We start from the raw sequence: 141,941 nt of genomic DNA, 5'->3' as shown, positions 1-141,941 counted from the left end.
CCATTATACGCTAATGTTCGAATCCAAAACTTGAAATTCATCTTATTTTATCCGTTTGGGTACAAATTGGTTTAGAAATTGGGAGTTACAAACTTCGAATATGAAATCTGCGTTTTATTGTGACGAACTAATTTCTCATATTAGACTTCGTTCGGATATTAGAATCTGAAATTTCACAAAATGGTGTTTAGGTTAAGCAATTAGTATTATATTTGGATTCCTTCAGATTTTTGAATTTGATTCGGCTTGTAATTTTTGAACTTATGAACTAAAAAATATTGAAATTTTTTGAACTTATGAACTCGAAAGTCTTGACCATTTTCGAACCTATGAACTCAAAAGTTGCCTAATAGATTAAAGACGCATCCCTTATATAAGGGATTCTAACTTGTAATGAAATACAAATTCCACTTAAATTCAGACAAAATGAAAGATAAAAGCTACCGGATTCTCTTCATGGTACCCATCGTCACATGCGTTTGTCTTCACCTCTGAGCTTTAGTGGTTGATACTGGCCACGAAAAGTTGATTGGGATTGGCCATCGAAAGTGAATTTGGCTTTATTAGAGTATTATTACTTCACTAATTCTTTTCCCTTCTTGGCAGACAGTTGTCCAGCAATAATTTCTGGTTTCGATTGAGAGAAAGTTAGTTGTGTTGTTTAGTCAAGCCTGATATAGAAGATTATAGTTTGAAGTTCAATGGCCTGAGTTCCAAACAGATGAGACATCAACCCATTTGTCTTCTGCTCACAAATCTTCCACTACAGTTAACAAAACTACCTTTGTTTGGCTTACTTCTGTTCATCTGGTAATGGTGTAAAAACACTCCAGATTCCAGAACAATAGAAGTCCTCTTATCAATGTTTTAGTAGCTCTTGGCCAAGCAAAATAGCATTCAAATATGTAAATCTTGATATCTTGTTATCTTGTGCAGGTTTAAGGATGCGCCCGGGCGCAATAAAGCTACAAAAGAGGTCAAACTTTGCGGATTTGTCCCGGACACTCCAGAACTCCGATTTGCGAGTAGTTTGAACCGTTAGAAAACTTTTTCAATTTACTTTATAACCCAAGTATTTTGAATCCAAATTTTTTTGTACAATAAAAGACTTGAATATTTTATCGTAAGTGGTTCAAAAAAATAATTCATTTCGATAAAATGTTCACATGTCACTCATTTTAAATCTTATCGAGACCCATTATATATCAGTAAATAGAGTTTTTAAGGTACTAAAAGATGGTGATATCCAACCACAAAAAAATTTAAGTTTCGTTTATGAAAGAGGGGTAGAAAGAAGGCTAGCACAAAAATCGTTGGAGCCATTAGGCTAAAACACATATTTGAGAGGTTGCTGTGGTGATAGTGTCTCAATTGATTGGGTGGAGATGAAGTAAAAATACAGTGATGAACTTATATCGATTGAGGTGCTTGCGACTGTACTGAAGGGATGAAAGGGCGGTTGTCAAATTCCGATCGCGGTGGTAGCGTTGCACTCAAAATGGTCAAGTGACAGTGTTGATGGCATAGACGATCAAATTTTGCTTCGTAAATGTACAAGTCTCGCCTTGGGCAAATCCTTATGATGAAACGGTTTCTGACAATTTGATGATGTGTGGAAAGCCCTATGAACTTCGTGAAACTCTTACGGAATTGACGAATACCTTATAATTAGGGATGTGCGTGTTGAATGGAACTTAGAATGTGTAGATGGGCGCGGAAGCGTATTTTAGCCTTTTTGACTCCGATGATCTTTGAATCGTCCTCCTTTTGACCAACTTTTTGAAAACTAAAATTATCATTTTCATTGTTTGTTTTAGTTACCTTTTAATACTTTGACAACCTTATTAATCGTAGTATAATTGGTCATGATCAATGAAAAATAGGAAAGATGCGAGCGTTTTACAAAAATGAATAGTTTTTTTAACCCATTGGGAGTAAAATGGTGAAGTCTTTAGATGTATAAATATTTTTTGATCCAAACTACTTGGGTTGGAAAGTGCATTGAACAAGCTTTCTAACGGTTCAAACCACGTGCAAAATGGAGTTCGGGAGCGTCCGGAGCAAGCCCGCAAAGTTTGACTTGTTGTGCAGCTTTGAGGATGCGCCCGGGCGCATTGAAGTGCGCCTGGGGCGCATAAGCTTGCGCCTGAGGCGCAATGAAGTTGCAAAATAGGTCAAACTTTGCGGACTTGCCCCGAACACTCCCGAACTCCGATTTCCGCGTGATTTGAACCGTTAGAAAGCTTGTTCAATTTGCTTTTTAACCCAAGTATTTTTGATGCAAAAAAATTTGGGCATTAAAAGACGTGATTATTTTATTATAAGTGGTTCAAAAATAAATCATTTCGGTAAAATGCTCGCACGTCACTCATTTTAAATCGTTACGAGACCCATTATATATCAAAAAATAGAGTTATTATGGTACTAAAAGTTGGTGAAATCCAACTACAAAGACATTAAAGTTTTATATATAATAAAGGGGTAGAAAAAAGGCTACCAAAAAAATCGTTGGAGCCACTAGGCTAAAACATGTTCTAAATTTCATTAAGTACTCAAATACTAAGTTCTTTTGTATTTCTTCATTACGTACTCAAGTGTTCTAGAGAGTACATAGTGCATCTACACACCACCAAAGTGTAGGTGAAACTGAGAACACAACAAAACTTGAGAATGTTTCTAAAACGAGAACACCGAACATGATTTGAGGATATTCTATATATTTTAATCTAACTTAACCACATTACAACGCATTGAGAATATTCTCTGCTCATGAATATAAAAAAAATATATTCACAAGGTTAAGATTCATCACTACATCAAAACCACCACATCTATCAAAAAGAATAATCAATCATTCAGAGATTGTGGTGCGAAAAGTTTTAGAATTCAGAAAATTCTCAGTGACTTTTGGGCCTGGCTTTCTTTTTTAGATGGAGAAAATTTTCGTGCATTTTTTTTGGAGCTTCGGTGGGGGCCATCACGGTTAATGTGGTTGTGAGGTGATTTGAATAAATCTTAAAAATACAAAACTTCATATTTCTCGAACTTCGTTAAAGTAAGAATTTCTCAATGATTTTTATGTTGGTGGTGGTCGTATGAATCGTGATATGGTGAAGCGAAAAAACTTGAATTGAATACTTTCAGTCTTTTTGAATTGAGTATATTGTGAATGTTGTTTTGGGGTGGTGGTAGTTTTGAAGTGTTGATGATGAGCTTTAAGACTGAAAATACTCCAAATCCAAACAAATTAGGAATAGTTCTAAAATTTTTTAAATTGTCAAACAGTTTACATGTGTTCTTTGCTAGTGGTTATTATATCCTCGTAGTGAAGGCGGTAGATTTTAATATTGCAATCATTTTAAAACTTATTTAGTGTGTTGGGTGATGGTGAAATAAGGGTGGAAGTGGCGATGAAGTGACGGTGGTGTAGTACTTGATAGGTTGCTGTGGTGATAGTGTCTCAATTGATTGGGTGGAGATGAAGTAAAAATAGAGTGATGTACTTATATCGTTCAAGGTGCTTGCGACGTTACCAAAGGGATGAAAGGGTAGTTGTCAAATTCTGATAGTGGTGGTAGCGTTGTACTCGAAATGGTCAAGTGACAATGTTGGTGGCCTAGACGATCAAATTTCGCTTCGTAAATGTACAAGTCACGCCTTGGGCAAATACTTATGATGAACCGGTTTCTGACAATATGATGCTGTGTGGAAATCCCTATGAACTTTGTGAAACTCTTACGGAATTGACGAATACTGTATAATTAGGGATGTGCGAGTTGAATGGAAGTTAGAATGTGTAGATGGGCGCGGAAATGCATTTTAAGTTTTTTGATTCCGATGATCTTTGAATCAACCTCCTTTTGACCAACTTTTTGTAAAATAAACTTATCATTTTCATTGTTTGTTTTAGTTACTTTTAAATACTTTGAGAGTACTTTCTAACCCAAGTAGTTTGGATTTAAAACATTCGTACATAAAATTTTATGACAAATTTATTTTCAGTGAGTTTGAAATATAAATCAATTCGATAAAACGCTCGCATCTCCTTCATTTTAGATCGGATAGACCTATAACATATCGATAAAGAGGATTTTTAAAGTTCTAAAGATGGTGGTTTAGTAGTCATTGTGGTCAAGTGACGTTTTCGGTGGTGTAGACATTGAAATTTGGCTTCGTAAGCGTACAAGGCTTGTTTTGGACGTATGTCTTACGGAAATTTCGATGATTATGCTGATTTTCTTCGTTTTGATGAAGTTTGGAATGCCTTATGAACTCTTTGAAACTCCTTAAGAAATGAAAAAATACCTTAGAACGGAGAATGCGTGTACTGAATGGGATTTAGAATGAGTGGTAGGGTGTGAAAACGTGTTTTAGCCTTAGTGGCTCCGACAATCTTAGAATTGGTTTACTTTCGAATAACTTTTGGCAAAATAAGAATCTATTATTTTTGTGGTTCAATCCCACCATCTATTAGTAATTTGAATACCCTATTTATCGATATAAAATAGGTTTTGATCTGGTTTTACCATAGTTTGATTCAAGGATTTTTCCGAAACAATTTGTTGTTCAATCCGTTGAGGACAAAGTTGCCTATATTTTGATGTATAAATAATTTTGGAGCCCAAACTAAATTGGTTAGAAAGTAGGCAAGACAAGCTTTTCAACTGTTCAAACCGTATGCGAATCGGAGTACGGGAGTGTCGGTGGTAGGACCGCAAAGTTCGGTCGGTTTTAAAGTTTCAATAATGCGCCTAGGGAGCGATGAAATGCGCCTGGGGCGCAAGTTTATATACTCAGCAATTGGTCAAAGTTTGCAGGTTCATCCCGGACACTCCCGAGCTCCGATTTTTGCAAGGTTTGAACCATTAAAAAACTTGTTAAGTGTACTTTCTAACACAAGTAGTTTGGATTTAAAAATATTTGTGCAGAAAATTTTATGACAAATTTATTTTTCTGTGAGTCTGAAATATAAATCATTTCGATAAAATGCTCGCATCTCCTTCATTTTAGATCGGATAGACCTATAACATATCGATAAAGAGGATTTTTAAAGTTCTAAAAGATGGTGGTTTAGTAGTCATTGTGGTCAAGTGACGTTTTGGGTGGTGTAGACATTGAACTTTGGCTTCCTAAGCGTTCAAGGCTTGTTTTGGGCATATGTCTTATGAAAATTTCGATGATTATGTAGATTTTCTTCGTTTTGATGAAGTCTGGAATGCCTTATGAACTCTCTGAAACTCCTTAAGAAATGAACAAATACCTTAGAACGAGGAATGCATGTACTGAATGGGATTTAGAATGAGTGGTGGGGGTGTGAAAACGTGTTTTAGCCTTAGTGGCTCCGACAATCTTAGAATTGGTTTACTTTCGAATAACTTTTTGCAAATCAGAATCTTTTATTTTTGTTGTTCAATCGCACCATCTATTAGTACTTTGAATACCCTATTTATCGATATAAAATAGGTTTCGATCCGTTTTAACGATAGTTTGATTCAAGGATTTTTCCGAAACAATTTGTTGTTCAATCTGTTGAGGACAAAGTTGCCTATATTTTGATGTATAAATAATTTTGGAGCCCAAATTAAATTGGTTAGAAAATAGGCAAGACAAGCTTTTTAATGGTTCAAACCGCATGCGAATCAGAGTACGGGAGTGTCGTTGGTAAGAGCGCAGTTTCAATAATGCACCTAGGGCGCGATGAAATGCGCCTGGAGCGCAAGTTTATGCGCCTGAGGCGCATTAGCACTTAGTAATTGGTCAAAGTTTGCGGGTTCGGCCCGGACACTCCCGAGCTCCGATTTTTGCAAGGTTTGAACCGTTAAAAAGTTTGTTGAGTGTACTTTCTAACCCAAGTAGTTTGGATATAAAAATATTTGTGCATAAAATTTTATGACAAATTTATTTTTCAGTGAGTTTGATATATAAACCATTTCAATAAAACGTTTGCATCTCCATCATTTTAGATCGGATAGACCTATAACTATCGATAAAGAGGATTTTAAAGTTCTAAAAGATGGTGGTTTAGTAGTCATTGTGGTCAAGTGACGTTTTCGGTGGTGTAGACATTGAAATTTGGCTTCCTAAGCGTTCAAGGCTTGTTTTGGGCGTATGTCTTACGAAAATTTCGATGATTATGTAGATTTTCTTCGCTTTGATGAAGTCTAGAATGCATTATGAACTCTCTGAAACTCCTTAAGAAATGAACAAATACCTTGGAACGGGGAATGTGTGTACTTAATGGGATTTAGAATGAGTGGTGGGGTGTGAAAACGTGTTTTAGCCTTTGTGGCTCCGACAATCTTAGAATTGGTTTACTTTCGAATAACTTTTTGCAAATCAGAATCTTTTATTTTTGTGGTTGAATCCCACCATCTATTAGTACTTTGTATACCCTATTTATCGATATAAAATAGGTTTTGATCCGGTTTAACGATTGCTTGATTCAAGGATTTTTCCGAAACAAAATTTTTGTTCAATCCGTTGAGGACAAAGTTGCCTATATTTTGATGTATAAATAATTTTGGAGCCCAAACTAAATTGGTTAGAAATTAGGCAAGACAAGGTTTTCAATGGATCAAACTGCATGCGAATCGGAGTACGGGAGTGTCGGTGGTAAGACCGCAAAGTTTGGTCGGTTTTAGAGTTTCAATAATGCGCCTAGGGCGCGATGAAATGCGCCTGGGGCACAAGTTTATGTGCCTGAGGCGCATTAACACTCAGCAATTGGTCAAAGTTTGCGGGTTTGCCCCGGACACCCCCGAGCTCCGATTTTTGCAAGGTTTGAATCTTTAAAAAGCTTGTTGAGTGTACTTTCTAACCCAAGTAGTTTGGATTTAAAAATATTTGTGCATAAAATTTTATGGAAAATTTATTTTTCAGTGAGTTTGATATATAAATCATTTCGATAAAACGTTCGCATCTCCATCATTTTAGATCGGATAGACCTATAACTATCGATAAAGAGGATTTTTAAAGTTCTAAAAGATGGTGGTTTAGTTGTCATTGTGGTCAGGTGATATTTTCGGTGATATAGACATTGAAATTTGGCTTCCTAAGCGTTGAAGGCTTGTTTTGGGTGTATGCCTTAGGAAAATTTCGATGATTTTGCAGATTTTGTGCGCTTTGATGAAGTCTAGAATGCATTATGAACTCTCTGAAACTCCTTAAGAAATGAACAAATACCTTAGAACGAGGAATGCTTGTACTGAATGGGATTTAGAATGAGTGGTGGATGCAAAAATGTGTTTTAGCCTTAGTGGCTCCGACAATCTTAGAATTGGTCTACTTTTGAATAACTGTTCGTAAATCAAAATCTATTATTTTTGTGGTTCAATCCCACCAACTATTAGTACTTTGAATACCCTATTTATCGATATAAAATAGGTTTTGATCCGGTTTAATGTTAGTTTGACTCAAGAATTTTTCCGAAATAATTTGTTGTTCAACCCGTTGAGGAGAAAGTTGTCTATATTTTGATGTATAAATAATTCTGGAGCCCAAACTAAATTGATTTGAAAGTAGGCAAGGCAAGCTTTTCAACGGTTCAAATCGCATGCGAATCGGAGTTCTGGAGTTTCGGTGGCAAGACAACAAAGTTTGGTCGGTTTTAAAGATTTTACAATGCGCCCATGTCGCGAATTCGCTTCCTCGATCTTCTTTAGTTTTTGTTGAAAGAATCAGTGACTACCAATGTGTTCCTTGTACAGATGTGGCTCTTAGCCCATCTGGTTGAAATCCTTTGGTTCTATGGAGGAGGTCCGGGCCGGGTTCAAGTCTCGATTGAAAGACATCGAACCCCCTTTGGTTGGTTACCCACTAATTGTCGAGCTTCTGAGAATTCGTTGCATGGTATTATCTCTACTAGAGAATGAAATACTAGGAAGCACGCTTTCAAGCTAAATGGAAAGCAGAAAAAGGATCCCATACTACTGTTTTAGAGTGCTTCAAACAAAACAATCGACTACAAGAATATTAAATGCTAAAGCATCTAACTCAAAACTAATTGAGCCGAGAGAGCTTATTTACTAAGTTTGGAGTAACCAATGTGACAGAAGCTCTAACATTAAAAAACGAAAAACTTCGAGTAATGGAAGAACTATAAGGTCATAACTGCAATAAACAAAAGTTTTTTCGTGATCCCAAGCATATGAATTCGAAGTACGCAGAGTCATAAAAGTATGCCAAGCCGGCATTCGAAGGACAAGACTGAATTTATCATCTGTTCACTGAGATCACCGAAACATGGTGATAATAAATCTTCCTAAGGGAGGGCCTTGACGACACCATTTGAGGTAAAATATCTCTGCTCACTTTTTCACACCCAAATAAAATTATTTCCCGCAGTCTTTCACAATTCCTCACCACCTCCATTACCCCTTTCTCTGTCACTTCTTTGCAGTATCTCCAATGTGCAAATATTGGAGATTTCGACACCTATTTCCAATCATTGTCATTCCTTCGTCATTAATTTGGGTTCCACGAGCTTTCAAATTCTTCAAATTTTACTACAGAATGGTCAGAACAACATCCAAAAATATCTGAAACCTCATGACCATTGATATGCAGTTGTGTTGTGGCGGGGGCATCTCCTCAAAACTTCTCCAATGCCAAAATTGGTGAGGTGCAGACAACGACTTACACTGAGGAACTGAAGATTTGGGCAAACTTGCCCAAAGTTCTTGAGCGTCATATCAGTCAACCAACTATTGTCCCAAATATCAAGGAGTCGGATGCGATAGTTTTCTTGTAAATAATCTGGAGAAAATTTATCCATCTCTTTTCCTTTTGAGTATGCCATCTTAAGTGTTTTAAGTAAAGGGCAACTTTTTGTGAGGGTGCAAAAGGTGATACTAGTCAACCCAACAGATATAGTCAGATCTACATAAGTTAGACTAGAGAGATACTTAGCAGGCATCGCCCATACCTGTGTCTGTGAGTGGCAACATTCTTAAGGTTAGCTCTTCCAGTGTCAACTGACATGCTTGCAAAAGCATATTTAATGCACCATGGATTTCAGAATATTGGCCCTTGTTGCCAATGAGCTTCAGCTTCTTTAATGGAGGACGGGCTTTTGCGAGTAAATAAATATGCTTGTCCGAAATGAGATCTCGACCCATGGTGAGAGAATACAGATTTTTGGCATTGGTGAATGTGTTTTCCATTGAAAAAGAGAAAGCAGAATGTTGTGATGACCCCAATACTAGCATGAGAGAGAGAGCGAGAGAGAGGTCAAATTGGCACTATGCCGCATCACAAAACCAATTCCATCTCCAGTCACACGATGTTGACTGATGCTGCTCATGCAACAACTGATTTCCCTCTGTTTTATACATTTTGTGGAAAGAGAAATAAGTGATTTATCAGTAATGGAACGAGTATCACCAGTAAACGCAATCTGCTTCAACTACTTAAGCTTTGATGCCAATGCATCAACACCATCATCTGTTATCTTTTTACCCGCACTAATGAGAAGATTGCCATAGCCTTGCTTACAAATGTCCTAAAGCTTAGTGATCTTTTGTTCATGTAAACTCATTGGTGAGGATTATTTTCATATGTTTATCTTTTTGGGTTGGTATCTTGCCAACTATGTTTAGCTTTGGGTCCGGGGTGGCATATGATTGCCGATTGGTGAGGTGGCAACATTGTTGGGATGCTTCTTTCTTGTTGTGATGCCGTCATGCTTGCAATCCGTTTGATCTTTGTACTATTTCAAAGGTTAATAAAATCCTCTTCTTGCTGTTCAAAACAAAAACCTATCTTTGATACTATGTTAAATCATCCAACTCAAAATCAATTGGCAAAGAGTGACGATGCCGCCCAAGCTAATATTTCAGTTTTAGAGGTTGTAATATTCAACCACTGTTGACAACATTACAAGAAAAACTGGAAATAGTGGAAGAACTATAAGTTCATGACTGTAATCAAACAATGTTTTATTTTCTGTGATCACAAGCAAATGAATTCAAAGCAGTAAAATAGGAGGACAAGACAACTACACAGAGTCACGTAAATCCTTCAATCCGGCAGCCAAAGGACAAGTCTTTGTTTATGATCTTTTCACTGAGGCCGTCGTGACTTAGTGGATCAATGTTCCTAAGGGAGGGCCTTGAAAACGCCATCTGAGGTAAAATATCGCTGCTCACTTTTTCACACCCACCTAGAAGGATATCCCTCAGTCTTGCGCAGTTCCTAACCACCTCCATTCCACCTTTATCCGTCACTTTTTTACAGCATCCAATGTCCAAATATATATTGGAGATTTCGACACCTTTTTCCAATCATTGCCATTACTTTGCAATCCATCTCTCCCTCTCTAGCACATTAGATTTGCTATTATCATGAGGTGGATGGGGTTTGTCTGGTGTCGGGTGTGGATGGGGTTTGTCTGGTGTCTATGTTAGTGTCTTTAGTGTCTGTGATCATTAGATTTGCTATTATCATGAGGTGGTTTGGTGAGTCTTTTTGGGGGTAGTGAGAAGATTGTCATAGCCTTGCTTACAAATGTACTAAGCTTAGTCTTTTGTTCATGTAAACTCATTGAGGCCAGTCCTGATGAGGATTATTTTCATATATTTTTCTTTTTGGGTTGGTATCTTGCCTTGTTTAGCTTTGGGTTCGGAGTGGCACATGATTGTCGAGTGGTTAGGTGTCAACGTTGTTGGGATGCTTCTTTCTCATTTGTGATGCCGTCATGCTTGCAATCCGTTTAATCCTCATACTATTTCAAAGGTTCATAAAATCCTCTTCTTGCTGTTCAAAAAAAAAAAAAAAAAAAAGGCCTACCTCTAATACCATGTCAAATCATCCAACTCAAAATCAATTGGCAATTAGTGAAGATGCCGCCAAAACTCATATTCCAGTTTCAAAAGTTATATTTAAGCATTGTTGACAAGCGATAACATTAAAAGAAAAACTTGAAATGTAAACTTATACAAGTAATGTACACTTATATATCTAATTTTTTTTATTTATAATTTTGACTATGAAAGAACTTATTTAGTACGAAACAAATTTTTTGTATGTAGCTCTAAACTCGTAATTCGTAGCGGCCAAGAGAAATTTGAAGCGGCCAAGTGCAATTTGTTGCAGCCAAGAGTAATTCAATGTGGTCAAGTGCAATTAGAAGCGGCCAAGAGCAATTAGAAGCGGGAAAGAGCAATTAGACCAAGAGCAATTAGAAGTGGCCAAGGGCAGTTCGATGCGGCCAAAAGTAATTTGATGTGGCCAAGTGTAATTCAAAGCGACCAAGTGCAATTCGATGCGGCCAAGAGCAGTTCGATGCGGCCAAGTGCAATTCGAAGTGACCAAGTCCAATTCGATTTGGCCAAGTGCAATTCATAGCGGTCAAGTGCGATTCGAAACGGGCAAGAGTAATTCATAGCGGCCAAGTGCAACTCGATGCGGCCAGGAGTAATTCATTGCAGCCAAGTACAACTCGATACGGCCAAAAGTAATTCGATGCGGCCAAGAGTAATTCGTAGTGGCCAAGTGCAATTTGATGCATCTTTAAGGCTCGTAAACAGGTTCAATCTCAACTCAAACCTAGACAACCTTAGCTCAATCGAGAAAGCAAGTCCAAACTGGGTGGGCAGCTTTCTGGGTTGGTACAAAAAAATGGTTGCCATCTTTACTCTACGGATGATTTTATTTTTGGACTTAAGAAGTATTGTGGAGTCTTTATAAGTCATGTGGGGTGTGTTTGCTGTGGGTGGGGTCTGGCGTGGGCTAGTGAGTAAGTCTGGGTTGAGTGAAGCACCACATCTATCTAAAAGAATCATCAATCATTTAGAGATTGTGGTGTGGAAAATTTTACACTTGAGTAAATTCTTAGTGACTTTAGGGCTTGGCTTTGTTTTTTAGAAGGAGAAAATTCTCGTTCATTTTTTTGGGAGCTTCGGTGGTGGCCATCTGGTTAAGGCAGTTGTGAGTTGATTTGAAAAAATCTTAAAAAGACAAAACTTCATATTTCTCGATTTCTTTAAAGCAAGAATTTCTCGATGATTTTTATGTTAGTGGAGGTCATACGAATCGTGATATGGTGAAATGAAAAAACTTGAATTGAATACTCTCAGTCTTTTTGAATTGAATATATTGTGAATGTTGTTTTGGAGTGGTGATAGTTTTGAAGTGTTGACGACGAGCTTTAAGACTGAAAATACTCTAAATCCAAACAAATTAGGAGCAATTATGAACTTTTTAAAATTGTCAAATAGTCAACTTGTGTTCTTTGCTAGTGGTTATTTTGTCCCCGAAGTGAAGGCGGAAGATTTTAATATTGCAATCATTTTATAACTTATTTAGTGTGTTGAGTGATGGTGAAATAAGGGTGGAAGTGGCGGTGAAGTGACGGTGGTGTAGTACCTGAGAGCTTGCTGTGGTGATAGTGTCTCAATTGATTGGGTGGAGATGAAGTAAAAACACAATGATGAACTTATATCGGTCAAGGTGCTTGCGACTGTACTGAAGGGATGAAAGGGCGGTTGTCAAATTCCGATAGTGCTGGTAGCATTGTACTCGAAATGGTCAAGTGAGTGTTTGTGGCGTAGACGATCAAATTTCGCTTCGTAAACGTACAAGTCTCGCCTTTGGCAAATCCTTATGATGAAACGGTTTCTGACAATTTGATGAAGTGTGGAAATCCCTATGAACTTTGTGAAACTCTTACGGAATTGACAAATACCTTATAATTAGGGATGTCCGAGTTGAATGGATCTAAGAATGTGTAGATGGGCGCGGAAACGTATTTGAGCCTTTTTGACTACGATGATCTATGAATCGACCTCCTTTTGACCAACTTATTTTAAACTAAACTTACCATTTTCAATGTTTGTTTTAGTTACCTTTAAATAGTTTGAAAACCTTATTAATTGTTGAATAATTGGCCATGATCGATTAAAAATGGGAGAGATGCGATCCTTTTACAACAATGAATAGTTTTTTTTAACCCACTGAGAGTAAAATGGTGACGTCTTTTGATGTATAAATATTTTCTGATCCAAACCACTTGGGTTGGAAAGTGCATTGAACAAGCTTTCTAACGGTTTAAACCACGTGCAAAACGGAGTTCGGGAGTGTCCGGAGTGAGCGCGTAAATTTTGACTTGTTGTGCAGCTTCGAGGATGCGCCCGGGCGCATTGAAGTGCTCCTGGGCCGCATAAGCTTGCGCCTGAGGCGGAATGAAGCTAAAAAACAGGTCAAACTTTGCGAACTTGCCCCGAACACTTCCAAAATCCGATTTTCGCGTGATTTGAACTGTTAGAAAGCTTGTTAAATTTAATTTTTAACCCAAGTATTTTGGATGCAAAAAAATTTGCACATTAAAAACGTGATTATTTTATTGTAAGGGGTTTAGAAAAAAATCATTTCGGCAAAATGCTTGCATGTCACTCATTCTATATCGTATCGAGACCCATTATATATCAATAAATAGAGTTTTTAAGGTACTAAAATATGGTGAAATCCAACTGCAAAGACATTAATGTTTTGTATATAACAAAGGGGTAGAAAGAAGGCTACCAAAAAAATCGTTGCGGCCACTGGGCTAAAACACGTTCTAAGTTTCATTAGGTACTAAAATACCAAGTTCTTATGTATTTCTTCATTACTCAAATGTTCTAGAGAGTGCATTGTGCATCTACACTCCACCGAAGTGTAGGTGAAGCCGAGAACACAACAAAACTTGAGAATGTTTCTAAAACGAGAACACCGAACATGATTTGAGGATATTCTATATATTTTAATCTAACTCAACCACATTACAACGAATCGAGAATGTTTTCTGCTCAAGAATATAAAAAAATTATATTCACAAGGTTAAGATTCATCAATACTTCGAAAGCACCACATCTCTCTAAAAGAATCATCAATCATTTAGAGATTGTGGTGCGGAAAATTTTAGAATTGAGAAAATTCTCAGTGACTTTCGGGCTTGGCTTTCTTTTTTAGTTGGAGAAAATTCTCGTTCATTTTTTTGGGAGCTTCGGTGGTGGCCATCATGGTTAAGGCAGTTGTGAGGCGATTTGAAAAAATCTTAAAAAGACAAAACTTCATATTTCTCGAACTTTGTTAAAGCAAGAATTTCTCGATGATTTTTATGTTGGAGGTGGTCCTACGAATCGTGATATGGTGAAGCGAAAAAACTTGAATTGAATACTCTCAGTCTTTTTGAATTGAGCATATTGTGAATGTTGTTTTGGGGTGGTGATAGTTTTGAAGTGTTGACAATGAGCTTTAAGACTGAAAATACTCTAAATCCAAACAAATTAGGAGCAATTATGAACTTTTTAAAATTTCAAATAGTCTACTTGTGTTCTTTGCCAGTGGTTATTATGTCCCCGTAGTGAAGGCGGTAGATTTTAATATTGCAATTATTTTATAACTTATTTAGTGTGTTAAGGGATGGTGAAATAAGGGTGGAAGTGGCGGTGGTGTAGTACGTACCTGAGAGGTTGCTGTGGTGATAGTGTCTCAATTGATTGGGTGGAGATGAAGTAAAAATACAATGATGAACTTATATAGGTCGAGGTGCTTGCGACTGTACTTAAGAAATGAAAGGGCGGGTTTCAAATTCCGATAGTGGTGGTAGCGTTGTACTCAAAATGGTCAAGTGATTGTTTATGGCGTAGACGATCCAATTTCGCTTCGTGAATGTACAAGTCTCGCCTTTGGCAAATCCTTATGATGAAACGGTTTCTGACAATTTGATTGATGTGTGGAAATCCCTATGATCTTTGTGAAACTCTTAGGGAATTGACAAATACCTTTGAATTAGGGATGTGCAAGTTGAATGGATCTTAGAATGTGTAGATGGGCGCGTAAACGTATTTGAGCCTTTTTGACTACGATGATCTATGAATCGACCTCCTTTTGACCAACTTTTTGTAAACTAAACTTACCTATTTCAATGTTTGTTTTAGTTACCTTTAAATAGTTTGAAAACCCTATTAATTGTTGTATAATTGGTCATGATGGATTAAAAATGGGAGACATGCGATCGTCTTACAAAAATGAATAGTTTTTTAAACCCACTGAGAGTAAAATGGTGACATCTTTTGATGTATAAATATTTCTGATCCAAACCACATGGGTAGGAAAGTGCATTGAACAAGCTTTCTAACGGTTCAAACCACGTGCAAAATGGAGTTCGGGAGTGTCCGGGGCGAGCCCGCAAATTTTGGCTTGTTTGCAGCTTCGGGGATGCGCCCAGGCGCATTGAAGTGCCCCCTGGGGCGCATAAGCTTGCGCTTGAGGCGGAATGAAGCTGAAAAAAAGGTCAAACTTTGCGGACTTGCCCGGAACACTCCCAAACTCTTATTTCCGCGTGATTTGAACCGTTAGAAAGCTTGTTAAATTTAATTTTTAACCCAAGTATTTATGATGCAAAATAATTTGCACATTAAAAACGTGATTATTTTATTGTAAGGTGTTTAGAAAAAAATCATTTCGGCAAAATGCTCGCATGTCACTCATTTTATATCGTATCGAGACCCATTATATATCAATAAATAGAGTTTTTAAGGTACTAAAAGATGGTAAAATCCAACTGCAAAGACATTAATGTTTTGTATATAACAAAGGGGTAGAAAGAAGGCTACCAAAAAAATCGTTGCAGCCATTGGGCTAAAACACGTTCAAAGTTTCATTAGGTACTAAAATACCAAGTTCTTATGTATTTCTTCGTTACTCAAATGTTCTAGAGAGTGCATTGTGCATCTACACTCCACCGAAGTGTAGGTGAAGCCGAGAACACAACAAAACTTGAGAATGTTTCTAAAACGAGAACACCGAACATGATTTGAGGATATTCTATATATTTTAATCTAACTCAACCACATTACAACGAATCGAGAATGTTTTCTGCTCATGAATATAAAAAAATTATATTCACAATGTCAGGATTCATCAATACTTCGAAAGCACCACATCTCTCTAAAAGAATCTTCAATCATTTAGAGATTGTGCTCCGGAAAATTTTAGAATTGAGAAAATTCTCAGTGACTTTCGGGCTTGGCTTTCTTTTTTAGTTGGAGTAAATTCTCGTTCATTTTTTCGGGAGCTTCGGTGGTGGCCATCATGGTTAAGGCAGTTGTGAGGCGATTTTAAAAAATCTTAAAAAGACAAAACTTCATATTTCTCGGACTTTGTTAAAGCAAGAATTTCTCGATGATTTTTATGTTGGAGGTGGTCCTACGAATCGTGATATGGTGAAGCGAAAAAACTTGAATTGAATACTCTCAGTCTTTTTGAATTGAGTATATTGTGAATGTTGTTTTGGGGTGGTGATAGTTTTGAAGTGTTGACGATGAGCTTTAAGACTGAAAATACTCTAAATCCAAACAAATTAGGAGCAATTATGAACTTTTTAAAATTTCAAATAGTCTACTTGTGTTATTTGCTAGTGGTTATTATGTCCCCGTAGTGAAGGCGGTAGATTTCAATATTGCAATCATTTTATAACTTATTTAGTGTGTTGAGTGATGGTGAAATAAGGGTGGAAGTGGCGGTGAAGTGACGGTGGTGTAGTACCTGAGAGCTTGCTGTGGTGATAGTGTCTCAATTGATTGGGTGGAGATGAAATAAAAATACAATGATGAACTTATATCGGTCGAGGTGCTTGCGACTGTACTGAAGGAATGAAAGGGCAGTTGTCAAATTCCGATAGTGGTTGTAGCGTTGTACTCAAAATGGTCAAGTGATTGGTTGTGGCGTAGACGATCAAATTTCGCTTCGTAAATGTACAAGTCTCGCCTTTGGCAAATCCTTATGATGAAACGGTTTCTGACAATTTGATTGATGTGTGGAAATCCCTATGATCTTTGTGAAACTCTTAGGGAATTGACAAATACCTTTTAATTAGGGATGTGCGAGTTGAATGGATCTTAGAATGTGTAGATGGGCGCGGAAACGTATTTGAGCCTTTTTGACTACGATGATCTATGAATCGACCTCCTTTTGACCAACTTTTTGTAAACTAAACTTACCATTTTCAATGTTTGTTTTAGTTACCTTTAAATAGTTTTAAAAACCTATTAATTGTTGTATAATTGGTCATGATGTATTAAAAATGGGAGACATGCGATCGTCTTACAAAAATGAATAGTTTTTTAAACCCACTGAGAGTAAAATGGTGACTTCTTTTGATGTATAAATATTTTCTGATCCAAACCACTTGGGTTGGAAAGTGCATTGAACAAGCTTTCTAACGGTTCAAACCACGTGCAAAATGGAGTTCAGGAGTGTCCGGGGTGAGCCCGTAAATTTTGGCTTGTTGTGCAGCTTCGAGGATGCGCCCGGGCGCATTGAAGTGCCCCTTGGGGCGCATAAGCTTTCGCCTGAGGCGGAATGAAGCTGAAAAACAGGTCAAACTTTGCGGACTTGCCCCGAACACTCCCAAACTCCGATTTCCGCGTGATTTGAACCGTTAGAAAGCTTGTTAAATTTAATTTTTAACCCAAGAAATTTGGATGCAAAAAAATTTGCACATTAAAAACGTGATTATTTTATTGTAAGGGGTTTAGAAAAAAATTATTTCGGCAAAATGCTCGCATGTCACTCATTTTATATCGTATCGAGACCCATTATATATTAATAAATACAGTTTTTAAGGTACTAAAAGATGGTGAAATCCAACTGCAAAGACATTAATGTTTTGTATATAACGAAGGGGTAGAAAGAAGGCTACCAAAAAAATCGTTGCGGCCACAGGGCTAAAACACGTTCTAAGTTTCATTAGGTACTAAAATACCAAGTTCTTATGTATTTCTTTGTTACTCAAATGTTCTAGAGAGTGCATTGTGCATCTACACTCCGCCGAAGTTTAGGTGAAGCCGAGAACACAACAAAACTTGAGAATGTTTCTAAAACGAGAACACCGAACATGATTTGAGGATATTCTATATATTTTAATCTAACTCGACCACATTACAACGAATCGAGAATGTTTTCTGCTCATGAATATAAAAAAATTATATTCACAAGGTTAAGATTCATCAATACTTCGAAAGCACCACATCTCTCTAAAAGAATCATCAATCATTTAGAGATTGTGGTCTGGAAAATTTTAGAATTGAGAAAATTCTCTGTGACTTTCGGGCTTGGCTTTCTTTTTTAGTTGGAGAAAATTCTCGTTCATTTTTTTGGGAGCTTCGGTGGTGGCCATCATGGTTAAGGCAGCTGTGAGGCGATTTTAAAAAATCTTAAAAAGACAAAACTTCATATTTCTCGGACTTTGTTAAAGCAAGAATTTCTCGATGATTTTTATGTTGGAGGTGGTCCTACGAATCGTGATATGGTGAAGCGAAAAAACTTGAATTGAATACTCTCAGTCTTTTTGAATTGAGCATATTGTGAATGTTGTTTTGGGGTGGTGATAGTTTTGAAGTGTTCACGATGAGCTTTAAGACTGAAAATATTCTAAATCCAAACAAATTAGGAGCAATTATAAACTTTTTAAAATTTCAAAGAGTCTACTTGTGTTCTTTGCTAGTGGTTATTATGTCCCCGTAGTGAAGGCGGTAGATTTAGATATTGCAATCATTTTATAACTTATTTAGTGTGTTGAGTGATGGTGAAATAAGGGTGGAAGTGGCGGTGGTGAAGTACCTGAGAGGTTGCTGTGGTGATAGTGTCTCAATTGATTGGGTGGAGATGAAGTAAAAATACAATGATGAACTTATATAGGTCGAGGTGCTTGCGATTGTACTGAAGAAATGAAAGGGCGGTTGTCAAATTCCGATAGTGGTGGTAGCGTTTTACTCAAAATGGTCAAGTGATTGTTTGTGGCGTAGACGATCAAATTTCGCTTCGTGAATGTACAAGTCTCGCCTTTGGCAAATCCTTATGATGAAACGGTTTCTGACAATTTGATTGATGTGTGGAAATCCCTATGATCTTTGTGAAACTCTTAGGCAATTGAAAAATACCTTTTAATTAGGGATGTGCGAGTTGAATGGATCTTAGAATGTGTAGATTGGCGCGGAAACGTATTTGAGCCTTTTTGACTACGATGATCTATGAATCGACCTCCTTTTGACCAACTTTTTGTAAACTAAACTTACCTATTTCAATGTTTGTTTTAGTTACCTTTAAATAGTTTGAAAACCCTATTAATTGTTGTATAATTGGTCATGATGGATTAAAAATGAGAGACATGCGATCGTCTTACAAAAATGAATAGTTTTTTAAACCCACTGAGAGTAAAATGGTGACATCTTTTGATGTATAAATATTTTCTGATCCAAACCACTTGGGTTGGAAAGTGCATTGAACAAGCTTTCTAACGGTTCAAACCACGTGCAAAATGGAGTTCGAGAGAGTCCGGGGTGAGCCCGCAAATTTTTGGCTTGTTGTGCAGCTTCGGGGATGCGCCCGGGCGCATTGAAGTGCCCCCTGGGGCGCATAAGCTTGCGCCTGAGGCGGAATGAAGCTGAAAAAAATGTCAAACTTTGCGGACTTGCGCCGAACACTCCCAAACTCTTATTTCCGCGTGATTTGAACCGTTAGAAAGCTTGTTAAATTTAATTTTTAACCCAAGTATTTTGGATGCAAAAAAATTTGCACATTAAAAACGTGATTATTTTATTGTAAGGGGTTTAGAAAAAAATCATTTCGGCAAAATGCTCGCATGTCACTCATTTTATATCGTATCGAGACCCATTAAATATTAATAAATAGAGTTTTTTAAGGTACTAAAAGATGGTGAAATCCAACTGCAAAGACATTAATGTTTTGTATATAACAAAGGGGTAGAAAGAAGGCTACCAAAAAAATCGTTGCAGCCAGTGGGCTAAAACACGTTCTAAGTTTCATTAGGTACTAAAATACCAAGTTCTTATGTATCTCTTCGTTACTCAAATGTTCTAGAGAGTGCATTGTGCATCTACACTCCACCGAAGTGTAGGTGAAGCCGAGAACACAACAAAACTTGAGAATGTTTCTAAAACGAGAACACCGAACATGATTTGAGGATATTCTATATATTTTAAACTAACTCAACCACATTACAACGAATCGAGAATGTTTTCTGCTCAAGAATATAAAAAAATTATATTCACAAGGTTAAGATTCATCAATACTTCGAAAGCACCACATCTCTCTAAAAGAATCTTCAATCATTTAGAGATTGTGCTCCGGAAAATTTTAGAATTGAGAAAATTCTCAGTGACTTTCGGGCTTGGCTTTCTTTTTTAGTTGGAGAAAATTCTCGTTCATTTTTTTGGGAGCTTCGGTGGTGGCCATCATGGTTAAGGCAGTTGTGAGGCGATTTTAAAAAATCTTAAAAAGACAAAACTTCATATTTCTCGGACTTTGTTAAAGCAAGAATTTCTCGATGATTTTTATGTTGGAGGTGGTCCTACGAATCGTGATATGGTGAAGCGAAAAAACTTGAATTGAATACTCTCAGTCTTTTTGAATTGAGTATATTGTGAATGTTGTTTTGGGGTGGTGATAGTTTTGAAGTGTTGACGATGAGCTTTAAGACTGAAAATACTCTAAATCCAAACAAATTAGGAGCAATTATGAACTTTTTAAAATTTCAAATAGTCTACTTGTGTTCTTTGCTAGTGGTTATTATGTCCCCATAGTGAAGGCGGTAGATTTAAATATTGCAATCATTTTATAACTTATTTAGTGTGTTGAGTGATGGTGAAATAAGGGTGGAAGTGGCGGTGGTGTAGTACCTGAGAGGTTGCTGTGGTGATAGTGTCTCAATTGATTTGGTGGAGATGAAGTAAAAATACAATGACGAACTTATATCGGTCGAGGTGCTTGCGACTGTACTGAAGGAATGAAAGGGCAGTTGTCAAATTCCGATAGTGGTTGTAGCGTTGTACTCAAAATGGTCAAGTGATTGTTTGTGGCGTAGACGATCAAATTTCGCTTCGTAAATGTACAAGTCTCACCTTTGGCAAATTCTTATGATGAAACGGTTTCTGACAATTTGATTTATGTGTGGAAATCCCTATGATCTTTGTGAAACTCTTAGGGAATTGACAAATACCTTTTAATTAGGGATGTGCGAGTTGAATGGATCTTAGAATGTGTAGATGGGCGCGGAAACGTATTTGAGCCTTTTTGACTACGATGATCTATGAATCGACCACCTTTGTACCAACTTTTTGTAAACTAAACGTACCATTTTCAATGTTTGTTTTAGTTACCTTTAAATAGTTTGAAAACCCTATTAATCGTTGTATAATTGGTCATGATCGATTAAAATAGGGAGACATGCGATGGTCTTACAAAAATGAATAGTTTTTTTACCCCACTGAGAGTAAAATGGTGACATCTTTTGATGTATAAATATTTTCTGATCCAAACCACTTGGGTTGGAAAGTGCATTGAACAAGCTTTCTAACGGTTCAAACCACGAGCAAAATAGAGTTCAGGAGTGTCCGGGGCGAGCCCGCAAATTTTAACTTGTTGTGCAGCTTCGAGGATCCGCCAAGGCGCATTGAAGTGCCCCCTGGGGCGCATAAGCTTGCGCCTGAGGCGGAATGAAGCTGAAAAACAGGTCAACCTTTGCGGACCTGCCCCGAACACTTCCAAACTCCGATTTCCGCATGATTTGAACCGTTAGAAAGCTTGTTAAATTTAATTTTTAACCCAAGTATTTTGGATGCAAAAAAATTTGCACATTAAAAACGTGATTATTTTATTGTAAGGGGTTTAGAAAAAAATCATTTCGGCAAAATGCTCGCATGTCACTCATTTTATATTGTATCGAGACCCATTATATATCAATAAATAGAGTTTTTAAGGTACTAAAAGATGGTGAAATCCAGCTGCAAAGACATTAATGTTTTGTATATAACGAAGGGGTAGAAAGAAGGCTACCAAAAAAATCGTTGCGGCCACTGGGCTAAAACACGTTCTAAGTTTCATTAGGTACTAAAATACCAAGTTCTTATGTATTTCTTCGTTACTCAAATGGTCTAGAGAGTGCATTGTGCATCTACACTCCACCGAAGTGTAGGTGAAGCCGAGAACACAACAAAACTTGAGAATGTTTTTAAAACGAGAACACCGAACATGATTTGAGGATATTCTATATATTTTAATCTAACTCAACCACATTACAACGAATCGAGAATGTTTTCTGCTCATGAATAGAAAAAAATTATATTCACAAGGTTAAGATTCATCAATACTTCGAAAGCACCACATCTCTCTAAAAGAATCATCAATCATTTAGAGATTGTGGTGCGGAAAATTTTAGAATTGAGAAAATTCTCAGTGACTTTCGGGCTTGGCTTTCTTTTTTAGTTGGAGAAAATTCTCGTTCATTTTTTTGGGAGCTTCGGTGGTGGCCATCATGGTTAAGGCAGTTGTGAGGTGATTTTAAAAAATCTTAAAAAGACAAAACTTCATATTTCTCGAACTTTGTTAAAGCAAGAATTTCTCGATGATTTTTATGTTGGAGGTGGTCCTACGAATCGTGATATGGTGAAGCGAAAAAACTTGAATTGAATACTCTCAGTCTTTTTGAATTGAGCATATTGTGAATGTTGTTTTGGGGTGGTGATAGTTTTGAAGTGTTGACGATGAGCTTTAAGACTGAAAATACTCTAAATCCAAACAAATTAGGAGCAATTATGAACTTTTTAAAATTTCAAATAGTCTACTTGTGTTCTTTGCTAGTGGTAATTATGTCCCCGTAGTGAAGGCGGTAGATTTTAATATTGAAATCATTTTATAACTTATTTAGTGTGTTGAGTGATGGTGAAATAAGGGTGGAAGTGGCGGTGGTGTAGTACCTAAGAGGTTGCTGTGGTGATAGTGTCTCAATTGATTGGGTGGAGATGAAGTAAAAATACAATGATGAACTTATATCGGTTGAGGTGCTTGCGACTGTACTGAAGGTTCGAAAGAGCGGTTGTCAAATTCCGATAGTGGTGGTAGCATTGTACTCGAAATGGTCAAGTGATTGTTTGTGGCGTAGACGATCAAATTTCGCTTTGTAAATGTACAAATCTCGCCTTTGGCAAATCCTTATGATGAAATAGTTTCTGACAATTTGATGATGTGTGGAAATCCCTATGAACTTTGTGAAACTCTTACGGAATTGACAAATACCTTATAATTAGGGATGTGCGAGTTGAATGGATCTTAGAATGTGTAGATGGGCGCGGAAACGTATTTGAGCCTTTTTGACTACGATGATCTATGGATCGACCTCCTTTTGACCAACTTTTTGTAAACTAAACTTACCTATTTCAATGTTTGATTTAGTTACCTTTAAATAGTTTGAAAACCTTATTAATCGTTGTATAATTGGTCATGATCGATTAAAAATGGGAGAGATGCGATCGTTTTACAAAAATGAATAGTTTTTTTAACCCACTGATAGTAAAATGGTGACGTCTTTTGATGTATAAATGTTTTCTGATCCAAACCACTTGGGTTTGAAAGTGCATTCAACAAGCTTTCTAACGATTTAAACCACGTGCAAAACGGAGTTCGGGAGTGTCCAGAGCGATCCCGCAAATTTTGACTTGTTGTGCATAAGCTTGCGCCTGAGTTGGAATGAAGCTGAAAAATAGGTCAAACTTTGCGGACTTGCCCCAAACGCTCCCAAGCTCCGATTTTCGCTTGATTTGAACCGTTAGAAAGCTTGTTGAATTTACTTTTCAACGCTAGTATTTTGGAAGCAAAAACATTTGTACATTAAAAAACGTGATTATTTTATTGTAAGGGGTTTAGAAAAAAATCATTTCGGTTAAATGCTCGCATGTCACTCATTTTATATCGTATCGAGACCCATTATATAACAATAAATAGAGTTTTTAAGGTACTAAAAGATGGTGAAATCCAACTACAAAGACATTAATGTTTTGTATATAATAAAAGGGTAGAAAGAAGGCTACCAAAAAAATCGTTGGCGCCACTGGGCTAAAACACGTTCTAAGTTTCATTGAGTACTCAAATACCAAGTTCTTATGTATTTCTTCGATACTCAAGGAGAGTGCATTGTGCATCTACACTCCACCGGAGTGTAGGTGAAGCCGAGTACACAGCAAAACTTGAGAATGTTTTTAAAATGAGAACACTGAACATGATTCGAGGATGTTCTATATATTTTAATCTAACTCAACCACATTACAAAGCTTCGAGAATATTCACTGCTCTTGAATAAAAAAAAATTATATTCACAAGGACAAGATTTCATCAATACATCGAAAGCACCACATCAATCTAAAAGAATCATCAATCATTTAGAGATTGTGGTGTGAAAAATTTTAGAATTGAGAAAATTCTCAGTTACTTTCAGGCCTGGCTTTCTTTTTTCGATGGAGAAAATTCTCGTTCATTTTTTTGGGAGCTTCGGTGGTGGCCATCATGCTTAAGGTAGTTGTGACGTAATTTGAAAAAATCTTAAAACTACAAAACTTCATATTTCTCGAACTTCGTTATAGCAAAAATTTCTCGATGATTTTTATGTTGGTGGTGGTCCTACGAATCGTGATATGGTGAAGCGAAAAAACTTGAATTCAATATATTGTGAATGTTGTTTTGGGGTGGTGGTTGTTTTGAAGTGTTGACGATGAGCTTTAAGACTGAAAATACTCTAAATCCAAACGAATTAGGAGCAATTCTGAACTTTTTAAAATTGTAAAATAGTCTACTTGTGTTCTTTGCTACTAGTTATTATGTCCCTGTAGTGAAGGCAGTAGGTTTTAATATAGCAATCATTTTATAACTTATTTAGTGTGTTGAGAGATGGTTAAAATAAGGGTGGAAGTGGCGGTGAAGTGATGGTGGTGTAGTACCTGATAGGTTGCTGTGGTGATAGTGTCTCAATTGAATGGGTGGAGATGAAGTAAAAATACAATGATGAACTTATATCGGTCGAGGTGCTTGCGACTGTACTGAAGGGATAAAAGGGCGGTTGTCAAATTCCGATAGTGGTGGTAGCGTTGTACTCGAAATGGTCAAGTGACAGTGTTTGTGGCGTAGACGATCAAATTTCGCTTCGTAAATGTACAAGTCTCGCCTTAGGCAGATCCTTATGATGAAAAGGTTTCATACAATTTGATGATATGTGGAAATCCCTATGAACTTTGTGAAATTCTTACGGAATTGACAAATACCTTATACTTAGGGATGTGCGAGTAGAATGGAACTTAGAATGTGCAGATGGGCGTGAAAATGTATTTGAGCCTTTTTGACTACGATGATCTATGAATCGACCTCCTTTTGACCAACTTTTTGTACGCTAAACTTACCATTTTCAATGTTTTTTTTAGTTACCTTTAAATACTTTGAAAACTTTATTAATCGCTGTATAATTGGTCACGTTCGATTAAAAATGGGAGAGATGCGATCGTTTTACAAAAATGAATAATTTTTTTAACCCACTGAGAGTAAAATGGTGACGTCTTTTGATGTATAAATATTTTCTGATCCAAACCACTTGGGTTGGAAAGTGCATTGAACAAGCTTTCTAACGGTTCAAACCACGTGCAAAACGGAGTTCGGGATTGTCCGGAGCGAGCGCGCAAATTTTAACTTGTTGTGCAGCTTCAAGGATGCGCCCGGGCGCTTTCTACTGCCCCTGGGGCGCATAAGCTTGCGGCTGAGGCGGAATGAAGCTGAAAAACAGGTCAAACTTTGCGGACTTGCCCCGAACACTCTCAAACTCCGATTTCCGCGTGATTTGAACCGTTAGAAAGCTTATTCAACTTACTTTTAACCCAAGTATTTTGGATGCAAAAAAATTTGTACATTAAAAGATGTGATTATTTTATTGTAAGGAGTTCAGAAAAAAATCATTTCGGTAAAATGCTCGCATGTCACTCATTTTATATCGTATCGAGACCCATTATATATCAAGAAATAGAGTTTTTAAGGTTCTAAAAGATGGTGAAATCCAACAACAAAGACATTAATGTTTTGTATTTAATAAAGGGGTAGAAAGAAGGCTACCAAAACAATCGTTGGCGCCACTGGGCTAAAACACGTTCTAAGTTTCATTAGGTACTCAAATACCAAGTTCTTATGTATTTCTTCGTTACTCAAGTGTTTTGGAGAGTGCATTGTGCATCTACACTCCACCAAAGTGTAGGTGAAACCGAGAGCACAGCAAAACTTTAGAATGTTTCTAAATAGAGAACACCGAACATGATTTGAGGATATTCTATATATTTTAATCTAACTCAACCACATTAAAACGCATCGAAAATATTCTCTGCTCATGAATATAAAAAAATTATATTCACAAGGTTAAGATTCATCAATACATCGAAAGCACCACATCTATCCAAAAGAATCATCAATCATTTAGAGATTGTGGTGTTGAAAATTTTAGAATTGAGAAAATTCTCAGTGACTTTCGGGCTTGGCTTTCTTTTTTATATGCAGAATATTCCCGTTCATTTTTTTGGGAGGTTCAGTGGTAGCCATCGTGGTTAAGGCTGTTGTGAGGTGATTTGAAAAAATCTTTAAAATACAAAACTGCATATTTCTCGAACTTCGTTAAACCAAAAATTTCTTGATGATTTTTATGTCGCTGGTGATCCTACGAATCGTGATATGGTGAAGCGAAAAAACTTGAATTGAATACTCTCAGTCTTTTTGAATTGAGTATATTGTGAATGTTTTTTTGGGGTGGTGGTAGTTTTGAAGTGTTTACGATGAGCTTTAAGACTGAAAATACTCTAAATCCAAACGAATTAGGAGCAATTCTGAACTTTTTAAAATTGTCAAATAGTCTACTTGTGTTCTTTGCTAGTGGTTATTATGTCCCCGTAGTGAAGGCGGTAGATTTTAATATTGCAATCATTTTATAACTTATTTAGTGTGTTGAGTGATGGTGAAATAAGGGTTGAAGTGGTGGTGAAGTGACGGTGGTGTAGTACTTGAGAGGTTACTGTTGTGATAGTGTCTCAATTGATTGGGTGGAGATGAAGTAAAAAGACAATGATGAACTTATATCGGTCGAGGTGCTTGCGTCTGTACTGAAGGGATGAAAGGGCGGCTGTCAAATTCCGATAGTGGTGGTAGCGTTTTACTCGAAATGGTCAAGTGACAGTGTTTGTGGCGTAGACGATCAAATTTTGCTTCGTAAATGTACAAGTCTCGCCTTGGGCAAATCCTTATGATGAAATGGTTTCTGACAATTTGATGACGTGTGGAAATCCCTATGAACTTTGTGAAACTCTTACGGAATTGACAAATACCTTATAATTAGGGATGTGCGAGTTGAATGGAACCTAAAATGTGCAGATGGGCGCGGAAACGTATTTGAGCATTTTTGGCTACGATGATCTATGAATTGACCTCCTTTTGACCAACTTTTTGTAAACTAATCTTACCATTTTCAATCTTTTTTTTAGTTACCTTTAAATACTTGGAAAACCTTATTAATCATTGTATAATTGGTCATGATTGATTAAAAATGGGAGAGATGCGATCGTTTTACAAAAATAAATAGTTTTTCTAACCCACTGAAAGTAAAATGGTGACGTTATTTGGTGTCTAAATATTTTTTTATCCAAACCACTTGGGTTGGAAAGTGCATTGAAGAACCTTTCTAACGGTTCAAACCACGTGCAAAACGGAGTTCGGGATTGTCCGGAGCGAGCCTGCAAAGTTTGACTTGTTCTGCAACTTCGAGGATGCGCCTGGGCGCATTGAAGTTCACCTGGGGCGCATAAGCTTGCGCCTAAGGGGGAATGAAGCTGCAAAAGAGGTCAAAATTTGCTGACTTGCCCCGAACACTCCCAAAATCCGATTTCCTCGTGATGTCAACCGTTAGAAAGCTTGTTCAATTTACTATTTAACCCAAGTATTTTGGAATAAAAAAAGTTTGTTCATTAAAAGACATGATTATTTTATTGTAAGGGGTTCAGAAAAAAATCATTTCGGTAAAATGCTCGCATGTCACTCATTTTATATCGTATCGAGACCCATTACATATCAGTAAATAGAGTTTTTAAGGTACTAAAAGATTATGAAATCCAACTACAAAGACATTAAAGTTTTGTATATAATAAAGGGGTAAAAAGAAGGCTACCAAAAAAATCATTGGCGCCACTGGGCTAAAACACGTTCTAAGTTTCATTAGGTACTCAAATACCAAGTTCTTATGTATTTCTTCGTTACTCAAGGAGAGTGCATTGTGCATCTACAGTTCAGCGTAGTGTAGGTGAAATCGAGAACAAAACAAAACTTGAGAATGTTTCTAAAACGAGAACACTGAACATGATTTGAGTATATTCTATATATTTTAATCTAACTCAACCACATTACAACGCATCGAGAATATTCTCTGCTCATGAATATAAAAAATTATATTCACAAGGTTAAGATTCATCAATACATCGAAAGCACCACATCTATCTAAAAGAATCATCAATCATTTAGAGATTGTGGTGTGGAAAATTTTAGAATTGAGAAAGTTCTCAGTGACTTTCGGACTTGGCTTTCTTTTTTAATTTAGATGGAGAAAATTCTCGTTCATTTTTTTGGGAGCTTCGGTGGTGGCCATCATGGTTAAGGCAGTTGTGAGGTGATTTGAAAAAATCTTAAAAAAACAAAACTTCATATTTCTCGAACTTCGTTAAAGCAAGAATTTATCAATGATTTTTATGTTGGTAGTGGTCCTACGAATCGTGATATGGTGAAGCGAAAAAACTTGAATTGAATACTCTCAGTGTTTTTGAATTGAGTATATTGTGAATGTTGTTTTGGGGTGGTGGTAGTTTTGAAGTGTTGACGATGAGCTTTAGAACTGAAAATACTCTAAATCCAAATAAATTAGGAGCAATTCTGAAGTTTTTAAAATTGTCAAAGAGTCTACTTGTGTTATTTGCTAGTGGTTATAATGTCCCCGTAGTGAAGACGGTAGATTTTAATATTGCAATCATTTTATAACTTATTTAGTGTGTTGAGTGATGGTGAAATAAGGGTGGAAGTGGCGGTGAAGTGACGGCGGTGTAGTACCTGAGAGGTTGCTGTGGTGATAGTGTCTCAATTGATTGGGTGGAGATGAAGTAAAAATACAATGATGAACATATATCGGGTGAGGTGCTTGCGACTGTACTGAAGGGATGAAAGGGCGGTTGTCAAATTCCGATAGTGGTGGTAGCGTTGTACCCGAAATGGTCAAGTGACAGTGTTTGTGGTGTAGACGATCAAATTTCGCTTCGTAAATGTACAAGTCTCGCCTTGGGCAAATCCTTATGATGAAACGGTTTTTGACAATTTGATGATCTATGGAAATCCCTATGAACTTTGTGAAACTCTTACGGAATTGAAAAATACCTTATAATTAGGGATGCGCGAGTTGAATGAAACCTAGAATGTGCAGATGGGCGCAGAAACGTATTTGAGCCTTTTTGACTACGATGATCTATGAATCGACCTCCTTTTGACCAACTTTTTGTAAACTAAACTTACCATTTTCAATGTTTGTTTTAGTTACCTTTAAATAGTTTGAAAACCTTATTAATCGTTGTATAATTGGTCATGATCGATTAAAAATGGGAGAGATGCGATCGTTTTACAAAAATGAATAGTTTTTTTAACCCACTGAAAGTAAAATGGTGACGTCTTTTGATGTATAAATATTTTCTGATCCAAACCACTTGGGTTGGAAAAAGCATTGAACAAACTTTCTAACGGTTCAAACCACGTGCAAAACGGAGTTCGGGAGTGTCCGGAGCGAGCCCGCAAAGTTTGACTTGTTGTGGAGCTTCGAGGATGCGCCCGGGCGCATTGATGTGCTCCTGGGGCGCATAAGCTTGCGCCTGAGGCGTAATGAAGCTGCAAAACAGGTCAAACTTTGCGGACTTGCCCCAAACACTCCCGAACTCCGATTTCCGCGTGATTTGAACCATTAGAAAACTTGTTCAATTTACTTTTTAACCCAAGTATTTTGGATGGAAAAAAAATTTGTACATTAAAAGAAGTGATTATTTTATTGTAAGGGGTTCAGAAAAAAATCATTTCGGGAAAATGCTCGCATGTCACTCATTTTATATCGTATCGAGACCCATTATATATCAATAAATAGAGTTTTTAAGGTAATAAAAGATGGTGAAATCCAACTACAAAGACATTAATGTTTTATATATAATAAAGGGGTAGAAAGAAGGCTACCAATAAAATCGTTGTCCCCACTGGGCTAAAACACATTCTAAATTTCATTAGGTACTCAAATACCAAGTTCTTATGTATTTCTTGGTTACTCGAGTGTTCTGGAGAGTGCATTGTGCATCTACACTCCACCAAAGTGTAGGTGAAATCGAGAACACAACAAAACTTGAGAATGTTTCTAAAACGACAACATCGAACATGATTTGAGGATATTCTATATATTTTAATCTAACTCAACCACATTACAACGCATCGAGAATATTCTCTGCTCATGAATATAAAAAAATTATATTCACAAGGTTAAGATTCATCAATACATCGAAAGCACCACATCTCTCTAAAAGAATCATCAATCATTTAGAGATTGTGGTGTGAAAAATTTTAGAATTGAGAAAATTCTCAGTGACTTTCGGGCTTGGCTTTCTTTTTTAGATGGAGAAAATTCTCGTTCATTTTTTTGGGAGCTTCGGTGGTGGCCATCATGGATAAGGCAGTTGTGAGGTGATTTGAAAAAATCTTAAAAATACAAAACTTCATATTTCTCGAACTTCGTTAAAGCAAGAATTTCTCGATGATTTTATGTTGGTGGTGGTCCTACGAATCATGATGTGGTGAAGCGAAAAAACTTGAATTGAATACTCTCAGTCTTTTTGAATTGAGTATATTGTGAATGTTGTTTTTGGGTGGTGGTAGTTTTGAAGTGTTGACGATGAGTTTTAAGATTGAAAATACTCTAAATCCAAAAAATTAGGAAAAGTTCTCAACTTTTTAAAATTGTCAAATAGTCTACGTGTGTTCGTTGCTAGCGGTTATTATGTCCCCATAGTGAAGGCGGTAGATTTTAATATTGCAATCGTTTTGAACTTATTTAGTGTGTTGGGTGGTAGTGAAATAAGGGTGGAAGTGGCGGTGAAGTGACAGTGGTGTAGTGATTGAGTGGTTGCTGTGGTGATAGTGTGTCAATTGATTGGGTGGAGATGAAGTAAAAATAGAGCGATGAACTTGTATCGGTCGAGGTGCTTGCGACTGTACTGAAAGGATGAAAGGGCGGTGGTCAAATTCCGATAGTGGTGGTAGCGTTGTACTTGAAATGGTCAAGTGACAGTGTTTGTGGCGTATATGATCAAATTTCGCTTCGTAAATGTATAAGTCTCGCCACTGGCAAATCCTTACGATGAAACGGTTTCTGATAATTCGATGTTGTGTGGAAATCCCTATGAACTTTGTAAAACTCTTATGGAATTTACGAATACCTTATAACTAGGGATGTGCGAGTTGAATGGAGCTTAGAATGTGTAGATGGGCGAGGAAACGTATTTTAGCCTTTTTGACTTCGATGATTTTTGAATCGACCTCCTTTTGACCAACTTTTCAAAAACTAAACTAATCGTTTTCATTGTTTGTTTTAGTTACCTTTAAATACTTTGAAAACCTTATTAATCTTTGTCTAATTAGTCATGATCGATTAAAAATGGGAGAGATGTGAGCATTTTACCAAAATGAATAGTTTTTTTAACACACTGAGAGTAAAATGGTGACGTCTTTTGATGTATAAATATTTTTAGATCCAAACTACTTGGCTTGAAAAGTGCATTGAACAAGCTTTCTAACTGTCCGAACCACGTGCAAAACGGAGTTCGGAATTGTCCGGAGCAAGCCCGCAAAGTTTGACGTGTTGTGCAGCATTGTGGATGCGCCCGGACGCATTGAACTGCGCCTGGGGTGCATAATCTTGCGCCTGAGGCGCAATGACGCTGCAAAAAAGGACAAACTTTGCGGACTTGCTCCAAACACTCCCGAACTCCGTTTTCTGTGTGATTTGAGCCGCTAGAAAGCTTGTTCAATTTAATTTTTAACCCAAGTATTTTTTATCTAAATTTTTTTTTACATTAAAAGACGTTTATATTTTATTCTTAGTGGTTCAAAAAATAATCCATTTAAGTAAAATGCTCACATATCACTCATTTTAAATCGTATCAAGGCTCATTATATATCAATAAATAGAGTTTTTAAGGTATGAAAAGATGATAAAATCCAACCACAAAGACATTTAAGTTTTGTTTATGAAAAGGGGTAGAAAGAAGGCTAGCACAAAAATCATTGGGCCGTTAGGCTAAAACACGTTTGAAGTTTGATTCGATACTCAAATACCTAGTTCTTGTGTATTTCTCTTTGTTACTTGAGTGTTCTGGAGTGTTCGTAGTGCATCCACTCTCCACCAAAGTGTAGGTAAAACCGAGAACACACAACAAAACATGAGAATGTTTCTAAATGAGAACACCGAAAATGATTGAGGATATTTTATATATTTAATCCACCTCAATCACATTACAACTACAACCCCACTGTCTTCACAACGCATAGAGAACATTCTCTGCTCATGAATAAAAATAATTATATTCACAAGATTAAGATTCATCACTACATCAAAACTAAACTTAAAAGAATTGAGGGCCTCCTTTTGACCAATTTTTCATAAACTAAACTTTATCATTTTCATTGTTTGTTTCCATCATCTTTTAATGCTTTGAAACCTTATCTATCATTGTATAATCGGTCATGATCCGATTAAAAATGAGAGAGCTGCGAGCGTTTTACCAAAATGAATAGTTTTTTTGACCTACTGAGAACAAAATGGTGACATCTTTTGATATATAAATAATTTTTAATCCAAACTACTTTGGTTGGAAAGTGTGTTGAACAAGGTTTCTAACGGTTCAAATTGCACGCAAAACAGAGTTCGAGAGTGTTTGGTGCAGGCCCGCAAAGTTTGACTTGTTGTGCAGCTTTGAGGATGCGCCCAGGAACTCTTCAATGCGCCTGGGGCGCATAAACTTGTGCCTCAGGCGCAATAAATCTGCAAGACAGGTCAAATTTTGGGGCTTGCACCGGACACTCCCGAACTCCGTTTTGCACGTGGTTTGAACCGTTAGAAAGCTTGTTCAACGCACTTTCCAACCCAAGTAGTTTGGATAAAATATTATTAATACATCAAAAGACGTCACCATTTTACTCTTAGTAGGTCTTCCACCATAGTTTACCTAATCAGAAATTTATGGGCCTGTTTTTGGTCTTCTCATCTATGTTCTATTATTTCAGAGTAGAATATATGCTTATATGATAGTGTGTCAATTGATTGGGCGGAATTGAAGTAAAAATACAGTGGTGAAATATAGCGGTCGAGGTGTTGGCGAGTGTATTGAAGGGGTGAAAGGGCCGTGGTCAAATTCCGTTAATGGTGGTAGCGTAGACGATCAAATTTGGCTTCGTAAATGTACAAGTCTTGCCTTGGGTGAATCCTTACGATGAAAGTGTTTCTCACGATTTGATGATGTGTGGAAAAGCCCTATGAACTTTGTGAAACTCTTACGGAATTGATGAATAACTTATAATTAGGGATGTGTGTGTTGAATGGAACTTAGAATGTGTAGATAGGCGCAAAAACGTATTTTAGCCTTTTTGGCTCCGGTAATCTTTGAATCAGCCTCCTTTTGACCAACTTTTCATAAGCTAAACTGTATCATTTTCATTGTTTGTTTCAGTCATCTTTTAATACTTTGAAAACCTTATTTATTGTTGTATAATTGGTCATGATCGATTAAAAATCGAAGAGATGCGAGCGTTTTACCAAAATGAATAGTTTTTTGACCCTCTGAGAGTAAAATGGTGACGTCTTTTGATGTAAAATAGTTTTTGATCCAATCTTCTTGGGTTAGAAAGTGCGTTACTCTTGGCCAAGAATTATTTTTGGTCGCATTGAATTGCACTTGGCCGCATCGAATTACTCTTGGCCGCATCTAATTGCACTTGGCCGCAAAGAATTTCGAGACGATAAGTAATTTGATACGGCCAAGTGCAATTCAATGCGGCCAAGAGCAATTCAAAACGGCCAAGAGTAATTCATCGCGGTCAGGAGTAATTCTTTGTAGCCAAGAATAATATTTTGCTGCCATGAGTAATTCTTCGCAGCCAAAAGTAATCATAATTCAAGCTTTATCATTTTCGTTGTTTGTTTTAGTCATCTTTTAATACTTTGAAAACCTTATTTATCGTTGTCTAATTGGTCATGATCCGATTAAAAATGGGAGAGATGCGAGCACTTTACCTAGATGAATAGTTTTTTGACCCACTGAGAGTAAAATGGTGACCTCTTTTGATGTATAAATAGTTTTTGATCCAAACTTCTTGGGTTGGAAAGTGCGTTAAACAAGCTTTCTAATGGTTTAAACCTCGCGCAAAACGGAGTTTGGGAGTGTCTAGTGCAAACCCGGAAAATTTGACTTGTTGTGCAGCTTTGAGGATGCGCCCAGGTGTATCGAAGTGCACCTGGGGCGCATAAACTTGTGCCTGAGGCGTAATAAAGCTGCAAAATAGGTCAAACTTTGCAGATTTGCCCCGGATACTCTGAACTTCGATTTGCGCATGGTTTGAACTATTAGAAAGCTTATTCAATTTACTTTCTAACCGAAGTATTTTGTATCCAAGTTTTTTTGTACACTAAAAGGCGGGAATATTTTATTCTAAGTGGTTTAAAAAACATTTCATTTCGGTGAAATGATTGCATGTCACTCATTTTAAATCGTATCGAGACCCATTATATATCCACAAATAGAGTTTTTAAGGTACTAAAAGATGTTGAAATCCAACCACAAAAAAAATTTAAGTTTCGTTTATGAAAGAGGGGAATAAAGAAGGCTAGCACAAAAATTGTTGGAGCTGTTAGGCTAAAACACGTACTTAAGAGGTTGTTGTGGTGATAGTGTGTCAATTGATTGGGTGGAGATGAAGTAAAAATACATTTGTATGCACATATATATGCAACACAACATTTCAAACATGCATTTGTTGGGTATATTTACATCAGCAATACTACAGTCTTGAAAAACACCACATCCAAGTGAACCTGATCCAGCCATTTCGAATAGTTGACATTTCTTATCGAAATCAGAGACCCACCAAGCTGTTAATCCAAACACCAAACAAATGAAACCAACAATGCATTTTTCATATGCTGCTACCCATATACGGTATCCATGTAACCCAATTCGAAAGAAAGCCCATTTGCAAAAACAAAGATTCAAACTTGTCTTGTTTTCTTGAATTGGGATTCCCAAATCAATCAAAAACAAGGGGAGGAGAGAACATAATTAAGGAGTTCAATCTATGAGATACAATGTTAAGTGCAATAAAGAATAAGGAGTTCTGAGGGGTAAGTATGGAAGAAGTTGAGATTTGAGATTTGAAGATTTGCCCACAACTGTTTCTTCGTGCAAAATTTCTCGGTTGATTCTGGTGTTTGGTTATCCGGGGAAGAAGATGGCCCTCATAGTATTTGTATTTTTAATTCAGTGTACACGAACCTATTTTAAGAAACAAAAATGAAGAGAAATGCATCAAGATCAAGTACCAATCTGAAATCGATTGACATGAAATTGTTAATGGTAAATGATTGTACAATATGATTGTCTCAGATCAATTCAAGATGAATCTTACAGGTAGAAATTTTCTGTGCAGTCCTATAAGAGTTCTGTGAACCACAATCACGGCTTAGTTTTCAGTAACACGCATGTTAAGGATGCGAAGTGTAATTCCATGCGTCCAGAAGTAATGACACGCGGCCAAGAGTAATTATTAGTGGCCAGAAGTAATGCTATGCGGTCAAGAAGCATGTAAAACACAAGAGCATTGTGCATAGTAACCACGCTTTCAAAACTCTGTGGCCAGAAGTAATTCCATGCGGCCAAGCGTAGTTCTATGCGGTCAAGAAGCATGTAAATCACAAGAGCATATATCGTGCATAGTAACCACGCTTTCAAAACTCTGCGGCCAGAAGCAATTCCACGCGGCCAAGAGTAATTCTCTGTGGGTCTCTGCATGTAGTTTTTAGTAACTTTGCATGTTGAAGATGCTAAGTGTGTTAAATTGTATTTTTTTTTAAAAATTTATCAAGAAAATTGAAAATCTCCCTTGTATTGCATAGAGATTAGTCCAGAGCAATCCAATACCTTCAGATTGTTCTTTATGGCTTGGAGATTCAATAAACCAGACAGTGAAATTTGATTGTCCTTGTGGGCATCAGTGTCAATGACTATGGTTTCAATGGGTAAAGAGAGCGTCTTGTCATTCACCTTTAAGCAACGCTTCACCCTGATTAGGTATTGAAAAAAAAAGCTTTGAGATCAAAGATATCGACCAAAGATGCGCCCGGCCACTGGCCCAAGTAGGCACTGCACAGAAGATATCGCTTGGCTTCGTCGATTTTTATAGTGGTCTTGTTTCTAATTAGTTTTCATGAACGAAACCCAAAAAAATTTATGGTTTGATTTCACCATCATTTAGTACTTTTAAAACATTATTTATTGATATATATATATATATATATATATATATATATATATATATATATATAATGGGTCTTGATCCGATTGGAAATGAGGGACATACATGCGTTTTACCAAAATGCATCATTTTTTGATCCATCGAGGGTAAAATAATCACTTCTTTTGATGTGGAAATGATTTTTGATCCAAACTACTTGGGTTAGAAAGTAGATTGGACAAGCTTTCTAATGGTTCAAACCACACACAAATTGAAGTTCGGGAGTGTCCGGGGCAAGTCCGCAAAATTTGACACGTTATGCAGCATTAGTGCGCCTCAAGCGCAATCCTATGCGCCCAGGCGCATCTAAATGCGCCCCGGGCGCATCCTGAACAAGTCCAACTTTGCGAACTTGCCCCAGACACTCCCGAATTCCAATTTGCGCGTGGTTTGAACCATTAAAAAGCTTGTCTAATCTACTTTCCTACCGAATTAGTTTCAATGAAAATTATTTTGTACATCAAGATACATGACTATTTTACCCTCAATTGGTCAAAAATTAAATTATTCAGTAAAATACTCATATCGCTCGCATTTTAAATTGGATTTAGATAAATTATATAATGATAAGTAAGGTGTTCACTGTATTAAAAGATGATGGAAACTAACAATTAAAATATTTAAGTTTTATTTATGAAAAGTTGGTCGAAGGAAGATCGATTCAAAGATCATCAGAGCGACAAAGGCTAAAATACATTTTGGCCCCCATTTACACATTTTAAGTTCCATTCGATGCACACATCCCTAGTTCAAGGGTACTCGTTCATTTTGTAAGAGTGTCCACACTTCATTAAATTATCAGAAACGGTTTCATCATTAGGATTCACCCAAGCTGAGACTTGTGATGAGGGTGAGATAACCATAGGGAATCGAGCACGGAAGGGTGCTCCTCTGTTCTTTATTTTAGATCGATGCCACTGTGTTCCTCTGCAAATTGTTTTGTTTTCTGTTTGGAAGAAATAGCAGCTTCTGTTATTACCACCTTATTTTCATCTCGTTGGGACGTTGCTGCAACTGATACGCAAGTAGAGATAGAATACCATTCGATGTGTGTCGGCAAAAACTTAGAAGCTCTGACATACAATTTAGTTGTATTTACCTATTCACCAGTTACAGATTAGTAATTACTGGTTCTGTAAAACAGACTTGCAGGAAAAAAACGCCGAGTACATTATCTCTAGTTCGACTGGAGTTCTTGACTCGACAAGGAAGGTATAATTCAAATGCTGCAGAAACAGGTGTTTCTGCAAATTCTGAGAAGCTCTCACGTGAAACTTGCGGTTGGACACTAAGACCTTGTATAGTTGTATGTATGAAGGAAAAACTTTCAAGTGAAACTTACAAGTGAAACGTTTGCTTGAGTAATGGCCAGTTCCGATATTTACAACAGCTCTGCTCAATCATACAGTTGTGTTTGTCTTTCTTTGGCGAGCCCTGCAAAATTAATTTTTCATGGACCGGGTAGGCTGACATTTTGCGAAACGGCTGTTCAGATGGATTGTTTTGATTGAGCATATGATTTCAAAGTAAATTAGGATGACAACCAGAGTCGAATTGCGCTAATCCGGCATCCGTATGACAAGACAGTGTTTATCATCTGTTCACTGCGATCATCAAAACATGGTGGCTCAATGTTCCAAGGTTCTTGAGAGTCATATCAGTCAACCCCATATTATCAGAGATATCAAGGTGTCGCATACGATAGTTTTCCTGTATATAAGCCGAAGAAGAATTATCCATCTCTTGTCCTCATGTATGTGTCATCTTAAGAATTTCAAGTAAAGGACAACTTTTCGTGAGGGTGTAAAAGGAAACACTAGTTAACCCAAATGGTCCATAAAAACATATAGAAGTTAGATTAGAGAGATACTGTGCCAAATGACTTATACCTGTGTCTGTGAGTGACCACCCTATTAGGGTTAACACTTCCAGTGTCAACTAGCATGCTTGCAAAAGCATTTTTAATGCACCATGGATTTCATAATACTGCCGCTGAAGCCAACGAGCTTGAGCTTCTTTAACGGAGGACATGCTTTTGCGACGAAACAAATATATTTGTCCGAAATGAGATATTGATTCATGGTGAGAGAATGCAGATTTTTGGCATCGGCGAACACGTTTTAGGGAATTGGGATTGAATTTGAAGCGTTTGAAGGCATTGGATTGCTGGAGACTTCACTCGTTGACAGACAACGATTTAAACGAAATTGTAGATTGCTTTCCAGGGCTAGAGGAAGTACTATCAGTGGTTATATAACCGATGATGGCGTTGAGGCATTGGCGTTGAAGCTTAAGGAATTGAAGAAGATTGTGTTTGAAGAATGTGGCTATGGTTATACTGATCGATCACTTATTTTTCTCTCCTCAAACTGTTTGAAATTGCGCGAGATTCATCTTATCAACAAGAAACCTCTTGTCACTCGTGATGGAATTGGTTTTGTGATGCAACATAGTCCCAACTTGACCTCTCTCACGCTCTTGTCAGGGTCGAGGGTCTGTTCAAGAGGTTCTGTTAGTTATGAGTTTGAAAGTTCAATCACTTGCGCAAGGAAACTACACTCTCTCTCCATTGAAGAAGATTCAAGCAAGCTTCTTTCTTGCATTGCAAAAGCACGTGCCCCATTAAAGAAGCTCAAACTCTACGACCACTAGTGCAGAGGATTGTCATCTCTTTTACAATCATGTCGGTTGACTTTGGAAGAGCGAACCCTAGCAAGCCGACGTCTCACTAAAAGGCGTATGAGTGAAGTTTGTCTCCCTAATCTAACTTTCAGAGAGCTCTATCGGTGTTCTCTATTGACCAGCGACACCTTTCACTCTCTCACAGAAAATTGTCCCCTACTCGAAGTTATAATAATGTATTCCATGAGTATAAGAGCGCAGGAAACTTTTTCGTTGGAGTCCTCACATAAAAACTACCGAATGCAACGCCTTGATATAAGCGAGAACATATTGTTGAATGATAAAATACTCGAAAATTTTGGGCGGGTTTGTCCCAATCTACAATCTCTCTCTGTAAGTAGTTGTCATACCTCACCCAACTAGGCATTGAGGAAATTTTGAAGAGTTGCCCAAAAATAACTTATTTGGACATCGAAGATCTAAAGGTTTCAAATATTTTCGGAACATATTCCGAGCACTCTGTGGTGAAACTGAAGACTCTGAAAGCTTGGGAGACAAAAATGAACGACGAAGCTATGGCGATGATCGGAAATAGGTGTCCCGATTTGTAGTTTTTGAATGTCGGACACTGCAAAGAAGTAACAAGTGATGGGGTAAAAGTGGTGGTGAGGAAGTGCAAAAGACTAAGGGTGTTAAAAGTAAGAGGGTGCCCAAATGTGCGCATTGGTATTCTGGATTGGAGGGTGGTTTCAAGGCCGTCCATTGCTCTCAAGGAGTTCTTCTCACCAAGTGGTTTTCCTCCTCCTAGTGAAGAGATGAGAAACTTGTTCTTGAGCTTTGGTTGCCGGATTAGGAAATGCTACTGCACTGCTTGCTATAAAAATGAGTGCATGAATAGGATTCAACAACTGTAAGAACATAGGGAAATGAGTGCATAGGATTTGATTCCGTTGAATGCATGGAGGATAAGGCACAAACGTTTTTGATTCCCTTGAATGCATGGAGCAGCATCCCTGCAAAGCATTGCTGAGCGGCCGATTGGACCGTTCATCTCGGTTAAGATTCTAGCCATCGATTGTCGAGATAACCGGCCGGATCGACCGCTATGCTCCTGCTTTTGCAAGGTGTTGGTTGGTGGTATCCCCCATCTCGATAGTTTATGGGCACAACATTTGTTTCTTTATAGTTATGTGTTGTGTTTTTTGTCGGCAAATAAATTTTTTAATAAACTCGTTCATAGAGCTTAAAATACCATCATCTTATTGATTTGTCGTTCACTTATTTTTCATCAATAAGTTTGACAATGTTTCATTTTAGAGCTTTTCCTCTTCCTTAGTTTTTGTCAGAATTAGTAACTACCAACGTGTGTCCCTCGTACAGATGTGGCTCATAGTCCATCTGATTGTAGTCCTTGGATTCTGAGGGAGAGGTCCGGGGTTCAAGTCTATAGAAAGACGTCAAACCCCCTTTGGTTAGTTACCCACTAATTCTCCAGCTTCTGACAATTTGCGTTTACATGTCGCATGGTATTTATCTCTACTAGAGAAGCATTAGTTGCAGCAACCTCTAGAGGTCGACGAATCGTAGTGTCAGGACACAGGGACACGGCGGGACACCTCAAAGATACATACGGGACACACCACGTGGCGTGTCCCATATTTTAATATTAAATTTTGAGGGGGACACAGTGGGACACCGATGGGGACGCGGCGGGGACACCGATGAGGACACGGCAGGGGCCAAACTATAATTTTTTTTAAAATTTGGGGGACCAAACTATAATTTTTGAAAAAATTGGGGGTCAAATTGTAATTTTTTTAAAAATTTGGGGCCAAATTATATATATATATTTTAAATTTCTGGATGCTAAACTATAATTAATTAATTATTTTATATATAAATAAATAAATAAATAAATATACACGTGGCGTGTCCCCCGCCGTGTCCGTGTCCGTGTCCCCATTTTTTTAGAATTCCCGTGTCCCGGTGTCGGTTTCGGTGTCCGTGTCGGTGCATCATAGGTGGTAATTGCAAACAAACGAACAGAAGAAAGAAAAGGTAAGGAATGAGTTGAGAATATTAATTGAGCGGAGACTGCCCAAGCTTATATACTGATTTTGGAGTAACCAATGTGAAACAAGCTCTAACGTTAAAAAAAAAAAAACTTGGAATAATGGAAGAACTATACGGTCATAATTGCAATAAAACAAAGGTTTTTCGCAATCACAAGCATATGAATTCGAAGTACGCAGAGTCATGAAAGTTTGCCAAGCCAGCATCCGGAGGACAAGACTATATTTCTCATCTGTTCGCTCACTTCTTTACACCCAAATAGAGTTATTTCCCCCAGTCTTTCACAATTCCTCACCACCTCCATTACCCCTTTATCTGTCACTTCTTTGGATAATCCAATGTCCAAATATTGCAGTTTTACACCAAAGATCGAAACTAAACAACGAACACACACGCACACTCAAACAGAAGACAAGATTTCCGTGGTTCCCTGAATTCGGGTACTTTCATGGGGACAACAGTTCTTATTTTTAATGGAGGAATTACAAACATCTATCAGTCTCAATCTTTCAGTATATGAACTCTCTCTGTTTTCTGACTCATGGATGCAATCCGGAGGGCTCAGTACTTTATAGGCAGAGAAGTGAGCCATGTTTCATCTCCACACCAGACCAAGCCTTAAACATGATAGGGTTGAGCAAAGACATTTGCGGAGAGCTCTAATTAACTAATGTGAGATAAGCTCTAACATTCCCCCGCATGTGCAACCATAATTAGATGGGTAAACGAAAGATCATAGAAACTCAACAAAACAAGGCGCACTTAAGACACAAACAACGGGACAATCAATCATGCAGTCTTCTCCAAAGCCTTGAACAGCTTACTTCTGATACCATGTTAAAATATCAAACTCAAATCCAATTGGAAATTAGCGAAGAAGCAGCCCACAGCGGAGAGACTGTCGGATGCTCATATACTATTTTTGACGGTTATAATTAACCAATGTGAGGTCACAAGCTCTAATATTGAAAACAAAAAACTGAAATAATGGAAGAACTATAAGGTCACAACTACAATAAAACAAAATTCTGTTCGTGATAACAAGCATATGATTTCAAAGTAAATTAGGATGACAACCAGAGTCGAATTGCGCTAAGCCGGCATCCGAAGGACAAGACTTTGTCTATCATCTGTTCACTGAGATCATCAAAACATGGTGGCTCAATGTTCCTAAGGGAGGGCCTTGATGACACCATCTGAAGCACAATAGAGGCGCTCACTTTTTCACACCCACCCATAAGGATATCCCTCAGTCTTTTGCAGTTCCTCACTACCTCCATTACGCCTTTATCTGTCACTTTTTTGCAGTTTCCAATGTCCAAATATTGGAGATTTCGACACCTATTTCCAATCATTGCCATTCCTTCGTCATCAATTTGTGTGTCTTGAGCTTCCAAAGTCTTCAAATTCAATATAGAGTGGTCAGAATAGCTCCCAAAAACATCTGAAATATTAAGACCCCAGATATTCAGTTGTGTTATGGCAGGGCATCTCCTTAAAACTTCTCCAATGCCGGAATTGGTGAGGCGCGTACAATAACTTACATCAAGGATTTGTAGATTCGGGCAAACCTGTCCAAAGTTTTCTAGTGTTGTATCATTCACCCAGATATTGTGGGAGATATAAAGATGCCGCAGTTGGTAGTTTCTATGTTTTGGAAGAGAAAGATCCATCTCTCGTCCTCCCGTATGTGTCATCTGAAGAATTTCAAGTAAAGGACAACTACTTTTCGTGAGGGTGTAAAAGGCGGCACTAGTCAACCCAAACGGTCCAAAAAAAAAAATAGAAGTTAGATTAGAGAGATACTGTGCCAAATCAGTTATAACTGTGTCTGTGAGTGACCACCCGATTAGGGTTAACTTTTTCAGTGTCAACCGACATGCTTGCAAAAGCATTTTTAATGCACCATAGATTTCACAATACCGGCCGCTGAAGCCAACGAGCTTGAGCTTCTTTAACGGAGGACGTGCTTTTGCGATGAAACAAATATGTTTGACCGAAATGAGATATCGATTCATGGTGAGAGAACGCAGATTTTTGGCATCGGTGAACACGTTTTCCCTTGTTAAAGATATTGCAGAATGTTGTGGTGACCACAATTTTAGCGAGAGAGAGAGAGAGGTCAAATTGGGACTATGCCGCGTCACAAAACCAACACCGTCTCCAGTCACGCGATGTTGACTGCTAGTGCTTAATGAAAGACCAATTTTTGTCAGTTTCACACAATTTGTGGATAGAGAAATAAGTGATTGATCAGTAATGAAACAAGCATTACCTTTAAAAACAATCTTCTTCAATTCCTTAAGCTTTGACGCCAATGCATCAACTCCATCATCTGTTATACGTTCTGCAACCTCATGATTGTCTTCTTTAGTATAAGCACTAATCCTGAGTTCCTCTAGCAGTGGGAAACAATCCGCTATCAGATCTAAATCGTTGTCTTGCATATAGGTCCATGCAGAGCAATTCAATACCTTCAGATTGTTCTTTATATTCTTATTCAACGCCAATGCCTTAAAACCATGTCGCGGAGGTTCTGTCATACACCAACCAAACTTTATGGCTTGGAGATTCAATACACCAGACCGTGAAATCTGATCAACGAGTCCATCTATGTCCTTTTGGGCATTGATGTCGATGACTATTGTTTTGATGTGTCGAAACCTTTGAAGAAGATTGGGGAGTAGAGGGAGTGTCCCGTTGTTTACGTTCAAGCTAAGCTTCACCTGGTTAGATATCGAAAGGAACTGCTTTGAGACCAAAGATATCGAATCCAATTCACGCTCATTGTTTTCTCTCATTTTGTGGAATATAAGTTCCCAGCAATCATCTGGGAAGTAACCAGATTGTCCAGAACTTTGTTTCTTCATTATTGATGAGTTTGAGGAAAGAAAAAATAGATTCTAACATCTTATTTTGTGTTCAGTATCTATAAGTAGTATAAGGCAACAAGGATTCAAATCCTGTTTAAAAAAGGATTGGGAAAACGTTTCTTCACTTACGTTTTGGAAATCCTTTTTAGAACAGGATTTCAGATCCTTTTTCCCCAAGGAAATTTGTTTAATTCCTCTTTTCTTTTTGCAAATCATTTTCCTAACAGGTTTTGATTTCCATACTACAAACCTATTTCCATATCTATCAACACACTCGGCTTCTTATATGGACGCCCTCAAATAAAGAAACTGTGGACATTGTTGTCATCCGTTGGATTGTGTTTTCAATGGTCCGGGCGCCCTTATAGGAAGGGCAGTGTCAATCAACATATCTATGCGCTGTTTTAGAAATATATATTCGTTTGCTCTGTTTTCAAAACATGGTGATTCCCGAAACAAATTATGCGAATTTTTACGTCCCAGAAGATTGCTGGGAACTGATATTCAACAGATTGGAAGAAGATGTTCTCAACTTAGCCGCGGTGTCTTTGGTCTCCAAGCGGTTTCTCTCCAGCACAAATCGTTTGAAGGTTAGCCTAAAATCCACGGACGAGATGATCTCTTTACTCCCCGGAATTCTTCGAAGATTTCAACACCTCAAGAACGTAGAAATCAATACTGAATCCCACGAAGATATGAGCGGACTTATTCATCTGATTTCACAGTATGGGCTAAACGTCGAATCCCTCAAGTTTTCATGCAAAAAAATTCCTTCACATGACAGTTTTAGGGAATTGGGATTGAATTTGAAGCGTTTGAAAGCATTGGATTGCTGGAGACTTCACTCGTTGACAGACAGCGATTTAACGCAATCATAGATTGCTTTCCAGGGCTAGAGGAAGCAACTATCAGTGGTTATGTAACCGATGACGGGTTGAGGTGTTGGCAACGAAGCTTAAGGATTTGAAGAGGATTGTGTTTGAAGAAGGTACCTATTGTTATACCGATCGATCACTTGTTTCTCTCTCCTCAAACTGTTTGAAATTGCGCGAGATTCATCTCATCGACAAGAAACCTCTTGTGACTCGCGAGGGAATTGGTTTTGTGATGCAACATAGTCCCAACTTGACCTCTCTCGCTCATGTCAGGGTCGATGGTCTGTTTGAGAGGTTCTGTTGTTTATGAGTTTGAAAGTTCAGTCACTTGCACGAGGAAACTCACTCTCTCTCCATTGAAGAAGATTCAAGCAAGCTTCTTTCTTGCATCGCAAAGGCACGTCCCCCATTAAAGAAGCTCAAACTCTATGACAACTGGTGCAGAGGATTGTCATCGCTTTTGCAATCATGTTGGTCGACTTTGGAAGAGCTAACCCTAGCAAACCGACGTCTCACAAAAAGGCGTATGAGTAAAGTTTGTCTCCCTCATCTAACTTTGATAGAGCTCTATCGGTGTTCTCTATTGACCAGCGACACCTTTCCCTCTCTCACAGAAAAGTGTCCCCTACTCGAAGTCATAATAATGAAATCGACGAGTATAAGAGTGCAGGAAACTTTTTCGTTGGAGTCCTCACACAAGAACTACCAAATGTGACGCCTTGATATAAGCCAGAACAAGTGGTTGAATGATAAAATACTCGAAAATTTTGGGCGGGTTTGTCCCAATCTGCAATCTCTCTCTGTAAGTAGTTGTCATACCCTCACCCAACTAGGCATTGGGGAAATTTTGAAGAGTTGCCCCAAAATAACGTATTTGGACATCGAACATCTTAAGGTTTCAAATATTTTTGGGAGATATTCAGAGCGCTCTGGCATGAAACTGAAGATTCTGAAAGCTTGTGGGACGAAATTGAACGACGAAGCAATGGCGATGATTGGAAACAGGTGTCCCGATTTGCAGTTTTTGAATATCGGATATTGCGAAGAAGTAACAAGTGATGGGGTAAAAGAGGTGGTGAGGAAGTGCAAAAGACTAAGGGTGTTAAATGTAAGAGGGTGCCCAAATGTGGGCATTGGTATTCTGGATTGGATGGTGATTTCAAGGCCGTCCATTGCCCTCAAGGAATTCTTCTCACCATGTGGTTTTCCTCCTCCTAGTGAAGACATGAGAAACTTGAGGAATTTTTGATTTATTTTGGGTTGGATTTGGTCTTGGTCTTGTGTTTGGGGTCTGTCTGGTGTCTACGTTGGAGTCTTTTTGGGGTAATGAGAAGATTGTCATAACCTTGGTTACAAATGTACTAAAGCTGAGCCTTTTGTTCATGTAGACTCATTATGAGGATTATTAATTTTCATATGTCTCCCTTTTTGGGTTCGGAGTGGCATATGATTTGTGTAGCGGTTAGGTGTCAACGTTGGTGGGATGCTTCTTTCTTGTTGTGATGCCATCGTGCTTGCAATCTGTTTAATTTTTGTACTATTTCAAAGGTTAATAAAATCCTCTTCTTGCTGTTTAAAAAATAAAAAAAAGCCTACCTCTATTACCATGTCAAATCATCCAACTCAATATCAATTGGCAAAAAGTGAAGAAGCCGCGCCCAAACTCATACTTTAGTTTTAGAGGTTATATTCAACCAATGTTGGCAAGCGATAACATCTAAACGAAAAACTAGGAATAGTGGAAGAACTATAAGTTCACGACTGTAATAAAACAAAGTTTTTTCTTATGATCACAAGCAAATGAATTCAAAGTAGTAAAATAGGATGACAACTGCACAGAGTCAAGGAAATCCTTCAAGCCGGCAGCCAAAGGACAAGATTTTCTTTTTCATCTGTTCACTGAGATCATCAAAACATGGTGGATCAATGTTCCTAAGGGAGGGCCTTGACAACACCATCTGAAGTAAGATATTGCTGCTCATTTTTTCACACCCACCTAGAAGGATCTCCCTCAGTCTTGCGCAGTTCCTGACCACCTCCATTACCCCTTTATCCGTCACTTTATTGCAGCATCCTATGTCCAAATATTGGAGATTTCGACACATTTTTTCAATCATTGCCATTCCTTTGTCGTCAATTTGTGCATGTCTCTTGAGCTCCCAAAGTCTTCAAATTCACTACACAGTGGTCCGAATAGCTACCAAAAACATCTGAAATATTAAGACCGCGGATGTTCAGTTGTGTTATGGCAGGGCATCTCCTCAAAACTTTTCCAATGTTTAAATTGGTGAGGCGCATACAACCACTTACATCGAGGAATTGTAGGTTCGGACAAACTTGCCCAAAGTTGTTGAGTGTCATATTAGCCAACCCCATATTTCCAAAGTTATCAAGGTGTCGCACGTGGTAGTTTTTATGTAAATTATCCAATAAAGAAAGATCCATCTCTTTTTCTCCTGTATGTGTCATCTTAAGAATTTCAAGTACAGGACAACTTTTCGTGAGGGAGATATCGATAGGCTCGTGAACAAAGATGTCTTTCCATAAATTATAACAAATATAGGGGTAGATTTAATAAATGTCCCAAAATATGAGATCAATGTTGGCCTTTTATATAGATATTTCACCAATTTTAAAGTACCAAATAGAAAATATCCTATGTGAGATATGGAAATTTAAGAGTTTGAGGGTTTTAAATTTAATGAAGGTAGCCAGCAACTGAATTTTATATTTATGAGTTTTTTTTTGCCTAGATTAATGAGGGTAGTTCTTCTTTATGGCCGTTGGTTCTCACCCACTTGTTGACCTCAAACTCATGTGAGCCCCCAAGAACTCAGGTGCAGCAAGAAATAAACCGAATCATTTGTAAATTGTTCGAGACTCGATTCAGTCACAGCACGTTCGAGTTTTAATTGATTCCTCTATTAAACGAACCAATATGAGCACTTCAATTTTATGCACGTTTAATGAATGAGGCAAGCATAAATCTAACTGTATTAATTCGCCTCAATTAAGCTCGCAAACCTAAACCATAAATATGTCATGAGAGTTTTATATATAAACTTGAATATGTATAAACTTTTGTATCAATATAGTGAAAATTTTATAACTTGAACAAGTGTAAAACTTATACAAGTAATGTACACTTATATATCTTTTTTTTTTTTTTAATTTTGAATATGGATGAACTTATTTAGTACGTAACAAGATTTTTATATGTAGCTCTAAACTCGTAGTTCATAGCGGCCAAGAGGAATTCGACGCGGCCAAGAACAATTTGTAGTGGCCAAGTGCAATTCAAAGCAGCCAAGAGGAATTTGATGCGGCTTAGTGCAATTCAATGCGGCCAAGAGCAATTCGTAGCGGCCAAGTGCAATTTGATGCGGCCAAGGGCAATTCAATGTGGCCAAGTGCAATTCAAAGCGGCTAAGCGCAATTCGAAGCGGCCAAGTACTGTAGTTGGATGAGGCCAAAAGTAATTTGATGCGGCCAAGAGTAATTCGTAGTGGCCAAATGCAATTCGAAATGGCCAACAGTAATTCAAAGCGGCCAAGTGTAGTTTGATGCGGCCAAGTGCAATTCGTAGCGGCCAAGTGCAATTCGAAGATGCCAAATGCAATTCGATGCGGCCAAGTACAATTTGAAGCGGCCAAGTACAATCTGAAGCGACCAAGTGCAATTCGATGCGGCCAAGAGTAATTCATAGCAGCCAAGTGCAACTCGGTGCGGCCAAAAGTAATTCGTAGTGGTCAAGTGCAATTCGATGCATCGTTAAGGCTCGTGAACAAGTTCAAGCACAACTCAAACCTAGGCAACCTCAACTTGATCGAGAAAGCAAGTCCAAACTGGGTGGGCAGGCTTCTGGGTTAGTACAAAAAAATGGTTGTCATCTATACTCTACGGATGATTTTATTTTTGGACTTAGAAGTATTGTGGAGTCTTTATAAGTCATGTGGGGTGTGGGTGGGGTCTTGCGTGGGCTAGTGAGTAGGTCTGGGTTGAGTGAGAAACTTTTGGTTGCAAATCGGGTATCACGTGGTACCCGTGCAATGCATCTGAGCCAAGCAACCGATGGTGTTGCATTTTTGGATGGCCCGAATGCGCTGCATGGGTACCACGTTAGCAATACTCTATTTGCACCCAAAAATTTCTCGGGTTGAGGAGTTTTTCATGGGTTTGGTCTTGGTCTATGTTGGAGTCTTCTGTGTCTGTTATCATGATCGAGGTGGTTTGGTGAGTCTTTTTGTGTTAATGAGAAGATTGCCATACTAAAGCTTAGTGATCTTTTGTTCTTGTAAACTCATTGCGGCCAGTCCTGATGTGGTTCATTTTCATATGTTGTCTTGCGTTGCTTAAAGCTCGTCATTTGCCTTTAAGCAACGCTTCACCCCGATTCGGATATTGAAAAAAACAGCTTTGAACTCACCACTACAGCCAGTTCCATACATATCATGCATTCCAACAGCGCTGCATGTTCTTTATTTCACACTGACGGCACTATGTTCCTCTGCAAATTTTTTGTTTTCTGTTTGGAAGAATTAGCAGCTTCTGTTATTACCGCCTTATTTTCATAGCATTGGGACGTTGCTGCAACTGATACACCAGTAGAGATAGAATGCCATTCGATGCGTGTCAGCAAAAACTGTTAGAAGCTCTGACATACAATTGAGTTGTATACGTATTCACTAGTTACAGATTAGTAATTACTGGTTCTGTAAAACAGACTTGCAGAAAAAAAACGTCGAGTACATTATCTCTAGTTCGACTGGAGTTCTTGACTCGACAAGGAAGGTATAATTCAAATGCTGCAGAAACAGGTGTTTTTGCAAATTCTGAGAAGCTCTCACGTGAAACTTACTGTTGGGTACCAAGACCTTGTACAGTTGTATGTATGAAGGACAAACTTTCTGTCAAACAACTTGTAACAAAACTTAAAAGCTAGCGAAAATTAGCTATACGTTTACTTGAGTAATGGCCAGTTTCGGTATCTATGACAACCCTCCTCAATCATATAGTTGTGCTTGTCTTTCTTTGGCGAGCCCTACAAAATTAACGTTTCATGGACAGGGCAGGCTGACATTTTGCGAAACAGTTGTTTTCAGATGGCTTTTCTTAATGGAGGCAAACCCAAGTCCATGTGCTCCCAAAGTCTTTTAACTTTTTTGTGGTTTTTGCACACAGGTTGTGTTACTCTTGTTTTTGCTCACACACACGGAGACACTCACGCACATAGAAGCATAGCGGCTTGGGCGCACACAACTTGCATTCGTGTGTTACAGCAACATTGATTAGAGACCGAAGTCAGGGTGTCAATGGGTTAGTAATAGATGACTATTGGAGATGAACTAAAAAAAGAAGTGGGCGCACAGGTCTACCACAAAAACATAAGCCTAGTTAGAGGCTATTTCGTCCTCTAGGAAAGGGGTAGAAGGGTGACGAATCTCTTTTACGGTGAACTTACGTAGCCCAGTAGCCAGGTTGACTGGTACATGGGAGAGATATTGAATACAAGCAATTGTACTCTCTCTTCCAGAGAATCAGATTAGAACTAGAACATGAACCAGCTCTAATGTAATTTGCATTCCAGTCGCTGGCTTTCTTTTCAGAGAGGATAATCACCCGTATATAAGAACAGGCTCAGTATTAAACAAATCAAATTAGCTAAACCTCTCTTAAGACAGCTCTATACAGGTTGTGGAGCCTTTAATTATGCAGTGATCAGTCTTCACCCTACACAAACCACTACTACTGTAATAGTGTATTATACTAACATATCTTGGACAAGAAAGTCCAAGGAAAAAATCAACACAGTCACTATCCCCGAGGCCTTTCATCGAGATACAACTATCCGTGGTTGTAAAAATGTTATGCAATGAGGATAGGAGAGACCACCGTTAAGCCTCCGGGCATGCTTTAGCTTCAGCCATTGTTGTCGATGATCTTGCGATATGATTCTTGCCCAGACAAAAGAACTCTCGTCGAACAAGAGACAGAGTACTTGAGATTGTTTTTTACAGAATCAGTAAGCTATGACGCCCACCTGGGACATATACAACTAGCTATGACACCTTGTAGGCTTGTACAGACACATAAAACTAAGCTATATGCCTAAGACTCAGATAATGTGCCTATATATGTTGCATTGTGTTATCTCTTCCTGAAGTATAAGTTGCAGCGGTGACGCCAAACAACGAACACACAATCAAACACAAGACAAGATATATGTGGTTCCCCAAATTCGGGTACTTCACGGGGTCAACGGTTTCTTTTTGTAATGGAGGAATTTCTGCGTCTAGGAACTCTCTTTGATTCCTTATAAATTCATGCCACCTGGAGGGCTCACTCTATAGGCAAAGTCTTTTGATAGCTACCCAAAATAGTTGAGAAATAGGCAGCACAGTTGATAAAAAATGGTACAAAAACTACGAATATTTCTTGCTAACAAAAAATAAAATAAAAAAGAGAAGGAACAGAATGGAAAATAGAAAAAAGATCCCACATCACTTGTAAGAGTGGTTCAAACAAAACAATTCCTTACCAGACTATTAAATGTTAAAACACCCGACACAAAATTAATGTGGGATAAGTTCTACCAATCCTCATACTTGCTGCCTCTGACCTGGATGCGGAGAGGTAAATAAATGATCTATATGATAGCAATCATAACAGAACAATGTGTGCTTAAGGCACAAACAATGGGACAATCAATCAAATGAGCCTTATCCAAAAGCCTTCCACCTCTGGAAGCTTACCTCCCTTACCATGTTAAAATTTCACCAAACACAAAATTAATTGGCGGAGAAAGAAAAGGCTGCCCGGAGTGGAGAGGTCGCCCAACTTGGTGGTTAGATGTTCCCAAGTGAGGGGCATTGAAAACACCATGAGGTAAAATATAGGAGTAGGTGCTCAATTTTTCACACCCAATTAGATTTATATCCCTCAGTCTTTGACAGTTCGTCACCACCTCCATCACCCCTTTATCTGTCACTTCATTGCATAATCCAATATCCAAATATTGGAGATTTCGACACCTATTTCCAATCATTGCCAGTCCTTCATCGTTAATGCGTGTCCCACGAGCATTCAAAGTCTTCAAATTCACTACAGAGTTGTCAGAATATCTCCCCAAAACATCTGAAACTTGAGTAAGACCATCAATATTCAATTGTGTTATTGCAGGGCATCTCTTCAAAACTTCTCCAATGCCAAGATTGGTGAGGCGCGGACAACCATTTACGGAGAGAAATTGTAGATTCGGGCAAACTTGCCCAAAGTTCTCGAGCGTCGTATCAGTCAACCACATATTCTTGGAGATATTGAGGTGTCGCATACTGTAATTTTTATGTAAGTAATTCTCAGAAAAAGTATCCATCTCTTGTCTTGCGGTATGTGCCATCGTAAGTATTTCAACTAAAGGACAACTTTTCATGAGAATGTAAAAGGTGTCACCAGTCAACCCAAAACATCCATCAAGATCTATAGAAGTTAGATTAGAGAGATACCGAGCGAAATCACTTATATGTGTGAGGGGCCACCCTCTTAGGGTTAGCTCTTTCAGTGTCGACTGACATGTCTGGAAAAACAATTTTACTGCCCCATGAGTTTTAGGATACTGGCCCCCCAAACCAACCAACTTGACCTTCTTTAATGGAGGATGTGCTTTTGCGACTAGACAAATAATACGCTTGTCAGAAATAAGTTTTTGACTCGTGAGAGAATGCAGATTTATGCCAAGACTAAGTCTCCTCAATTTCGCACAATTTGTGGATAGAGAAATGAGCGATTTGTCAGTAATGAAACAACCTTCACCTTTAACCACAATCTTCTTCAATTCCTTAAGCTTTGATGCCAGTGCCTCAATACCATCATCTGTTATACGTGCTGCAACCTCCCCATTGACCATATCGGAATCCGCACTAATCTTGAGTTCCTCTAGCCGTGGGAAACAATCGGCGATCAAAACCAAATCGCTGTCTTGCATTGAGGTTAGTCCTGAGCAATCCAATACCTTCAGATTGTTCTTTATATTCCTATGCAACGCCAGTGCTCTAAAACCATCTCGCGGAGGTACTGTCGAACACCAAAACTTTATTGCTCGTAGGTTCAATAATCCGGACCGTGCAATCTGATCATCAACAAGTTCATCTATGTCTGACTGTGCAATCTGATTATCAACAAGTCCATCTATGTCCGACTGTGCAATCTGACCATCAACAAGTTCGTCATCAACAAGTCCATCTATGTCCGACCGTGCAATCTGATCGTCAACAAGTTCATCATCAACAAGTCCATCTATGTTCAACCGTGCAATCTGATCATCAACAAGTCCATCTATGTCCGATCGTGCAATCTGATCATCAACAAGTCCATCTATGTCCGACTGTGCAATCTGATCATCAACAAGTCCATCTATGTTCGACCGTGCAATCTGATCATCAACAAGACCATCTATGTCCGACTGTGCAATCCGATCATCAACAAGTTCATCATCAACAAGTCCATCTACGTCCGACCATGCAATCTGATCATCAACTAGTTCATCATCAACAAGTCCATCTATGATCGACCGTGTAATCGGATAATCAACAAGTCCATCCATGATCGACCGTGCAATCGGATAATAAGCAAGTTCATCTATCTCCTTGTGGGCATGGGTCTTGATGACTATGGTTTCGATGTGTCGAAATCTTCGAAGAAGATTCGGGAGTAGAGGGATTGTCTCGTCGTTTACATTCAAGCTAAGCTTCATCCGATTAGATATCGAAAGGAACCGCTTTGAGACCAAAGATATAGAACCCAAGTGACGCTCATCATCTTCTCTAAGTTTTTGGAATATAAGTTCCCAGCAATCATCTGGGAAGTAACCATGTCCTCCTCGTTTCTTCATTGTTGACGAGTTTGAGAAGGAAAAAAAACACAGATTAAATTTCTTTCTCTTTGTTCATAATATATAGGAGTATTGATGTTGAATTGACGCAAATTTAAGTTGTTGTATGCAACAAGGGTTCAAATCCTCGTTAAAAAAGTATACGGCAGAAAACCTAAACAAATTAGGAAAAGGAATGAAGAGGAATGACAAAAACACCACTCAACCTACACCCAAACATACACTACATAGTTACCCTACATGTCATATTATATTTTATGTACGGCCCACTCCGGGTCCCAAAAAAAATTCAGAAAAATAATCATAAATTTTTTGAGCAGTTTCACCCTTACGAATCCAGAAGTAATATTTACCGATATCTGTTAGAGCTGATATTTTACAAAATCCCATAAAATAATATTTTAAAATTTATGGCATTTTTTAAAATTTTTGTGGGACCTAAAGTGGGCCCCACATAAGATGTAGTGTGGGCCCGTTCTGCTTTCTCTCCTTAAAAATTAAGTACTTATTTGCAATTTTCAAGCTTAAAAAACAATAGGCTTGCTAAAATAAAAAAAATATGCAATGTCGATATTGTTTGATAGATTTCGATGAGATCTATCAAATCTTGTAAAAAAAATAGAAAAATTATTTTCGTAAAACTATTATTTTTAAGTTTGAAAATAAATCCTTATTTTTTAAATACTTATTTGAGAATTTGGAATGGGGCAGGTGTAAAAAGGCAGTGTACCCTAGCTTTTTTGTTAACCTCAATTGTTCAAGATTTGCTTGAAATGTAACGAGGTTTAAAAATATGTTCTAATTTATTCATTTTATAAAATAAATTGATCTCAAAAATTAGTTTTGAACATAAGTTGAACAAGTTGAGTAGTAGTTTGTTCGATTTTGTGTCCCGAATGAGTAAGTTTTGAAAACGTGTTCAGGCAACCATCCGATTAACCGAGCTTTTAACAAGCGAACACAAACTTGAGCGGAATTATTAAGAGCCAAGGAAATGGCACCCTCTCCCAATTAATTTAGGGGAATTTTTAGGCTGGCCCAAAAAATTAGGTTCGGTCTTATTTTAGTCCTGTACAATTATTTATATTTTTTATTCCAACCATGCCCTTCCACGCGCACGGAACTAGAGAACATCTAGTATAGAAAAATTATCCAATGCTCCATGAGCACTGGTGCACCATTAAAATATTGTTTAAATTTCAAAAAGTCATATCTTTTGTTGTAGATATTCATTTGTAAAAAAAATTATATTTTTGGAATCTACTCGACGATATCTACTAAACAAGATCCATATTGAATATGAAATTATGAAAGATTAAAAAAATACCATTTGCTATGAAAAAATTCTATGAGAACTGTTTATATGAGAATTGTCCATAAGAACTATTTCTATGAGAACTGTTTCGGACAAAAATACTTTTAGTTATGTGAACTGGCTATGGAAACTGTCAATTCTCATAGTCAGTTCTATGAGAATTATTTGAAATGACTATGTGAACTGAAAGGTACACAGTTCAAATAGTCTCAACACACACTAAAATCCACAGTTCTCATAGAAAATACGTAGTTGTCATAGAAATACACAGTTCTTATAGACAATACTCAATTCTCATAGAAAATATACAGTTCTCATATATAGTTGTCATGGACAATACACAATTCTCATAAAAAATACATAGTTCTCTTAGAAAAATACACAGTTTTTATAAAAAAATACACTGTTCTCATAGAAAATACACAATTCTCATAGACAGTTCTCACAGAAAATACACAATTCTCATAGAAAATACACAGTTCTCATAAAAAATTTATAGTTCTTATAAACAGTTCTCATGAATAAATACACAAATCTCATAGAAAATACATAGTTCTCATAAGAAAAATACAATTCTCATAGAAAATACACAAATGAATAAAAATACCCCTGAATTATGGCTATGAGAACTGAGGCTATGAGAGCTATAATTTTAGAATCAATTCTTGAATCATATTATTTTGAACAAAAATACCTTTAGTTATGTGAACTAGCTATGAGAACTGTTAAGTCTCATAGTCAGTTTTATGAGAACTGCTTAGTTCTCATAGAGAACTGTCTATGTGAACTGAGTTATGAGAACTGACTATGTGAATTGCCAATTTTCATAGTCAGTTCTATGAGAACTGCCAATTTTCATAGTCAATTCTATAAGAATTGGCTATGAGAAGTGACTGTTCTCATAGAGAACTAGCTTTCTGAACTAATTATGAGAATTGGACTATATGAACTGAAAAATACATAATTCACATAGTTTTACCACACACTAAAATACACAGTTCTCATTGAAAATACACAGTTCTAATAGATAATTCTCATGAATAATATATAGTTCTCATAGATAGTTCTCATGAACAATACACAGTTCTCGTAGAAAAATATACAATTCTCATAAAAAAATACACACACGAATAAAAATTGTAAACTGTGTATTTTACTTCAAGTGAAGTAATAATGCTGTGCAACTTCCATTGTCATTGACTCACCAAAACTCATCTTACACGCCAGATCACGAACCAAACTCCACAACATACACCACTAATATATTTTATGTGCTTCATAAAACTTGCAGAACAACTCGGGAAAAAAATAAAGAATATTTCTTCGAACGAAATTGTTAGAATTAGATCTTTTTTTCTTTCACCTGGTTGTGATCAAGAAATGCGAGAATTGGTTTTCCTTCTTTTTTTTCCTTCTTTTTTCTTTGCTTTTTGTATCCTATTTCCTCAGTCGCCATTGAAATCGCAGGAAATGAAGTCGTTGAAACTTCGTCTAAGTTGCCGGAGAAGTCAAAATCACCGTACAAACCAAGGCGAAGAGATTTCAATGGCCGGTGAGTGCAGAAAAGGTTCAGAACAGTTTTTTATGGAGCAGATTCAGAGGTTACAGAGCAAATCCAGAGGTTTCACAGTGGCCTCAGGGTTGTCGGTTGCCAATAACTAGTTTTCGGTAGTCGTCGGAGGTTGCTGGACACTCGTCGGAGGTCCAACGAGGATTGGCTTTGGGTAAGAGGTGGTCGGCGGTGGTTCACAAGGGAGAGAGGCGTCGGAGTGAGATTAGAGAGAGGCATGGAGTGGAGTGAGATGAATTTGGTTGTAGTCTACTTGCAGAGAGAGGAAGGGATGAGAGAATAAGAGAACGGGGTAAAAAAGCCACTATACAACATATTCAACCCTATTCAGGTTCGGTAAAATATTTTAGGGTTGGGTTCAAACTGAACCTAAAAAAGGGGACCAGCCCCTAATTTTCTAATTAATTTACGAACACCAAAAATTGGGATAGATGGTGTGCCCAATTATAGTGATGCTCCCGTGGATCGGTTTTGGGCGGACCGGTTTGGTTTCCAATCCGATCCACTCACGGCAGATTGTTGTTTTTTCCATCCGCTAACCATTTGTGAGTGTTGTTTGGAGTCATGGTAATGTTTTTGTTTTTTCCCAATCAATAGCCTATGTTCTTATTGATTACTGCAATGAAGAAACATCAAAGAGAGCTTCTCTACAAACTCAGTCCGGAAAATTATCTTCCCAGGTTGTAGATAACTCCAAAGAAATGGCATATTTGGCTATAGCATTAGCCACCCTATTACATTCTCAAGGAACAAAAGTAAACGAAACAGAAATAAAAGAATCAAATAAATGCAACGTGTTTGCGCTCGCACCGCCAAACTGGCACTTGAAGTTTTCACCCCTTGAAGCATCTGAACAACATTCTTTGCTTCTCCTTCCACCACATATCGCATTCCCCCATCCTCTTTTACCCTTTCAACTGCTCCCCTGAACCCCACGGCTTCCACTACCTCCGCTGACACAACATCAGAGACCGGGAAGGCAAAGAATGCCTGGTTTTGCGTTAATTATTTTGTTGTCCCGTGTTTGAAAAACAGTTTATTGATCTTCACATTGGCGTAGGGTTGTGACTTGTGATTGCTTATTCTTATTTCCCATTATTCTGGGTGCTTTAATTCCCAAATCCTAACCAAACACAGTAGTAGATCAGTAACTACTAATCCTAACCTAACACATTTACTCCATGACAAAGTAGATTTGTTTCGTGAGCAATGCAATGGATTTCGCCTTCCTTTTGTGCAGATTGTATGATGTCTAAAACAGTTCCCTTCAAAAAGTTTTGTTCGAATTTTGTGCAACAAGCAAGCTTCCATACCAGAGTCATGGTAATTTGAGATTCTTGTCAGAATCAATCAGTAACTACTAATGTGTCCCTTGTACAGATGTGGCTCTTAGGACTCTTTCCGGTTGCATGTACTCCTCGGCTTCTAAGGGAGAGGTCCGGGGTTGAGTCTATAGAAAAACGTCGAACCCCTTTTGGTTGTTAGCCCACTAATTCTCCAGCTTCTAACAAAATTGCCTATACATGTCAGCATGGTATTATCTCTACTGTAGAAGCATTAGTTGCAGCAACGTCCCGAAGTTATAAAAATGGTAATACAAAAACTGCTTGTTTCTTGCCAACAAACAAACCAAAGGAAATTAAAGATAAGGAAACCACAGTTTCAAACTAAATGGAAAGCAGAAAAAGGATCTCATATCAGTGTTTTAGAATGGTTCAAACAAACAAAACAATTGACGAGAGAGCATATGTATTCAAAGTAAAATTAGAATGACAACTAATCAGGAGGTACGCTAAGCTGGCAGCCGAAGGACAAGAGTTTCTTTTTCATCTGTTCACTGAGATCACAAAAACCTGGAGGATCAACATTCCTAAGGGAGGGCCTTGACGACACCATCTGAGGTAAAATATCGGTGCTCACTTTTTTACACCCAATTAGAGTTATATAACTCAGTCTTTCACAGTTCCTAACCACCTCCATTACCCCTTTATCTGTCACTTTTTCGCAGAATCCGATGTCCAAATATTGGAGATTTCGACATCTTTCTCCAATCATTGTCATTCCATTGTCATCAATTTGTGACCAACGAGCTTTCACAGTCTTCAAATTTATGGTAAAGAGGTCAAAAATATATCTCCCGAAAACACCTGAAACCTTAAGATGATTCATATTCAGTTGTGTTATGGCAGGGCATACTCTCAAAACTTTTCCAATGCCGAAATCGGTGAGGCTCATACAATTACTTACATCGAGGAATTGTAGATTCGGACAAACTTGCCCAAAGTTCTTGAGCATCATATTAGTCAACCGCCAATTTCCGGAGATATCAAGGTGTCGCATATGGTAGTTTTTATTTAAAAAGTCCGGGAAGAAAAGATCCTTCTCTTGTCCTTTCATATCTGCCATCTTAAGTGTTTCAAGTAAAGGACAACTTTTCATGAGGGTGTAAAAGGTGGCACTAGTCAACCCAGAACATTCATGAAGATCTATGAAAGTAAGATTTGAGAGATGCTGAGCCAAATCGCTTATACCTGTGTTTGTGAGGGACCAACTTCCTAGGGTTAGCTCTTCCAATGTCAATTGACATGCCTGCAAAAGCAATTTTAATGCACCATGTATTTCAAAATACTGACCCCCGGAACCAAAGAGCCTAAGCTTCTTTAATGGAGGACATGCTTTCGTGACTAAACATATATGTTTCTCCGAAAAGAGTTGTTGACTCATGGTGAGAGAATGCAGATTTTTGGCAATGGCGTATGCTTTTTCAATCTTGAAAGAGGATGCAGAAGGTTGTAACGACCACAAATTTAGCGAGAGAGAGGTCAAATTGGGGCTATGCCGCATCACAAAATCAATTCCTCCCCCGGTCACATAATGTCGACCGCTCCTGCTTATGTCAAGACTAATTGTCTTCAGTTTCACACAATTTGTGGATAGAGAAATAAGTGATTGATCAGTAATGAAACATGCATTACCTGTAAACACAAACTCCTTCAAATCCTTAAGCTTCGACGCCACTGCATCAACACCATCATCTGTTATACCTGCCGTAGCATCATCATTGGTTATTTTCTTGTACGCCCTAATCTTGAGTTCCTCTAGCCGTGGAAAAAGATCCGCTATCAAAACCAAATCGCTGTCTTGCATAAGGATCAGTCGAGAGCAATCCAATACCTTCAGATTGTTCTTTATATTCTTATTCAACGCCAGTGCCTTCAAACCATCTCGCGGAGGTTTTGCCAAACGCGAACGAAACTTTATGGCTTGGAGATTCAATGCACCAGACCGTGAAATCTGATCAAGGAGTCCGTCTATGTCCTTGTGTGCATTAGTGTTGACGACTATTGTTCCGATGTGTAGAAATCTTCGAAGAAGATTGGGGAGTAGAGGGAGCGTCCCGTCGTTTACGTTCAAGCTAAGCTTCGCCCGGTTAGATATCGACAGGAACCGCTTCGAGACCAACGATATCGAACCCAAGGCACACTCATCGTCATCTCTAAGTTTTTGGAATATAAGTTCCCAGCTGCGATCATCTGGGAAGTGACCATGTGCTTGTTTCTTCATTGTTGATGAGTTTGAAAAGAATAAGAAAAGAGATTGAATTTCTTCTTTGTTAAGTGTAGGAGTATTTATAACGCATTAATTCCCAAGAGGAATAGGTTTCCTCTTTACTTTTTGGAAATCTATATTAAATATAAATAGAATTTCAGATCCTTCTTCCCCAAGGAAATTTGTTTGGAATTTTTTTTTTTGCAAATCCTTTTCCAAATATAGAACTGGGTGTTCAAATAAAGTTTGAAAAGAAACTATACTACTAAATAAATTAAAAAAACAAAAAAAAAAAACTTTAGGGTGTTGAACCGCCAGTGGTCTCCAAGCAGTTTCTTTCAATCACAAATCATGTAGAGACCCGTGTTTAATTTCAATAATTTTAATGTTAGAATAAAATTAGAATATTGAGGTAAAGAGAAAGTGTGATTTGAATATGTGATTTGGGTTGAATGTGATAGAATCTGGAAGTTTGGGGTGAAATTGTAATTGATGTGTGTGGTGGTATAAATAGGTGAGAGTGAGTGGTAGAGAATCATTCTCCCACTCACATCTCTCTCTCTCTCTCTCGGTCTTCTCTCCCTCCCGCCCGATTCTCTCTATCTCTCTCACTCTCTCTCTCTCTCGAAATCAAGCCTATAAACTTGAGACCCATGAAAATTAACCTTCATTCCTCCTTCCACGCGCGATCTTGAGCTCGTATTTCGTGGGTTTGAGCTCGGAGAGGAGTATTCGGATGATTCAAAGTTTTCGGAGCTAGGGCTTGCTTGGTTGGGCTTGGATTTCGTTCTTCGACTTCGAGGTAGGGATTTCTCTCATCTATTATATGTTTATGTGTTGATTTGGTGTTTGAATCGCACCTTAGATCATTGGTTTTGTTGTTGGAATTGTTCTGGTGAAATCTGAAAATCGTGCACTGAAAACCCAAGTCCTACCGGTAGGAGTTTTGGCCCTACCGGTAGAAACGCTGTCCAGTAGAGTCATTTTCGTGAAATTGTGGTCTCCTACCGGTAGGAAAATGTGTCCTACCGGTAGGAAATGAAAAATTCAGCATTTTGGCAAAACTTCGAAAGGGCATAACTTTTTCATCCGAACTCTGTTTTGGGTAAATTTTATACCGAAATTCATGTGCCGGAAGTCTACTTTCCAATGGTGGTGGTCTCATCTCCTAATTCTTCACCGATAAGATTTGGTAGCCAAAATAAGATGGATATGTTTGTATACGTTGGATATTCCTTTTTCCTTAGAAACGTTGAGCGAGCCACGGACGTCCTTAAGTACGCCTGAGTACATAATTGAATGATTAGATGAGGTTAGTGGTATGCTTAAGTCTTTATAGTAGTCGTTGGATTCCGTATGAGCCTATTGATATCGAAACGAGGGTTTAGAGAATATATGGAACATAGGTGAGCGAAGGTTGTGTGTGTTGACATGCTATGTGAAAAGCGAACATGTGGAACACCCCTTTGAGTTAAACAACGCTAGGCATGGATATATGAGACATTTTCTTATATTTGATATGTGGTACATCTCTTGTGTAATTGGTACGGTTTTATGAATTGCAAGGTGAAGATCTATGAATCGTTGTTAGGGAATATCCCTTGATATGTAAGTGCTTGTATGGTGATGAGAAACTAATTACGTAATGATAGCTAGTTGACTGAGATAAAATTATCCCTACTACTTCTTTGTGAATAAGTCTTTGTTGTGAATTCATTATATGTGATTGAGATGAATGGCTGAGTTGTGAGGTGTATTGGAGGAATTGTGGTAGAGTGATCTATACTATATGATCGATGTGATTCAGTTCTTTTAGTGAGGAAGGTATTTACAGGGAGTAGCGAGACTCCATAAACAGCCCAGAAAGAGTACTTGCTTGTGATGTGTGACGTGTGATGTGGGATTGCAACGGTGATGTATATGAGTAAACGAAAGGGTTTGTTTGATGAATATACGAAAGAAATGATTGGTTGTCGAAACAACACCATAGAGTCATCTATCAACAGGTCCTTTTCTTTAAACATGGGACGTTATGACTAAAGTGAAGTCAATGAGCGGATAGAGTATTCGGAATAGGGTGTGGTGGTTAGCCTAGAGTCTTGGTGTGTAGTCATGGTACTTCATCTATGTCGTCGACATTGGGAAAATTACTAGTCGTGTTTTGTTTCTCCTTTGAGATACCGTATGTTGCCTCTGTTATTCATTCTACCTGTCATCCCATTTGCATATAATAGTTGTGTAGATTTCTCTACTGGGCTAGTGTAGCTCAACCTATCATTTTCAGGTGTGAACCCGGAGCAGTAGCATGGAGCGAAGTGCATGCATTCAAGTGCATATTTTCGAAAGAAGTGGCAAAAGAGACTCAAGGACTTTTGATAAAACATGTTTTGGGAATGTAATAGCACCTTAACTCTATTTCTTTTTATGATCTAATATATTCAAACTCTTGGAGTTGGATCTGTAATTTAATGATTAGGATTTGGTGAACTCTTTTGGGGTATTATGTAAGATAATGTGAGGGGTTTTATTTATGAAAAGCTATCTTTATTTATGTTGAAAATCGAGGGCGTGACAACTTGGTATCAGAGCATAAGTTTAGAATACCTTGAGACCGTGGGGAGACTTTGAGTCTCATGGGTTCAAAAAAAAAAATTATTGCATTGTGACATGACTTGTGTGCTACTGAGTGATTGACATGCATCCAACTAGGTGGCATTGCATTTATGTTACCGTATAGTGGCGTAGAGTTGTTAGAAGAGATTGGTGGAGTTGGAGATTCGTAGTGTATCTTTTGTTGATGATCTTTTTATTGTTTCTTTGTAGTGAGATGCCTCCGAGACCTGAGAATAGACGGGGTAGGACTGGGAATCCGAGAATGGAGGCAGGACAGAATCAGCTTGCTAGGGATATTGTAGCGGCACTTGCGGCGGCTAATCTTTTGCAACCACCCCCTAGGGATAACGTGAACAGTCGGGCCATAGTAGCCATGCGAGAGTTTAGTCGTAGAAATCCACCTCAGTTCGATGGAGAAAGTAGCGACCCCCTTGTGGCTGATCATTGGCTTGCACAAATTCGTAAGATCTTCAACGCACTAAAGATTACGGAGGACGACCTACGGGTGAGCATAGTAGCTTGTCAACTTACCGGTGAGGCGAATGAGTGGTGGGAATCTGTTTTAGGAGTAAGGAGAGACGTTAGGAGGGCGGCTGGAGTTGCAAATCAGGAAATTGAGCCGGTTGAGGAAAGTTTGACTTGGGCTGAATTTGAGACACTTTTTGAAAACCAATATTTTCCAGAGTCGTATCGTGAACAGCTTAGAAACCAATTCGAAAGGTTAGATCAAGGTGACATGACCGTTTCAGAATACGCCACTAGGTTCCAAACCTTGTCCCGTTTTGCGCCAGAGTTAGTTGCAACCGATGGTAGGAAATGTAGGCGTTTTGAGAAAGGGTTATGTCTGTCTATCAAGAAGTTTGTGGTAGGTCAACGAATTGAAAGGTTTTCTGACATTATCGAGTGTGCTAGAAGTATTGAGTATACGGAGGAAATACCAGAGGAGCCGAAAGTGCAGGAGTCAAGAAAACAAACCGTTGGTAAGAGTGTATCTATAGAAACGTCTGGAAGCCAAGGGAGGAAGAGACAAAGAGAACAGTTTCTGTCCACCTCAGGACAGCATAATTTAGAACCACCTACTCTTTCTAAAACGTCAGGAGTATCGTCTCGGTCAACGATTGTGTGTTATTGGTGCCGCCAGTCGGGCCATCGTGCAGTAGACTGTCCTCAGGAGAAGGAATATCATGGTCAGAGACCACCTCGGGTTTGCTACCGGTGTCGTCATCCGGGGCACTTAGCGGTAGATTGTCCACAATCGACAAGTAGAGGGAGCGTACAAAGACCCACGGGGTCGGGTCATGCGTCTCATACCGCGTTGCAAGGTAACGTGAATTTATGTGTTATGTTGAGATTACTTATGCATATACAAAGTGCTTATTTGCCAAATGATTGTTATTATGAAGTGCATGGTCTATTCTAGTGTTGGATAGCATTGCGGAGTTGTCTTTATGAACTTGTCTGATAAAATCTAAGTGTTGTGACAACTAGACTAGTGGGATGAAAATATTCAAGATTTATAAAATGAATAGAAATCGTGTAAGGTCTTGTGGGATTGAAATGAACTAAATTACTATTGGGCTTCTTAGAGCCACGAGTTATGAAGTATTGGACACTGTGTGAGCCCGTGGTTGTGTAGGGTACTGTGTGAACTCGTGGTGAGATAGGGCACTGTGTGAGCCTGTGGTATCTGGGCACTGTGTGAACCCGTAGGGTATAGGGCACTGTGTGAGCCCGTGGTTGTATTGGGTACTGTGTGAACCCGTGATGGTATTGGGCACTGTGTGAGCCTGTTGTTGTATAGGGCACTGTGTGAGCCCGTAGTATGCTGGGTACTGTGTGAGCCCGTACTATATTGGGCACTGTGTGAACCCGTTGTTGTATTGGGCACTGTGTGAGCTCGTGGTTGCGTTGGGTACTGTGTGAGCCCGCTGGGTACTGTGTGAACCCGTTGACGTGTAGATGTATTCGGTACTGTGTAATTGCAATAAATTGTGCGGAAAGTCTATGATTGGTTGACTTATTACTGTATTTGGTGTATAAAATGTGTTGCTATTTAGTTTCAACGTACATGTTAGAACTAGTGTGCAATGTTTCGTTCTTAGGATGTGGTGCTGGATAGATAATGATATAATGTGAGGGTACTTGCTACATGCTAGATAGATAATTTATTGAAGGTGTTTGTATGGACGATTTAACCTCTTAGTTAGATGTAATGCTACATGCTAATTGGAATCTCTTGTCTCGACTACTAAATTTGTTGCAGCTTATGAATTGATGATAGTTTTGCATGTCTTTCAATTTTTGTATTATGGTTTCGTTGAGACAACTGCTAGTTTGGTTAATCCTTCGTGAAGTTGTTGAATAAGCAAGACTACCCTGGACGTCGTAGACATATGCCGAACATGAATTGAGTTCTTTACTTGGGGCACCGTGTAAGTATAGTGAAATGTGTAGAGTGGTGGATCTTGGTCTAGAAAGCGGTTACATTTACGGATGTACTTATTTTGAACTCAAAAATTTTCTAAAAGGGATAATGCTTTGTGAAAATTGAATCTTTGCATAGTTCATTTTCAGCAATGATAACGATACAGACTTGGAGTCGGCTATATCATAATTCATTTTTATGTTGTCAAAATTGTCATTATTTTCAAATGACCAAGTGAGGTGTTCGTAATTGATTGTTGATAATATCTTTCCAAAATGAACATTCCTTTTCAAATTCTATAGAATTTTGCCACACGTGGGCATGTTTCAATGGCTTTATAACTACTCGAACTAGTTGGAAAATTCATGAACTTGTTCAGTTTAGATTTCATCATGTCGAACACTTTAACTTTTGTTCGGCGTTTGTCTTTTGAGAGAGTTTGTTTTGAGCTAGCATTGGAATCTATTAGAGCTCTACTTGTGTGAGTCTTGGTAATTTGAGTACGTCGAAAAGTAAAGAAATGAGGCGAAAAAGAAATGTATGAAAGTTGATTTCCCTATAAGCGTACATGAAGAATCTAGTAAATCTTGGGATGAATGAATTAATCTTAGAATTTGTTGATTATGTATTGCTTGACAAGGTTGTTGAATTATGACGTTATGAAATTCTCCTTTGTGTTTGGACACGGCCCATGGAACCGAAATTGGTTAGTCAGAAGTAATGAGAATGGATATGGTTTGTGAGATTGGAATTAGTTGGTAACATGATTATGATTTGTACGAATACGATAACTTCGTGATTTACCGTGCATGAGCATCATAACTTGGCGATTGTTTGGTAAGAAGCTAAGCTAGTTAGTTGTGGCATTATAGAGTTTTCTTGCGTTTTGGACCCGGAATTGGCAGATACAAAGCGTTGTGTGGTGGGCACGGCCCTTGGGACTAGAAATTCATTGGTGGTATTCCTTTGCTCATTCTATGCAAATTTCGGGACGAAATTTCTTTAAGGGGGGTAGAATGTAGAGACCCGTGTTTAATTTCAATAATTTTAATGTTAGAATAAAATTAGAATATTGAGGTAAAGAGAAAGTGTGATTTGAATATGTGATTTGGGTTGAATGTGATAGAATCTGGAAGTTTGGGGTGAAATTGTAATTGATGTGTGTGGTGGTATAAATAGGTGAGAGTGAGTGGTAGAGAATCATTCTCCCACTCACATCTCTCTCTCTCTCTCTCGGTCTTCTCTCCCTCCCGCCCGATTCTCTCTATCTCTCTCACTCTCTCTCTCTCTCGAAATCAAGCCTATAAACTTGAGACCCATGAAAATTAACCTTCATTCCTCCTTCCACGCGCGATCTTGAGCTCGTATTTCGTGGGTTTGAGCTCGGAGAGGAGTATTCGGATGATTCAAAGTTTTCGGAGCTAGGGCTTGCTTGGTTGGGCTTGGATTTCGTTCTTCGACTTCGAGGTAGGGATTTCTCTCATCTATTATATGTTTATGTGTTGATTTGGTGTTTGAATCGCACCTTAGATCATTGGTTTTGTTGTTGGAATTGTTCTGGTGAAATCTGAAAATCGTGCACTGAAAACCCAAGTCCTACCGGTAGGAGTTTTGGCCCTACCGGTAGAAACGCTGTCCAGTAGAGTCATTTTCGTGAAATTGTGGTCTCCTACCGGTAGGAAAATGTGTCCTACCGGTAGGAAATGAAAAATTCAGCATTTTGGCAAAACTTCGAAAGGGCATAACTTTTTCATCCGAACTCTGTTTTGGGTAAATTTTATACCGAAATTCATGTGCCGGAAGTCTACTTTCCAATGGTGGTGGTCTCATCTCCTAATTCTTCACCGATAAGATTTGGTAGCCAAAATAAGATGGATATGTTTGTATACGTTGGATATTCCTTTTTCCTTAGAAACGTTGAGCGAGCCACGGACGTCCTTAAGTACGCCTGAGTACATAATTGAATGATTAGATGAGGTTAGTGGTATGCTTAAGTCTTTATAGTAGTCGTTGGATTCCGTATGAGCCTATTGATATCGAAACGAGGGTTTAGAGAATATATGGAACATAGGTGAGCGAAGGTTGTGTGTGTTGACATGCTATGTGAAAAGCGAACATGTGGAACACCCCTTTGAGTTAAACAACGCTAGGCATGGATATATGAGACATTTTCTTATATTTGATATGTGGTACATCTCTTGTGTAATTGGTACGGTTTTATGAATTGCAAGGTGAAGATCTATGAATCGTTGTTAGGGAATATCCCTTGATATGTAAGTGCTTGTATGGTGATGAGAAACTAATTACGTAATGATAGCTAGTTGACTGAGATAAAATTATCCCTACTACTTCTTTGTGAATAAGTCTTTGTTGTGAATTCATTATATGTGATTGAGATGAATGGCTGAGTTGTGAGGTGTATTGGAGGAATTGTGGTAGAGTGATCTATACTATATGATCGATGTGATTCAGTTCTTTTAGTGAGGAAGGTATTTACAGGGAGTAGCGAGACTCCATAAACAGCCCAGAAAGAGTACTTGCTTGTGATGTGTGACGTGTGATGTGGGATTGCAACGGTGATGTATATGAGTAAACGAAAGGGTTTGTTTGATGAATATACGAAAGAAATGATTGGTTGTCGAAACAACACCATAGAGTCATCTATCAACAGGTCCTTTTCTTTAAACATGGGACGTTATGACTAAAGTGAAGTCAATGAGCGGATAGAGTATTCGGAATAGGGTGTGGTGGTTAGCCTAGAGTCTTGGTGTGTAGTCATGGTACTTCATCTATGTCGTCGACATTGGGAAAATTACTAGTCGTGTTTTGTTTCTCCTTTGAGATACCGTATGTTGCCTCTGTTATTCATTCTACCTGTCATCCCATTTGCATATAATAGTTGTGTAGATTTCTCTACTGGGCTAGTGTAGCTCAACCTATCATTTTCAGGTGTGAACCCGGAGCAGTAGCATGGAGCGAAGTGCATGCATTCAAGTGCATATTTTCGAAAGAAGTGGCAAAAGAGACTCAAGGACTTTTGATAAAACATGTTTTGGGAATGTAATAGCACCTTAACTCTATTTCTTTTTATGATCTAATATATTCAAACTCTTGGAGTTGGATCTGTAATTTAATGATTAGGATTTGGTGAACTCTTTTGGGGTATTATGTAAGATAATGTGAGGGGTTTTATTTATGAAAAGCTATCTTTATTTATGTTGAAAATCGAGGGCGTGACAAATCATTTCAAGGTTAGCCTAAAATTCACGGACGGCAATCTCAATTTTTGATTTGGTCTTAGTTACCTGAAAATTTATCCGAACCGAACCAATAGACCCCAAAACCATATTGATTTGGACCCATCAATCAAAGCCGTAAAGCCCTCCTGAATTCCCACGTCTTCTTCATCATCGAGGGTGACATCAACGATGCGCTTCTTTTATCAAAGCTGTTTGATACCGTGCTTTCACGCACGTCGTGCACTTGGCCGCGCAGGCGGGTGTGCGCTACGCCATGGAGATTCCCCAGTCCTACGTGCACAGCAACATTGCCGGGCATGGTGATGGAGACGGGGGAGATGATGGTGGTGATTTCTTGGCCAATCGAGTCGAGGATGCTGGTGGTGGTGGTGGTGATCTGGACATGGTATTTTGGTTGGGGGATTTTGTCGAATGGGTGGTGGGCAATTGGTTTCCGTCCAAAAACAGAAGCCAACACAAGATTGGCATTGAAATCAAGTCGAATAACTAATCTGGCATTGAAATCAAGTCGAATAACTAATCTATCCCTTGCAACTAAGATACATGAGCATCTGGCAATTTGCCTATACTTGTCGCATGGTATAATCTCTACCAGAAGTATTAGTTGCAGCTTGTTGCGCCAAAGATTGTAACCACACAATCGAACACAAGACAAGATTTACATGGTATAATCTCTACCAGAAGTATGAACTCTCACTGTTTCATTGATGGCTCACTTTCCACCCTAACGAATAAAATAAAATCAATGGAATAACAGGCGGCACATATTGAGCCCTGTTTAATCTCCACACAAGACCAAGCCTTAAAACATGAACAAAGTTTTGTTCGTGACAACTACGCAGAGTCATGGAATTACCCCAAACCGCCAAGCCGGCATCCGGATGACAAAACAGTGTTCATTGTCTCTTCACTGAGATCACCAAAACATGGTGGCTCAATGTTCCTAAGGCCTAAGGGAGGGCCTTGATGAAACCATCTGACGTAAATATTCCTCAGTCTTTCACAATTCCTCACCACCTCCATTACCCCTTTATCTGTCACTTTTTTGCAGTCCGATGTCCAAATCTTGGAGATCTCGACACCTATTTCCAATCATTGTCATTCCTTCGTCGTTAATCTGTGTCAAACGAGCTTTCAAAGTCTTCAAATTCACAACAGAATGGTCAGAACAGCATCCAAAAACATCTGAAACCACAAGACCATCGATATGCAGTTGAGTTATGGCGGGGCATCTCCTCAAAACTTCTCCAATGCCAAGATTGGTGAGGTGCTTAAATTCACTTAAGGAGAGGAATGTCAGATTTGGGCATACTTGCCCAAAGTTCTTGAGCATCATATCAGTCGACCACATATTACTATAGACATCAAGGTGTCACATACGGTAGTTTTAATGCAAAAAATCTAGAGAAATAGTGTTCATCTCTAGTCCTCTCATAAATGTCATCTTAAGTATTTCAAGTGCAGGGCAACTTTTCGTGAGGGTGTAAAACGTGACACAAGTTGTCGGACCGTTTTTCCATCATCTCTCCTAAACCAATCGGTGGTAGGAAGGGTTTCAATTAAATCTTTTATGACATTCGACATCGCACCCGCAATTCTGTTTTTATAGCGGTCGCAAGGAGTGACATTGTGTAACCAAATCCATGAGGGCACTCCGGGCCCAACACAAGTCAACCCATAACATGCATGAGGATCTATATAAGTTAGATTAGAGAGATGCTGAGCCAAATCGCATATATCTGTTTGTGAAGGACCAACAAACTAGGATTAGTTCTTCCAGTGTCAATTGACATGCCTGCAAAAGCAATTTTAATGCACCATGGATTTCAAAATACTGGCCCTCGAAACAATTGAGCTGGAGCATCTTTAATGGAGGACGTGCTTTTGCGATTGAACGTATTTGCTTGCCCGAAATGAGTGGTCGACACATAGTTAGAGAATGCAGATTTTTGGCAAACGCGTTTTCAGTGGTAAAAGAGAATGCAGAAGGTTGTAACGGTGACAAAGAAATAAGCGATCGGTCAGTAATGAAACAAGCATTACCTTCCAACGCATTCTCCTTCAATCGCTTAAGCTTTGATGGGAGCGCATCCACACCATAATCTATTATACGTCCCACAACCTTACCAACCTCACTACGCCTACCCGCCTGAATCCTGAGTTCCTCTAGCCATTGGTACAAATCCGCTATCAAAACAAAATCCTTGTCTTGCATAGAGACCAGTCCGAAGCAATCCAATACCTTGTAATCAAAGGTAATGCTTGTTTCATTACTGATCAATTGGTTATTTCTATATCCTCAAATTGTGTGAAACTCAGGAAAACTAATCTATCCCTTGGAACTAAGATACATACATGTCAGAGCTTCTGAATTTTTGCCTATACATGTCGCATGGTATTATCTGTACCAGAAAAGTATTGGTTGCAGCTGTTACACCAAAGATCAAAACCAAACAACGAACACGCACAATCGAAGACAAGACAAGATTTACGTGGTTTCCCAAATTCGGGAACTCGACAGGGATAGCGGATTCTTATTAATTTGTAACGTTGGAATTGCATTTATCTATTACTCTCAATCTCCAAGTGCATGAACTCTCTCTGTTGCTGGTACATTGATGGCTCACTTTATAGGCAGAGAAGTAAGCTGTGATACCCCACCCTAAGATGAGTTAGTAGTGAAGTAAGTGAAAAAGAACCAAAATAAACAATGGAATAACCCATAATTCAATCCAATTTGAACAACCCAATTACGGGTGAGCAAAGACCTTTGTGGAGAGCAATTTCAGCTCTGGTGGGCTAAGAACACATCGTTGGTTGACCGATTGGGAATGAGCAGAGAAGCCGCCCAGACTTACATGCTTGTTTTGAAGGTTATAATTAACCAACGTGAGACAAGCTCTAACATTAAAAAAGAAAAGAAAAAAAAAAGGAAATACTGAAAGAATTATAAGGTCATAACTCATAACTATAACGAAACAAAGTTTTGTTCGTGATCACATGCATATCAATTCGAAGAAGAGTGGGGTGACTTTGCGGCAAGCCGGCATCCAGATGACAGGGCTCCGTTTATCATCTCTTCACTGAGATCACCAAAGCATGGTGGCTCAATGTTCCCAAGGGAGGGCCTTGATGACACCATCTGAAGTAAAATATCGGTGCTCACATTTGTACACCCAACTAAAGTTGTATGACTCAGTCTTTCACAATTCCTCACCACCTCCATTACCCCTTTATCTGTCACGTTTTCGCAGCATCCAATGTCCAAATGTTGGAGATTTCGACACCTATTTCCAATCATTGACATTCCTTCGTCATTAATTTGGGTTTCACGAGCTTTCAAAGTCTTCAAATTCACTACAAAGTGGTCAGAGTATCTCCCAAAAACACATGAAACCTTGAGATGGTTGATATTCAGTTGTGTGATAAAAGGGCATCTCCTCAAAACTTCTTCAATGCTAAAGAAGGTGAGTTGTTCACAATAACTTACATCGAGGAATTGGAGATTCGGGAAAACTTGCACAAAGTTCATGAGCGTCATATCAGTCAACCATTTATTCCCGGAGATATCAAGGTGTTGCATATGATAGTTTTTCGGTAAATAATCCGGAAAAAAAAAAAATTCATCTCTAGTCCTCTTGTATATGCCATCTTAAGTATTTGAAGTAAAGGACAACTTTTCGTGAGGGTGTAAAAGGTGGCACTAGTCAACCTAGAAGATCCATGAAGATCTATAAAAGTAAGATTAGAGAGATGTTGAGCCAAATCACTTATACCTGTGTCTATGAGGGACCAACATGCTAAGGTTAGGTCTTCCAATGTCAACTGACATGCCTGCAAAAGCAATTTTAATGCGCCATGGATTTCAAAATACTGGCCCTCAAAGCCAACGAGCTTGAGCATCTTTAATGGAGGATGTGCTTTTGCAACTAAACATATATTCTTGCTTGAAATGAGTTGTCGACACATAGTTAGAGAATGCAGATTTTTGGCATTGGTGAACGCATTTTCCTTCGAAAAAGAGAATGCAGAAGGTTGTAATGGTGACAAATCTAGCGAGAGAGAGGTCAAATTGGGACTATGCCGCATCACAAAATCAATGCCGCCAACAGTCACATTATGTTGACCTCTTTCGCTTTGCCAAATACTAATTTTACTCAGTTCCACACAATTTGTGGACAGAGAAATAAGCGATTGGTCAGTAATGAAACAAGCATGACCTTCCAACGCAATCTCCTTCAACTGCTTAAGCTTTGATGCCAGTGCCTCCACACCATCATCTGTTATTCGTGCCGCAAACTTATCATTGCCTATATACATAACCGGATGAATCCTGAGTTCCTCTAGCCGTGGGAAACAATCCGCTATCAAAACCAAATCGCTGTCTTGGATAGAGATAAATCCAGAGCAATCCAATACCTTCATATTGTTCTTTATATTCTTATTCAACGCCAATGCCTTAAAACCATCTCGTGGAGGTTCCGTCATACACCAACGAAACCTTATGGCTTGGAGATTCAATACACCAGACCGTGAAATCAGATCAACGAGTCCGTCTATGTCCTTGCGGGGATTATTGTGGATGACTATGGCTTCAATGTGTCGAAATCTTTGAAGAAGATTCGGAAGTAGAGGGAGTGTCTCGTTGTTTACATATTTCAAGCTAAGCTTCACCCGATTAGATATCGAAAGGAACCGCTTTGAGACCAAAGATATCGAACCCAAGTGACGCTCATCATCTTCTCTAAGTTTTTGGAATATAAGTTCCCAGCAATCATCTGGGAAGTGGCCATGTCCTTGTTTATTCATTGTTGATGAGTTTGAGAAGAATAAGAAAAGATTCTTCTTTGTTCAGTATATTGATGATGTATATGAGAAGTTGTTGTATGCAACAAGAATTCAAATCCTTGTTTAAAATGGATACGGGAAATAAAAATGGAATTTTTTTAAAAAGGGAAACAACGTAGGAAAAGGGTAATAAAAACAGTGGTGGCATTTCGGATCTTGATCGTTTGACGTTCTGGGTGTTACGGCAGCATTTCGGGTTTGGGGGTGTTTTAGGATTTTGTTGGTCTTTGACCAACGCTTGGGTCGGGTACGTATGGAGATTAAGAATTTTAACTTTCTTGTGCCCCTATCTTTTTAATCTCTATAATTTTTGAATTCGGTGATTAATAAAAAAATTTGCTGATAAAAAAAAAATAGGGTTATTAATAGGTTAGACTTTATAGAGCCACCAGTTAACCTTAACAATTATGCCCTCCTCCTTGCTATGTTAGTCTTTGTACTTTGTTCAAATACTAATAAAAAAAATTCGTTAAAAAAAAAAACCTTAACAATTATTCACAATCACACAAACTATCTTGTACTTTGTTCAAAGATTAATAAAAAAAATTCATTAAAAAAAAAACCTTAACAATTACACACAATCACACGCCCCATGTTTGATATGAGAGAGTTTGTGTAATTGTGTGTGTAAGTATTTGAGAATGCCCATGCTCACATACTAGTGTTGGGAGTTAGAATTCCCAAACCGATGCAATATACATATTTCCATTTTTTGAAAAAAAAAATACATATTTGAATTATGCAGATCCATTCGAGTTGAATCAGGTTCATATTGTGTTGGGAAAATGACGACTCAGAATGTGTTTTGATAATTAATATCCGCCAATGACATGCTGAGAACATTTGTTAATGCTGAAAATGCCTTTAACAGGTATTAATTATCAAAACACGTTCTTGGCCGTCATTTTCCCTGTTATGCTTCATTGTTGCGATAGGAACCTTCTTATCTTATGGGCCAACTGGTCGTCTCTTATTAGGGCTTCGTTTCCTTGTTCTTAATAATTCTTTTTTTTTTTTTATAACTCAAGTGTTCGGCCCAACATACGCACGCCTCGACTAATTCTTAGGACCCAATCCCATTGCCCTCTTGCGAGAAACCTAATTAAAACCGGAGTAAAGATCCTTTTTCGCTTGCCCGAAAAGAGTTGATAACACCTGAGACAACCCCATGGGATTGTAATTCCTTAACCGACTCAACCTAGGGTTTGAATCATTGTTGCATACCATTATAAGTTCACCAAACAAAGAAGAAGAAATTTAATCTCGTTTATTTTCTCAAACTCATCAGTAATGAAGAAACAACGACATGGTTATAACTTGCCAGATGATTGCTGGGAACTCATATTCCAAAAACTGAGAGAAGACGATGAGCGTGACATGTATTCGATATCTTTGGTCTCAAAGCAGTTCCTTTCGATATCTAATCGAGTGAAGCTTAGCTTGAACGTACACGACGAGACACTCCCTCTACTCCCGAATCTTCTTCGAAGATTTCAACTCATCAAAAGCATAGTCATCAACACCTATAATCACCAGGACATAGATGGAGTCGTTCATCAGATTTCACAGTCTGGTTTTTTGAATCTCCAAGCTATCAAGTTTTGGTGTACAAGTGTACCTCCGCGAGATGGTTTTAAGGCATTGGCGTTGAATAAGAATATAAAGAACAATCTGAAGGTATTGGATTGCTCTCGACTGATCTCTATGCAAGACAAGGATTTGGTTCTGATAGCAGATTCGTTCCCAGAGCTAGAGGAACTCAGGATTAGTGTGCGTGATGATATGTACGATGATGATGAGGTTGCGGCACGAATAACCGATGATGGTGTAGATGCCTTGGCATCAAAGCTTAAGGAATTGAAGAAGATTGTTTTTCAAGGTAATGCTTGTTTCATTACTGATCAATCGCTTATTTCTCTATCCTCAAATTGTGTGAAACCTAGGGAAATTAGTCTTTTGATAAACGGTAGTGCTCAACACAATTTGACTGAAGGCGGCATTGATTTTGTAGTGCGGCATAGTCGCAATTTGACCTCTCTCTCGCTAGAATTGCAGTCGATACAACCTTCTGCGTTCTCTTCTATGATGGAAAACCCGTTCACCCACGCCAAAAATCTGCATTCTCTCACCATGACTCAAAAACTCTTTTCAGACAAGCGTATTTGTTTAGTCGCAAAAGCACATCCTCCATTAAAGAAACTCAATGTACTGATGGGCTTCATGGGCCAGTATCCCAAAATCTATGGGGCATTAAAAATGCTTTTGCAGGCATGTCAATCGACACTGGAAGAGCTAACCCTTGGAGGTTGGTACCTCAGAGACGCGGCTATAACCGATTTGGCTCCGTATCTCTCTAATCTGACTTCTATACATCTTCATGACCATGCTTTGACCAATGTCACCTTTTATACCCTCACAAAATATTGTCCTTTACTTGAAAAACTAATAATGGCACATTCGAGAGGACAAGTGATGGATACTTTTCCCCGGGGTTACTCACATAAAAACTACCGAATGCAACACCTTGATATCTCCGGGAATACGTTGTTGAATGATACAGCACTTGAAAACTTTGGGCAAGTTTGTCCAAATCTACAATTTCTGTGTGTATGTAAATGTATGTGCCTCACCAATGTAGGCATTGGGGAAATTTTGAGGAGATGCCCTAAAATAATGCAACTGAATATCAATGGTCTTCAAGTTTCAGATATTTTTAGGAGATATTCTGATGATCATTCTGTACTGAATTTGAAGACTTTGGAAGCTCGCATGACAGAAATTGATGACAAAGGAATGGCAATGATCGGAAATAGGTGTCGAAATCTCCAATATTTGGACATATGTTATTGCAATGAAGTGACAAATAAAGGGGTAATGGAGGTGGTGACGAACTGCGCAAGATTGAGGGATATAGATCTAATCGGGTGTCAAAAAGTGAGCACCTATATTTCGCCTGAGATGGCGTTTTCAAGGCGGAGATCATTTAGCCACGAAGTTGTGACGGTCTTAGTGAACAGATGATTCCCGCAAAAAAACTTTGTTTCATTACAGTCATGAACTTATGGTTCTTTCACTACTTAGTAATTCTTTTAATGTTATCTCTTGTCTACAATATTGGTTAAATATAACCTCTAAAGTTAAAAAATGAGCTTGGACGGCCTCTCAGTTCATTGTCAATTGACTTTGAATTGGATGATTTGACATGGTGTCAGGCTTTGTTTCAGACAATCGTATTTGTTTAGTCGCGAAAGCACGTCCTCCATTAAAAAAAAACTCACACTGATGGGCTTCATGGGCCAGTATCCTGAAATCCATGGGGCATGCATTAAAATTGCTTTTGCAGGCAAGTCAATTGACACCGGAAGAGCCAACCCTTGGAGGTTGGTGCCTCCGAGACACGGCTATAACCCATCTGGCTCCGTATCTCTCTAATCTGACTTCTATAAATCTTTATGACCAAACACATTACTGTATGTTTCCTATGACTTGTTTGTTTCATTTTCTTTGGAATCTGCCTCTGTTTGGGAAAAAACCCTCGACTTTCCTAAAGAGCCAGCAGATTCCTCAAATGCTAAATATATCAAGGAATTTGAGGGATCAGACATGGAATACGTGCTATAGCGAATTAGAGCCCAAAGTCAGGGTGTCAATGGGTTAGTAAGAGATGACTGCGTATAGGTCTACCACAAAAACATAAGCCTAGTTACTTAGCCTCGGTTGACTGCTACATGGGAGCGATAGTGAAGCCAAGCAATTATACTCTCTCTTCCGGAGAATCGGATTAGAGAACTACTGTAGAACATGAACCAGCTCATAATATATGTAATATGTATTCCATTCGTGGGCTTTCTTTTCAGAAAGATTAATCACCAATATATGAGTTAAGGCTCTGTATCAAACTAATTAAATTAGCTAAACTTCTCTTATAACTGTATTAGTGTATTATAAATAAATCAACAAAGTCACTATCCCCTAAACTATGCACATTTTTTCTACCAACTTCATCACTATCCCCGAGGCTCTTTATTTTCTTATATCGTTTCATTTTTTTAATTTCCTAAGCATGTGAATTTTTCTATAAAAGATCCAAAAAGTTGGATAAAAATTCACATCAACCAACATTAAAAAAAACAGAAATTGATTTTCCCGCTCCACTTTTGTACGCATGTGCTCCACTTTGCACGAGATGTTAGGCACTCCACTTTGCACTGGATGTTACCAATGCAAAGTGAAGCACCTGCGTATATTTTTTGAGTGCCAAAATCAGTGTCCAAAGAACCCCATCATCCATTAATTGTTTTTTTCATTAATAAGTTTGACAATTCATTTCCAAAAAAAACATGACCAAACATATGACAAATCTAAATCCCTGATTCATAATTTTTTTTATTATTGATTTGTAATTCAATTTCCAAAATCTATCCCCATTCACATAAAATAATTTTTTATTTATTGATTTGTGGCTCAATTATTTTTCATTAATAAGTTTGACATTTTTTCATTAGAGCAACTACCTACCAACGTGTCCCTTGCACAGATGTGACTCTTAGCCCATCTCGTTGTAGTCCTTGGCAGTGGTGGATCCAGAAATTTTGGACAAATGGGTCATCTTTCGAGCATAAACTTAATAAAAATATTAACAATCCAATATAAAGAACATGCGTTCAAAATAAATGGCGGATCCAAAAATTTTGGACAAATGGGTCACCTTTTGAGCATAAACTTAATAAAAATACTAACAATCCAATAAAAAGAACATGTGTTCAAAATAAATGACGAGAATAAAAAATGAATGTACCAGTGTTTTTACATTTTCACTAAATAAATTTTTTTTTCTACTTGTGTAGTTTGTAGATCTGTATGTGCTGGCTTTGTGGTATTACCGACTTCTTAAGCGAACCGAAGAGTTATGCTAGGTATTCAAACAATTTACCAGAAAGTACCCTGAAAGGAAAAATCGAAGGTACTACATCTCTAATTGGACCCTTGATTTCGGATAATTTTTGGGTAAGCTTTTTCTGAGACCTAAGCATTAATGATTCGGGAGATTGGGAGTTCGTTTAACCCTATCCTACTTCTCCCAATACACTCCCAATACAAAAGGATTATAAATATTATTTGCACAAAAGAAAACTCGAAGGGCGATCTTTGTTTCTTAGGAAAAGAGCATCATTCAATCTCGTGCAGAACGGGGTCTATCCTTCCTAAGAAGAGCACGATTCGTGTGCCTCAACCAGCCCACAGACTTTTCTAAACATTTTTTGTTGATGTTTTGTGTGCTTATGTCGGTTGATGAGTATTATTTAGAATTATTGCTCAGAAATTCCTATTGCACGTAGGGGTGTCAAATGGGCGGATTTGGGCAAAAATGGGCAAGTTATAAATGGGTTGGGTTTTTAATGGGTCATTGACTCATTTAGACCCATTAATTATGAGTTCAATTACTCATACCCGACCCGACCCATTTATTTAAAACCAAACCTGACCCGCCCATTAACCCAATTACATACTATATACTAAAATTTAAAATGGCTAAAATACCAATGTACATTAAAATGACCATATTACCCCTTTAAATTTAAATGACTAAAATACCACTGTACACTAAAATTACCATACTATCCTTATACTACTAAAATGACCAAATTAATTACCCCACTACACATAATTACCATATTACCATCTCTCTTTATCTCTCTAGTCTCCATACTCTTCACTTCCCCCACTCCTCTCCGCTAGCCTATCACATTCCACATGGGTCTCGTTTGGATTCTTGTGAATAATGGCATTTATTTGTTATACACAGGTTAATTTAACTATAAAAACAAGAATGATTTTTGTCTTTTTTGTTTGTTTTAGATAAAAATGAAAAATTTAGATATACCAATAATATTTTTATGAAGAACACACAAAAAAAAAAAAAAATCATTCTTATTTTTTATTTGCATTTATTCAACTAAAATTTCCAAATTCGCCAAACTTTTTATTCAATTTCTCTAATTGAAATGAACTAAGAATTAGTAAAAATTCACAAAAGGTAGATTCCATTTCCAGATAACTACTTTCTACTGATGATTTTTACAACATCCAAATGAACCTTTGGTTTATATATATTTTTTGGTGCAAACTTTTGGCTTTATATACCACCCACTCGCCCCAACCCACTATTCCCACACTCTCTCTCCAGAAAGAAAGGAAACACAGAACAGAGACAGAGGAACATGGTGTGCATGTGTGAGCTAATTAAGTTCCATTAAGCCGGCTTTTTGGGCTTTGATATTTTCAAAAATATTTGAATAAAACTAAAAAAAATTATTTTTTTGAATACTCTCGTCAAGACAAATCAATAGGGGCAAAAAGTTTGTCGCAAAATGAATAAACATGAAATTTTTTTAAATACGGACAAAAAAAAAATCTAAAAAAAAAAAAAAAAAACCTTAGTGGATAATTTTTCCTTAGTTTGTGGGTTGGGCACTTTTGGTAAATAATGATGCTGGAACCAAACTGGTGCAATTCGGAAAATTTATCCGTCCAGAAGTTTTCTAGAGAGGCCCATCAATATTCTTTGGTGGGTTGTGTTCATATTTTATTGGGTCATTTAAGTTGATCCAATTGAAATCCAATTAAGACCCAATTAACAAATGGGTTAGGTGGGTTGGACCCATTCTAACCCAATTTATTAATGGGTTGGGTCTATTTTTAGTTGGTGGGTTTATATTTGTTAATGGGTTTGGGTTCAATTTGCCACCCCTATTGCATGTATGTTATGCAACAAATTGTTCAAGATCGGTTGGGAACTTAATGAATGAAAAAATTATGTTCTAACTTGGCTTGTTTATGAAATGAATTGATCTCAAACGAGCATCAAATCGAGCAGATCTCAAGTAAGGTAAATTTATTTCGTATCATAATACATAAGCCAAACAAGCCGAGTTGTAGTTTGTTTGAGCTCGGTCCAAGAATTAACAAGTTTCGGAAAGATGTTCAAGCAATCATCTAATTAGTCGAGCTTTTAACAAGTGAACATGAGCTTTTAAATCGAGTTGATTCACGTGCTTGTTTGTTTGGGAAACATTGAGTTTCCTTATTAACCAGAAGTTCAGATCCTTTTTCCCCAAGGAAACTTTGCTTCCAGTACTCTTCTTTTTGCAAGTATTCCTTTTCCTAACAGGTTTTGGTTTCCATAACACAAACCTATTTACATATGTATGCGCTGATTTAGGACTATGTACGTTTGCTCTGTTTTCTGGAACATCTACTTTCTTTGTTTTCAAAACAAAGAAACTACTTTTCAGATGATTGCTGGGAACTGAGGAAACAAGAAGAAATTTAATCTCTTCAATTTTTCCTTTCTCAAACTCATCAATAATGAATGCTTACTTCCCAGATGATTGCTGGGAACTTATATTCCAAAAACTTAGAGAAGATGATCAGCGTGACTTGGATTCGATATCTTTGGTCTCAAAGCGGTTCCTTTCAATATCTAACCGGGTGAAGCATAGTTTGAACGTAAAAGCCAAGACACACCATCTACTCCCGAGTCTTCTTACAAGATTTCCACACATCAAAAGCATAGTCATCGGTCCTGACATCAACAAAGACATAGATGGAGTTGTTAATCAGATTGCACGGTCTGGAGTGTTGAATCTCCAAGCCCTAAGGTTTCAGTTATGGTGTTCCACAGAACCTCCGCGAGATGGTTTTAGGGCACTTGCGTTGAATAAGAAGATAAAGAACTATTTGAAGGTATTGGATTGCTCTGGACTGTGCTCTATGCAAGATAAGGATTTGGTTTTGATAGGGGATTTGTTCCCACGGATAGAAGAACTCAGGCTTAGAACGGGTACTGACAAATCCAATGATGTTGTGGCACGAATCACAGATGATGGCATTGATGCGTTGGCATCAAAGCTTAAGGAGTTGAAGAAGATTGTGTTTAAATGTGGTGCTTGTTTCATTACTGACAAATCACTCATTTCTTTATCCACAAATTGTGCGAAACTGAGGAAAATTAGTCTTTACATATCCAGTAGAGGTCCACATTATGTGACTGAAGATGGCATTGATTTTTTGGTGCAGCATAGTTCCAATTTGACCTCTCTCTCGCTAAAATTGTGGTCGTTACAACATTCTGCATTCTCTTTTGCAATTGGAAACGCATTAGCCAATGCCAAAAATCTGCGCTCTCTCACCATGACTCAAGAACTCATTTCGGACAAGCGTATTTGTTTAGTTGTCAAAGCATGTCCTCCATTAAGAAAGCTCAAACTTGTTGGCTTCGGTAGCAAGTATCCGGAAATCCATGGGGGATTAAAATTTCTTTTGCAGGCATGTGAATTGACGCTGGAAGAGCTAACCCTGAGAAGTTGGGCTCTCTCAGACATGGGTATAAGCGATTTGGCTCAGTATTTATCTAATCTAACTTCTATAGATCTTGATGGACATTTATGGTTGACTAGTGTCACCTTTTACACCCTCACAAAAAGTTGCCCTTTACTTGAAATACTAGTGATGACAGATTTGAGGGGACAAGAAATAGATACTTTTTCTCCAGATCACTTACATAAAAACTACCGACTGCGACATCTTGATATCTCCGACAATATGTGGATGAATGATACAACGCTCAAAAACTTTGGGCAGGTTTGTCCGAATCTACAATTCCTCGGCGTAAGTCGTTGCCGGCAACTCACCAATTTTGGCATTGGAGAAGTTTTGAGGGGATGCCCTGTAATAAAACAGCTGAATATTAATTGTCTTGAGGTTTCTGATATTTTTGAGAGATATTCTGACCACTCTGTAGTGAATTTGAAGACCTTAAATGCTTGGGGGACGCAAATCAATGACAAAGGAATGGCAATGATTGGAACTGGGTGTCAAAATCTCCTATATTTGGACATTGGATACTGCCACGAAGTGACAGAAAAAGGGGTAATGGAGGTGGTGAGGAACTGCTCAAGACTGAGGGACATAAATCTAATCGGGTGTAAAAAATTGAGCACCAATGTTTTACCACAGATGGAGTTTTCAAGGCTCTCGCTATGGAAAGTTGAACAGACGGAGCTGGTTTGATATGAGTGAATAGATGGTAGACACAGTATTGTCCTTCGGGTGCCCACTTTGCTTACATCCATGACTCTGGTTTATTGTAATCCTAATTTACGTTGAATTCATATGCTTGTGATCTCCAACAGAACTTTGTTTTATTACCCTTTTGTACTTCTAGTTCTTCCATTGTTTACCTGTTGGTTCCATACGTATAAGGCATCACACCAACGACACTGTGTTCCTCTGCAAATATTTGTTTCCTGTTTGGAAGAAATAGCAGCTTCTGTTATTACCACTTTATTTTCATTGCGTTGGGACGTTGCTGCAACTGATACGCTAGTAGAGAAAGAATACCATTCGACGTGTGTTGGCAAAAACTGTTAGAAGAAGCTCTGACATACAGTTTAGTTGTATACGAATTTACTAGTTACAGTCTTACAGATTAGTAATTACTGATTCTGTTAAACAGACGGGAGTTCTTGATACGTTTGATAACTTGACCGCCTTGACAAGGAAGGCGAAATTCAAATGATGCAGAAACAGGTGCTTTAGCAAATTCTGAGAAACTCTCACGTGAAACTTACTGTCGGACACTAAGACCTTGTATAGTTGTATGTATGTATGAAGGAAAAACTTTCTGCCAAACAACTTGTAACAAAACTTACAAGTGAATATAGGCTATACGTTTACTTCGGTAATGGCAAGTTCCAGTATCTACGACAACTCTGCTCAATCATATAGTTATGTTTTTCCTTCTTTGACAAGCCCTACAAAATTAATGTTTCAGGGACCCACGGGAATAGGCTGATGGCTGACCTTTTGCAAAACGGCTGTTCAGATGGTTTTTGCATACAGGTTCATAGATGCATTGGAGGGCTGCACCGGCTTGGGCTGCCTTTCATGAGCACATGGAAAATTGGTTATGGCAGGGAGCATATCACGACGTCACCAGTAACTAAGGCTACAAACGAATTGAGTTGTTCGTAATTTATGTATCACTCGATGTGTTTAATGTCTATACAAAAGAGTACACTACCTCGGTATTCATTTAAACGGATCATATTTGTTACTATAAGTGAAATCTAGATTGTCAAATTCTGGTTCTTTATCGTTCTTTATACAAACATAGTTCGGCCAAGCTTTTAGTGATGTCTAATCAATTTCTTTTTTTCCCAGCACAGGTGTATTTATAATGGGTATATTGATGATGTATATTAACGTATCTATAAGTAGTAGGCAACAAGGATTCAAATTCTTTTTAAAAAAGGATTGGGAAAAAAATAGGAAACGAAGTACGTAGGAAAAGGAATCAACAAAAAAAGGCTTAATAGGTTAGACTTCATAGAGCCTGAGCTAGCCCATGACCCATTTCAACCCGTCCAAAATCCTAACCAAAGACATTGATACTCATATGGAATGTTTTTCCAACATTTAGGCACAGCAAGAAATGAACCGAATCGTTTGTTAATTGTTCGAGACTTGATTCAGTCAAAGCTCATTCGAGTTTGATTCCTCTATTAAACGAACCAAATATGAGCGCTTCAATTTTATGCTCGTTTAATGAATGAGGCGAGCATAAATCTAACCGTATTCGCCTCGAGTATTTCGTAGCGGCCAAGGGCAATTTGATGCATCGTTAAGGCTCGTGAACAAGTTCAAGCTCGACTCAAACCTAGGCAACCTCAACTCGATCGAGAAAGCAAGTCCAAACTGGGTGGGCAGCTTTCTGGGTTGGTACAAAAAAATGGTTGGCATCTTTACTCTATGGATGATTTTATTTTTGGACTTAGAAGTATTGTGGAGTCTTTATAAATAATCTGGGGTGTGTTAGACTTTATGGAGCCCACGCAATTATGAACAAACCGAATGAGTCGAACAGTTAACCTTAATTGTTCAAGATTCGTTTGAAAACTGAACGGATTTCAAAAACGGTTCGGCTAACAAGTGCCCCTGAGGCTAAGGGCACAAGTTAAGGTGCAATTAATATGGAATGTTCTCCAACATTTAATGTCATTTTCTAAAATAAGGTTAACAAAATCTAAATAACAGATACTTACTCCACTATTTTAGGGGGCGGATCCTGTCCAATTGCTTGGGGCCAGTTCGGTCCATTTGGTGCATCTGGGGTGTACAAAAGTGTTTTGGATGGCCCAGATTTAAAGGGGTGTTTTTATTAATAAAAAATAAAAAAACACTCTCTTTAACTTTGGGTCGTCCAAAACACTTTTGGACGGCCTGAATACACCCAAATGGACCAAATTGGTCCGAAGCAAATGGACAAGATTTGAGTCCTTATTTTAGCATCTAATTAAAGGAAATTGATTTTAGCACTCCAAAATTTGATGGAGGAGCTCCAAAACGACGTCGTTTTTTGTATCAACACAATTTAGTTTTGGAGCTCCTCCATCAATTTTTGGAGTGCCAATATCACAATCGCTAATTAAATATCTACCATAATAACAGATACTTACTCCACTATTTTGGCATATAATTAAATATCGTGCTTGAAGATAGGCTGTTTGTTGAATAAACCGCGGGTTAAGCCTCATGTTGTTGCCATTGACTGGGGCTGCTAAACGAATCAAACAACTCAAGCCAAGGTCGAGCTCGGCTCGAATGGCTTGTTCAAACTCGTTTGAAAAAAATATAAACCAAGCTCAATCATATTTTTTTGTTTGTTTATGAATTCAAGCCAAGCTTAAGCATATGAGTATTTGGCTCGATAGACTCATGAACAAAGATGTCATTCCATAAATTATTACAAATATAGAGGTAGATTTAATAAATGTCCCAAAATATGAGATCAATGTCGGCCTTTTATATAGATATTTTCACCAATTTTAAAGTACCTAATAGGAAATATCCTATGTGAGATATGGAAATTTAAGAGTTTGAGGGTTTTAAATTTAATGAAGGTAGCTAATAACTGAATTTTATGGTTATGAGTATTTTTCCCTTGATTAATGAGCGTAGTTCTTCTTTATGGCCGTTGGTTCTCAGTTCTCACCCACTTGTTGACCTCAAACTCACGTGGGCCCCCAAGAACTCAGGCACAACAAAAAATGAACTGAATCGTTTGTAAATTGTTCAAGACTCGATTCAGTCAAAGCTCGTTCGAGTTTTAATTGATTCATCTATTAAACGAACCAAATATGAGCGCTTCAATTTTATGCTCGTTTAATGAATGATGCAAGCATAAATCTAACTGTATTAATTCGCCTCAATTAAGCTCGCAAACATAAACCATAAATATGTCTTGAGAGTTTTGTATATAAACTTGAATATGTATAAACTTCTGTATCAATATAGTGGAAATTTTATAACTTGCACAACTGTAAACTTATACAAGTAATGTACACTTATATATCTTTTTTTTTATATATAATTTTGAATATGGATGAACTTATTTAGTACGTAACAAGATTTTTATATGTAGCTCTAAACAAGTAATTCTTAGCGGCCAAGAAGAATTCGATGCGGCCAAGTGCAATTCGATGCGGCCAAGAGCAATTCGTAGCGGCCAAGTGCAATTTGAAGCTGCCAAGTGCAATTCGATGCGGCCAAGTGCAATTCGATGCGGCCAAATGCAATTCAAAGCAGGTAAGAGCAATTCGAAGAGGCCAAGTACTGTAGTTTGATGTGACCAAAAGTAATTTGATGTGGCCAAGAGTAACTCGTAGCGGCCAAGTGTAATTTGAAGCGGCCAACAACAATTCGAAGCGGGCAAGTGTAGTTCGATGCGGCCAAAAGTAATTTGATACGGCCAAGAGTAATTCATAGCGGCCAAGTGCAATTGAAAGTGGCCAAGTGTAGTTTGATGCGACCAAAAGTAATTTGATGCGACCAAGATTAATTCGTAGCGGCCAAGTTCAATTCGATGCGGCCAAGAGTAATTCATAGCGGCCAAGTGCAACTTTACGTGGCCAAAAGTAATTTGATGCAGCCAAGAGTAATTCGTAGCTGCCAAGTGCCATTCGATGCGTCGTTAAGGCTCGTGAACAAGTTCAAGCTCGACTCAAGCCTGGGCAACCTCAACTCAATCGAGAAAGCAAGTCCAAACTGGGTGGGCAGCCTTCTGGGTTAGTACAAAAAATGGTTGGCATCTTTACTCTACGGATGATTTTATTTTTGGACTTAGAAGTATTGTGGAGTCTTTACAAGTCATGTGGGGTGTATTGGGTGTGGGTGGGGTCTGGCGTGGGCTAGTGAGTAGGTCTGGGTTGATTGAGAAACGTACTTTGGGTTGCAAATCGGGTATCACATGGTATCCGTGCAGCGCATCCAAGCCGAGCAACCGACGGTTCGGTTGCATTTTTGGATGGCCCGGATGTGCTGCACGGGTACCACGTCAGCCTTACTCTATTTATACCCAAAAATTTCTCGGGTTGAGGAGTTTTTGATGCGTTTGGTCTAGGTCTATGTTGGAGTCTCTTCTGTGTCTATTATCATGATCATTGTACTATTTCAGAGGTTATTAAAATCCTCTTCTTGCTGTTCGGAAAAAAAAAAAAACCTACCTTTGATATCATGTTAAATCATTCAACACAAAATCGATTGACTGTAATAAACAAAGTTTTATTTTTTTTGTGATCACAAGCAAATGAATTCAAAGTAGTAAAATAGGTTGACAACTCCACAGAGTCACGTATGGTGAGACTTGTGATGAGGGTGAGAGATAACTAGAGGGAATTGAGCTCGGAGGGGTGCTCCTCTGTTCTTTATTTAGTAATTACTGGTTCTGTAAAACAGACTTGCAGAAAAAAACGTCGAGTACATTACCTCTAGTTCGACTGGAGTTCTTGACTTGACAAGGAAGGTAAAATTCAAATTTCAAATGCTGCAGAAACAGGTGTCTTTGCAAATTTTGAGAAGCTCGTACGTGAAACTTACTGTTGGACACTAAGACCTTGTATAGTTGTATAGTTGTATGTATGAAGGAAAAACTTTCTGTCAAAAAACTTGTAGCAAAACTTACAAGTGAAAATTAGCTATACGTTTAACTTACCGTCGGGTTTCGATTTATCTTGAAGGCAGATTTGTTGTAGCACTTTGCATACCATTTGGTGGGGGCAAATACTGTCTTTAAGAAAGTGACATAATCGTGACTCGAAGTGTATTTCAGTATTTGTGGAGGTTTCACCAACAGTTCAGTATTTGTAGCAACCGATATCCAGCAAAACTCAAGCTTGACCTTGGCTAGATTACTAAAAGAATCGAGCTGAGCTAACCCCGAGCCCTAACGTGCTAGGCAAATCGATTCGTTTGCAGCTCTACTAGAAATGAAGCAATCCATCTCTCCCTCTCTAGCACGTTTCCTTATTCCATCGGGGGTGTGTCGGGTGTGGTTTGGTTAGTCTTTCTGGGGCAGTGAGAAGATTGTCATAGCCTTGCTCACAAATGTATGCTTATACAAGTAATGTACACTTATATATCTATTTTTTTTTTTTTTTAATTTTGAATATGAATGAACTTATTTAGTACAGGAAAAAAAAATTATATGTAGCTCTAAACTCATAATTCGTAGCGGCCAAGAGGAATTCAATGCGGCCAAGTACAATTCGATGCGGCCAAGAGCAATTCATAGCGGCCATGTGCAATTCAATGTGGCCAAGAGCAATGAGAAGCAGCCAAGAGCAATTTGAAGCGGCCAAGTGCAGTTCGTAGTGGCCAAGAGCAATTCAAAGCGGCCAAGTGCAATTCAAAGCGGCCAAGAGCAATTAGATGCGGCCAAGTGTAATTCGAAGCGGCCAAGTGTAATTCGAAGCGGCCAAGTCCAATTCGATTCTGCCAAGTGCAATTTGTAGCAGACAAGTGCAATTCAAGGCGGGCCAAGGGTGATTCATAGTGGCACAGCAGCCAAGTGCAACTCGATACGGCCAAAAGTAATTCGAAGCGGCCAAGAGTAATTCGTAGCGGCAAAGTGCAATTTGATGCATCTTTAAGGCTCGTGAACAAGTTCAAGCTTGTCTAAAACCTAGGTAACCTCAACTTGATCGAGAAAGCAAGTCCAAACTGGGTGGGCAGCTTTCTGGGTTGGTACAAAAAAATGGTTGGCATCTTGACTCTACGGATGATTTTATTTTTGGACTTAGAAGTATTGTGGAGTCTTTATAAGTCAAGTGGGGTGTGTTGGGTGTGGGTGGGGTCTGGCGTGGGCTAGTGAGTAGGTCTGGGTTGAGTGAGAAACGTACTTTTGGTTGCAAATCGATCGGGTATCACATGGTACCCATGCAGCGCATCGGAGCTGAGCAACCTACTGTTCAGTTGCATCTTTTGAATGATCCAGATGCGCTGCATGGGTACCACATCAACAATACTCTATTTGCACCCAAAAATTTCTCAGGTTGAGGAGTTTTTGATGGGTTTGGTCTTGGTCTATGTTGGAGTCTCTTCTGTGTCTGTTTTCATGATCTTTGTACTATTTCAGAGGTCATTAAAATCCTCTTCTTGTTGGTCGAAAAAAAACAAACAAACATACCTCTGATACCATGTTAAATCATCCAACTCAAAATCGATTGACAAAGAACTATAAGTTCATGACTGTAATAAGCAAAGTTTTATTTTTTTGTGATCACAAGCAAATGAGTTCAAAGTAGTAAAATAGTATAGGAAGCACACTTTCAAACTAAATATATGGAAATCACAAAAAGGATCACATGCCCACTACTTTAGAGTGATTCAAACAAAACAATTTATTGACGAGAAGAATATTGAACGCTAAAGCATCTAACTCAAAATTAATTGAGCGGAGAGACCGCTCAATCTTATATACTGATTTTGGAGTAACCAATGTCAAACAAGCTCTAATGTTTAAAAAAAAGAAGAAAAACATGAAATAATGGAAGAACTAAACGGTCATAGCTGCAATAAAACAAAGTTTATCCGCGATCACAAGCATATGAATTCGAAGAACGCAGAGTCATGAAAGTTTGACAAGCCGGCATCCGAAGGACAAGGCTCTGTTTATCACCTGTTCACTCACTTCTTTACACCCAATTAGAGTTATTTCTCGCGGTCTTTCACAATTCCTCACCACCTCCATTACCCCTTTATCTGTCACTTCTTCGCAAAATCCAATGTGCAAATATTGGAGATTTCGACACTTATTTCCAATCATTGCCATTCCATCGTCATTAAGTCGTGGCACATTAGCTTTCAAAGTCTTCAAATTCACTGCAGAATAGTCAGAACAGCATCCAAAAACATCTGAAACCTCAAGACAATCAATATGCAGTTGCGTTATGGCGGGGCATCTCCTCAAAACTTCTCCAATGCCAAAATAGGAGAGGTGGAGACAATGACTTACATCAAGGAACTGAAGATTTGGACAAACTTGCCCAATGTTCTGGAGTGTCATATCAATCAACCAACTATTCCCGCAAATATCAAGGTGTCGCATACAATAGTGTTCATGCAAATAATTTGGAGAAAAATTATCCATCTCTTGTCCTCTCGTGTGTGCCATCTTAAGTGTTTCAAGTAAAGGGCAACTTTTTGTGAGGTTGTAAAAGGTGATACTAGTCAACCCAATCGAAGAATCCAGATTTATATAAGTTAGATTAGAGAGATACTTTGCTAAATCGTCCATACTTGTGTCTGTGAGTGGCCACCCCCTTAGGGTTAACTTTTCCAGTGTCAGTTGACACACTTGCAAAAGCATTTTTAATCCACCATGGATTTCAGAATACTGGTCCTTGATGACAATGAACTTGAGCTTTTTTAATGGAGGACGTGCTTTTGCGAGTAAACAAATATGCTTGTCCGAAATGAGATCTCGACTCATGGTGAGAGAATACAGATTTTTGGCATTGGTGAACGCGTTTTCCACTGGAAAAGAGAATGCAGAATGTTGTGATGAGTTTGATGACCACAGTTGTAGCGAGAGAGAGGTCAAATTGGGACTATGCTGCATCACAAAACCAATTCCATCTCCAGTCACACGATGTTGACTGATGCCCCATATGCGAAGACTGATTTTCCTTAGTTTTATACATTTTGTGGAAAGAGAAATAAGCGATTTATCAGTTATGAAACAAGCATTACCAGTAAATGCAATCTGCTTCAACTCTTTAAGCTTCGATGCCAATGCATCAACACCATCATCAGTTATACAACTTATACCTGCCGCAGCCATATCGTAGGCTGTAGAGTTACGCACACTAATCCTTAATTCCTCTAGCCGCGGGAAACAAACTCCTATCAAAACCAAATCGTTGTCTTGCATATAGATCAGTCCAGAGCAATCCAATACCTTCAAAGTGTTCTTTACATTGTTATTGAACGCCAGTGCTGTAAAACCATCTCGCGGAGGTTCTGTCCAACCACCAAATTTTATGGCTTCGAGATTCAACACTCCGAACTCTGCAATCTTATCAACCAGCCCATCTGTGTCTTTCTGGGCATAAGTGTTGATGACTATTCTTTTGATGTGTGGAAATCTTTGAAGAAGATTCTCTAGTAGAGGGAGTGTGACGCCTTCTACCTTTAAGTTAAGCTTCACCCGATTGGATATAGAAAGAAATCGCTTTGAGACCAAAGATATCGAATCCAAGTCGCAATCATCATCTTCTCTAAGTTTTTGAAATATAAGTTCCCAGCAATCATCTGGGAAGTGACCATTTCCTTGTTTCTTCATTGTTGATGAGTTTGAGAATAAAAAAAGGAGAATAAATTCTCCTTCTTTGTGCAGTAACGCATATATATAATATAAGTTGTTGTATGCAACAAGGGCTCAGATCCTCATCACAAAAAAGGATACCGAAAAAAGTGGAAACAGAGTAGGTTAGACTTTATAGAGCCCTAGTTCTAGGGTTAATAAACGAACCGAATGAGTCGAACAGTTAACCTTAATTGTTTAAGATTGGTTTGAAAACTGAACGAATTTCAAAAACGGTTCGGCTAACAAGTGTCCCTGAGGCTAAGGGCACAAGTTAAGGTGCAATTAATATGGAATGTTCTCCAACATTAATGTCATTTTCTAAAATAAAGTAAACCAAATCTAAATAACAGATACTTACTCCACTATTTTAGGTAGGGGTGTTCAAGAAAACCGTCCGAACCGTAAAACCGGTCCGATCTGGACCGAACCGTCCAATTTGGTCCGGTTCGTGGTTCTATGGTCAGGTAATGGTTCTAAAAAAATAAGAACCGTTAATTTTGATTCGGTTATTGGTTCTCAATTAATGAACCGTGGTTAGAACTGAACCGGACCGTTTAAAACCAAGATAAATATAGATATACATATATGTGTGTGTAATTAAATATGTACTCGAATTGGTAGGTTAATCTTTTCCTTGCTAAACTTAATCTATTTAGAGATGAAATTTCAATTATTAGGAAAGCTTTTATTTTCTTCCTTCCTTTTCTATTCCATGAAATTATCTTTCTATTTCTTTAATTTTATGAGTTCATATATTGTAAATAAGTGTTTGATGCTTATTGGATAGAATCGGAACCGAACAAAAACTGAACTGGTCTTGCGGTTTGGTTCTGGTTAGGTTCTATGCATATATTGGTTAAGTTCTGGTTCTCAATTTTCTAGAACCGTTTGAAATGGTCCGGTTACTGGTTTTCTAGAGAACCGGACCAATCCGGACCGTGTACACCCCTAATTTTAGGGGGGCGGATCCCGTCTATTTGCTTGGGGCCAGTTCGGTCCATTTGGTGCATCTGGGCCATACAAAAATATTTTGGAAGGCTCAGATTTGAAGGGGTGTTTTTATTAAAAAAATATAAAAAAACACTCTCTTTAAATTTGGGCTGTCCAAAACACTTTTGGATGGCCCGGATGCACCCAAATGGACCAAATTGGTCCGAAGCAAATGGACAAGATCCGAGTCCTTATTTTAGCATCTAATTAAATATCTACCATAATAACAAATACTTACTCCACTATTTTAGCATGTAATTAAATATCTTGCTTGAAGAGAGGCTGTTCAATGAATAAACCATGGGCTAAGCCTCATGTTGTCGCCGTTGACTAGGGCTGCTAAACAAACTAAACAGCTCAAGCCAAGCTCGAGCTCGGCTCGAATTTTGGCTTGTTCAAACTCGATTGAAAAAAATATAAGCCAAGCTCAATCACATTTTTTTTGTTTGTTTACGAATTCAAGCCAAGGTTGAGCATATGAGTATTTGGCTCGATAGACTCATGAACAAAGATGTCTTTGCATAAATTATTAAAAATTTAGGGTAGATTTAATAAATGTCCCAAAAAATGAGATCAATGTCGGCCTTTTATATAGATATTTTCACCAATTTTAAAGTACCAAATAGAAAATATCCTACGTGAGATATGGAAATTTAAGAGTTTGAGGGTTTTAAATTTAATGAAGGTAGCTAGTAACTGAATTTTATGTTTATGAGTTTTTTTCCCTAGATTAATGAGGGTAGTTCTTCTTTATGGCAGTTGGTTCTCACCCACTTGTTGACCTCAAACTCATGTGAGCCCCCAAGAACTCAGGCACAGCAAAAAATGAACCAAATCATTTGTAAATTGTTTGAGACTCGATTCATTCAAAGCCCGTTCGAGTTTTAATTGATTCCTCTATTAAACGAACCAAATATGAGCGCTTCATTTTATGCTCGTTTAATGAATGAGGCAAGCATAAATCTAACTGTATTAATTCGCCTCAATTAAACTCGCAAACCTAAACCATAAATATGTCATGAGAGTTTTATATATAAACTTGAATATGTATAAACTTCTATATCAATATAGTGAAAATTTTATAACTTGCACAAGTGTAAACTTATACAAGTAATGTACACTTATATATCTTTTTATATATATATATATAATTTTGAATATGGATGAACTTATTTAGTACGTAACAATATTTTTATATGGGGAAAATGATGATCAAGGACGTGTTTTGATAATTAATACCGGCCAAGGACATGCTGAGAACATTTGTTAATGCTAAAAATGTCCTTGATGGGTATTAAGTATCAAAACACATCCTGGGCCGTCATTTTCCCTTTTATATGTAGCTCTAAACTCGTAATTCGTAGGACCTGGAGACCCTGCCAAGCAGGGGTGCCGAGCACATCACGGCCGTCCAAAAGTGTTTTGGACGGCCCAGATGTAAAGGTATCGAACGGATTTAAAAAAAAAGGAAAAGGAAAAAGATGTTTCGATCCGGGCCGTTGATTCCGAGATGAACGGCCGGATTGGCCGCTCGGCACCCGCTTGGCAGGGGTGCCGCTCGGCAGGGTCCCCGGGTCCGTAATTCGTAGCGGCCAAGAGCAATTCGTAGTGGCCAAGTGCAATTTGATGCGGCCAAGAGGAATTCGATGCGGCCAACTGCAATTCGATGCGGCCAAGAGCAATTCGTAGCGGCCAAGTGCAATTCGAAGTGGCCAAGTGCAATTTAATGAGGCCAAGTGCAATTCGAAGCGGCCAAGTATTGTATTTCAATGAGGCCAAAAGTAATTTGATGTGGCCAAGAGTAATTCGTAGAGGCCAAGTGCAATTCAAAACAGCCAATAGCAATTCAAAGCGGCCAATTGTAGTTCGATGCGGCCAATAGTAATTCGTAGCGGCCAAGTGCAATTCGAAGCGGCCAACAATAATTCGATGCGGCCAAGTGTAATTTGAAGCTGCCAAGTACAATTTGATGCGGCTAAGTGCAATTCGTTGCGGCCAAGTGCAATTCGATGCGGCCAAGAGTAATTCATAGCAGCCAAGTGCAACTCGATGCGGCCAAAAGTAATTCGATATGGTCAAGAGTAATTCGTAGCGGCCAAGTGCAATTCGATGCATCGTTAATACTCGTGAACAAGTTCAAGCTCGACTCAAACCTATGGAACTTCAACTCGATCGAGAATGCAAGTCCAAACTGGGTGGGTAGCCTTCTGGGTTCTTACAAAAAAAAAATGGTTGGCATCTTTACTCTACGGATGATTTTATTTTTGGACTTAAGTATTGTGGAGTCTTTATAAGTCATGTGGGGTGTGTTGGGTGTTGGTGGGGTCTGGCGTGGGCTAGTGAGTAGGTCTGGGTTGAGTGAGAAACTTTTGGTTGCAAATCGGGTATCACATGGTACCTGTGCAACACATCCAAGCCGAGCAACCAACGGTTCTGTTTCGATGTGTCCAAATTTTCGAAGAAGATTGGGGAGTAAAGGGAGAGTCTTGTTGTGTACGTTCAAGCTATGCTTCAGCCGGTTGGATATCGAAAGGAACCGCTTTGAGACCAAAGATACTGATTCCAATTCACGCTCATCATCTTCTCTCAGTTTTTGGAATATAAGTTCCCAGCAATTATCTGGGAAGTTACCAGATCTTTGTTTCTTCATTATTGATGAGTTTGAGAAAAGAAAAACAACAAATTGGTCTAAAGTCCAAAAGAAGAGGTTCCAAAGCAGATTTAGTCCAACTTAAGTTTCAATGATGTGCAAAGTCCATTAATGAAAATGTTTTGGAGTTTAAGGTCCGTGAAAGGATCAAATTGCCTTTAATGAGACAAAGGCCTTGTTTGGCTAACACAAAAAAAATGTCTTTTTTCATTTAAATTGACTTTAATAAGATAAGGGCCTTGTTTGGCTAACACAAAAATGTCTCTTTTTTTTTATTTTGACCATTGACCGACGTTGACTGGTGTATCTATTCACTTTTGGTGTATCTGTTGGTTTTTTTATTTTTTTTATTTTTTTGACCGTTGAACGGCGTTGATTGGCGTTGACCGGTGTATCTGTTCATTTTTTTTATTTTTTTGACCGTTGACCGTTGACCGGTGTATCTGTTTATTTTTTGTGTATCTGTTGTTGATATATTTGTATTTTAAGTGGAGGTTGTGGTGGTAGAGGTGGTGGTGGAAGTGGAGGTTGTGAATCTGTTTTGGTATATCTAATGTTGATATATCTGTATCTGTTTTGTGTTGGTGTATCTGTTTTGGTGTATTGGTATATTTGTATTTGGTTTGTGTTGTGTTATGTTGGTGTATGTGTTTTGATATATTTATATCTATTTTTTATATCTATTGTTGGTATATTTGTATCTATTTTGGTACATCTGCTATTGATATAACTATATCTGTTTTGTGTTGGTGTATCTGTTGCGATATATCTGTTATATCTGTTTTGGTGTATCTGTATTCGGTATATCTATATTTGTTTTGTTTTAAGAAAAAAAATAGACTTTGTTGTGGCGGTGGCTGTGGAGTGGTGGTGGTAGACATGGTCGTGGTGGTGGTAGACATAGACACCTGACCCTAACGAAATATCATATAAACACTTGATGTATTAAAAACACTCATCAATTAAACTCCTACCGTCAACCTCCGTTCAAAAATAAACGAAATACATGTTGCAAGAGAGAAGCTGGAGCAAACCCCAGCAGATATTGTTGGTATATTTGGTATATTTGTATATATTTGTATCTGTTTTGGTACATCTGCTGTTGATATAACTGTATCTGTTTTGTGTTGGTGTACCTGTTGTGGTATATCTATTGTATCTATTTTGGTGTATCTGTATCTGGTGTATCTGTATTTGTTTTGTGTTATGGTGATGGTGGTGGCAGTAGCGATGGTGGTGGACCTGATTGTGGAACTGGAGTGGTGGCAGTGGCGGTGGACTTGATTGTGGAACTAGAGTGGTGGTGGTGGTGGTGGAGTGGTTATGGAAGTGCTGAGGGGGGTGGTGTGGTGGAAGTGGTGGTGGTGGTGGTGGTGATGGTAGAGTGGTGGTAGAGGTGGTGGTGGAAGTGGAGGTTGTGGTGGCATGGTGGTGGTGGTGGCGGCGGCGTGGTGGTGGTTGAGTGGTGAAGGTGGTGGTGGAGGTGGTGGCGTGGTGGTGATAGAGTGGTGCATGGTGGTGGTGGAAGTGGAGGTTGTCGTGGCATGGTGGTGGTGGTGGTGGCGGCGTCGTAGTGGTGGTGGTGGAAGTGGTGGTTGAGTGGTGGTGGTAAAGGTGGAGGTGGAGTTGGTGGCGTGGTGGTGATAGAGTGGCGGTGGAAGTGGAGGTTGTGGTGGCATGGTGGTGGTGGTGGTGGAAGTGGTGGTGGTGATGGAGTGGCGGCGGTGGTGGAGTGGTGGTAGAGGTGGTGGTGGAAGTGGAAGTGGAGGTATGGTGGCATGGTGGTGGCGGCGGCGGCGTCATGGTGGTGGTGGTGGGGGCGGCGGCGGCGGCGGCGTCATAGTGGTGGTGGTGGAAGTGGTGGAGGTGGAGGTGGTGGCATGGTGGTGGTGGAAGTCGAGGTTGTGGTGGCATGGTGGTGGTGGTGGAGAAAGTGATGGTTGAGTGCTGGTGGTGGTGGTGGTGGAGGTGGATGTGGTGGCGTGGTGGTGATGGAGTCGTGGTAGAAGTGGTGGTGGAAGTGGAGATTGTGGTGGCATTGTGGCGTGGTGGTGGAAATGGAGGGTTTGGTGGCATGGTGGCGGTGGTGGTGATGGAAGTGGTGGTGGTGGCGGCGTGGTGATAGAAGTGGTGGTGGAAGTGGAGTTTGTGGCAGCATGGTGACGATGGTGGTGGCATCATGGTGGTGGTGGTAGAACCGTAGAAGTCGTGGTTGGGTGGTGGAGGTAAAAATAAAAATTCAACAGATACAACAAAAATGAATAGATACATCAGTTAACACCAGTCAACGGTCAAAATTTAAAAAATAAATTAAACAATCAGCAGGTACACCAAAAATGAACAGATACGCCGGTCAATGCCTGGCGACTTCCGAGGGTATTTTTGAGAGACCGCGTGCTAATTGTCCTAGAGACTATAAGGAAAAAAGTAGATGGACTAATTGTGGCATAAACCCTTAGACTATGTCTTCCTACTCAATTTACCCGAACAAAAAACAAGAAATTTACAAAATAGGTTAAATGTCTTGTAAATTTCTTGTTTTTTGTTCAGGACAGGTGTATTTATAATGGGTATATATCGGTGATGTATTAACGTATCTATAAGTAAGTACAAGAATTGGGAAAAAAGATAGGAAACGAAGCACGTAGGAATAGGACTCAACAAAAAAGGGCGTTTTAATAGGTTTGGGAAACATCAGGTTTCCTTTTTCCCCAAGGAAATTTTGTTTCCACTCTTCTTTTTGCAAATAATCCTTTTCCCAACAAGTTTTGGTTTCCATAGTAATGCAGTATAAACCTATTTACATATCTATCAGAGAAATTCTTGGGTGCAAATAGGACACGACTGACGTGGTACCTGACATGCACATCCGGGCCGTCCAACAAAGCAGCCGACGGTCCAGATCGTAACACAGTTTTTCTTTTTTCTTTTTTTTTATTTAAAAACCCATTTTGGTACTTTCAATCCAGACCGTTGGTTGTATTTTTGGATGGCCTAGACGTCTGCGTCGGATACCCGATCTGCAACCAAGAATCTCTCTATCTATCAACATATGTATGCGCTGATTTAGGACTATGTACGTTTTTCTCTGTTTTCTGAAATATCTACTTTCTTTGTTTCCAAAACAAAGAAACTACTTTTCAGATGATTACTCATCAATAATGGAGAAACAAGGATGTGAACTTATGTTCCAAAAACTGAGAGAAGATGACGAGCGTGACTTGGATTCGATATCTTTGGTCTCAAAGCGGTTCCTTTCAATATCTAACCGGGCGAGGCATAGTTTGAATACCGGGTGAGGCATAGTTTGAATGTAAATGCCAAGATGCGCCATCTGCTCCCAAATCTTCTTAGAAGATTTCTCCAGATCACTTACATAAAATCTACCGACTGTGACATCTTGATATCTCCGACAATATGTGGGTGAATGATACAACGCTCGACAACTGTGGGCAGGTTCGCCCAAATCTACAGTTCCACAGTGTAAGTGATTGTCAGCGCCTCACCTATCTTGGCATTGGAGATGTTTCGAGGGGATGCCCGGCAATAAGACAACTCAATATTGATTGTCTTCAGGTTTCAGATATTTTTGGGAGATATTCGGACAATTCTGTAGTGAATGTGAAGACTTTGAAAGCTGGTGGGACACAAATCAATGATATCGGAATGGCAATGATTGGACATAGGTGTCCAAATCTCCAATATTTGGACATTGGATTCTGCAATGAAGTGACAGAAAAGGGGGTAATGGAGGTGGTGAGGTACTGCAAAAGACTGAGGAATATAAATCTAATTGGGTGTGAAAATGTGAGCACCTATATTTTACCTCAGATGGTGTTTTTGAGGTCCTCACTGAAGAAAAGTTGAACAGATGGAGTTGGTTTGATCTCAGTGAATAGATGGTAAACACAGTCTTGTCCTTCGGGTGCCAGCTTAGCGTACGTCCATGACTCTGCTTTGTTGCCATCCGTATGCTTGTGATCGCCAACAAAACTTTGTTTTATTACCCTTATGAACTTCTAGTTCTTCCATTGTTTACCTGTTTTTCTTTTTTATGTTCTTGCTGGTCAATTGTCTTTTTTGAATCACTATGAAAGAGTGTTTTTTGTGTATCTATTTACTTTGAACTCACCACTACAGTCAGTTTCATACATATGCATTCCAACAGCACTGTTCTTTATTTCACACCGACGGCAATGTGCTCCTCTGCAAATTTTTTGTTTTATGTTTGGAAGAAATAGCAACTTCTGTTATTACCACCTAATTTTGGGACGTTGCTGCAACTAATACACTAGTAGAGATAGAATAACCATACGATGTGTCAGCAAAAACAGTTAGAATCTCTGACATGGGAACAAATCCGCTATGGCTTAGAGATTCAATAAACCAGACAGCGAAATCTGATCGACAAGTCCATCTATGTCCTTGCGTTGCGGGCATCAGTGTCAATGACTATCGTTTCGATGTGTGGAAACCTTCCAAAAAGATTTGGGAGTAAAGAGAGTGTGTCGTACGCTTCACCCGATTAGAAGGGTCCAATGAGGCCTATAAATAACAATGTATTCTTAGCCAGTAGTACCTCCCCAATCAAACCTAGATTTAGTCTGCAGGACAACCAGAGGAGTCAAGAACTGGACATGGATAGAACTGCCCTTGTTCGCAAATAAGGTCCGTCCTTCAAGGTGTACCGAAAGCTACCAGCCGACCACATGAGACAAGCTGGGGCACCACCACCAAAGGCCGCTCTAAAGCACCCGGCCACTGGCCCAAGTAGGCACCACACAGAAGAGGGTCGCTTGGCTTCGGCGATTTTTATAGTGGTCTTGTTTCTAATCAGTTTTCATGAACGAAACCCAAACAAATTTATGGTTTGATCCCACCAACTTTTAGTACTTTAAAAATATTATTTATTGATACATAATGGGTCTTCATCCAATTTGAAATGAGGGACATACACGCATTTTACCGAAATGCATCATTTTTTAACCCATCGAGGGTAAAATGGTCACTTCCTTTGATGTAGAAATGATTTTTAATCCAAACTACTTGGGCTAGAAAGTAAATTGGATAAGCTTTCTAGCGGTTTAAACCACGTGCAAATTGGAGTTCGGGAGTATTCGGGCCAAGTCCGGAAAGTTTGACATGTTAAGCAGCATTAATGCGCCTCAGGCGCAATCCTATGCGCCCAGACGCATATAAATGTGCCCCGGGCGCATCTTGAACATTGCACAACTCCAACTTTGCGAACTTGCCCCGGACACTCTTGAACTCCAATTTGCGTGTGGTTTGAACTGTTGGAAAGCTTATCCAATCTACTTTCCTACCGAATTGGTTTCGATGAAAAATATTTTGTACATCAAGATACATGACCATTTTACCCTCAACTGGTCAAAAATTAAATTATTAAGTAAAATACTCGTATAGCTCTCATTTTAAATCAAATTAAGACAAATTATATAATTATAAGGTTTTCACTGTACTAAAAGATGATGGAAACGTACAATTAAAATGTTGATGTTTTATTTATGAAAAGTTTGTCAAAGGAAGACCGATTCAAAGATCATCGGAGCGACAAAGGCTAAAAGTACGTTTTGGCACCCACTTACACATTTTAAGTTCCATTCGATGCACACCTCCCTAGTTCAAGGGTACTCATTCATTCTGTAAGAGTGTCCACGTATGAATATAGGGCTCTCCGCACTTCATTAAATAATCAGAAATCGTTTCATCACCAGGATTCACCCAAGCTGAGACTTGTGATGAGGGTGAGAGATAACTAGAGGGAGTCGAGCTCGGAGGGGTGCTCCTCTATTCTTTATTTCAGACCAATGGCACTGTGTTCTTTCTGTAAATTTTTTGTTTTCTGTTTGGAAGAAATAGCAGCTTCTGTTATTACCACCTTATTGTCATCGCGTTGGGACGTTGTTGCAACTGATACACTAGTAGAGATAGAATACCATTTGACGCGTGTCGGCAAAAACTGTAAGAAGCTCTGACATACAATTGAGTTGTATACGTTTTCACTAGTTACAGATTTGTAATTACTGGTTCTGTAAAACAGACTTGCAGAAAAAAAACGTCGAGTACATTATCTCTAGTTCGACTGGAGTTCTTGACTCGACAAGGAAGGTAAAATTCAAATGCTGCAGAAACTGGTGTCTTTGCAAATTCTGAGAAGCTCTCACATGAAACTTACTGTTGGACACTAAGACCTTGTATAGTTGTATGTATGAAGAAAAAACTTTCTGTCAAAAAACTTGTAGCAAAACTTACAAGTGAAAATTAGCTATACGTTTACTAGAGTAATGGCAAGTTCCGGTATATATCTAAGAGAACTTTGCTCAATCATATAGTTGTGTTTGTAGAAACTTTATATCCATCTAAAAACCAATTGGCAATGAATGGAGAGGTCCTAGATGTTATTAAGTGATCACCCATTCTACTCCCAAGCAATGTGGGATTAATGAATGGAGAGGTCCTAGATGTTATTAAGTGATCACCCATTCTACTGTCTTCCTCTGACGAGCCCTACAAAATTAACGTTTCATGGACCGGGAATAGGGAGACATTTTGCGAAACAGCTATTCAGATGGTTTTTCTTAATGGAGGCAAACCCAAGTCCATGTGCCCCCAAAGTCTTAACTCTCTTGTGTCTTTTGCGTTCAGGTTGTGTCGCTCTTTGTTTTTGTTCTTCACAGACACACAGACACTCACTCACATAGAAGCATTGGACCATGACAAGATTGTTGTATGAATATTATGGGACAACTCCTCTAAGAGGGCTACAGCAGCTTGGGCGGCCTTTCATGAGCACATGTAAAATTGGTTATGGCAGGAAGCATATGGTCATGACATCGCCAGTGACTAGGGCTACAAACGAATCGAGTTGTTCATGAGCAGCTCGAGGCTCGGCTCGGCTTGATTCATTGAGTAAGGGGCCGAACTCCATCAAAATTTTTGGGTCGTTAGTAAACGAACCAGCCGAGCTCCAGTTAGCCATAGCTCGGCTCATATAGTACTCAAATCGATTTCGTGCTCTCAAATTCTAAGCAAGCTTGAGCTCAATCATGTGGGCTCAAGCTCACTGAAAATTAAACGAGCCGAGCTCGAATACCTAAATCTTGGCTTGACTGGAGGCTTCACAGTGGGGATGGACTAGGGTTGATGGAGTTGGGGGATTTACGCTAGAACAGTTGTGTTTAAAATCGTTAGACGTATATGGGCCGTTTCTAGATTCAGTTGTGTTTCTAGTGTTCTTCTCTCTTTTTTCGCATATGATTGGATATCCGGTCCAACTCACTCGGTTTGCAAAATATGGTGATTTCCGAAACAAATTATGCAAATTTTTATGTATCTTTTTAAATTTAAAAAACGATATATAATTTGAAGCATATGGTGGGGTACCGGTGCACCACATAAAATGTCCCTTCAAATTGTGAAATAGGGTAGCAAAATACAGTTTCGAAGATGCTGTAAGAACCCTAGAAATTGGGGGTGCAAACGAGCTGAACTTTGTAGTGTTCGAGTTCGGCTGTTTACTAGCTAAACAAGCCTAAACGCAAGCTCGAACTTGGCCGAGCCTGATTAATTTACGAAACGAGCCGAGTTTTTCAAGCCGAGCCGTGCTCCAGAGAGTGTACGTTGAGCTCGGCTGGTTTAGCATATGATCCTAAAATTGAAGCTTGATCTCGGCTAGATTACTAAAAGAATCGAGCTGAGGTAACCCCGAGCCCTAATGTGCTGGGCAACTCAGTTCGTTTGTAGATCTACTAGAAATTATGAAGCAATCCATCTCTCCCTCTCTAGCACGTTTCTTTATTCCATCGGGGGGTGTGTCGATCGGGTGTGGATGGGGTTTGTCTGGTGTCTGTGTTAGTATCTTTTGTGTCTGTGATCATTAGATTTGCTATTATCATGAGGTGGTTTGGTGAGTCTTTCTGAGGTAGTGAGAAGATGGTCATAGCCTCGCTTACAAATGTACTAAGCTTAGTCTTTTGTTCATGTAAACTCATAATTGAGGCCAGTCCTGATGAGGATTATTTTCATAAGTTTATCTTTTTGGGTTGGTATTTTGCCATGTATAGCTTCGGGTTTGCGCGGCCAACTGCAATTCGATGCGGCCAACTGCAATTCGATGCGGCCAAGAGTAATTCAATGCGGCGAAGTGCAATTCGAAGCAGCCAAGAGCAATTAGAAGTGGCTAAGTGCAGTTCGATGCGGCCAAAAGTAATTTGATGAGGCCAAGTGTAATTCGATGCGGCCAAGTGCAATTCAAAGCGGCCAAGAGCAATTCGAAGTGGCCAAGTCCAATTCGATTCGGCCAAGTGCAATTCAAAACGGGCAAGAGTAATTCATAGCGGCCAAGTGCAACTCGATGTGGCCAAATGTAATTCATAGTGGCCAGAAGGGGAAAACAGTGTAGGTTAGACTTTATGGAGCCCACACAATTTAGTTCTAGGGTTAATAAACGAACCAAATGAGTCGAACAGTAAACCTTAATTGTTCAGATTGGTTTGAAAACTAAACGAATTTCAAAAACGGCTAAGGGCACAAGTTAAAGTGCAATTAATATGGAATGTTCTCCAACATTTAATGTCATTTTCTAAAATAAAGTTCACAAAATCTAAATAACATTTACTTACTCCACTATTTTGGGGGGGGGGGGCAGATCCCGTCCATTTGCTTGGGGTCAGTTCGGTCCATTTGATGCATTTGGGCCACACAAAAGTGTTTTGGATGGCCCAAATTTAAAGGGGTGTTTTATTAAAAAAATAAAAAACACTCACTTTAAATTTGGGCCGTTCAAAACACTTTTGGACGGCCCGGATGCACCCAAATGGACCGAATTGGTCCGAAGCAAATGGACAAGATCCGAGTCCTTATTTTAGCATCTAATTAAATATCTACCATAATAACATATACTTACTCCACTATTTTAGCATGTAATTAAATATCTTGCTTGAAGAGAGGGCGTTCGATGAACAAAGCGCGGGCTAAGCCTCATGTTGTTGCCATTGACTAGGGCTACTAAACGAACCAAACAGCTCGAACTAGGCTTGAATTTTGGCTTTTTCAAACTCTTTTGAAAAAAATATAAGCCAAGCTCAATCACATTTTTTTGTTTGTTTATTGTAGAGACCCGTATTTTTCAGAAAATATTTAAAGATCATATAAATGTCGAAAATTGGGAATAATGAGAAAAAGTGGTTTAATGGGTGATTAATTGATTTGGGGATTGAAGTGAAAGAATAGAGTGTTGAGGGATTAATGTGCTTGGGAATGAAAGACCTTTTTTTTTGGAAGTTAATCTCAAGTAGTTACGTAGCATCTTTGTATTAACTTTATTTTAACAGAGATGTAATTGTAACTTATTATCTCAATCCTTTTAACTAAACATTTGTAACATTCTAAACAGGATCGTACTTGCATTTATGTATATTTAGGGCCGAAGCGCCACAGTTGTAAATCTTTAATCGTGGGGATTTAAATTGTAATTTAAGACAGATGGAAATTCTTTTGGGTAATATGTAGGATATGCGAGGTTCTTTATTACTTAAATATGTTGAAAATCGAGGGCGTGACATTTATGAATTCAAGCAAAGCTTGAGCATATGAGTATTTGGCTCGATAGACTCGTGAACAAATATGTCTTTCCATAAATTATTACAAATATAGGGGTAGATTTAATAAATGTCCCAAAATATGAGATCATTGTCGGCCTTTTATATAGATATTTTCACCAATTTTAAAGAAGCAAATAGAAAATATCCTATGTGAGATATGGAAATTTAAGAGTTTGAGGGTTTTAAATTTAATGAAGGTAGCCAGTAATTGAATTTTATGTTTATGAGTTTTTTGCCTATATTAATGAGGGTAGTTCGTCTTTATGGCCATTGGTTCTCACCCAGTTGTTCACCTCAAACTCATGTGGGCCCCCAAGAACTCAGGTACAGCAAGAAATGAACCGAATCATTTGTAAATTGTTCAAGACTCGATTCAGTCAAAGCTCGTTCAAGTTTTAATTGATTCCTGATCTATTAAATGAACCAAATATGAGCACTTCAATTTTATGCTTGTTTAATGAAAGAGGCAAGCATAAATCTAACTGAATTAATTTGCCTTGCGATTATGCTCGGAAACCTAAACCATAAATATGTCATGAGAGTTTTATATATAAACTTGAATTTGTATAAACTTCTGTATCAATATAGTGAAAATTTTATAACTTGCACAAGTGTAAGCTTATACAAGTAAGGTAAACTTATATATCTATTTTTTTTTGTTATAATTTTTAATATGGATGAACTTATTTAGTATGTAACAAGATTTTTATATGTAGCTCTAAACTTGTAATTCATAGTGGCCAAGAGGAATTTGATGGGGCCAAGAGCAATTCGTAGCGGCCAAGAGGAATTCGATGCGGCCAAGAGGAATTCGATGCGGCCAAGTGCAATTCGAAGCCGCCAAGTGCAATTTGAAGCGGCAAGGAGGAATTCAAAGCGGCCAAAGGTAATTTGTTGCGGCCAAGAGTAATTCATAGTGGCCAAGTGTAATTTGAAGCAGCCAACAGCAAGTCGAAGCGGCCAAGTGTAGTTCGATGCGGTCAAAACTAATTTGATACGGCCAAGAGTAATTCGTAGCGGCCAAGTGCACTTTGAAGCGGCCAACAACAATTCAATGCGGCCAAGTGTAATTTGAAGTGGCCATGTACAATTTGTTACGGCCAAGAGTATTGTGGTCTTTATAAGTCATGTGGGGTGTGTTGGGTGTGGGTGGGGTCTGGCGTGGGCTAGTGAGTAGGTCTGGGTTGAGTGAGAAACGTACTTTTGGTTGCAAATCGGATATCACGTGGTATCCGTGCAGTGCATCCGAGCTGAGCAACCAACGGTTCGGTTGCATTTTTGGATGGTCCGAATGCGCTGCACGGGTACCATGTCAGCAATACTCTATTTGCACCCAAAAATTTATCGGGTTGAGGAGTTTTTGATGGGTTTTGTCTTGGTCTATGTTGGAGTCTTCTGTGTCTGTTATTATGATCGAGGTGCTTTGGTGAGTCTTTTTGGGATAATGAGAAGATTGCCATACTAAAGCTTAGTGATCTTTTGTTCATGTAGACTCATTGGGGCCAGTCCTGATGTGGATTATTTTCATACGTTTATCCGCACGAATCCTGAGATTCTCTAGCCGTGGGAAACAATCTGCTATCAAAATCAAATCGTTGTCTTGCATGAAGATCAGTCCAGAGGAATCCAATACCTTCAGATTGTTCTTTATGTTCTTATTCAACGCTAGTGCCTTAAAACCATCTCGTGGAGGTTTTGTAGACCACCAAGGAAACTTCATGGCTTGGAGATTCAATTCACCAGACCGAGGAATCCGATCAACGAGTCCATCTATGTCCTGTATCTTGTCGTAATTAGTGTCCATAACTATTGTTTCGATGTGTCCAAATCTTCGAAGAAGATTGGGGAGTAGAGGGAGAGTCTTGTCGTGTACGTTCAAGCTATGCTTCACCCGGTTGGATATCGAAAGGAACTACTTTGAGAACAACGATACCGAATCCAATTCACGCTTATCGTCTTCTCTCAGTTTTTGGAATATAAGTTCTCAGCAATCATCTGGGAAGTTAAATTTCTTGTTTTTTGTTCAGGACAGGTGTATTTATAATGGGTATCTATCAGAGAAATTCTTGGGTGCAAATAGGGCACGACTGACGTGGTACCCAACATGCACATCCGGGCCGTCCAACATCCGGGCTGTCCAACAAAGCAGCCAACGGTCCGGATTGAAACACAGTTTTTCTTTTTCTTTTTCTTTTTTATGTAAAAACCCTTTTCGGTACTTTCAATCCGGACCGTTGGTTGTATTTTTGAACGGCACTGACGTCCGCGTCGGGTGCCCAATTTGCAACCAAGAATTTCACCATCTATCAACATATGTATGCGCTGATTTAGGACTATGAACGTTATTCTCTGTTTTCTGAACCATCTACGTTCTTTGTTTCCAAAACAAAGAAACTACTTTTCAGATGATTACTCATCAATAATGGAGAAACAAGGATATGGTTACTTCCCAGATGATTGCTGGGAACTTATATTCCAAAAACTGAGAGAAGATGATGAGCGTGACTTGGATTCGATATCTTCGGTCTCAAAGCGGTTCCTTTCAATATCTAACCGGGTGAAGCATAGTTTGAATGTAAATGCCAAGATGCGCCATCTACTCCCTCATCTTCTTAGAAGATTTCAACACATCAAAAGCATAGTCATCTGTTTTGATTTTAAAAAAGATGTAGATGGACTCTTTAATCAGATTGCACGGTCTGGAGTACTGAATCTCCTAGCCATATGGTTTCTGTGGAACACCACAGAACCTCCGCGAGATGGTTTTAGGGCACTTGCGTTGAATAAGAACATAAATAACTATTTGAAGGTATTGGATTGCTCTGGACTGTGCTCTATGCAAGACAAGGATTTGGTTTTGATAGCGGATTTGTTCCCACGGATAGAAGAACTCAGGCTTAGAACGGATGCTTATATCTGCAATGATGGTGTGGCACGTATAACAGATGATGGAATTGATGCGTTGTCATCCAAGCTTAAGGAGTTGAAGGAAATTGAGTTTACAGGTTATGCTTGTTTCATTACTGATCAATCCCTTATTTCTTTATCCACAAATTGTGCGAAACTGAGGAAAATTAGTCTTTGCATTTACAGTAGCTGTCAACATTATGTTGCTGAAGATGGCATTGATTTTGTGGTGCGGCATAGTCCCAATTTGACCTCTCTCTCGCTAGAATTGTGGTCGTTACAACATTTTGCATCCTCTTTTGCAATTGGAAACGCGTTAGCCAATGCCAAAAATCTGCACTCTCTCCCCATGACTCAAGAACTCATTTCGGACAATCATATTTGCTTAGTTGCCAAAGCATGTACTCCGTTAAGAAAGCTCAAACTTGTTGGCTTCAGTGGCCAGTATCCTGAAATCCATGGGGGATTAAAATTTCTTTTGCAAGCATGCTAATTGACACTGGAAGAGCTAACCCTGAGAAATTGGGCCCTCTCAAACACGGGTATAAGCGATTTGGCTCAGTATTTATCTAATATAACTTCTATAGATCTTGACGGGGTTGACTAGTGTCACCTTTTACACCCTCACAAAAAGTTCTCCTTTACTTGAAATTCTTATGATGGCACGTACTAGGGACAAGAGATAGATAATTTTTCTCCAGATCCCATACATAAAAACTACCGACTGCGACATCTTGATATCTCCGACAATATGTGGGTGAATGATACAACGCTCGACAACTTTGGGCAGGTTTGCCCAAATCTACAGTTCCTCGGTGTAAGTGATTGTCAGCCCGTCACCAGTCTTGGCATTGGAGAAGTTTTGAGGAGATGCCCTGCTATAAGACAACTCAATATTGATTGTCTTCAGGTTTCAGATATTTTTGGGAGATATTCCGACAAGTCTGTAGTGAATTTGAAGACATTGAAAGCTGGTGGGACACAAATCAATGATAAAGGAATGGCAATGATTGGACATAGGTGTCGAAATCTCCAATATTTGGACATTGGATTCTGCAATGAAGTGACAGATAAGGGGGTAATGGAGGTGGTGAGGTGGGCAAAAAGACTGAGGAATATAAATCAAATCGGGTGTGAAAAAGTGAGCACCCATATTTTACCTCAGATGGTGTTTTTGAGGCCCTCACTGAGGAAAAGTTGAACAGATGGAGCTGGTTTGATCTCAGTGAATAGATGGTAGACACAGTCTTGTCCTTCGGGTGCCAGCTTAGCGTACTTTCATGACTCTGTTTTATTACCCTTATGAACTTTTAGTTCTTCCATTGTATACCTGATTTTTTTTTTAGGTTCTTGCTGGTCAATTGTCTTGTTTGAATCTCTATGAAGGAGTGTTTTTTGTGTATCTATTTACTTTGAACTCACCGCTACAGTCAGTTCCAACAGCGCTGTTCTTTATTTCACACCGACGGTACTGTGTTCCTCTGCAAATTTTTTGTTTTCTGTTCGGAAGAAATAGCAGCTTCTGTTATTACCACCTAATTTTGGTACGTTGCTGCAACTAATACACTAGTAGAGATAGAATAATCATTCGATGTGTCAGCAAAAACTGTTAAAATCTCTGACATGGGAATAAATCCGCTATCAAAATCAAATCATTGCCTTGCATAGAGATTAGTCCAGAGCAATCCAATACCTTCGGATTGTTCTTTATATCCTTGTTCAACGCCAGTGCCTTAAAACGATCTTGCGGATGTTTTGTCAAACACCAACAAAACTTTATGCCATGGAGATTCAATAAACCAGACAGTGAAATCTAATCGATGAGTCAATCTATGTCCTTGCGTTGCGGGCATCTGTGTCGATGACTATGGTTTCGATGAGTGGAAACCTTCCAAAAAGATTTGGGAGTAAAGAGAGTGTGTCGTACGCTTCACCCGATTAGAAAGGGTCCAATTAGGCCTATAAATGACAATGTATTCTTAGCCAGTAGTACCTCCCCAATCCAACCTCGATGTAGTCTGCAGGACAACCAGAAGAGTTAAGAACTGGACATGGATAGAACTGTCCTTGTTCGCAAATAAGGTCCGTCCTTCCATGTGTACCGAAAGCTACCAGCCGACGACCTGAGTCAAGCTGGGGCACCACCCCCAAAGGCTGCTCTAAAGCGCCCGGTCACTGGCCCAAGTGGGCATCACATAGAAGAGGGTCGCTTGGCTTTGACGATTTTCATAGTGGTCTTGTTTCTAATCAACTTTCATGAACGAAACCCAAATAAATTTATGGTTTGATTCCACCAACTTTTAATACTTTAAAAATATTATTTATTGAAATATAATGGGTCTTGATCCAATTTGAAATGAGGGACATACACGCATTTTACAGAAATGCATCATTTTTTGACATCGAGGGTAAAATGGTCACTTCCTTTGACGTAGAAATGATTTTTAATCCAAAATACTTGGGCTAGAAAGTAAATTGGACAAGCTTTTTAGCGGTTCAAACCACGTGCAAATTGGAGTTCGGGAGTATTCGGGGCAAGTCCAGGAAGTTTGACACGTTAAGCCGAATTAATGCACCTCAGGCGCAATCCTATGCGCCCAGGCACATCTAAATGTGAGCCAGGCGCAATCCTATGCGCCCAGGCGCATGTATGAAGGAAAAACTTTCTGTCAAAAAACTTGTAGCAAAACTTACAAGTGAAAATTAGCTATAGGTTTACTAGAGTAATGGCAAGTTCTGGCATCTATGACAACCCTGCTCAATCAAATGGTTGCGTTTGTCTTTCTTTGATGAGCCCTACAAATCTAACGTTTCATGGACCGGGAATAGACTGACGACATTTTGCAAAACGGCCGTTCAGATAGTTTTCTGAATGGAAGCAAACCCAAGTCCATGTGCTCCCAAGGTCTTAACTCTCTTGTGGCTTTTGCGTACAGGCTGTGTTACTCTTGTTTTTGCTCAAACACACAGACACTCACGCACATAGAAGCATAGCGGCTTGGGCGCACAGAACTTGCATTCGTGTGTTACATCAACATTAATTAGAGCCCGAAGTCAGGGTGTCAATGGGTTAGTAATAGATGACTATTCGAGATGAACTAAACAAAAGAGGGCGCACAGGTCTACCACAAAACATAAGCCTAGTTAGAGGCTTTTTCGCCCTCTAGGAAAGGGGTAGAAGGACGACGAATCGCTTTTAAGGTGAACTTACTTAGCCTAGTAGCCAGGTTGACTGGTACATGGGAGCGATATTGAATCCAAGCAATTATACTCTCTCTTCCAGAGAACCGGATTAGAGAACTAGAACATGAACCAGCTCTATGTAATATGTATTCAATTCGCGGGCTTTCTTTTCAGAAAGGTTAATAACCAGTAAATGAGTTAAGGCTCTGTATTAAACAAATTAAATTAGCTAAACCTCTCTTAGGACAGCTCTATACAGGTTGTGGAGCCTTTAATTATGCAGTGATCAGTCTTAACAACCTACACAAACCACTACTACTGTACTAGTGTATTATACTAACTTATCTTGGATAAGAAAGTCCAAGGAAAAAATCAACACAGTCACTATCCCCGAGGCCTTTCATCGAGATACAACTATCCGTAGTTGTAAAAATGTTATGCAATGAGGATAGGAGAGACCACCATTAAGACTCCAGGCATGCTTTAGCTTCAGTCATTGTTGTCAACGATCTTGCGATATGATTCTTGCCCAGACAAAAGAATTCTAGTCGAACAAGAGACAGAGTACTTGAGATTGTTTTTTACAGAATCAGTAAGCTATGATGCCCACCCTGTACATATATAACTAGCTATGACACCTTGTAGGCTTGTACAGACACATAAAACTAAGCTATATGCCAAAGACGCAGATAATGTGACTATACAGGTTGCATTGTGTTATCTCTACCTGAAGTATAAGTTGCACCAGTGACGCCAAAGATCGAAACCAAACAACGAACACACAAACACACAATCAAACACAAGACAAGATATACGTGGTTCCCCAAATTCGGATACTTCACGGGGACAACGGTTTCTTTTTGTAATGAAGGAATTTGTGCGTCTACGAACTCTCTTTCATTCCTGATAAATTCATGCCATCCGGAGGGCTCACTCTATAGGCAAAGTCTTTTGATGACTACCCAAAATAGTTGAGAAATAGGCAGCACAGTCGATAAAATGGTACAAAAACTATGAATATTTCTTGCAAACAAAAAATAAAATAAAAAAGAGAAGGAACAGAATGGAAAACAGAAAAAAGATCCCACATCACTTGTAAGAGTGGTTCAGACAAAACAATTCCTTACCAGACTATCAAATGTTAAAACAGCCAACTCAAAATTAATGTGGGATAAGTTCTTCCAATCCTCACACTTGCTGCCTCTGATCCGGACGTGGAGAGGTAAATAAATGATCTATAACATAGCGATCATAACAGAACAATGTGTGCTTAAGGCACAAACAACGGGACAATCAATCAAATGAGCCTTATCCAAAAGCCTTCCACCCTCTGGAAGCTTACCTCCGTTACCATGTTAAAATTTCATCAAACTCAAAATCAATTGGCGAAGAAACAAAAGGCTGCCCGGAGCGGAGAGGTCGCCCAACTTGGTGGCTAGATGTTCCTAAGGGAGGGGCATTGAAAACGCCATGAGGTAAAATATAGGAGTAGGTGCTCAATTTTTCACACCCAATTAGATTTATATCCCTCAGTCTTTGACAGTTCGTCACCACCTCCATCACCCCTTTATCTGTCACTTCTTTGCATAATCCAATATCCAAATATTGGAGATTTCGACACCTATTTCCAATCATTGCCAATCCTTCATCGTTAATGTGTGTCCCACGAGCATTCAAAGTCTTCAAATTCACTACAGAGTTGTCAGAATTTCTCCTCAAAAAATCTGAAACCTGAGTAAGACCATCAATATTCAGTTGTGTTATTGCAGGGCATCTCTTCAAAACTTCTCCAATGCCAAGATTGGTGAGGCGCGGACAACCATTTATGGAGAGAAATTGTAGATTTGGGCAAACTTGCCCAAAGTTCTCGAGTGTCGTATCAGTCAACCACATATTCTTTGAGATATTGAGGTGTCGCATACTGTAATTTTTATGTAAGTAATCCTGAGAAAAAGTATCCATCTCTTGTCTTATGGTATGTGCCATCGTAAGTATTTCAACTAAAGGACAACTTTTCATGAGAATGTAAAAGGTGTCACCAGTCAACCCAAAACATCCATCAAGATCTATAGAAGTTAGATTAGAGAGATACCGAGCGAAATCACTTATATGTGTGAGGGGCCACCCTCTTAGGGTTAGCTCTTTAAGTGTCGACTGACATGTCTGGAAAAACAATTTTACTGCCCCATGAGTTTTAGGATACTGGCCCCCCAAACCAACCAACTTGACCTTCTTTAATGGAGGACGTGCTTTTGCGACTAGATAAATAATACGCTTGTCGGAAATAAGTTTTTGACTCGTGAGAGAATGCAGATTTATGCCAAGACTAAGTCTCCTCAATTTCGCACAATTTGTGGATAGAGAAATGAGCGATTTGTCAGTAATGAAACAAGCTTCACCTTTAACCACAATCTTCTTCAATTCCTTAAGCTTTGATGCCAGTGCCTCAACACCATCATCTGTTATACGTGCTGCAACCTCCCCATTGACCATGTCGGAATCCTCACTAATCTTGAGTTCCTCTAGCCGTGGGAAACAATCGGCGATCAAAACCAAATCGCTGTCTTGCATTGAGATTAGTCCTGAGCAATCCAATACCTTCAGATTGTTCTTTATATTCCTATGCAACGCCAGTGCTCTAAAACCATCTCGTGGAGGTACTGTCGAACACCAAAACTTTATTGCTCGTAGATTCAATAATCCGGACCGTGCAATCTGATCATCAACAAGTCCATCTATGTCTGACTGTGCAATCTGATTATCAACAAGTCCATCTATGTCCGACTGTGCAATCTGACCATCAACAAGTTCGTCATCAACAAGTCCATCTATGTCCGACCATGCAATCTGATCGTCAACAAGTTCATCATCAACAAGTCCATCTATGTTCAACTGTGCAATCTGATCATCAACAAGTCCATCTATGTCCGATCGTGCAATCTGATCATCAACAAGTCCATCTATGTCCGACTGTGCAATCTGATCATCAACAAGTCCATCTATGTTCGACCGTGCAATCTGATCATCTACAAGACCATCTATGTCCGACTGTGCAATCTGATCATCAACAAGTCCATCTATGTCCGACCATGCAATCTGATCATCAACTAGTTCATCATCAACAAGTCCATCTATGATCGACCGTGCAATCGGATAATCAACAAGTCCATCCATGAACGACCGTGCAATCGGATAATAAACAAGGCCATCTATCTCCTTGTGGGCATGGGTCTTGATGACTATGGTTTCGATGTGTCGAAATCTTCGAAGAAGATTCGGGAGTAGAGGGATTGTCTCGTCGTTTACATTCAAGCTAAGCTTCATCCGATTAGATATCGAAAGGAACCGCTTTGAGACCAATGATATCGAATCCAAGTCACGCTCATCGTCTTCTCTAAGTTTTTGGAATATAAGTTCCCAGCAATCATCTGGGAAGTAACCATGTCCTCCTCGTTTCTTCATTGTTGACGAGTTTGAGAAGAAAAAAAAAACAGATTAAATTTCTTTCTCTTTGTTCATAATATATAGGAAGTATTGATGATGAATTGACGTAAATTTAAGTTGTTGTATGCAACAAGGGTTCAAATCCTCGTTAAAAAAGGATACGGCAGAAAACCTAAACAAATTAGGAAAAGGAATGAAGAGGAATGGCAAAAACACCACTCGAGAACCTACACCCAAACATACACTACATAGTTATCCTACATGTCATATTATATTTTATGTGCGGCCCACTCCGGGTCCCAAAAAAAATTCAAAAAAATAATCATAAATTTTTTGAGCAGTTTCACCTTTACGAATCCAGAAGTAATATTTACCGATATCTGTTAGAGTTGATATTTTACAAAATCCCATAAAATAATATTTTAAAATTTAGGACATATTTTAAGATTTTTGTGGGACCAAAAGTGGGCCCCACATAAGATGTAGTGTGGGCCCGTTCTGCTATCTCTCCTTAAAAATTAAGTACTTATTTGCAATTTTCAAGCTTAAAAAACAATAGGCTTGCTAAAATAAAAAAATATGCAATATCGATATTGTTTGATAGATTTCGATGAGATCTATCAAATCTTGTAAAAAAAATAGAAAAATTATTTTCGTAAACCTATTATTTTTAAGTTTGAAAATAAATCCTTATTTTTTAAATACTTATTTGAGAATTTGGAATGGGGCAGGTGTAAAAAGGCAGTGTACCCTAGCTTTTTTGTTAACCTCAATTGTTCAAGATTTGTTTGAAATGTAACGAGGTTTAAAAATATGTTCTAATTTATTCATGTTATAAAACAAACTGATCTCAAAAATTAGTTTTGAACATAAGTCGAATAAGTTGAGTAGTAGTTTGTTCAATTTTGTGTCCCGAATGAGTAAGTTTTGAAAACATGTTCAGGCAACCATCCGATTAACAGAGCTTTTAACAAGCGAACACCAACTTGAGCGGAATTATTAAGAGCCAAGGAAATGACACCCTCTCCCAATTAATTTGCGAACACCAAAAATTGGGATAGATGGTGCGCCCAATTATAGTGATGCTCCCGTGGATCGGTTTTGGGCGGACCGGTTCGGTTTCCAATCCGATCCACTCACGGCAGATTGTTGTTTTCTCCATCCGCTAACCATTTGCGAGTGTTGTTTGGAGTCATGGTAATGTTTTTTTTTTCTTTTTCCCAATCGATAGCCTATGTTCTTATTGATTACTGCAATGAAGAAACATCAAAGAGAGCTTCTCTACAAACCCAGTCCGGAAAATTATCTTCCCAGGTTGTAGATAACTCTAAAGAAAGGGCATATTTGGCTATAGCATTAGCCACCCTATTACATTCTCCAGGAACAAAAGTAAACGAAACAGAAATAAAAGAATCAAATAAACGCAACGTGTCTGCGCTCGCACCGCCAAACTGGCACTTGAAGTTTTCACCCCTTGAAGCATCTGAACAACATTCTTTGCTTCTCCTTCCACCACATATCGCATTCCCCCATCCTCTTTTACCCTTTCAACTGCTCCCCTGAACCCCACGGCTTCCACTACCTCCGCTGACACAACATCAGAGATCGGGAAGGCAAAGAATGCCTGGTATTGCGTTAATTATTTTGTTGTCCCGTGTTTGAAAAACAGTTTATTGATCTTCACATTGGCGTAGGGTTGTGACTTGTGATTGCTTGTTCTTATTTCCCATTATTCTGGGTGCTTTAATTCCCAAATCCTAACCAAACACAGTAGTAGATCAGTAACTACTAATCCTAACCAAACACATTTACTCCATGACAAAGTAGATTTGTTTCGTGAGCAATGCAATGGATTTCGCCTTCCTTTTGTGCATATTGTATGATGTCTAAAACAGTTCCCTTCAAAAAGTCTTGTTCGAATTTTGTGCAACAAGCAAGCTTCAATACCGGAGTCATGGTAATTTGAGATTTTTGTCAGAATCAATCAGTAACTACTAATGTGTCCCTTGTAAAGATGTGGCTCTTAGGACTCTCTCCGGTTGCATGTACTCCTCGGCTTCTAAGGGAGAGGTCCGGGGTTGAGTCTATAGAAAGACGTCGAACCCCTTTTGGTTGTTAGCCCACTAATTCTCCAGCTTCTAACAAAATTGCCTATACATGTCAGCATGGTATTATTTCTACTGTAGAAGCATTAGTTGCAGCAACGTCTCGAAGTTATAAAAATGGTAATACAAAAACTGCTTATTTCTTGTAAACAAACAAACCAAAGGAAATTAAAGATAAGGAAAGCACAGTTTCAAACTAAATGGAAAGCAGAAAAAGGACATCCCATATCAGTGTTTTAGAGTGGTTCAAACAAACAAAACAATTGACGAGAGAGCATATGTATTCAAAGTAAAATTAGAATGACAACTAATCAGGAGGTACCCTAAGCCGGCAGCCGAAGGACAAGAGTTTCTTTTTCATCTGTTCACTGAGATCATAGAAACCTGGAGGATCAATGTTCCTAAGGGAGGGCCTTGACGACACCATCTGAGGTAAAATATCGGTGCTCACTTTTTTACACCCAATTAGAGTTATATACCTCAGTCGTTCACAGTTCCTCACCACCTCCATTACCCCTTTATCTGTCACTTTTTCGCAGAATCCGATGTCCAAATATTGGAGATTTCGACATCTTTTTCCAATCATTGTCATTCCATTGTCATCAATTTGTGACCAACGAGCTTTCATAGTCTTCAAATTTATGGTAAAGTGGTCAAAAATATATCTCCCGAAAACACCGGAAACCTTAAGATGATTCATATTCAGTTGTGTTATGGCAGGGCATACTCTCAAAACTTTTCCAATGCCGAAATCGGTGAGGCTCATACAATTACTTACGTCGAGGAATTGTAGATTCGGACAAACTTGCCCAAAGTTCTTGAGCATCATATTAGTCAACCGCCAATTTCCGGAGATATCAAGGTGTCGCATATGGTAGTTTTTATGTAAAAAGTCCGGGAAGAAAAGATCTATCTCTTGTCCTTTCATATCTGCCATCTTAAGTGTTTCAAGTAAAGGACAACTTTTCATGAGGGTGTAAAAGGTGGCACTAGTCAACCCAGAACATTCATGAAGATCTATGAAAGTAAGATTTGAGAGATGCTGAGCCAAATCGCTTATACCTGTGTTTGTGAGGGACCAACTTCCTAGGGTTAGCTCTTCCAATGTCAACTGACATGCCTGCAAAAGCAATTTTAATGCACCATGTATTTCAAAATACTGACCCCCGGAACCAAAGAGCCTGAGCTTCTTTAATGGAGGACATGCTTTCGTGACTAAACATATATGCTTCTCCGAAAAAAGTTGTTGACTCATGGTGAGAGAATGCAGATTTTTGGCAATGGCGTATGCTTTTTCAATCTTGAAAGAGGATGCAGAAGGTTGTAACGACCACAAATTTAGCGAGAGAGAGGTCAAATTGGGGCTATGCCGCATCACAAAATCAATTCCTTCCCCGGTCACATAATGTCGACCGCTCCTGCTTATGTCAAGACTAATTGTCTTCAGTTTCACACAATTTGTGGATAGAGAAATAAGTGATTGATCAGTAATGAAACATGCATTACCTGTAAACACAAACTCCTTCAAATCCTTAAGCTTCGATGCCAATGCATCAACACCATCATCTGTAATACCTGCCGTAGCATCATCATTGGTTATTTTCTTGTACGCCCTAATCTTGAGTTCCTCTAGCCATGGAAAAAGATCTGCTATCAAAACCAAATCGCTGTCTTGCATAAGGATCAGTCGAGAGCAATCCAATACCTTCAGATTGTTCTTTATATTCTTATTCAACGCCAGTGCCTTCAAACCATCTCGCGGAAGTTTTGCCAAACGCGAACGAAACTTTATGGCTTGGAGATTCAGTGCACCAGACCGTGAAATCTGATCAAGGAGTCCGTCTATGTCCTTGTGTGCATTAGTGTTGACGACTATTGTTCCGATGTGTAGAAATCTTCGAAGAAGATTGGGGAGTAGAGGGAGCGTCCCGTCGTTTACGTTCAAGCTAAGCTTTGCCCGGTTAGATATCGACAGGAACCGCTTCGAGACCAGCGATATCGAACCCAAGGCACACTCATCGTCATCTCTAAATTTTTGGAATATAAGTTCCCAGCAATCATCTCGGAAGTGACCATGTGCTTGTTTCTTCATTGTTGATGAGTTTGAAAAGAATAAGAAAAGAGATTGAATTTCTTCTTTGTTAAGTGTAGGAGTATTTATAACGCATTAATTCCCAAGAGGAATAGGTTTCCTCTTTACTTTTTGGAAATCTATATTAAATATAAATAGAATTTCAGATCCTTCTTCCCCAAGGACTTTTTTTTTTTGCAAATCCTTTTCCATATACAGAACTGGGTGTTCAAATAAAGTTTGAAAAGAAACTATACTACTAAATAAATTAAAAAAAAAAAAAAAAAACTTTAGGGTGTTGAACCGCCAGTGGTCTCCAAGCAGTTTCTTTCAATCACAAATCATTTCAAGGTTAGCTTAAAATTCACGGACGGCAATCTCAATTTTCGGTTTGGTCTCAGTTACCTGAAAATTTATCCGGACCGAACCAATAGACTCCAAAACCATATTGATTTGGACCCATCAATCAAAGCCCGTAAAGCCCTCCTGAATTCCCACGTCGTCTTCATCGTCGAGGGTGACATCAACGATGCGCTTCTTTTATCAAAGCTGTTTGATACCGTGGCTTTCACGCACGTCGTGCACTTGGCCGCGTAGGCGGGTGTGCGCTACGCCATGGAGATTCCCCAGTCCTACATGCACAGCAACATTGCCGGGCATGGTGATGGAGACGGGGGAGATGATGGTGGTGATTTCTTGGCCGATCAAGTCGAGGATGCTGGTCGCGGTGGTGGTGATCTGGACATGGTATTTTGGTTGGGGTATTTTGTCGAATGGGTGGTGGGCAATTGGTTTCCGTCCAAAAAAGTAACAGAAGCCAACACAAGATTGACATTGAAATCAAGTCGAATAACTAATCTATCCCTTGCAACTAAGATACATGAGCATCTGGCAATTTGCCTATACGTGTCGCATGGTATAATCTCTACCAGAAGTATTAGTTGCAGCTTGTTGCGCCAAAGATTGTAACCACACAATCGAACACAAGACAAGATTTACATGGTATAATCTCTACCAGAAGTATGAACTCTCTCTGTTTCATTGATGGCTCACTTTCCACCCTAATGAATAAAATAAAATCAATGGAATAACAGGCGGCACATATTGAGCCCTGTTTAATCTCCACACAAGACCAAGCCTTAAAACATGAACAAAGTTTTGTTCGTGACAACTACGCAGAGTCATGGAATTACCCCAAACCGCCAAGCCGGCATCCGGATGACAAAACAGTGTTCATTGTCTCTTCACTGAGATCACCAAAACATGGTGGCTCAATGTTCCTAAGGCCTAAGGGAGGGCCTTGATGAAACCATCTGACGTAAATATTCCTCAGTCTTTCACAATTCCTCACCATCTCCATTACCCCTTTATCTGTCACTTTTTTGCAGTCCGATGTCCAAATCTTGGAGATCTCGACACCTATTTCCAATCATTGTCATTCCTTCGTCGGTAATCTGTGTCAAACGAGCTTTCAAAGTCTTCAAATTCACAACAGAATGGTCAGAACAGCATCCAAAAACATCTGAAACCACAAGACCATCGATGTGCAGTTGAGTTATGGCGGGGCATCTCCTCAAAACTTCTTCAATGCCAAGATTGGTGAGGTGCTTAAATTCACTTAAGGAGAGGAATGTCAGATTTGGGCATACTTGCCCAAAGTTCTTGAGCATCATATCAGTCGACCACATATTACTATAGACATCAAGGTGTCACATACGGTAGTTTTAATGCAAAAAATCTAGAGAAATAGTGTTTATCTCTAGTCCTCTCATAAATGTCATCTTAAGTATTTCAAGTGCAGGGCAACTTTTCGTGAGGGTGTAAAACGTGACACAAGTTGTCGGACCGCTTTTCCATCATCTTTCCTAAAACCAATCGGTGGTAGGAAGGGTTTCAATTAAATCTTTTATGACATTCGACATCGCACCCGCAATTCTGTTTTTATAGCGGTCGCAAGGAGTGACATTCTGGAGCATCTTTAATGGAGGACGTGCTTTTGCGATTGAACGTATTTGCTTGCCCGAAATGAGTGGTCGACACATAGTTAGAGAATGCAGATTTTTGGCATCGGTGAACGCGTTTTCAGTGGTAAAAGAGAATGCAGAAGGTTGTAACGGTGACAAAGAAATAAGCGATCGGTCAGTAATGAAACAAGCATTACCTTCCAACGCAATCTCCTTCAATCGCTTAAGCTTTGATGCGAGCGCATCCACACCATAATCTGTTATACGTCCCACAACCTTACCAACCTCACTACGCCTACCCGCCTGAATCCTGAGTTCCTCTAGCCATGGGAACAAATCCGCTATCAAAACAAAATCCTTGTCTTGCATAGAGACCAGTCCGAAGCAATCCAATACCTTGTAATCAAAGGTAATGCTTGTTTCATTACTGATCAATTGGTTATTTCTATATCCTCAAATTGTGTGAAACTCAGGAAAACTAATCTATCCCTTGGAACTAAGATACATACATGTCAGAGCTTCTGAATTTTTGCCTATACATGTCGCATGGTATTATCTGTACCAGAAAAGTATTGGTTGCAGCTGTTACACCAAAGATCAAAACCAAACAACGAACACGCACAATCGAAGACAAGACAAGATTTACGTGGTTTCCCAAATTCGGGAACTCGACAGGGATAGCGGATTCTTATTAATTTGTAACTTTGGAATTGCATTTATCTATTACTCTCAATCTCCAAGTGCATCAACTCTCTCTGTTTGCTGGTACATTGATGGCTCACTTTATAGGCAGAGAAGTAAGCTGTGATACCCCACCCTAAGATGAGTTAGTAGTGAAGTAAGTGAAAAAGAACCAAAATAAACAATGGAATAACCCATAATTCAATCCAATTTGAACAACCCAATTACGGGTGAGCAAAGACCTTTGTGGAGAGCAATTTCAGCTCTGGTGGGCTAAGAACACATCGTTGGTTGACCGATTGGGAATGAGCAGAGAAGCCGCCCAGACTTACATGCTTGTTTTGAAGGTTATAATTAACCAACGTGAGACAAGCTCTAACATTAAAAAAGAAAAGAAAAAAAAAGGAAATACTGAAAGAATTATAAGGTCATAACTCATAACTATAACGAAACAAAGTTTTGTTCGTGATCACATGCATATCAATTCGAAGAAGAGTAGGGTGACTTTGCGGCAAGCCGGCATCCAGATGACAAGGCTCCGTTTATCATCTCTTCACTGAGATCACCAAAGCATGGTGGCTCAATGTTCCCAAGGGAGGGCCTTGATGACACCATCTGAAGTAAAATATCGGTGCTCACATTTTTACACCCAACTAAAGTTGTATGACTCAGTCTTTCACAATTCCTCACCACCTCCATTACCCCTTTATCTGTCACGTTTTCGCAGCATCCAATGTCCAAATGTTGGAGATTTCGACACCTATTTCCAATCATTGACATTCCTTCGTCATTAATTTGGGTTTCACGAGCTTTCAAAGTCTTCAAATTCACTACAAAGTGGTCAGAGTATCTCCCGAAAACACATGAAACCTTGAGATGGTTGATATTCAGTTGTGTGATAAAAGGGCATCTCCTCAAAACTTCTTCAATGCTAAAGAAGGTGAGTTGTTCACAATAACTTACATCGAGGAATTGGAGATTCGGGAAAACTTGCACAAAGTTCATGAGCGTCATATCAGTCAACCATATATTCCCGGAGATATCAAGGTGTCGCATATGATAGTTTTTCGGTAAATAATCCGGAAAAAAAAAATTCATCTCTAGTCCTCTTGTATATGCCATCTTAAGTATTTGAAGTAAAGGACAACTTTTCGTGAGGGTGTAAAAGGTGGCACTAGTCAACCCAGAAGATCCATGAAGATCTATAAAAGTAAGATTAGAGAGATGTTGAGCCAAATCGCTTATACCTGTGTCTATGAGGGACCAACATGCTAAGGTTAGGTCTTCCAATGTCAACTGACATGCCTGCAAAAGCAATTTTAATGCGCCATGGATTTCAAAATACTGGCCCTCAAAGCCAACGAGCTTGAGCATCTTTAATGGAGGATGTGCTTTTGCAACTAAACATATATTCTTGCTTGAAATGAGTTGTCGACACATAGTTAGAGAATGCAGATTTTTGGCATTGGTGAACGCATTTTCCTTCGAAAAAGAGAATGCAGAAGGTTGTAATGGTGACAAATCTAGCGACAGAGAGGTCAAATTGGGACTATGCCGCATCACAAAATCAATGCCGCCAACAGTCACATTATGTTGACCTCTTTCGCTTTGCCAAATACTAATTTTACTCAGTTCCACACAATTTGTGGACAGAGAAATAAGCGATTGGTCAGTAATGAAACAAGCATGACCTTCCAACGCAATCTCCTTCAATTGCTTAAGCTTTGATGCCAGTGCCTCCACACCATCATCTGTTATTCGTGCCGCAAACTTATCATTGCCTATACACATAACCGGATGAATCCTGAGTTCCTCTAGCCGTGGGAAACAATCCGCTATCAAAACCAAATCACTGTCTTGGATAGAGATAAATCCAGAGCAATCCAATACCTTCATATTGTTCTTTATATTCTTATTCAACGCCAATGCCTTAAAACCATCTCGTGGAGGTTCCGTCATACACCAACGAAACCTTATGGCTTGGAGATTCAATACACCAGACCGTGAAATCAGATCAACGAGTCCGTCTATGTCCTTGCGGGGATTATTGTGGATGACTATGGGTTCAATGTGTCGAAATCTTTGAAGAAGATTCGGAAGTAGAGGGAGTGTCTCGTTGTTTACATATTTCAAGCTAAGCTTCATCCGATTAGATATCGAAAGGAACCGCTTTGAGACCAAAGATATCGAACCCAAGTGACGCTCATCATCTTCTCTAAGTTTTTGGAATATAAGTTCCCAGCAATCATCTGGGAAGTGGCCATGTCCTTGTTTCTTCATTGTTGATGAGTTTGAGAAGAATAAGAAAAGAGTCTTCTTTGTTCAGTATATTGATGATGTATATGAGAAGTTGTTGTATGCAACAAGAATTCAAATCCTTCTTTTCTTATGGGCCAACTGGTCGTCTCTTATTAGGGCTTCGTTTCCTTGTTCTTGATAATTCTTTCTTTTTTTTATATATATAACTCAGGTGTTCGGCTCAACATACGCGCGCCTCGACTAATTCTTAGGGCCCAATCCCACTGCCCTCTTACGGGAAACCTAATTAAAACCAGAGTAAAAGATCCTTTTTCGCTGGCCCGAAAAGAGTTATAACACCTGAGACAGCCCCATGGGATTGTAATTCCTTAACCGACTCAAACTAGGGTTTGAATCATTGTTGCATACCGTCATATACATTCGTTACTAAACCATCAACACACCCATTATAAGTTCACCTAACAAAGAAGAAGAAATTTAATCTCAGTAATGAAGAAACAACGACATGGTTATAACTTGCCAGATGATTGCTGGGAACTCATATTCCAAAAACTGAGAGAAGACGATGAGCGTGACATGTATTCGATATCTTTGGTCTCAAAGCAGTTCCTTTTGATATCTAATCGAGTGAAGCTTAGCTTGAACGTACACGACGAGACACTCCCTCTGCTCCCGAATCTTCTTCAAAGATTTCAACTCATCAAAAGCATAGTCATCAACACCTATAATCACCAGGACATAGATGGAGTCGTTCATCAGATTTCACAGTCTGGTTTTTTGAATCTCCTAGCTATCAAGTTTTGGTGTACAAGTGTACCTCCGCGAGATGGTTTTAAGGCATTGGCGTTGAATAAGAATATAAAGAACAATCTGAAGGTATTGGATTGCTCTCGACTGATCTCTATGCAAGACAAGGATTTGGTTCTGATAGCAGATTCATTCCCAGAGCTAGAGGAACTCAGGATTAGTGTGCGTGATGATATGTACGATGATGATGAGGTTGCGGCACGAATAACCGATGATGGTGTAGATGCCTTGGCATCAAAGCTTAAGGAATTGAAGAAGATTGTTTTTCAAGGTAATGCTTGTTTCATTACTGATCAATCGCTTATTTCTCTATCCTCAAATTGTGTGAAACTGAGGGAAATTAGTCTTTTGATAAACGGTAGTGCTCAACACAATTTGACTGAAGGCGGCATTGATTTTGTAGTGCGGCATAGTCGCAATTTGACCTCTCTCTCGCTAGAATTGCAGTCGCTACAACCTTCTGCATTCTCATCTACGATGGAAAACCCGTTCACCCACGCCAAAAATCTGCATTCTCTCACCATGACTCAAAAACTCTTTTCAGACAAGCGTATTTGTTTAGTCGCAAAAGCACATCCTCCATTAAAGAAACTCAATGTACTGATGGGCTTCATGGGCCAGTATCCCAAAATCTATGGGGCATAAAAAATGCTTTTGCAGGCATGTCAATCGACACTAGAAGAGCTAACCCTTGGAGGTTTGTACCTCAGAGAAGCGGCTATAACTGATTTTGCTCCGTATCTCTCTAATCTGACTTCTATACATCTTCATGACCATGCTTTGACCAGTGTCACCTTTTATACCCTCACAAAATATTGTCCTTTACTTGAAAAACTAATAATGGTACATTCGAGAGGACAAGTGATGGATACTTTTTCTCGGGGTTACTCGCATAAAAACTACCGAATGCAATACCTTGATATCTCCGGGAATATGTTGTTGAATGATACAGCGCTTGAAAACTTTGGGCAAGTTTGTCCAAATCTACGATTTCTGTGTGTACATAAATGTCTACGCCTCACCAATGTAGGCATTGGGGAAATTTTGAGGAGATGCCCTAAAATAACGCAACTGAATATCAATGGTCTTCAAGTTTCAAATGTTTTTGGGAGATATTCTGATGATCACTCTGTACTGAATTTGAAGACTTTGGAAGCTCGCATGACAGAAATTGATGACAAAGGAATGGCAATGATCGGAAATAGGTGTCGAAATCTCCAATATTTGGACATATGTTACTGCAATGAAGTGACAAATAAAGGGGTAATGGAGGTGGTGACGAACTGCGCAAGACTGAGGGATATAGATCTAATCGGGTGTGAAAAAGTGAGCACCTATATTTCGCCTGAGATGGCGTTTTCAAGGCGGAGTTCATTTATCCACGAAGTTGTGACGGTCTTAGTGAACAGATGATTCCCGCAAAAAAAACTTTGTTTCATTACAGTCATGAACTTATGTTTCTTTCACTGTTTCCAGTAATTCTTTTAATGTTATCTCTTGTCAACAATGTTGGTTAAATATAACCTCTAAAGCTAAAATATGAGCTTGGACGGCCTCTCCGTTCATTGTCAAATGACTTTTATTTGGATGATTTGACATGGTGTCAGGCTTTGTTTCAGACAAGCGTATCTGTTTAGTCGCGAAAGCACGTCCTCCATTAAAAAAAACTCAAACTGATGGGCTTCATGGGCCAGTATCCCGAAATCCATGGGGCATGCATTAAAATTGCTTTTGTAGGCAAGTCAATTGACATCTGAAGAGCCAACCCTTGGAGGTTGGTGCCTCTGAGACACGGCTATAACTCATTTGGCTCTGTATCTCTCTAATCTGACTTCTATAGATCTTCATGACCAAACACATTACTGTATGTTTCCTATGACTTGTTTGTTTCTTTTTCTTTGGAATCTGCCTCTGTTTGAGAAAAACCCTCGAGTTTCCAAAGAGCCAGCAGATTCCTCAAATGCCAAATATCAGGAAATTTGAGGGATCAGACATGGAATACGTGCTATGGCAAATTAGAGCCCAAAGTCAGGGTGTCAATATTGGGTTAGTAAGAGATGACTGAGCACAGGTCTACCAGAAAAACATAAGCCTAGTTAGAGGCTTTTTCGCTGTCTAGGAAAGGGGTAGAAGGGCGATGAATCTCTGTTAAGGCGAACTTACTTAGCCTCGGTTGACTGCTACATGGGAGCGATAGTGAAGCCAAGCAATTATACTCTTTCTTCCGGAGAATCGGATTGGAGAACTAGAACCTGAACCAGCTCTATGTAATAGGTATTCCATTCGTAGGCTTTCTTTTCAGAAAGGTTAAACAAACGAAATTAGCTAAACCTCTCTTAAGACAGCTCTATACAGGTTGTGGAGCTTTTAACTATGCAGTCATCAGTCTTAACAGTTTGCACCCTACTCAAACCACTACTACTGTATTAGTGTATTATAAATCAACACAGTCATTATCCCCTAAACTGTGCTCATTTTTTTCTATTTCATCACTATCCCCTCCCCGAGGCCTTTCACCAAGATACAACTATCTGTTCCGTAGTTGTAAAAGGACTAAAGGAGTTCTTCTTTTTTCTGGCTTTTATCCCCTAAACTATACACAATTTACCTTCAATACCATGTGAAAGCATCCAACTCACAACCAGTTGATAATGAACGAAGAGGCTGCCCATGCTCATATGCTCTATGTAATTGTTTTTAGAGGGGTTCAAACAAATGAATTTACTTTATAAGAATACTAGATATTAAAGCATGCAAACTCAAAATCAATTTGTAGCAATGAGTGAAGAGGCCACGCTGGCTCGTATACTGGTTTTGTATTTTGTGTTTGGGCTTTACTGGAAAGGTACCTTTATGTACCAGGAAAAAAGAAGCTGTAAGACACAAATTAACAAGAAGGCAATTAATCAAAAGAGTTCTGTTGAAGGTACGCTAAGCCAGCAGCCGAAGGACAAGAATTCCTTCATCATCTGTTCACTGAGATCATCAAAACGTGGCAGACCGATTCTCCTTAGGGAGGGCCTTGACAACACCATCTGATGTAAAATATCGCTGCTCACTTTTTTGCACTCAAATAAATTTATCTCCCTCAATCTTTGGCAGTTCCTCACCGCCTCCATTACGCCTTCATCTGTCAATTTTTTGCATGATCCAATGTCCAAATATCGGAGATTTAGACACCTATTTCCAATCATTGTCATTCCTTCATCATCAATTTGCATCCGACGAGTTCTCAAAGTCTTTAAGTTTAGTACAGAGAGGTCGACATAATATCTCCCGAAAACATCTGAAACCTTTATATGATCAATATTCAGATATGTTATTGCAGGGCATGTCCTCAAAACTTCTCCAATGCAAAGATTGGTGAGGCACATACAAACACTTAGGAGAAGAATTCTAGATTTGGGCATACTTGCCCAAAGTTCTGGAGATTCATATCAGTCAACCACGTATTCGAGGAGATATCAAGGTGCCACATACGGTTGTTTTTAAGTAAATAATCCAGACAAAAAGTATCCATCCCTTGTCCTCTCATTAATGTCATCTTAAGTTTTTCAAGTAAAGGACAACTTTTTGTGAGAGTGTAAAAGGTGACCACAGAACAATCATCAAGCTCTATAAAAGTTAGACTAGAGGGATGCTGAGCCAATTCACTTATACTTGTGTCTGTGAGGGGAAAACTTCCTAGTGTTAGCTCTTCCAATGTCAATTGACATGCCAGCAAAAGCAATTTCAATGAGATCTCCAAATACTGGTCCCCGAAATCAAAACCAACGAGCTCGAGCTTCTTTAATGGAGGAAGTGCTTTTGCAACTAAAAGTATATGCTTGTCCGAAACGAGATCTCGAGTCCTGGTAAATGCATATTTCTGGCATTGGTGTACGCTTTTTCAATCTTGAAAGAGGATGCGGAAGGTTTTAACAACTCCAAATTTAGCAAGAGAGAGGTGAAATTGGGATTATGTCCCTCACAAAATCAATGCCATCTCCAGTCACCAAATCTCTCAAAATTAAGCGCGAGAGAGGTCAAATTGAATCCTGATTGACAAGCCCATCTATGCCCTTGCGGTCACCAGTGTCAATGGCTATGGTTTCGATGTGTTGAAATCTTCGGAAAAAATTTGGGAGTAAAGAGAGTGTCTTGTCGTTTACCTTTAAGCTACGCTTCATCTGATTAGATATTGAAAGAAATCACTTTGAGACCAAAGATATAAAATCCAATCACGCTCATCATCTTGTCTCATTTTCTTGAATGTAAGTTCCCAGCAATCATCTGGAATGTGACCATGTCCTTGTTTCTCCATTGTTGATGAGTTTGATGAGAAGGAAAAAAGTTGAATAAATTTCTTCTTTCTTTGTTCACTTTGGATTGGAATCCACGCCATTTCAACCAATAGAATGGAGGATAATGTTCACCCTAAATTAAATTAAATTCAAATAGGTTAGACTTTATAGAGGCCAACGCTAGTAAATTCTATGTGGGCTAACAAACGAGCCGAACAGTTAACCTTAACAGTTCAAGATTTGTTTGAAAACATTTTTTTTTTCTCGGCAAAGGAAGATTTTATTAATCATTGAAACAAGTTATGACGATTAAACAGAGCCAAAGACTGATGGCTTCACAACGAGGAAAAATCGAAAACTTGAGTCCCAAACCTCGACATTCATTAGCCTTTAAGGACCCAGGGATAGGGAGGGGAAATCCAATGAATGGTTGAAAACATCAAAAGGCAAAAAGCCCAAAACCTGAAAAATAGATTTGTTTGAAAAAAAATCATGTTCAAACTCATCTTGTTTTCGAAAAGAATCGAACTCATAAACGAATTTTAAAATCGAGCTGACCACTAACCAAGGATTTTTTAAACGTCAAAAGTCAAACTGGTTGAGGAGTAATTTGTTCGAGCTTCGTCAAAAACTTAATAAGGTTCGAAAAAATGTTCGAGCAACCATCAAATCAACCGAGCTTTTAACGAGCGAACACAACCGGTCGTCTCTTATTAGGACTTCGGTTCCTTGTTCTTAATAATTGCTTTTTTATATAACTCAGATGTTCAGGGCAATTTACGCGCACCTTGACTAATTCTTGGGGTTCAATCCCACCATCCTTTTGTGGGAAGTCCAATTAAAGCCGCAATAAAATTCGTTTTTCGCTGGTCCCTAAAGGGCTGACAGCACCTGAAAAGTTTCAGACTGAAACCTTAAAACGAAGCAAACTCCGAAATTCCAAGCCTTACCACAAGGCCAACCGACTCAACCTAACCGCTATATTTGTATCCCCCTTTTTGGAGAAATTCACAAGGCCAACCGACTCAACCTAACCGCTATATTTGTATCCCCCTTTTTGGAGAAATTTTTGGGTGCCGGAAGGGTACCACGTCACCCGGCTGATGTAGTGCCCGAACACCACATCCGGGCTGTCCAAAAGTGTATTGGACAGCCCAGATTGAACCACTCTCTCTCCTCTCACCCCAACACTCTCTCTTGTTTCTCCCTCCAAACCCAAGTCGTCCAAAACCGAAATGGACGGCCCGGATTCGCCAAGCGGGCACGACGTGTACCCGCTTGGCACTGAAAAACTTCTCCCCTTTTTGCCAATCCGTTTTCCAAATTTGGTTCCACTTTTTTTCCCCATATCCTTTTTGACCTAGAATTTGAATCATTGTTGCATACCATGAGATACATTCGTTACTAAACCATCAATACAGCCATTATAAATTGACCTACACTGAACAAAGAAGAAATTTAATCTCGTTTATTTTCTCAAACTCGTCAGTAATGAAGAAACAACGACATGGTTACTTCCCGGATGATTGCTGGGAACTCATATTCCAAAAACTTCGAGAAGACGATGAGCGCGACTTGCATTCGGTATCTTTGGTCTCAAAGCGGTTCCTGTCGATATCTAGCCGGGTGAAGCTTAGCTTGAAGGTGAACGACAAGACAATCCCACTACTCCCGAATCTTCTTCGAAGATTTCGACACATCGAAAGCATAGTCATCGACAACACCGATACCCATAACGACATAGATGGAGTCGTTCATCAGATTTCACAGTCTGGTGTATTGAATCTCAAAGCCTTAACGTTTTCGTGTTCTACAGAACCTCCGCGAGATGGTTTTAAGGCACTGGCGTTGAATAAGAATATGAAGAATAAATTGAAGGTATTGGATTGCTCTGGACTGATCTCTATTCAAGACAACGATTTGGTTTTGATTGCAGATTGTTTCCCACGGCTAGAGGAACTCAGGATTAGTGCGAGTGATTATATGTGCGATGATGAGGTTGCGGCACGTATAACAGATGATGGTGTGGATGCCTTGGCATCAAAGCTTAAGGAATTGAAGAAGATTGCTTTTGAAGGTAATACTTGTTTCATTACTGATCAATCACTTATTTCTCTATCAACAAATTGTGTGAAACTCAGGGAAATCAATCTTCGCATATACCGTGGTGGTCAAGATTTTGTGACTGAAGACGGCGTTGATTTTGTGGTGCAGCATAGTCCCAATTTGACCTCTCTCTTGTTGCAATTGCGGTCGCTACAACCTTCTACATTCTCTTTTACGATTGGAAACCCTTTCACCCACGCCAAAAATCTGCATTCTCTCACCATGTTTCAAGAACTCGTTACAGACAATTAAGCGTATTTGTTTGGTCGCAAAAGCACGTCCTCCATTAAAGAAACTCGAACTTATGGGCTTCATGGGCCAGTATCCTGAAATCCATGGGGCATTAAAATTGCTTTTGCAGGCATGTCAATCGACATTGGAAGAGCTAACCCTTGGAGCTTGGTCCCTTGAACTCGAAGACACGGGTATTGTTGATTTGGCTCCGTATCTCTCTAATCTGACTTCTATACATCTTCATGAACATTTTCATTTGACCTGTGTCACCTTTTGCACCCTCACAAAATACTGTCCTTCACTTCAAAAACTTAAGATGGGCCTGATGGGAAAATATTCGAGAGGACAAGAGATCGACTCTCTTTCTCAGGATTACACACATAAAAACTACCGAATGCAGCACCTTGATATCTGCGAGACTATGTGGTTGAATGATTCAACGCTCATAAACTTTGGGCATGTTTGTCCAAATCTGCAATTTCTGTGTGTACTTGAATGTCCGCGCCTCACCAATGTAGGCATTGTGGAAGTTTTGAGGAAATGCCCCGAAATAACGCAACTGAATATCAATGGTCTTCAGGTTTCAGATGTTTTCGGGAGGTATTCCGATGATCACTCTGTACTATTGAATTTGAGGACTTTGAAAGCTCGCGGGACAGAAATTGCTGACAACGGAATGGCAATGATAGGAACTAGGTGTCGAAATCTCCGATATTTGGACATTGGAAACTGCGAAAAAGTGACGGATAAAGGGGTGATGGAGGTGGTGAGGAACTGCCAAAGACTGAGGGATATAATTCTAGATGATTGTGAGAAAGTGAGCTCCCGTACTTTACCTCTAATGTTGTTGTCAAGGCCCTCCCTCAGGAATATTGATCCACCATGTATCGATGATCTCAGCAAACAGCTGATAAACTTATTCTTGTCCTTCAACTGCCGGGTTGGCGATTCGTTGAAGAGTGGTGATTTTAGTTGTTTGCTTCATTAATTAACTTTGAATTCATGCGGCTATGGTCGCAGAAGGCTTTTGTTGTTATATTAAAACTGTTCTTCTATCGTTTTCCTTTATTTAAACGCTACATCTGATATTTTTTCATCAATAGAGGAAGTAATTGTCAGTGGCATATCAAAGCTCAAAAATTGAAGGAGATTGTGTTTCCAGGTAACTGCTGCTGTACCGATCGATCTTTTGCTTCTCTCTCCTCAAATTGTTTGAATGTGAGTGAGATTAGATTCATCTAAGCAACAAGAAATGGCTTGTGACTAACAGGGGAATTGCCGCCGGGTGGTAGCCCTTTTATTCGGGTAAACAGCTCACTTCTACATGGTGTGGGTTCGAGAGGTTGAACATTTTGGTCACGCAGCCAACGCTCCTTTGTGCATTGCAACTCTATCGGTCCGGCTGTGAACCATTAGCCCGCAGTCGGGCGTTTGAAATTTATCATTTATGGCCGATTGGTCTCTCCTCAAATTGGTTGCTGCCCTCCTCCTCTTTTGCCCACAGTTAAAAATAATCAATGGGCAACTACATCACAAACTTATAGAAGCAAAACCAAGAGTTAATGGGTTCTGACCAGTGTTAGCACTCAAAATGTACAAGGCAGAAAAGAGAAAGGCAAAAAGTTGGTAACCAAACACCCCCACGTCCCCACGTATTACTAACTATACGCTGCAATCTCCTTCACGACTTGGAGAAGTAAACAAAGGATTCACATGTCTAAAACAAAAACGTAAGTCTAGTTAGTGGCTTTTTTGCCCTCTAGTTTTAGAGATTATAGTCACCTGGAAGAGTTTATTTTTAAATCCAAACCGTTAGAAGCACTTTTGGACTGCTATGATTGTGCCCTACAGGGTGCCCGAATCCTTCGTATGACTTGCTTGTTTCTTTTTCTTTGGAATCTGCCTCTGTTTGGGGAACCTCATTTTCTTAAGAGCCAGCAGATTCCTCAAATGCCAAATATCAGGAAATTTGAGGAATCAGACATAGAATATGTGCTCTAGCAAATCATCAAAGCACCAAAAGAAGAGGGCACACAAGGTCTACCACACAAACATAAGCCCAGTTGGAGGCTATTTCACCCTCTAGGAAAGGGGTAGAAGGGCGACCAATCTATTTTGAGGTGAACTTACTTAGCCTAGTAGCCAGGTGGGACTGCTACATGGGAGCGACCAAGCGATAGTGAAGCCAAGCAATTGCCTTTAACTACGCAGCGATCAGTCTTAACATATCTTGGATAAGAAAGTACTCTAAGGAATAAAAATCAACACAGTCACCATCCTCGAGATACAACCATGCGTAACTGTACAAATGTTCTGAAAGACCACCGCAAAGCCTCCAGGCATGCTTTAGCTTCAGCCATTGTTGTCACCCTGTACATACATACATATACAACTAGCTGTGACAACTTGTAGGCTTGTACAGACATATAAAACTAAGCTATATGCCAAAGATTCAGATAATGTGCCTATACGGATTGCGCGGTATTATCTCTACCTGAAGTATTAGTTGCACCTGTTACGACAAAGATAGAAGCCAAATTCGGGTACTCAACAAGGACAGCAGATTCTTTTTTCTAACGGAGGAATTTCATTTGTCTATCACTCTCAATCTCCAAGTGTATGAAATCTCTCTGTTTCCTGGTTGCATTAATGCAATACAGAGGGCTCACTTTACAGGCAGAGAAGTGAGCTGTGATACTCCACCCTAAGATGAGTTAGTAGTGAGGTATGTGAAAGGTTTTGATAAACATAAAGAGAAAAAAACAAAAAGGAATAACAGGTGGCACATATTGAGCCATGTTTCATCTCCACACTAGACCAACAAATCATCCCATAATTCAATTCAATTTGAACAGCCCAATTACGGCTGAGCAAAGACCTTTGTGGAGAGCAATTTCAGCTCTGGTGGGCTAAGAACAAATCGTTGGTTGACCAATTGGCAATAAACGGAGAGGCCGCCCAAACTTACATGCTAGTTTTGAAGGTTTTAATTAACCAACTTGAGAAAAGCTCTAACATTAAAAAAGGAAAAAAAAGGAAATACTGAAAGAATTATAAGGTCATAACTCATAACTATAACAAAACAAAGTTTTGTTCGTGATCACATGCACGTCATCAATTCGAAGAAAAGTAGTGTGACTCCACCCCAAGCCGGCATCCGGATAACAAGACTGTGTTTATCAACTCTTCACTGAGATCACGGAAGCATGGTGGCACAATGTTCCTAAGGGAGGGCCTTGATAACACCATCTCAAGTAAAATATCGGTGCTCACTTTTTTACACACAACTAAACTTATATGCCTCAGTCTTTCACAATTCCTCACCACCTCCCTTACCCCTTTATCTGTCACGTTTTCGCAAAATGCAATGTCCAAATATTGGAGATTTCGACACCTATTTCCAATCATTGCCATTCCTTCGTCATTAATCTGTGTGTGACGAGCTTTCAAAGTCTTCAAATTCACTACAGAATGGTCAGAACAGCATCCAAAAACATCTGAAACCTCAATACCATTGATATGCAGTTATGGCAGGGCATCTCCTCAAAACTTCTCCAATGCCAAGATTGGTGAGGCGCTTAAATTCACTTACAGAGAGGAATTTTAGATTTGGGCATACTTGCCCAAAGTTCTTGAGCATCATATCAGTCAACAACAAATTACTAAAGACATCAAGGTGTCGCATACGGTAGTTTTCATGTAAACGTTTTGGAGAAAAATTATCCATCACTTGTTCTCTCGTGTATGCCATCTTAAGTGTTTCAAGCGAAGGGCAACTTTTCGTGAGGGTGTAAAATATGACACTAGTCAACCCAAAACATGCATGAAGATCTATAAAAGTTAGATTAGAGAGATGCTGAGCCAAATCACTTATAGCTGTGTCTGTGAGGGACCAACGAACTAGGATTAGCTCTTTTAGTGTCAACTGACATGCCTGCAAAAGCAATTTTAATGCACCATGGATTTCAAAATACTTGCCTTCGAAACAATTGAGCTGGAGCATCTTTAATGAAGGGCGTGCTTTTGCGATTGAACATATTTGCTTGCCTGAAATGAGTTGTCAATACATAGTTAGAGAATGCAGATTTTTGGCATCGGTGAAAGCATTTTCAGTGGTAACAGAGAATGCAGAAGGTTGTACAAAAAACAAATTTAGTGAGAGAGAGGTTAAATTGGGACTATGCCGCATCACAAAATCAATGCCGCCTCCAGTCACATAATGTTGACCGCCACGGCTCGTCCAAAGACTAATTTTACTTAGTTTCACACACTTTGTGGACAGAGAAATAAGCGATCGGCCAGCAATGAAACCACCATCACCTTCCAACGCAATCTCCTTCAATTGCTTAAGCTTTGATGCCAGTGCATCCACACCATCTGTTATACGTGCTGCAACCTTGCCAATCGTAAAATACTTACCCGCTTGAATCCTGAGTTCCTCTAACCGTGGGAACAAATCCGCTATCAAAACCAAATCCTTGTCTTGCATAGAGACCAGTCCGAAGCAATCCAATACCTTCAGATCGTCTTTTATATTCTTATTCAACGCCAATGCCTTGAAACCAGCTCGCGGAGGTTCTGTCATACACCAACGAAACTCTATGGCTTGGAGATTCAATACACCAGACCGCGAAATCAGATCAAGGAGTCCATCTATTTCCTTGTGGGCAGTGATGAGTAGGGTTTCGATGTTTTGAAATCTTCGAAGAAGATTTAGGAGTAGAGGGAGTGTCTTGTCCCTTACCTTCAAACTAAGCTTCACCCGATTAGATATTGAAAGGAACCGCTTTGAGACCAAAGATATCGAATCCAAGGCACGCTCATCATCTTCTCTAAGTTTTTGGAATATAAGTTCCCAGCAATCATCTGGGAAGTTACCATGTCCTTCTTGTTTCTTCATTGTTGATGAGTTTGAGAAGAAAAGGAAAACATTTTTCTTTGTTCAGTGTAGGTTATTTATAACAAAAATGCTAGAGGCACGTCACCTCAGCCACACCTCAACCATACCCTCTCACATGCAGGAGGTGTGGCTGGGGTGATGTGCCTCTAGCACTATTTATAATGGGTATGTTTAATCATTGATGATGTATTAACGCATATATAATAAATTGTTGTATGCAACAAGGATTCAAATCCTTGATAAAAGGGATATATATGGAAAAATAAACCCAATAGGAAAAGAAATCAACAAAAAATAGGTTAGACTTAGGGGTGGCAAATGGACAGGTTTGGGCCAAATTGGTTAAATTGTAAGTGGGTTGGGTCTTTAATGGTTTAATGACCCATGTAGACCCATTAATTATGAGTCTAATTACCCATACACAGCCTGACTCATTTATTTAAAAACAAACATGACCCGCCCATTGGCCCAATTACATACTACTATATACTAAAATTTAAAATGACTAAAATATCAATATACACTAAAATGACCATATTACCCTTGTAAATTTAAATGACCAAAATATCCATATACACTAAAATTAACATACTATCCCTCTACTACTTAAATGACGAAATTACCAATGTACACTTAGGGTGGATTTGGCTTCATAAGTGAAATAGTAACTTATTTTGTCTTTATTCAATTTTTTTTCTTTTGTATTTGTTAGTTTGCGTCAAACTTTTGTAACTTATCGATTCTTCTTGGCGAGAAGAATCAAAAAAGTATAAATTTTGATCGAAACTCATAATTTTTTTTAAAAAGACAAAAATAAGTAAAATAAGTTGTTTTTTTGACTTATTTTCATCTTTATTCAAAAAAATTATGAGTTTCGATCAAAAATTTTTACTTTTCCGAATCCTCTCGTCTAGACGAATCAATAAGTCACAAAAGTTTGACGCAAAATTGATAAATGCTAAAAAAATCAAAGATCTGTCTGAACGAAATTGTCATCTAGAGTCTGAACGAAACACAGATGAGAGAGAGAATATTTGTGAGTGTGGTAATGAACTCTGGCTCTCTCATGTGTGTGCAAAATTCATAGAGAATTTTGACCCAAGTGAACAAGAACTCTGGCTCTGCCCATACTCATTTGTGTGCAACGAATAATTTGTGAGATAACTAACTTAATTTTGGTTGGTTTTTCTGTTCTTTGTTAAATCTTGCTAGAATTTCATAATTCAAAGGAATTAACTGAGTCACATAGGCAATTGACGTAACAGTTGAATGATTTGTGTGGTTAATTAGCTTGTTGTGGGATAGACAGTGCCAAACACAAATGAGGGGGGGGGGGGGGGGGGGGGAGGAGGAGAGAGAGAGAGAGAGAGAGAGGTCGAGAGCCGGAGGAGAATCAAGAGTGGATGAAGGATTTTTTTTTTTTTTTGTCATGTTCATGACTTATTGGGTCATTTTAGTTAACCCAATTAAGACCCAATTAATAAATGGATTAGATGGGTTGGACCCATTCTAACCCAACCAATAAATGGGTTGGGTTGGGTCCAATTTTAGTGGGTGAATTTGGGTTAATTAATGGGTTTGGATCCAATATGCCACCCATAATTAGACTTTATAGAGGCCCATGCTATTAAATTCTAGGTGGGCTAACAAACGAGCCGAACAGTTAACCTTAACAGTTCAAGATTTGTTTGAAAACTTACGAGTTCTAAAAAGAATATGTTCAAACTTATCTTGTTTTCGAAAAGAATCAAACTCATAAACGAATTTTTAAAATCGAGCTGCTCACTAACCAAATCTCGAGTAATTTGAAGTTTTTAAACATCAAAAGTCAAACTAGTTGAGGAGTAATTTGTTCGAGCTTAATTAGTCAAAAAATTACTAATAAGATTCAAATCAACCAAGCTTTTAACGAGAGAACACAAGCTATTTCAGTATTTTGTTCATTTATCTGCTCTAATTCTAGGTTAATCGTAGGATTAATTGAGGTGTGCGTAAGTTGACCCGGATACCTAGATACATACATATTTGAATGATGCAGATCCATATGAGTTCATATTAAGTTTCATTGTTGCGATAGGATTTTTCTTATGGGCCAACCCGCGTCTCTTATTAGGGCTTTGTTTCCTTGTTCTTAGTAATTCCTTTTTTTTTAAACTCGGGTGTCCGGTCCAACATACGCGCGCCTTGACTAATCCTCCCACTGCCCTCTTACGGGAAATCTAATTAAAGCCGGAGTAAAGTTCCTTTTTTCGCTGGCCCAAAAGGAGTTGATAGCCCAGAGACAACCCCTTGGGATTGTTCTTATTCACTGTAATTCCTTTTTCGAAATTTGTTTCCAGCACATTCGTTACTAAACCATCAATACAGCCATTATAAATTCACCTATCCTGTTCAAAGAAGAAGAAACTTAAGGTAATACAGTACTTGTTTCATTACTGATTTATCGCTTATTTCTCTATCAACAAATTGTGTGAAACTCAGGAAAATTAGTCTTTGCATATACGGTGGCGGTCAAGATTTTGTGACTGAAGACGGCATTGATTTTGTGGTGCGGCATAGTCCCAATTTGACCTCTCTCTCGCTAGAATTGCAGTCGCTACAACCTTCTACATTCTCTCTTACCATTGGAAACCCATTCACCCATGCCAAAAATCTGCATTCTCTCGCCATGTATCAAGAAGTCATTATAGACAAGCGTATTTGTTTAGTCGCAAAAGCTCATCCTCCATTAAAGAAACTCAAACTTATGGGCTTCATGGGGCCAGTATCCCGAAATGCATGGGGCATTAAAATTGCTTTTGCAGGCATGTCAATTGCTTTTGTGGGGAAATGAGCTCCTACATTTTACCTCTATTCTTGTTGTCAAGGACCACCCTCAGGAATATTGATCCACCATGTATCGATGATCTCAGCAAACAGCTGATAAACTTGTTCTGTCCAACAACTGCCTGGTTGGCGATTCGTCGATGAGTGACGATTTTAGTTGTTTGCTTCATTAATTAACTTTGAATTCATGCGGTTATGGTCGCAGAAGGCTTTGTTGTCATATTAAAACTATGAACATATAGTTCTTCCATCGTTTTCCATTTTTTAAACGCTACTTCTGATATATTTTCATCAATAGAGGAAGTAATTGTCAGTGGCATATCAAAGCTCATGAATTGAAGGAGATTGTGTTCGAAGGTAACTGTTGTACCGATTGATCTTTTGTTTCTCTCTCCTCAAATTGTTTGAACGTGAGTGAGATTCATCTAAGCAACAAGAAACGTCTTGTGACTATACCAGGGGAATTGGTTAATGGAAGGGAACATAGTCCCAACTTGACCGCTCTCGCACTCATGTCAGAGTCGTCGTATGCAAGTTTACACCCGTATTTGAGACGGGAGTTCTGCTGTCGGAGCAATGACGAATAGTATCACTCAACAATTGCCACCGGGTGGTAGCCTTTGGGTAAAAAGCCCACTTCTACTGCATGGTCTGGGTTCGAGAGGTTGAACATTTTGGTCACGCGGCAGACGCTCCTCTGTGCTTTGCAACGCTATCGGTCCGGCTGTGAACCATTAGCCCGCAGTCGGACGTTAGATCACCAGTTGCTCCCTCCTTCACTTTTGCCCACAGTTAAAAATAATCAATGTGCAACTACATCACAAACTTATAGAAGCAAAACCAAGGAGTTAATACTAATGTTAGCACTCAAAATGTGAAAGGCAGAAAATAGAAAGGCAAAAAGTTGGTAACCAAACACACCCCCACGTATTACTAACTGTATGCTGCAATCTCCTTTAGGACTTGGAGAAGAAAACAAAGGATTCACAGGTCTAACACGAAAACGTAAGCCTAGTTGGGGGGCTTTTTGCACTCTAGTTTTAGAGATTATAATCATTAAAGTGGTGGAATAAGCTCTAACACTCTCTCACTCGTGCGATCCCTAACCGGGACTTGGAGAAGTAAAGAAAGGATTCATAACATAAGGATTCCAAAAAAAGAAAAAAGACAAACCAAGGGACAATCAATCAAAAAAGCCTTTGTCCAAAGCTTCGATAAGAGCCTAGCTCTAACATGTTAAAATATTCAACTAGAATTAATACAATTGGAGATAAGCGGAGAAGCCTTACTGAGCGAAGAGGCTGCCCATAATTAACCAATGTGAGGTCACAAGCTCTAATATTGAAAAAGAAAAACAGAAAACAATAGAAGAACTTCAGTAAAACAAAAGTTTTGTTTGTGATCACAAGAATGGCAACTACGCAGAGTCATGGCAATGCGCTAAAGCCAGCATCGAAAGGACAACACAGTGTTTATAAATGCCATTCAATACCATCTTTAGGTGGTGGCTTAATGTTCCTAAGGGAGGGCCTTGACAATTCCATCTCAGGTAAAATATTGTGGCTCACTTCTCTACACCCACCTAGAAGGACATCCCTCAGTCTTTTGCAGTTCCTCACCACCTCCATTACACCTTTATCGGTCACTTTACAGCAACGTTCGATGTCCAAACAACTACGCAGAGTCATGGCAATGCGCTAAAGCCAGCATCGAAAGGACAACACAGTGTTTATAAATGCCATTCAATACCATCTTTAGGTGGTGGCTTAATGTTCCTAAGGGAGGGCCTTGACAATTCCATCTCAGGTAAAATATTGTGGCTCACTTCTCTACACCCACCTAGAAGGACATCCCTCAGTCTTTTGCAGTTCCTCACCACCTCCATTACACCTTTATCGGTCACTTTACAGCAACGTTCGATGTCCAAATATTGGAGATATCGACACCTACTTCTGATCATTGCCATTCCTTTGTCATTAAGTTGTGTCGCTTCAGCTCTCAAAGTCTTCAAATTCACTACCGAGTGGTCAGAATAGCTCCCAAAAATATTCGAAACCGAAAGACCATTGATATTCAGTTGTGTTATGGCAGGGCATCTCCTTAAAACTTCTCCAATGCCAGAATTGGTGAGGTACGAACAATCACTTACATCGAGGAATTGTAGATTCGGGCAAACTTGCCCAAAGTTCTTGAGCATCTGATCAGTCAACCACATATTCTTGGAGATATCAAGGTGTCGAATACGGTAGTTTATAAGTACATAGTCTGCAGAAAAAGTATCCATCTCTTGTCCACTTGTATGTGTCATTTTCAGTATTTCAAGTAATGGACAACTTTTCATGAGGGTGTAAAAGGTGACACTAGTGAACCCAAAACATCCCGTAACATCTATAAAAGTTAGATTGGAGAGATACTGAGCCAAATTGCCTATATATGTGTCTGTTATTTGCCAGTTTCTTAGGGTTAGCTCTTCCAGTGTCACCTTACATGCCTGCAAAAGCGAATTTAAAGCACCATGCAATTCAGGATACTGGCCGTTGAGGCCAATGAGTTCCAGCTTCTTTAATGGAGGAGATGCTTTTGCAACTAAACGTATATGCTTGGCCGAAACGAGTTGTCGATACATAGTTAGAGAATGCAAATTTTTGACATTAGCGAACGCATTTTCGGTTGTAAAAGAGAATGCAAAAGGTGTTAACAGCCCCAAATTTAGCGAGAGAGTGGTCAAATTGGGACTATGCTGCATCACAAAACCAATGCCATCTTCAGTCACACGATGTTGACCGCCTAGGGTAAGATTAATCGTCCTCAGTTTTACGCAGTTTGCTGATAGAGAAATAAGCGATTGATCAGTAATGAAAAAAGCATCACCTTTAAAAACAATCTTCTTCAACTCCTTAAGCTTTGAGGCCAATGCATCAACACCATCATCTGTTATACGTCCCGCAACCTCACCATTGCTCATAATTAACTTATAAGTCCTAATCTTGAGTTCTTCTAGCCGTGGGAAACAATTCGCTATCGAAACCAAATCGTTGTCTTTCAGGAAGACCAGCAGAGTGCAATCCAATACCTTCACATGGCTCTTTATGTTCGTATGCAACGCAAGTGCCTTAAAACCATCTCGCGGAGGTTTTGGCGAACACCAGCAAAACTTTATGGCTTGGAGATTCAATGCACCAGACCGTGAAATCAGATCAACGAGTCCATCTATTTCGTTGCCGGCGGTGATGACTAGGGTTTCGATGTTTCGAAATCTTCGAAGAAGATTCGGGAGTAGGGGGAGTGTCTCATCGTTTACGTTCAAACTAAGCTTCACCCAATTAGATATCGAAAGGAACCGCTTTGAGACCAAAGATATCGAATCCAAGTCACGCTCATCATCTTCTCTAAGTTTGTGGAATATAAGAGTCCAGCAATCATCTGGGAAGTAACCATGCCCTCGTTTCTTCATTGATGAGTTTGAGAAGAAGAAGAAAACGTTCTTTCTTTGTTCAGTGTAGGTTTATATATATAGAAAAACTTTCTTTTTCTGAGTTTTTCATGAAAAAGTGTTTACGGGGTGAATCATGTGCGTTCAAAGTGTTTTGAACGTTCCAGATTATAAGATAACTTTTACTCTTTCCCGAAATTTTTTAAAAATCCGGACCGTTAATTGTCGAAACGGACGGGTGAGAATTGCAGCTTCCGTAACTAAGTATCCCTTCCATATTATATAAATAATGTGTATATTAATGATGTATTAACTCATATATAATAAGTTGTTGTATGCAACAAGGATTCAAATCCTTGTTAAAAAAGGAAAGGATACGGG

At 38.9% G+C, this 141,941-nt stretch overlaps 17 protein-coding genes and 1 long non-coding RNA gene across 21 annotated transcripts; 8 read left to right on the top strand and 10 right to left on the bottom strand.

Moving 5' to 3' along the window:
* Positions 1–42,236: 42,236 nt before the first annotated feature.
* Positions 42,237–44,042, bottom strand: LOC131326444 (uncharacterized). Its single transcript, XM_058359236.1, has one exon. It carries the CDS (start codon positions 44,040–44,042, stop codon positions 42,237–42,239), a length of 1,806 nt encoding a protein of 601 aa, XP_058215219.1.
* A 443-nt stretch (positions 44,043–44,485) lies between these two features.
* Positions 44,486–46,169, top strand: LOC131326435 (uncharacterized). Its single transcript, XM_058359226.1, has 4 exons — positions 44,486–44,796; positions 44,901–44,984; positions 45,245–45,455; positions 45,816–46,169. Exons 1-4 carry the CDS (start codon positions 44,486–44,488, stop codon positions 46,167–46,169), a joined length of 960 nt encoding a protein of 319 aa, XP_058215209.1.
* An 884-nt stretch (positions 46,170–47,053) lies between these two features.
* LOC131326427 (uncharacterized) lies at positions 47,054–60,572 on the bottom strand. Its single transcript, XM_058359215.1, has 5 exons — positions 58,484–60,572; positions 57,503–57,682; positions 51,682–53,801; positions 51,526–51,539; positions 47,054–47,457 (listed from the first exon to the last, which is right to left on the bottom strand). Exons 1-5 carry the CDS (start codon positions 60,254–60,256, stop codon positions 47,054–47,056), a joined length of 4,491 nt encoding a protein of 1,496 aa, XP_058215198.1. The 5' UTR covers positions 60,257–60,572.
* Positions 60,573–62,155: 1,583 nt separating this feature from the next.
* On the top strand, positions 62,156–64,306 carry LOC131326417 (uncharacterized). Its single transcript, XM_058359205.1, has 3 exons — positions 62,156–62,247; positions 63,065–64,176; positions 64,275–64,306. Exons 1-3 carry the CDS (start codon positions 62,156–62,158, stop codon positions 64,304–64,306), a joined length of 1,236 nt encoding a protein of 411 aa, XP_058215188.1.
* Positions 64,307–66,628: 2,322 nt separating this feature from the next.
* On the top strand, positions 66,629–68,338 carry LOC131303404 (uncharacterized). The gene is made up of 2 exons (XR_009192026.1): positions 66,629–66,746; positions 68,229–68,338. It is a non-coding gene; the product is annotated as an uncharacterized LOC131303404 (long non-coding RNA).
* A 3,208-nt stretch (positions 68,339–71,546) lies between these two features.
* LOC131326407 (F-box/LRR-repeat protein 4-like) lies at positions 71,547–73,405 on the bottom strand. The gene is made up of 2 exons (XM_058359193.1): positions 72,091–73,405; positions 71,547–72,055 (listed from the first exon to the last, which is right to left on the bottom strand). Exons 1-2 carry the CDS (start codon positions 73,346–73,348, stop codon positions 71,547–71,549), a joined length of 1,767 nt encoding a protein of 588 aa, XP_058215176.1. The 5' UTR covers positions 73,349–73,405.
* Positions 73,406–74,677: 1,272 nt separating this feature from the next.
* Positions 74,678–76,408, top strand: LOC131326400 (uncharacterized). Its single transcript, XM_058359183.1, has one exon. It carries the CDS (start codon positions 74,678–74,680, stop codon positions 76,406–76,408), a length of 1,731 nt encoding a protein of 576 aa, XP_058215166.1.
* A 12,946-nt stretch (positions 76,409–89,354) lies between these two features.
* LOC131326393 (uncharacterized) lies at positions 89,355–91,070 on the bottom strand. Its single transcript, XM_058359170.1, has one exon. The coding sequence runs from the start codon at positions 91,068–91,070 to the stop codon at positions 89,355–89,357; it is 1,716 nt and encodes a 571-aa protein (XP_058215153.1).
* A 15,104-nt stretch (positions 91,071–106,174) lies between these two features.
* On the top strand, positions 106,175–108,465 carry LOC131326386 (uncharacterized). The gene is made up of 4 exons (XM_058359159.1): positions 106,175–106,389; positions 106,689–107,708; positions 107,750–107,825; positions 107,938–108,465. Exons 1-4 carry the CDS (start codon positions 106,175–106,177, stop codon positions 108,463–108,465), a joined length of 1,839 nt encoding a protein of 612 aa, XP_058215142.1.
* Positions 108,466–111,614: 3,149 nt separating this feature from the next.
* LOC131326378 (uncharacterized) lies at positions 111,615–113,909 on the bottom strand. Its single transcript, XM_058359148.1, has one exon. It carries the CDS (start codon positions 113,907–113,909, stop codon positions 111,795–111,797), a length of 2,115 nt encoding a protein of 704 aa, XP_058215131.1. The 3' UTR covers positions 111,615–111,794.
* A 2,394-nt stretch (positions 113,910–116,303) lies between these two features.
* On the bottom strand, positions 116,304–118,088 carry LOC131326371 (F-box/LRR-repeat protein 4-like). The gene has a single exon (XM_058359135.1). The coding sequence runs from the start codon at positions 118,086–118,088 to the stop codon at positions 116,304–116,306; it is 1,785 nt and encodes a 594-aa protein (XP_058215118.1).
* A 3,104-nt stretch (positions 118,089–121,192) lies between these two features.
* On the bottom strand, positions 121,193–122,992 carry LOC131326363 (F-box/LRR-repeat protein 4-like). The gene has a single exon (XM_058359124.1). The coding sequence runs from the start codon at positions 122,990–122,992 to the stop codon at positions 121,193–121,195; it is 1,800 nt and encodes a 599-aa protein (XP_058215107.1).
* A 468-nt stretch (positions 122,993–123,460) lies between these two features.
* Positions 123,461–125,191, top strand: LOC131326355 (F-box/LRR-repeat protein 4-like). The gene is made up of 2 exons (XM_058359114.1): positions 123,461–124,375; positions 124,439–125,191. Exons 1-2 carry the CDS (start codon positions 123,461–123,463, stop codon positions 125,189–125,191), a joined length of 1,668 nt encoding a protein of 555 aa, XP_058215097.1.
* A 1,493-nt stretch (positions 125,192–126,684) lies between these two features.
* LOC131326346 (uncharacterized) lies at positions 126,685–128,162 on the bottom strand. Its single transcript, XM_058359104.1, has 3 exons — positions 127,981–128,162; positions 127,191–127,629; positions 126,685–127,071 (listed from the first exon to the last, which is right to left on the bottom strand). The coding sequence occupies exons 1-3, from the start codon at positions 128,160–128,162 to the stop codon at positions 126,685–126,687; spliced, it is 1,008 nt and encodes a 335-aa protein (XP_058215087.1).
* A 1,390-nt stretch (positions 128,163–129,552) lies between these two features.
* Positions 129,553–130,419, top strand: LOC131326339 (uncharacterized). The gene has a single exon (XM_058359092.1). It carries the CDS (start codon positions 129,553–129,555, stop codon positions 130,417–130,419), a length of 867 nt encoding a protein of 288 aa, XP_058215075.1.
* Positions 130,420–130,471: 52 nt separating this feature from the next.
* LOC131326329 (uncharacterized) lies at positions 130,472–131,389 on the top strand. The gene has a single exon (XM_058359082.1). It carries the CDS (start codon positions 130,472–130,474, stop codon positions 131,387–131,389), a length of 918 nt encoding a protein of 305 aa, XP_058215065.1.
* Positions 131,390–132,576: 1,187 nt separating this feature from the next.
* On the bottom strand, positions 132,577–135,325 carry LOC131303383 (putative F-box/LRR-repeat protein 8). Of its 4 annotated transcripts, none has more exons than XM_058330250.1 (3): positions 134,821–135,325; positions 134,380–134,448; positions 132,577–132,771 (listed from the first exon to the last, which is right to left on the bottom strand). In XM_058330250.1, exons 1-3 carry the CDS (start codon positions 135,299–135,301, stop codon positions 132,767–132,769), a joined length of 555 nt encoding a protein of 184 aa, XP_058186233.1. In that variant the 5' UTR covers positions 135,302–135,325; the 3' UTR covers positions 132,577–132,766. The 4 variants fall into 4 exon arrangements, with proteins under 4 accessions (XP_058186233.1, XP_058186228.1, XP_058186221.1 ...); XM_058330245.1 differs by having other exon boundaries at positions 134,722–135,324; XM_058330238.1 differs by lacking the exon at positions 132,577–132,771 and having other exon boundaries at positions 133,325–134,448.
* A 4,479-nt stretch (positions 135,326–139,804) lies between these two features.
* LOC131303375 (uncharacterized) lies at positions 139,805–141,625 on the bottom strand. Its single transcript, XM_058330224.1, has 2 exons — positions 140,999–141,625; positions 139,805–140,914 (listed from the first exon to the last, which is right to left on the bottom strand). The coding sequence occupies exons 1-2, from the start codon at positions 141,579–141,581 to the stop codon at positions 139,857–139,859; spliced, it is 1,641 nt and encodes a 546-aa protein (XP_058186207.1). The 5' UTR covers positions 141,582–141,625; the 3' UTR covers positions 139,805–139,856.
* Between the last annotated feature and the right edge of the window lie 316 nt (positions 141,626–141,941).

This window comes from Rhododendron vialii, chromosome 1a, assembly GCF_030253575.1.
Source record: "Rhododendron vialii isolate Sample 1 chromosome 1a, ASM3025357v1".
Taxonomy (NCBI): domain Eukaryota; kingdom Viridiplantae; phylum Streptophyta; class Magnoliopsida; order Ericales; family Ericaceae; genus Rhododendron; species Rhododendron vialii.
This window is presented reverse-complemented; position numbering and strand designations above follow the sequence as displayed.

Bases quoted from the DNA above. Each gene is read 5' to 3' on its own strand.
- LOC131326417 (XM_058359205.1), top strand. From the start codon at position 62,156: ATGTATATGAGTAAACGAAAGGGTTTGTTTGATGAATATACGAAAGAA. The intron at 62,248-63,064 runs GTCCTTTTCTTT...GTTTCTTTGTAG, and splicing joins ATAGAGTCATCTATCAACAG to TGAGATGCCTCCGAGACCTG. The intron at 64,177-64,274 runs GTAACGTGAATT...GGTCTATTCTAG, and splicing joins GTCTCATACCGCGTTGCAAG to TGTTGGATAGCATTGCGGAG.
- LOC131303375 (XM_058330224.1), bottom strand. From the start codon at position 141,581: ATGAAGAAACGAGGGCATGGTTACTTCCCAGATGATTGCTGGACTCTT. The intron at 140,915-140,998 runs GTGATGCTTTTT...ATCTTACCCTAG, and splicing joins GAAGAAGATTGTTTTTAAAG to GCGGTCAACATCGTGTGACT.
- LOC131326444 (XM_058359236.1), bottom strand. From the start codon at position 44,042: ATGAAGAAACAAAGTTCTGGACAATCTGGTTACTTCCCAGATGATTGC.
- LOC131326407 (XM_058359193.1), bottom strand. From the start codon at position 73,348: ATGAATAAACAAGGACATGGCCACTTCCCAGATGATTGCTGGGAACTT. The intron at 72,056-72,090 runs GTTGACTGATAT...ACTTTGTGCAAG, and splicing joins GATATCTCCGGGAATAAATG to TTTTCCCGAATCTCCAATTC.
- LOC131326378 (XM_058359148.1), bottom strand. From the start codon at position 113,909: ATGAAGAAACGAGGAGGACATGGTTACTTCCCAGATGATTGCTGGGAA.
- LOC131326371 (XM_058359135.1), bottom strand. From the start codon at position 118,088: ATGAAGAAACAAGCACATGGTCACTTCCGAGATGATTGCTGGGAACTT.
- LOC131303383 (XM_058330231.1), bottom strand. From the start codon at position 135,301: ATGAAGAAACAAGAAGGACATGGTAACTTCCCAGATGATTGCTGGGAA. The intron at 134,449-134,721 runs GTGATGGTGGTT...AACTCATTTCAG, and splicing joins GAAGGAGATTGCGTTGGAAG to GCAAGCAAATATGTTCAATC.
- LOC131326393 (XM_058359170.1), bottom strand. From the start codon at position 91,070: ATGAAGAAACAAGGAAATGGTCACTTCCCAGATGATTGCTGGGAACTT.
- LOC131326427 (XM_058359215.1), bottom strand. From the start codon at position 60,256: ATGAAGAAACAAGCACATGGTCACTTCCCAGATGATCGCAGCTGGGAA. The intron at 57,683-58,483 runs GTACCTCCTGAT...ACGCAAAACCAG, and splicing joins CCTTCGGCTGCCAGCTTAGC to GCATTCTTTGCCTTCCCGGT. The intron at 53,802-57,502 runs GTGCGAGCGCAA...TCAACAATGAAG, and splicing joins CTTCAAGTGCCAGTTTGGCG to AAACGAGGAGGACATGGTTA.
- LOC131326329 (XM_058359082.1), top strand. From the start codon at position 130,472: ATGGGCTTCATGGGCCAGTATCCTGAAATCCATGGGGCATTAAAATTG.
- LOC131326355 (XM_058359114.1), top strand. From the start codon at position 123,461: ATGAAGAAACAACGACATGGTTATAACTTGCCAGATGATTGCTGGGAA. The intron at 124,376-124,438 runs GTACTGATGGGC...ATGCTTTTGCAG, and splicing joins CTCCATTAAAGAAACTCAAT to GCATGTCAATCGACACTAGA.
- LOC131326400 (XM_058359183.1), top strand. From the start codon at position 74,678: ATGAAGAAACAACGACATGGTTATAACTTGCCAGATGATTGCTGGGAA.
- LOC131326435 (XM_058359226.1), top strand. From the start codon at position 44,486: ATGGTGATTCCCGAAACAAATTATGCGAATTTTTACGTCCCAGAAGAT. The intron at 44,797-44,900 runs GTTTTCATGCAA...ACTCGTTGACAG, and splicing joins CTAAACGTCGAATCCCTCAA to ACAGCGATTTAACGCAATCA. The intron at 45,456-45,815 runs GTTTGTCTCCCT...GAACATCTTAAG, and splicing joins CAAAAAGGCGTATGAGTAAA to GTTTCAAATATTTTTGGGAG.
- LOC131326339 (XM_058359092.1), top strand. From the start codon at position 129,553: ATGAAGAAACAACGACATGGTTACTTCCCGGATGATTGCTGGGAACTC.
- LOC131326386 (XM_058359159.1), top strand. From the start codon at position 106,175: ATGTGTCCAAATCTTCGAAGAAGATTGGGGAGTAGAGGGAGAGTCTTG. The intron at 107,709-107,749 runs GTATCCTGAAAT...TTCTTTTGCAAG, and splicing joins CTTGTTGGCTTCAGTGGCCA to CATGCTAATTGACACTGGAA. The intron at 107,826-107,937 runs GTATTTATCTAA...GGCACGTACTAG, and splicing joins GGTATAAGCGATTTGGCTCA to GGACAAGAGATAGATAATTT.
- LOC131326363 (XM_058359124.1), bottom strand. From the start codon at position 122,992: ATGAAGAAACAAGGACATGGCCACTTCCCAGATGATTGCTGGGAACTT.
- LOC131326346 (XM_058359104.1), bottom strand. From the start codon at position 128,162: ATGGCGTGGATTCCAATCCAAAGTGAACAAAGAAAGAAGAAATTTATT. The intron at 127,630-127,980 runs GTCTCAAAGTGA...TGCATTTACCAG, and splicing joins GATTGGATTTTATATCTTTG to GACTCGAGATCTCGTTTCGG. The intron at 127,072-127,190 runs GTATGCCCAAAT...GATCATATAAAG, and splicing joins ATCTCCAGAACTTTGGGCAA to GTTTCAGATGTTTTCGGGAG.